Raw genomic sequence first — 138,159 nt, 5'->3', positions numbered from 1 at the left:
CGACCGGCAGCGCCACATCGCTCTCCGATGTTGCTGATGCTGCTCATGTTCTCCTGGCTGCGGTCGGGAGGCGCCCTGTCTCTGACCCAGGAGCACCTCCAGACTTTGCAGGGACCCTCAAACGTGCACTCCAGCCCGGACATCTCCAGATTCCGGGAGTTGCGGAAACGCTACGAAGATCTGCTGACACGGCTTCGAGCGAACCAGACCTGGGAAGACCCGAACCCAGACCTCATCCCCCGTCCTCAAGTCCGGATAGTCACTCCAAAACGTGAGTAAAATCTCCGAGACCCCACCCTGGGCAGCTCCAATCATCTAACTGGTGGTTCTTAGACCTACCGCCGAGCCTCAGTTTCCCCATCCCCGAACCAGGCAAGAAAGATGCCCCTTGGGGGAGCAAAAGACCGGATGTGCAGCAGGACCAGGCGAGGCTTAGCCAATCTGAGATGTTACAACACTTCCCGGGGTCGCAGATGGGGACACTAAGCCCAGAGAATCCAGCGACTCCACTGAAGACTCAAAGAACCTAGGAGAACCCAGAGACAAGTTCGGGCGAGGGGGTGTGGTCTCTGCCCTTGGATATAAGGAAAGGGCTGTTTGTATGGGGGATCTCCGGGGGAAAGATCCAGGTGTCCCGCGGAAGGAGGGGAAGCGGGGGTGGGGGGGTGGGGGGGGGACTGAGCGGTGCGCTGAGATGCGCTAAACCTCCTTGGGCTGGTTCCGAATCTGATGCAATCGCGCGCCAAGACTTTGCTAAAGGTGCATGTGACTGGTGTCTTAGGGAGTGGAGTATATTCACGCTCCCCACCGAGCCTCCAGCAGGCGGAGCAGGCGAAAGACATGGGCTGCTTTAGGAACTGGGAGGCGTGAAGTCAGAAGCGAGAGCTTTTATCCCACCTTAATGCCACTTGTTGCCATGGGACTCCAGCAGAAAGGAGGCAGAGACAGTGTTGAAATCGCAGACTCTCTAAAGATCAGATATACACTCATTCCCGCGGGTACTAACTAAGCATCTACTGTGTGCCAGGCACAGTGGTGACCAAGGAGACAGAAGTCCCTGCTGTGATTCTAGTGGGGGAGGCAAATGATAGACAACCAAATGAAATCGATCGATGCCAATTTCAGTCAGGCTGGAGTGGTATGTAACCAGCCACGCTGAGATTCAGGGGAAGAATGTGGCCGGTGGACAAAGCAGCCTGTGCAAAGGCCCTGAGGTAGGATGCAGCTTGGGGTGTTGGAGGAAATGGCACAAACACCACCACCACCACCACCCCGCGCTCAGCACACGGTAGGCCCGTGAGTGACTAGCTTTCTTTCCTCTTTTCCATAGTGCGGCTTGGGCCAGGTGGCCACCTGCACATGCGCATCCCCCGGGTCAACTTAACTGAGGGGCTCCCTGCAGCCTCCCGCCTGCATCGGGCCCTTCTCCGGCTGTCCCCGAAGGCGCGGAGCTCGTGGGACGTGACGCGGCCACTACGGCGACAGCTGAGACTCGGAGGCTCCCGGGGTCCCGCAATACGCCTGCAACTGTTAGCAAGCCCGGACCAGCTGCAGGAGGCGTTGCCTTCTGCACCGCCCCAGCTTGAGCTGCACTGGCGGCCAAGCGCCACCAGGGGGCGCCGTCACGCGCATGCTCACACTCGGGACGGCTGCCCGCTCGGGGAGGGGCGCTGCTGTCATTTGCAGAGCCTGCGCGCGTCGCTTGAGGACCTGGGCTGGGCCGACTGGGTGCTGGCGCCGCGGGAGCTGGACGTGCGCATGTGCGTCGGCGCGTGCCCGAGCCACTTCCGGTCCGCTAACACGCACGCGCAGATGCAGGCGCGCTTGCATGGCCTGAACCCTGATGCTGCGCCGGCGCCCTGCTGCGTGCCTGCCAGCTACGAGCCGGTGGTGCTCATGCACCAAGACAGCGACGGCGGCGTGTCACTCACGCCCTTTGACGACCTCGTGGCCAAGGACTGTCACTGCGTGTGAGCGGCCCAGGTCCTTAATTTATGGCATGGACGCATTTGAAAGACTTCAGTTGTCCTTGCCTGTCTGGTGGGCTCCTGGAACCTGAGATACCCTATTCATAACCGTTGCTGTCTGCCCCCTCCCACCCAAAGCTATGTATTTATATTTCTATTTATTATTAATTTATTGGGGTCTTCTGCCTGGGGACTAGAGGGATGGGGAGGGGTGGTCTGACAGGGTGTGTGTTTATGAAAAACCCTGGTAATAAACGTGAAGCTGTCTGATCAGCCCTCTGTGGTGTCCAGGCTGGAGCCGGTGACCTTGGGAAGAGCCCAGCCCCACCCCCAGCCCCGTTGGCCTCAGTTCCCCCAGGGGATCTGATATGGGATGATTGAAACCGCCCAGGGAATGGGTGGCAGGACGTTCTTTGGGGATGCCAGGAAAGGGGGTGATGCTCATGATGTCAATGGGCTTCCCTGGTGGCTCAGACGGTAAAGAATCTGTCTGCAATTCAGGATGGGGTGGGATCGATCCCTGGATCAGGAAGATCCTCTGGAGAAGGGAATAGCTACCCACTCCAGTATTCTTTGTGTGTGTGTGTGTGATTTTATTTGTTTTTAAAATTTTATTTATCTTTTAATTGAAGGATAATTGCTTTATAAAATTTTGTTGTTTTCTGTCAACACTCCCAACCCTCCAGTATTCTTGCCTGCAGACAGGGACAGAGGAGTCTGGTGGGCTATACATTTCATGGGGGGGCAAAGCATCAGACACGACTGAGCAGCTGACACTTTGTTTTCACTGTCAGGACATCCATGGGACCCACGGGTATCCGGGGACATCCCTCTCACTGTTTCTGTGTTTCTCTACCTCCCTGTTCCTCTGCTTTTGTTTCTGAGACCCTTTTGGGTCTTGGTCTTCCTCCATGTCTTCTCATCTCTTGGTACTCCTGTCTCTGTAGGTATCTGGCCCTGTCTTGATCACCATCCTGCGGTCTCTCCACCCATGGGGGTCACCTTTCCAAACATGGGCAGCCCAGAGTCATGTCCATCTGCCATCAGGTGCAGTGTGTGTGAATCTACCACCACCTAGAAGAGTCACCTTCCCTCTGCTGTCTGTGGCACCTCCCTTCATGTTAATGGTGCCTCTATCCTTTCATGTAAAAAGAGCACGGAGGGACTTTCCTGGTGGTCCAATGGTTAAGATTCCATGCTTTCACTGCAGGGGACATGGGTTCAACGCCTTGTCAGGGAGCTGAGCATGGCTCATGCCTCATGCCAGTGTCAAAAAAAAATGAGAGAGAGCAAGGAGAGAAAAGGTGTGAAGAACATTCATGCATGTCACATCTCCCAGGTTATACCCTTTTCTTGGGATCGTGAAATAATCACTGAGATGTGCCAAGTCCAGCCCCCTCCTCACTTGCCTGTTCATCCTGAGTAACTGGAACAGGGGTCTGGAGGAGATAGTTCCAGCTGCAGCAGTGAGTGCAATGAGTCCCCTGTGAATCCCCCCACCCAGAGGCAGATTGGAATGACTGTAGGAGCCCCTGAATGTATTCAATGAGTACCCACTTTGTGCAAGGCCTTGGCCGTGCCCCTGAGGAGATAAAGTGACAAGGTAGGCGAAAACCACTCCATTCCAGCTTGGTCAAGTGCAGAAGACAAATGAGTACAAGATAGATGAGTAAAAGAGATGTCATAAGGAAGTGGCTGATTTGCAGTGCGGACTGTGCCAAGGAGTCAACCCAGGCGATGCATTAGTGAACAGAGGGGCACATATGATTGGGGGCAGGAGTGGGGGCTTGAGGAATGTAGGACCGGGATGCAGGGGTGCAAGGAAGCTGAAGACCCTCATAGGTCACCTCTCCCACTGGGGGTCACTCCCAGGTGGTGTGATTCAATAAAACTCAATGTCAGGATGACCCAAAGGCAGCAGATGCTATACTGAGTCTTCCCCCAGTACCAGCTGTTGCCTGTGCTGGACACCTGCCCATGTGTCTTTTCACGCCTCCAAGCTGGTCCCCCTGCCCCCTGTGCTTTGTCCTTTCTACTCCTCAAACACCTATGCATCCTTCAAAACCCACTCCAGATTCCCCTCTTACATACAGCCTTTTAAAAACACCTTCATTCATCTCTGTCTGGGGGTCCTGGCTCCATCTTTCCCTCTGGTCCAGGCTTGACCTCCCAGGACTGGGGATGTCTGTGGCCAACTCTGTCGCCCTTAGTTTGAGGGCTTGACAGAAGCCAGGCTGGGGGCAGCTGACAGGAAACCCAGCTGAGGCATGAGCTTAAACAAACTCTCAAAATACCCTGAGCTCTGGCAGTGATGAACTCTACCTGAGGAAGAACCAGGAATGGCTTCTTGGAGTGGCACTGGTGCTGCATCTAGACCCGGAAGGATGAGTTAAGGTGTCTCAGCATATTAGAGCTAAAACAACCTTGGAGACCGATTCTAATCACCCTGTTTTACACGTGGGGGAACTGAAGCCCAGAGAGTCCACGACAGGGTTAGGAATTGGACCCATGCCTCCCGAAGCCCAGGCCAGAGTTCTACACCTGCATACAGATGCTTAAGCGTGAGAAGATGTGGAAGGGGATGGCACGCTGGGGCGTCAGATGGCATGGGTAAGTGGTGTGAGGAAATGAAAGCTTCAGGAGGGAAGTGAGCTTGATGGGAGAGGAGGCCCAGATCAGAAGGGCAGAGGAATGGGAGAGGGTGGTGAGGTGGACAGGGCTGGGTCCATGCAGGTCTCAACCACCAGGCTGAGAATCTGGAGGCGCTGGGGAGCCATAGAGGGTATGTGAGCAGGGGAGGAGCACGGTGCTATTCTTGAGTTATAAAGACCCTTCTGAGGCTGGCGTGGGCTGCCTTGGGGCCCAAGGCTGGATACCAGGCATCCGAGAAAGGGGCCTGAGAAGGACAGAGGGGAGGGACTGGGGTTGGGGGCAATTGAGGAGTCTCAGTGTTCTTGTCTTGGAAGCTCAAGAACTGGCTCTGAGGAGCCCACTCACCAGCAGCCTCGTCTGTCCTGTAGAATTTATTTGGGCAATGCTTGCACATTGATAGGGGATGCCAGCAGCATTCACACATTGACTCTCCCGTCCCCATCCATGTTGGGGTCTCTCCTCCTCTTCTAGCAGCCAAGTGGCCTGGGGGGCAGAGTGGGCTAGGGATGGGGCTCCAGAGCCTCTCTGGGGCCTCTAGGATGACCCTCCCCTGGTCCCAGTCCTTAGACAGGAGGACTGAAGAATGCCCCGTCACCTGGAAGGGGCCAGGCTGGAGTTTGAGATGGTGAAGACGTTGCTCAGCGCCCAGGGACCACATACTCCTCGTCATACAATGGGACCTGGCCCAGCGACTGAAGGTTGCAATAGACAGGCTGGGATTCGTGCTGGAGGCTCTCGTAGGTCATGTAGAAGTCTCTGCCCTCTGAAGGGGGAGACCTGTGGGGAAAAGACAGATGGGAGGTCAGGCAGGACTCAGGGAGCAGGCACATCAGCTTTTAGAGGCAAAGTAGTTCATGGTGATTGCGTCCACTCCTAGTTACATATGAGGTGAGTGAGGCATTAGGCAGTGCACTCCCAGCCTGGCCCAACTTCCTGTGAGGAAAGCAAGTAGCGGGCAGTGATTCAGGGAAGAGTCTATGGATTCAGCATTGTAACGCTGTGGTCCGAGGACCTTGAGTCATGGTAGGTTGTTTTTTTTTTTCCTTCCTTAAAGCTGAGATAGTTGCCCATTTTTTACATTCAAATTTAGTTTTTGGTTTCCTCTTGAAAAACTGGAAGTTCTGGTCACACCAGGCATATGAACGTGCTGCCTGGAGCTGAATCAGGGCCCCTTCAGATGGGAAATTTCCCCCCAGGTCTCCTGAAGCAACTGACTTTGGGCCTCGATACAAAAATAAATCTCTGAGCCTCAGTTTCCCCACCTATTGAATGGATCAGGGAGGAGGTAGCTTCTAGGAATATCTTGCTATGGTGGGCAAGACCCCAGAGAAGAAATTTCCCACCTCCAGAACATCCTAACCCCACCCCTGGCTCCTCCTGGAACAAAGGCCCCACTGACTAAGTGGTGTCTATCAGTCATTTATACTGTACTATAAATTACTCCAAAATACATAAATGGTTGTATGGGGATGGAAGTCAGGGTTTGCTCTAGTCTCTGATTCTGACCTTGAGCAAGTCATTCTCCTGCCCCCCAGAACCTCCATTTCCTTCTTTCTTTTTTTTTTTTTGGCTGTGCCACCTAGCTTGTGGAATCTTAGCTCCTGGACTAGGAATTGAACCTGCACCCTCAGCAGTGAAACCACAGAGTCCTAACCACTGGGCTGCCAAGGAGTTTCCAGAAACTCTATTTCTGCAACTGTGAAGTGTAGGATGAGATTGACACATTCTATTGTAAGCAGTGTTTTTAGAGGAGCCTGGCCCTGAGATCTTGGGGACAGCAAGGCAGAGGTGGGCATCAGAACATACACTGCCTTAGGAAGTCTGGTGCCTTCTACTCCCTACCGCAGACCACTTCTGCTTTTGAGCCATATTTGTATCTGCTTTGCATATTCTCTCATTTCTCCTCAATAACTTCCCACAAGCCTCCCCATCTTTTGGATTCTGCTGCCCAACCCAATCGTGACCCTCTTCCCTTCCTGCTTGGATCCTCCCGGCCCCCTCCAACCTCAGCCCTGAAGTCTTGCATTCTCAAAACACATTCACATTGGTCTCTGTTCTCTCCCACCTCCAGGTCTTTGTTCCTCCTTGTGCTTGCCCCCCAGAAATCCCCTCTCTCATCCAACCTGGAAACAGGCCCATCTATCTAAGCTTAGCCCATTTGGGAGGCAGGGCTTTGTGGGGATAGAGAGACATAGACGGCTTTCTTGGCATCTCCTGTGTGTCCGGGGGAGATGGGAATGTGGTCCCATTTTACAGAGACAGAAACAGAGGTTCAAAGGCGGCCTGGGGTCACACAAGATCTAAGCCCAGGCCACTGACTGCGACCACAGAGCCCCCACTCCACCTTGAACACCTGCCTCCTCCCTCCGCATCCTTGTCAGCCAGAAACTGGGTTTGCAGGTCATGCAGGGGGATGCGTGTCTTCTATCCAGGAACTCATTTAGTTCTTGCGCCAGCTCTGGGAGGCGGAGGACTGTTATTAACCCCATTTTATCTGGGAAGAAACTGAGGCCCAGAGAGGGGAAACTACTTGCCCAAGATCACACAGCCTATAAGAGGCAGAGCCAGGAGTTGGACCCTGGCCATCCGGCTCCAGAGACTCACAGACACACGTGTGTGGGTCACTCACCTGTGTTCATCCCACTGGTGTCTGGCAGCCGGTGGGCCCACAAACATGTTCTCATAGTCAGAAGTGAAAGATCCGGGCGGGGTGTTGGCTGGGGGCTTAGGCCTGTGGGCTTGGCTACTGTACCTCGGCTGCCGACCCGAGCCAGACCTGGAGCCATCCTGAGCAGCCCACGTTTTGCTCAGGTTCTGGCCCATCCGACGTCTACAGAGTCTCCAGGCCAGCACCGGGCCAGCAACAGCAAGCACAAGGAGCAGGCCTCCACTGGCTGCCAGTGCGCCAATGGTTGCCTTGGTCAGGCCAGAGGGACAGCTCACTTCCAAGAAGACAGAGAGGTTGTGCCAGGCACCGGTGGACACATCCAGGCACTCCGGAAGCTCTGGGCCAGAGCAGTTGCCCTGCCAGTCCTTGTGCCAGTCTACCAGGGCACAGCTGCAGTCAGCCCGCAGGGTGAGGTCACAGCGTTTGGCCAGCGCCCTGTCCACGAAGTCCAAGGAGTTGTTGGTCACAATCAGCAACTGCAGCTGCGGCAGGTCTCTGAAGAAGGACCACGGGAGCCGCTGAAGGCCGGTCGCAGACAGGTCGAGGAGCTGCACGGACCTGGCCTGCAGAGACTGGTTCTGAGGTAGCTGGCTCAGGATGCGGCCGCTGAAGTTGAGGCATGTGTCAGTGTATTTCGTGGCCCAGCTCACGTCCTCCGAGAACACGCTGCATGTCTGGCTGCCTGCCTGGTGCAGCAGCAACGGCATCAACAGCGCCCACATCAGGGCGTCCCCCATTCAGGCAACCTAGGCAGAGACACCGGAATCCAAGCCCCAGCCTCAGCTTGTGGTCACCCTCCCCCTTACCACTTGTATATATATATATGTATGTTTTTATAGCTCAGGCCACTTCTGAAGTGTTAAAACGGCAGCCCTTCGCTGGCTGCTCCTCTTTGATTGGCTCTGGCCTCAGTCTCCCCTTCTGGGGAATGGGTACCTAACCCTGATGCCTCAGGGGCTTGAAAGGCAAAGAGGAGACTTGGCCCAGTCAGCCCCTTCTCCTTCTCTCAGATGTGCGTGCCCCTTCGGGCTAGGTTGCCCAATTTCCCCAAATATTTTGGGAGAGCTAGCCGGCCAAGACAGGCCTATATGCAAACGAGCTGTTGCCCCGGAAACGACCCCGCCCCTGTGCCTTTCTTCTCGAACTGCAGGGGGCTGGGAGTCTGGGTCTGAGAGTCTTGGGTTGGGGTGCTGACGAGTAACCCCCACCCCCACCCCGCCCCGGCTCTGGTTTGCAGAGACCCAAGTTCCAATGCCTCCTTCCCACCTTTCTGGTCCTACTGCCCGCCCTTGGCCTCGGTCTGCTGGAAGTTGCCGGCGGCGTGTTGGCTGACCTGGACCTGGGGGTCAGAGGGTCCAACCCTCCCCGGATTCCGATCCACTGTGATGCCTGGCGCTCCTATAGCTCTGCACCCAGCTCTGCTCACGGGGAAGAGGAACTGGTGCCGAGTGAAGTGCAGAGGGGAAGAATAAAGACGACCCAGAGACCCGCCCCCGCCCCGTGGAAGGCCTCAAGAATCGGGATTCTCACGGGAGGGGCGGGCGGCCTGCTTCCTTCTTGCTGAGACCCAATGACTACATGTCCCCCATGACACCCCAACTAACTGCTCCCTCATCAACTCACTCTCACTTCCCAGTCTGAGCTCAGTTGACTCCCAACCCATGCATTCATTTATTCATTCAACAAACATTATCCACGCTGAGCCCTGGAAGAGGCTCCGCCCCCGGTCGGTTTCTCTAGGAGCATCCAGTCTTGAAAAAAGATAAAGCTGGACACAGACACCCCCAGTCTGACGGAGTCAGGTCAAGGTCGGGGTGAGGGACAGGGTACTGGAAGGTTTCCTGGAGAAGGAGGCATTACAGGTGGGGTTTCAACACATGAATAGGAGTTTGCCAAGGATTCCTAAAACCTGCCTTTGATTTTGAAAGCTCTTAGCCTCTCCCACAGACTCAGAACTCTCCTTGTGTATGAACATGCTGGGGTGAGGGGGGTATTGAGAGGAGGGCTTGCTGGGGAAGAGGACTTTTGTCTGGGGCTTGGAGGATGAGCAGCAGCAGCAGGCAGAAATGAACGGGCCACACACAGCAGCGAGAAGGCACAGCGGGAGCACAGGTCCAGTCCCCGGAGAGGCCATGCGGCCTGGGAGAGAGTGGTTCAGAGGGACAGCCTCGTTAGGAGTGCAGTGGCTGGAGGGGCGAGGGTAAGTGGAGGAGCTGGCGGCGGGTGGGGGCCAGGCAGCGAAGGCCTCCAAAGCCAGGCTGAGGAGTGGGGCTTTATTCCCAGGGCCAAGGCAGGTGTGTGGAAGGGCACTGTGTGAAAAGATTCTTCTGCAGTGAGCCTGGGCTCTGGAGGTGGGGAACCCTTCCAGGAGCCCGGAGTCTCAGGAGAGGGCGGCCTGAGCCAAACCCCAGGAATAGTGACACAAGAGAGGCTGAGGGGACGACCCTGGCGGTCCAGTGGTTAAAACTCGGGGACAGTGCAGGGGACACAGGTTCAATCTCTAGCCATGCCACACTGTTGTTCAGTCGCTAAGTCATGTCCGACTCTTTGTGACCCCGTGGACGCACCTGTCCTTCACCATCTCCCGGAGTTTGCTCAAACTCATGTCCATTGACTTGATGATGCCATCCAACCATCTCATCCTCTGTGGTATGGAAAAAGCAAAAACAAAAAGAGGGCTTGAGGAGGGAATGGGCACAGGTGGGCTGGCAGAGGGTCTCTGCCTCACTGGGGTCCTGGCTTTAGGCAGACCAGGTTCAAATCCTTTCCAGCCCCTGGCTCGTGGCTTGACCTTAACTGTTCTTTATCTTAGTTTCCACATCTGTAAAATGGGATGAATGTCAAGAGTCTTCTCCTGGACTCTGGGAGGCTGGAGTCTATTCCCCCATGCTTTCCCTTCTCCTCAGACTCTGCCCCTTTCTATCTTCAAACTCAGAGACGTTTTGCGTATTTATCAGATGTGCAAAAATTCAAAAGTGTGATGACACCCTGTGCTGGCCAGGATGTGGGGAAACGAGCAAGCCCACATGTTGGTGGGGGAGCATCAGTAGCACAGAGCAATGGGAGGCATCCTGTCATGGGAACTATGAATGCCCGGGCCCCAGAGCCAGCATCCCACTCCTGGGACTCTCCAATAGTTGCATGTTACAAAATGACAGGACCCGGCACTGATGGGTGGATAAACTAAATGTGGTCCATCCATACAGTGAATGTTATTTGGCCAGAAAAAGGGCTGGAGCTGGGGCTTCCCTGGTGGTTCAGAGGTAAAGAATCCACCTGCCAATTCAGGAAACACGGGGTCAGTCCCCGGTCCGGGAAGAGCCCACCTGCCGCGAAGCCGCTAAGCCCATGCACCACAGCTATTGAGCCTGCACACTAGAGCCTGGAGGGCCACGACTACGGAAGCCCGAGTCCTAGAGGCCACGCTCTGCAACAAGGGCAGCCACAGCAGTGAGAAGCCTGTGCACGCAGTGAAGAGTAGCCCCGCTCACCACAACCAGAGGAAGCCCGCACCAGCAACAGAGACCCACACAGCCAGAAATAAGTAAATAAATTTTTAAAAAAGGAATGAAGCTCTGGGACTTCCCTGGTGGTCCAGCGGCTAAGATGCAGTGCTCCCAATGAAGGGGGCTTTGGTTCAATTCCTGGTTGAGGAACTAGATCCCCCATGCCACAACTAAGAGTTCACATACCTCAAAGAGAAGACCCTGACTGCCTCAGCTGAAGATGCCACTTACTGCAACTAAGACCCAGCAAAGCCAAATTGAATAAATTTTTTAAAAAGGAGTGATGCTCTAAATCACAGCAGGAGCTTCTATGACCCACCTCCCTGAGTAATGGAAATAAAAGCAAGCAAAGTAATAAAAAGCAAAGTAATAAAAGTAAGCAAATGGGACCTAATTAAACTTAAAAACTTTTGCACAATGAAGGAAACTATAAGCAAGGTGAAAAGACAGTCTTCAGAATGGGAGAAAATAATAGCAAACGAAGCAACTGACAAAAGAATTAATCTCAAAACTATAGAAGCAGCTCATGCAGCTGAATTCCAGAAAACTAAATGACCCGATCAAAAAATGGGCCAAAGAACTAAACAGACATTTCTCCAAAGAAGACATTGACTAACAAACACGTGAAAAGATGCTCAACATGACTCCTTATCAGATAAATACAAATTAAAACCACAATGAGGTACCATCTCACACTGGTCAGAATGGCTGCTATCAAAAAGTCTACAAACAATAAATGCTGGAGAGGGTGTAGAGAAAAGGGAACCCTCTTACACTGTTGGTGGGAATGCAAACTAGTACAGCCACTATGGAGAACAGTGTGGAGATTCCTTAAAAAACTGGAAATAGAACTGCCATATGACCCACCAATCCCACTCCTGGGCATACACACTGAGGAAATCAGATCTGAAAGAGACACGTGCACCCCAGTGTTCATCGCAGCACTGTTTATAATAGCCAGGACATGGAAGCAGCCTAGATGCCCATCATCAGACAAATGGATAAGGAAGCCACGGTACATACACACTATGGAATATTACTCAGCAATTAAAAAGAATTCATTTGAATCAGTTCTAATGAGATGGATGAAACTGGAGCCCATTATACAGAGTGAAGTAAACCAGAAAGATAAAGACCAATTCAGTATACTAATGCATATATATGGAATTTAGAAAAATGGTAACGATGACCCTATATGTGAGACAGTGAAAGAGATACAGATATAAAGAACAGACTTTTGGGCTCTGTGGGAGAAGGCGAAGGTGGGATGATTTGAGAGATAGCATTGAAACGTGTATATTACCATATGTGAAATAGATGTCCAGTCCAGGTTCGATGCGTGAGTCAGGGTGATCAGGGCTGGTGCACTGGGATGACCCTGAGGGATGAGACGGGGAGGGAGGCAGGAGGGGGGTTCAGGATGGAGAACACATGTACACCTGTGGCTGATTCATGTCAATGTATGGCAAACCCAATTCAATATTGCAAAGTAATTAGCCTCCAATTAAAATAAATCAATCAATTTTCTTAAAAAGGAGTGATGCTCTGATATACACTACATCGTGGATGAACCTCAAAAACATTGTGCTGGATGAATGAAGCCACACACAAAAGACCACACAGTGTATGATTTCATTGATAGGATATGTCTGGAACAGTCATATCCACAGAGACAAATAGCAGACTTGTGGTTGTCAGGGGCTGGGGAGGGAGATGGAGAGTGACTGCTAGTGTGGGGGGGGTTTCCTTTTGGGGTAATAAAAATGCTTTGGAACTAGACAGGGGGGATGGTTGCACAACACTGTGAATATAATAAAAATCACTGTATTGCTCACCTTAAAGTGGCTACAATTATAAATTTTATGTTAAATGTACTTTGCACAATAAAAAACAAAAAGCCACCTGAAACTTATTTGACATTGTAAATCAACTATATTTCAATATAAATTTTTTTAAAGGCAAAAAGCATAGCATAGCTACAACGTGATTCACTGCAGTACTCTTTATTAAAAAAAAAAAAATCAGAAGCAACCTAAGTAGTTGGTTAGATCAGTAATGATTATTTACCCTGGGAGATGCCACAGAGTCATGAAAATGAAGTTATAGATCTCTGAAACAATAAGGAGAGACTCGTTCATGTACTTCATAAGCCTTTATTGAGCTCCTACTGTGTGCCAGGCACTGGTCTAAGAGCTGCAGATACAGCCATGAACAAAACAGACAATTCCCAGTCCCTGTGGAGCTCTTGTAGCATCAGGGAGACTGGCAACATGCAAAATCTATGAAGAAAATATGTAACAGGTGGCAGAGAAAATAAAGTTGGGAAGCAAGCAGGGAAGGTGACAACATTTTAATCCGATGGTCAAAGGGGACTTTATTGCAAAGAATAAAGGGGCTTGTTTAAGTAAAGGGATGGGGAAGGGAATCTGGGGGATAGCATAGCCCATGCAAAGGCCCTGGGGTGAGAGTGGATCTGGGTGAGAGCAAATGCGTCTCAGTGAGTGTGTTAATTGGAACAAATAAAAAAATTTTAAAGCAGCTTCCTAAAAGACTGTTGATGAAACAGGAAAAACAAATACCCTGGGGTTACCTCTTAGTGGCAGATGGATGGGAGAAACAAGCTCCCCGTGTGTGTTTTTACATTTTTTTCCCTTAGAATCTTATCATATCATGTGAATACAAATCACAGGCAGCATGTTCAGTCCAGACGTTGGGATCAGCCAACAGGCACAGACAAGCACCCGGGCTTTCAGGAGGAGAGGAACAGAGGGACACCAGTCAGCTGCGGCTCTGGGTGGATTCCAATGCTGAGGCCCCTTAGAATAGGAGGAAATGAGGAAATGAAGGAAATGAGGAAACAAGGTTCAAGGCACTCAGGCTTGGCGTGGGGGTTGGGGAAGGACAAGCAGGCTTGGAGCCTGAGAGAGTGGGTGCTAGAGATGGGTCTGGGAGGAAGCTGGGGCCTGGACCTTCCTGCTGCAACCCCCCGCAGGCCATGGGTCGGCTGTGGGAAGAGGGGCGGTTCTGGGGTCTGCGGCCCCCACCTTGGCCGAGAGGAACCAGAAACTTCCAGAAGACACATCTTCATACTCCCCTTGCTCATCTGAGTCCCAGGCAGGCCAGCCTGTCAGTACAGAGACCTCAGAGAGCCTCCAAGACTTCTAGAGACCTTCTGAGATCACCATGTGTGCATGCTCTGTCGCTTAGTCTGCCTGACTCTGCAATCCCACGGACTGTAGCCCACTGGGCTCATCTATCCATGGGATTTCCCAGGCAAGAATACTGGAGTGGGTTGTTATTTCCTCCTCCAGGGCGTCTTCCCTACCCAGGGATCGAAGCAGAGTCTCCTGCAGCGCCTGCGTTGGCAGGTGGATTCTCCACCACTGAGCCACCTGGGAAGTCCCTCAGAAACTCCCAGATACCCACCAAAATTCAGATATCCCAAAGACCCCAGAGACACTTAGAAAGACTCAGAGGTCTCCCCCAAAGACAAAGACAGAGACGCAGGGGGTTGTCTGGGGTAACCCAGCCTTGGGGTCACCGACTCATGGTGCCTCGATTTGGCCCCATGCCCCGGACACCCTCTGATCTCCCTGCGCCCACCCCGTGCTGGCGTGGCCGCGGTGTGCTCCCAGAGGCCCCTCGTCTGGAGAGCCAGAGTGGCCAAGGGCTTCCCCTGCCCCACATCCAGCTTCAGCCCCGTCCCAGGGCGCTCACTCTTATCCAGAATCCGCCCCTCTCCATCTCGAGCCTCCCCAGGGCCAGGCCTCCACATATCCGGCTCCAGCCCCTTCCTGCCACCTCCTTTCCTCCTGTGACAGCCTTTGTAGCTAAGCTTTTAAAATGTTACTTATTTATTCATTTTTGGCTGCTCGGGCTCTTGGTTGCTGCATGGGGCCGCCTCTCTAGTTCGGGTGCTTGGCCTTCTCATCGCGGTGTCCGCTATTGCTGTGGAGCATGCGCGTTAGGACTCAGGCGTCAACAGTTGGCGGTGCCATAGGCTTAGTTGCCCCTCCGCAAGTGGAGGCTTCCTGGACCAGGGATCAAACCTGTCTTCTGCGGTGGCAGGCGGATTCTTAACCAGGAAGTCCCCTCTGACAGCCTTTGAACCACCAACCCCCCATCCCCTGGCCTTGGTCTGGCTACTTTCAGAACCCAGTCTCACCCCAGGGAAGGTGGAGGGCAGGGTGCTAGGCAGCCGGGGCACAGTGGAAGCTGTTTACAGGCCCTAGGGATCTTGAGGTATCAGAGGGGCTACGGGGTTGGCAGGTCGGGACCAGAGGCAGGTACAAAGCCTGAGTGCTGGGCTAAGATGGCCAAGCCAACTTAGGGACAAACCTGGAGGGTGAGCAAGCTCGGGCAGCTGCGGATCTCTGTGCATTAATTCAGCAAACAGTGACAGGTTCGTTCAGTCACCTCATTACTGTGTGTCCTGGGTCCAGTACCTTAAACTGTCTGTGCCTCTGTTTCCTCCTTTGTAAAACAAGTATAGGGAAGGGCTTGGAGACAGAGGTGGACGTGAGCATGTGACGGGTACCGGGGACGTGTGTGACGCATCCTCCAACTGAGGGTCCCAAGGGTGGGGGAGAGGTAAACGGGCCATCAGGCACAAAAATCGAATTCAGGAAGCCAAGCTTGATTTTCAAGGAAATGGAAAGATTTTTGAGGTCACACGGCTTCGCTGAGGATGGTAAAAATTTAGAAGTCACAGAATGCCTCTGGGAGAGGGGTGGGCAAACAAAGCGTGGCATCGGGGCAGCTGCGGTCAGCAACCGTGCTCCACCTGCCAGAGGGGCATTTCTTTGCTGAGGTTGCTCTGGTAACAGGTGGCCACGCCGTTGGCCCAGATTGCTCTCCTGGGAGCAACCCTGACCACAGACCGAAGGAGAGTTGATTAGAAACGCCTCAGCCCCCTCTTTCCTCGGGTAGGAAGTCTCAGGCACACGCTCTGCGCGGGCTCCCCGAGGGCCTCCTGGGAACACGGCCTGTGGAGCCTGCTCATTGGCGCCCCCTGCAGGTCACCGTCTCTCTTCTCACCTGGACCAGGACTTCTTTCCAAATAATTCCAGTTCGATTCCAATCTTTGGCCTACTCCTCAGTCAGTCAGTTCAGTCGCTCAGTCGTGTCCGACTCTTTACGACCCCATGAACCACAGCACGGCCAGGCCTCCCTGTCCATCACCAACTCCCGGAGTTTACTCAAACCCATGTCCGTCGAGTCGGTGATGCCATCCAACCATCTCATCCTCTGTCGTCCCCTTCTCCTCCTGCCCCCAATCCGTCCCAGCATCAGGGTCTTTTCTAATGAGGAAAAGCATGAGGTGGCCAAAGTATTGGAGCTTCAGCTTCAACATCAGTCCTTCCAATGAACACCCAGGACTGATCTCCTTTAGGATGGATCTCCTTTAGGTTGGATATCCTTGCAGTCCAAGGGACTCTCAAGAGTCTTCTCCAACACCACAGTTCAAAAGCATCAATTCTTCAGCGCTCAGCTTTCTTCACAGTCCAACTCTCACATCCATACATGACCACTGGAAAAACCATAGCCTTGACCAGACGGACCTTTGTTGGCAAAGTAATGTCTCTGCTTTTTAATATGCTATCTAGGTTGGTCATAACTTTCCTTCCAAAGAGTAAGTGTCTTTTAATTTCATTGCTGCAATCACCATCTGCAGTGATTTTGGAGCCCAAAAAATTAAAGTCTGACACTGTTTCCACTGTCTCCCCATCTATTTCCCACGAAGTGATGGGACCAGATGCCATGATCTCAGTTTTCTGAATGTTGAGCTTTAAGCCAACTCTTTCACTCTTCTCTTTCACTTTCATCAAGAGGCTTTTTGTTCATCTTCACTTTCTGCCATAAGGGTGGTGTCATCTGCATATCTGAGGTTATTGATATTTCTAAGGGACCCCAAATTAAGATAGGTGGACGACTGGGACTTCTCCGCTGCTCCAGTAGCTAAGGCTTCTTGCTCCCAACGCAGGAGGTCCAAGGTTCAATCCCTGGTCAGGGAACCACATGCTGCAACAAAGACCCAACTGCAGTCAAATAAACACTTAAAAATTGAAAAAAGAAAAAATAGGTGGAGGACTATAAGGGAATACTACAAGCAGTTGTATTTTTAAAACATTCTAAGAATTATAAATTGCAGCAGCCAGGCACTGTCTATTTAAGTATCATTAAGTGGTGTCATCTTCACATGATCTCCTTGAGGCAGGGAGTGTCATTATCCTCCCTCTCCCCCATTTTACGGATGGGGAAACTGAGCCACAGTGTGTTTGAGTAGCTTGTCCAAAGCTCTACAGCAACCGAAGAGTCAGCCCCCAAGTCGTGTGGTTGAGCATTAGTCTGCACTGTTCGCAGACGAGTTCATTTGTCTGGATCTACCTGGACGAGTGTGCAGAGCCACTGCATGCACAGGATGGTAATCTGCTGCTCCTGGATGTGCGGGTTTAGACTTGACTTCGTGGTAGTGACCGCCTGCGGGGGGGGGGGGGGGGTTGGGAGGGGTGGGGGAGGGAGGGGGGCTAAGAAGCTTATTTAGTTTTATCTGCTAGGTTTTATCTGTTTCTCAGAGTTGGGTAAGATTTCTTCGTTCCTTCCAAAAATATTACTGAGCGTCCACTGGATGCAGCAAAACTTCCGCCCTTGGAAAGCTGACATTGGGGGTGGGTGGGGAATGGGTGGGGAGACGCGATGAAACGTAAATTAGTAAATTTCAAAGAGATTAGGAGATAGTAGTCCTGGAGAGGAAAAGTTAAGCAGAATTTGAGAGATTCAGAGAGCAAGACAGGGAGGTTTGCAGTTTTGAAGAGAGTTAATCAAAGGCCTCTCGAGAAAAAAAAAAAAAGATGCGCAGCTAAGAGCTCAAAATGGGAACGTTTTTTTGAAGGGATGGGAGTACTGAGTGATTTTTTCTTCATTTGTACAATGAACTAATTTGGAACATAAATATGTATATATATATTTGGAAACCTACTTGGGTGCATGGGCAAGAGGTGGACTAGGTTACAAGCCTGAAAAAATCAGAGAGGCCTTTGATTAACTCAAAGGGGCGCTAAGGCGGGGCCTGCCAGGTCCCCCAGACTAGAACTTGCGAGTCTCTGCTGCCCCCGTGTGGCTATGCTCGGGATTGCAATCTGGGTGGTCTTGACAGAGGCAAAAAATTGGTCCCGCCCACTTTTTTTTTTTTTTTTTTTTCCTTTTTAAAATGTATTTATCTTTGGCTTTGCTGGGTCTTGCATGCTGCACCAGGTCTTCTCTAGTTGCTGGGCGTAGGAATGACTCCTCCTTCTGGTTCACCGGCTTCTCTTGTTGCAGAGCACAGGCTCAGGCACACAGGCTTCAGTAGTAGCAGCATGTGGACCCTGGGGGAGGGGGGCTTCAGTAATTACAGCAGAGACTTATTAAGCTGTGGCTCCTGGGCTCTAGAGTGTTATGGCCCACGGGCTTTAGTTGCCTGAGACAAGCAGAATCTTCCCAGATCAGGGACCCCCCAATGTCCCCTGCACGGGCCGGCGGGCTCTTATCCACTGTACCACAGGGAAGTCCTGGCCCCTCCCATTCTGACCCCCAGACTCCACCTCGACCAAAACGGGAAGGTGGGGTCAAGATGGTCTGGGGCGCCCGCAGGTGACGTTCTGTGTTGCCCCCCACTCTCAGCAGAGGGGACACTGGCAATTTTTAGCTCATTGGTTCAGCAACAGGTAGTTATCAAACACTTCCTGTATGCCAAGACTTGTTCTAAGTGCTAGGGACACAGCACTGAACAAGATCATCGAATTCTCTGCCCTCCTAGAGCTCATGGATTACTGGGGACATGGGCAATCAATGTGCAAAACCATGATTTGCGGGAAATCCAACACGGCAATGTGCCCCCAGATAGTTGGAGGGCCTCTCTGAGGCCGGAAGGACAAGGAGAGGCTGGCTAGGGGAAGGGCTGGGCAGGTGTGTGGTGGGGGGTGACAAACCCCACTGAAGCTTTGGGGTGGGAAAATGAGCTGCGTGCCCACAACGGCAGTATGAACAGAAGTGACCGGTTTCTGGTGCTTAGCAAGCATCTACTCCTCAGTGCTGTTATTTTCTGCTGAAAGCAGAGAAAAGTGAAGTGAAAATGAAAGTCGCTCAGTCCTGTCCGGCTCTTTGCGACCCCGTGGACTGTACAGTCCGTGGAATTCTCCAGGCCAGAGTACTGGAGTTCCCTTCTCCAGGGGATTTTCCTAACCCAGGGATTGAACCCAGGTCTCCGCATTGCAGGCGGATTCTCTACCAGCTGAGCCACCAGGGAAGCCCCTCAAAAGGGAAGAACAGCCCCTCTAGTGTATCAGCCCCACGCTTGGAAGAGTCCCCCTGTGCACCGAACCTGAGTCTTCGGCAGGGTCCTTCCTGTCTAGAGCCCAGCACTCCCAGCATTCCCCCTGTACTGCCTGGGAATCTTGGGGCTTTAGATTGCCATGGAAACGCCTCCACCACAGGAAAAGAGGGGGAGCTCCAAAGAGAGGAGATGACGGAGGGGTGTTGCTGGGGACGCCAAAGTGGGACCCAGCGTCTCCAGCTCTCTACTGTGCGTCCCGGGCAGGCTGCTTCCTGGCCCTGAGCTTCAGTTTCACCTGCAGAACTTTCTCTGCAGCTGCTGTAGGTCTCTCCCTCCCCCATTCTTCCCTTCTGTGCTCTTGAGATTTTCACAAAATGCCTCCAATTTCCCAGAGTATTCTAGATCCAGACGGGGAGCTGAGGGCGCTCCAGTGAGTGAGGTGCTGCCTCTGGGCGTCCCATGTATCTCCCTCCAAGTTTTCCTGAGCCTCAGTTTTCCCATTCTGTAACACGGGGAGGAAAAACACAAGGCGGCCTCTCTCGTGAGGCTCCTGGGAGGACTTACAGGATTGTCAGAGCTGGATGCACCAATTCCCACTGATTAGTCTGACTCTGGAAAGTGCAGGGCGGAGAGGCGGGGTCTTGATTTGTGGGTTTCGGAGCCAAGAAAAGGGCTGGAAGCAGGGCAGTGTGTGTACTGCCTCAGATTAAGCTTAGTGGAAGATGAACTGGGTGTGGCGGGGGAGGGGCGGCCTGTAGGTTAGACTGAGGCGCCTCCGCCCAGTCCCCCAGTGTTCCTCCTCTCGCCTGGAGTTTCTCCAGACACCGAGAGCCTGGGGGGCTGAACTCCTATCGGCTCCAGCTGGCCCGACACCGCCAGGTTTCCAGCCCCAGGTGGAGACCCTCCATCCGGGGAGTTCCGCCTCCAGGTGATCGATTTGGGCTATAACCCGAGACTACAAGGGCTTGCTGGCTCTCCAGAGTTCAGCCGGTCCCAGTGACCCTCCCCGCTGTGTCCCTTCGCACCTCCCTCCCCCCTCCCCCGTGCTCGCTCCTCCCCCCACCCCCCAGGTCTAGGCTAGAACCCGCGGCTCAGCCTGCCCCGGTGCTCACCAGCTGCTCTGGCTTCTTCCCTCCCGATGTTGTTTGGGTTTTAATTTTTGTGTTGCAGTTAGAAAATTACCCATAATTACAGCTTCTGCGAGGAAACGTCTCATGGCGCAGACCCTGCTCCCAGCTGTGGTCGCCTCCCACGCTCGGCTGGGGAGGGGCTCGGATTCGGATCCTGGACCCTCCCTGAATCCCTATCCCATCCCGTTAACGGGCTGCACCCACCTCCTGTGGAGAGGAAAAACCACCAACGGGAAAACCCAAACTAGCCTTCCCACCGACGCAAGCAACATATTCATGAACCCCTACCGCTGTGTCTGCAGGGAGGGCATTTTCAGAGGGAGGCGAGGGCTGCCAACAGATGACTTAGGCATTATTTTATCTTAACAGTGACAAGTCCAACCAAGGCTAGTGCAGAACCAGAAAACTGGAGGAGACGGCCAGGCAAGGCGAGGAGGAAAGGGGGGGAGGAGAAGGGGAGGGGAGGAGGGAAGAGACAGAGGAGGAAGAGAAGTGGGGGTGGGGAGAAGGAGGAATACTGTGGCCAAAGTCCGAAGGAGGAGACCAGAACTGACTAGGCCAGTAGCCAGAGAAAGCGCGCTGCAGGCGGCAGGAAGGGGCTAGTGCAAAGGCCAGGAGTGGGCCTGTGAAGGAAGGGTCTGCAGAATGCAAGGGCCGGAGGGGAGGAAGTGAGGGGACGGATGGCTCCTCCCCCAGGCAAGCCCCCTGCCCTAAAAGCGGAGCTGACTCCGGGCTCCCGCGGACAACGACCCTGACCTCGCGGTGCTGGGGTTTGGGGGAGTCACTGGTATCACGAGTCAGATACCCGGCTAAGGGCTGCAGCCCCCGCGCAGCCACACGGGGGCGACCGGGATCCGATCCAGCCTTGACCCTTAGCTCTCCTCGCTTACCGTCCCTCCAGCCCCTACTCCTGCTCCTAAATCAATTCCCCGGTCGACTCTGTCCACCTGGGCCTCTTCCCGAAACAACATCCCTGCCTCCTCAACGCCATCCCTACCCACCCGGCAGCCCCTTGGAGCTTCTTAAAATCCTGACGTAGACCCCACCCCTTGCGACCACACACCTTCCTGGGGCTCCCGATTCCCTTCAAAACAAAGCCCAACCCGTCCCCGCCGGGATCGGCCCGGCTCCTCTGCTCCTTCCCTGCCTGCTCCAGTCTCGCTGCCCTCCTCGCTCTGCCTCCAGCACTTTAACCGTGTGCCCGCCTCAGGGCCTTTGCACTTGCCGCGAAGTCTTCCTCCAGATGTCTCAGATCCACCCTCCCACTTGTTTAAAAAAAACCAAAAATCCTTTTCTCCTCATGCCCCTCCCTTGCAAGGGTGAGGGATGGGGGTGGGGGGTTTCGACGGGTTCTGCTTTTGCATGACACGCGATCCGGTTCGTGATGCGCTCGGCTCAGCTTCCCGGATGCCGCTTGGGACCCAGATCTTGCTCTTTTCGGACTTTTCCGCCGGCGCCGAGGCTGTGTTTTGCAGATCCGTCCCCGTTGCCATGAGAACCGTGCTAGTCTCTCCTGCCCGCCGCGCCTCCCCCCTCCGCAGCTAGCCCGGCCGCGGGCGCCTCCGCCTCCCAGCCTCCCTCCCTCCCGCCGCCTTCTGCCCCAGCGGTCGCCCCGTCCTCTTCACCGGGGTCCCCTCCCTCTGCTCAGCACGTGGCACTCTCTGAAATTATCCTCCTGTTCGCCAGAAGCCTCTGCTCCACAAGCTGTAGCAGTGTGTCCCGATTGGGTCCACAGAGTCAGCATACAGCAGGCGCTCAATAAATGTTTGTGAGGAGGAGGAAGACTCTCATCAACTCAAGGAACCGCAGATCAGAGCAGGCCAGGGACCTGCCCAGGGCACACAGAATTCTGGAGAGCCACCGAGCCTTCAGAGATAAATGGGGGCGTCCGGGGTGATGACTGGAGCGTCTGGGGGACCTGGGAGTCACAGATGTCTGTGTGCCTTGGGTGAGTCACACCCTCTGTGTGCCTGGCCGCGAGTAGGTGCTGAAGAGCAGTGGTGGGAGCCGGTATTACGACAAGGGTGTCCTTGACGCCAACGTCCATCGCTGGCCCCCGGGACATTGGACAGCCTCCAGCTCACCGTCTGACGGAAGCCGGCGGGCCGCGCCCCCATGAGAGCGCAGCGCGGGCCCCTCCTCCGCGCCTGCCGGGGGCCGGGAGGCCCGCGGGAGAGGAAGTTGGGGGAGGGGACGACCGGCTGGACAGGAAGTGGGAAGGGCTGGCGTTCCCCACCCCCAACCCCAGGCCGGGGCCCCTCGGGATGGAGGCGGGGCTGGGGCCGGCCTAGCCCTTCCCTTCCTCTTCGCCTGTTGGGAACCCCAGCGGCTCCAGACTTCCCGCCCATCAGAAGGCCTGGGTCGGGGGAAGGCCACTGGAGGGGAGGGGTACTAAGAGGGAAGCTTATTCGGGGGTCAGCCGGCAGCGGCTGAGGCGCTCCGATCAAGACGCACACGACACAGGAAATCTGAGCGGACAACCACACACAACACAGGTCCCAGGGGGCCAGCAATCCACCCACTCGCGGAGGCACACACAGTAGTGTACAAAACGTAACGCGGCATCACTCGGCCCAGCACACGACCGCCGCGGACACACAGCCACCGTCGCAGGGCAAGGAACAGACAGCGACTGGGGCGCCTGCCAACCCCCCACGCACAAAGACGAACACGTGCACTCAGAGGAACCGCGTGTTTACACACACACTCGCGGCTGTACAAAGCAAAGAAAAAGAATATCCACGGCAAACATTCACAGAAGCATCTAGACCTACAAGTCACAGCTAGGCCGCCTCCCCCCACCCAGCCCAAGCAGGTCCAGCGCACACTGCGCACGGGTACCCTGGCACACAGGTCTCCACGCCCCCCACCCCACCCCAGGCGCCCCTGTCCTCCACCTCCTCTGCACACCCCCAGAGGGGAGAAGAGGGGTCCTAGGAGGGAGAATGGGATGCCTACTGCCTGCACCCCGCCTCTTGCAGAGGTGCTATTAAGGTGGAATATTCGCAGCTGGCACAGGCTGGGAGGCGGAGCCAGCGAAAGTGACCCAGTCAGTCAAGTCACCCAGCACCTGCAACTGACAACAGGTGTGACTGTCAGGCAGTGCTGGGTGGCTCCCAGGAGGTAGCCTGGATACCCAGGAGCGTCTTGTCCGTGTGGTGTCTGTTGTGTGACTGTGTTGCACGTGACTGAGTCGTCTCTGGCTCGGTGAGACCCAGGTCCCTGTGTGAAGCCCTCGGGAGGCTGCGACGGTGTGCCCCAGGGTAGCTGCGGGGAGTCTTTCCACAGCTGTTGGGAGCTGTGGCATAGCGGTGCCTATGCGTGTCTCCGTGCGGCTCGGTACCTATGTGAGTGTGGAGCGTGTGTTGCAGGGTTTTGTAACAGCCACTCTTTGAGCTGTGTATACCTACGTGAATGACAGTGGGTCCCGTAGGCGGGCTGTGTGTGTGGCAGTTCCCACCCGTGCTGGGTGTGGGCAGCTCTGCGGGGGCGATGCACCCAGTGTGACTGCCTGTAGCTTTATGGGGCTATGAGTAGTTGCTCCAGCAGCCATGCGGACTCACGAGTCCTGTGTCGGCGACTGTAACCGCGACTAAGTGTGTGGCTGTGTTCCTGAGTACAATTTGGGCTTATCTGGACGCTGCGTGTGTAGCAGCTATCAGCTGTGTCCTGTTGTTCGCCCCCGAGTGGCAGTCCCCACTCGCGCCCTGAGTGTGTGTAGCCCCACGCCCCTTCCCCCCCGCGGCGGCCACTGCGCGTGCGCGCCCGGCCCACGGTCCCGGCGGCGGGACCCACCCGCGCTCCCGCCATCGCCCTTTTAAGAGCGGCGCCCGCGGGCGACGGGGTGGCGGCGGGCGGGGGCGCGCGCGGCAGGAGGAGGGGGCGCGCGCTTCCCGGAACAGCCCGCGCTGAGGGAAGAGAGGAAGAAAATAAAACCCGCGGCCAGAGCCAAAGCTGGAGCTGCCGCCGCCGCCGTCTGGAGCTCCCCCGCGCGGACAATGCCCGCGATGCCCGCACGGGGCTCAGGGCGGTGAGGCCCGGGGCGCGGGGTAGCTATGGCGACAGAGAGCGCGGCCCGCGGCGCCGCCTGACAGGTGTGGGGCCCCGGCGGCGGCGGCGGCGGCGGCAGTGCGGAGCAGCATGTACGCCAAGGGGGGTAAGGGCTCGGCCGTGCCCTCCGACAGCCAGGCACGAGAGAAGTGAGTCGGTGGGTCGGGACCGCGGGAGCCGGGGGCGGGGCTCGGTGGCCGCGCCGCTTCCGTGGGCCCTAATGCCGGCGGGCATCGCGTGGGGCACGTGGGTGAGGGTCCGAGCGAGATTTGTGGGGGCGCACCAGACTGGAGGGGCTCGGGCAGTCGCGAGCTAAGTGAGAGCGCGGTAGAACCGAGGGGCATGAGAGGTTTAAGGGGTCGCGAGATTTGAGGGGACACGCGAGATCCGAGAGGTCGTGAGAGTAGAAGGGGAGCGGGAGACCCGAAGGGTGCGAGATTTGCGGAGGCGCGCGAGAGCCGAGGGGTACTAAAGGGTCGCGAGATTCGTGCCACTTCCCCCATCCTCTGGGGGAAGTTTCCCGGGCAGGCGAGACTGGCCACTCTGCTGCCCGCCCCCTACTCTGCTCCTTGGTGAAAGCTTGAGAGATGGGAGAAGGGCCTGAGGGGCGGCGGGCCCACCCCCGCAAGACCACCTGTCCAGCGGGGCCTGGCGCAGCTGGGTGGGGCCCTTGGGGAAGCCGCAGGGCTCACAGTCTTGGGGCGCCCACTTGTTCTGGGCATGGCGCTGGGCTTTGGGTCGCAGATGTGTTCAGGCTGGTAGACAGACAGGTACCTAACTCCCAGACTCTGCGATGAGGGGCTGGGGGCGCTCAGAGCTTCTTGGAGTGGGGTGGCAGCTGAGCTGCTGCGCCTGCCTCCTGGCACTGCCACTTACCTGGGGTGTGACTTTGGGTGAGCGAGTACCGCCTCCTAAGCTCACTCTTTATCCTGAGAAATGCAGACGTAATAACAGTTCCGCTTCTTAGGTTTAGGGAGCATTTGAAAAGTGCTAGGACCTGTGACTATCCAAGCAAGGGCACCCAATGGTGGTTTGTGATATTGTTATAGTGCCAGGGAAAAGGGAAGGCTTGCGATGGCTGATTTGCAGGATCGTAGAAATCAAGCCACCTAGTGTGGGACACCAGCTGCTGGAGATGTTAGGAGACTGGGTTCTCAGGGAGAGGTCCCATGATGACTCTTCAAGGAATAGAGCAGGAGTGAGGATTTGAAAGTCTGGGCAGTGAAAAGGAGCCCTAAACATGGGCTCTCTCCTGTCCTGCGTTTTCTACCTGGGCTGACACTGGGACCCCTTCCCACCCACACCGGGACCTTCAGCTGTCCCTGTCACCTTCATCCCCTTATTTAAAGATTTACTTACTTATTTTTTTTTTTTTTGGCTGTGGTGGGTCTTCGTTGCTGTACACCAGCTTTCTACAGTTGTGGAAAGCAGGGGCTACTCTTCATTGCAGCGTGCGGGTTTTTCATCTCTTACAGCTCGGCAACTGTTTCTCTCTTGGCTGCGGAAAAGCAAAGCTCGAGGGCTCAGTAGTTGGGGCTCTTGGGCTCCAGAGTGCTGGCTCGGTAGTTGCGATGCACCGCTTAGTTGCTCCACAGCATGTGGGATCTTCCCAGACTAGGGATCAGACCCGGGTCCCTTGCCTTGCAAGGTGGATTCTTCAGCACTGAACCACCAGGGAAGCCTTCATTTCCTTATCTAAAAAGATCTGAAACCAATGACCAAATGCAAGCACTGGTTAGTTCTTGGTGGGAGGTGCTCTTGGGGCCTCCCTGTAAGCTGGAGCGTTCTTCATTTACAGGAGAGGCTGTGTCTTCCTGCAGGCAGCCTACTCAGACCCTACCTCCCCCTCGCCCACCCTGCCTTCCCTCCCCTGTATTCCCTGGAGCCTGCCGTCACCACTGTGTGCTGTGAACCCCAAGGGCAGGGACCCACCATCTGTGCACCCAGCAGACTCTTAAGTCCATTGTTAGGACAGGCTGGCCCAGACCTCGTTCTGAGATGGGGAGCCAGAGGGGGCTCAGAACAGGGGCCAAAGAAGGAAGGAGAAGAACGCCAGGAGGCGGCAGGAAGGTGAGATCAGAGAGAAAAGAACAGGCCTGGAGAGTTAACGACCTGAGCAGTGGAACCCCCTTCACCCATTACACAGAGGAGGAAACAAAGGCCCAGAGACTCAGTGGCTCAGTTGGTGGCGGCCTGTGAGAGGCACTCTACTTGCAGCCTCTCTCCCAGCCCTGGTGAGAATCCTGCAAGGCTGACTGTCCGCATTTCAGGTGGGACACCGAACCAGGCTCAGAGCTTCCAGTCTGCCTCTCTAGTGTATCAGCCCCACACTTCGAAGAGCTTTCCTGTGCCCCTGAACCTGAGTTTTTGATGGGGTCCTTCCTATCTAAAGCCTAGCATCCCCATCAGTGAAGCGGATGCTACCATCTGCTGTTTTCCTAAGTTTTTTTTTTTTGCAGCAGCAGAACCTCGTCTCCAAGCCAGCACTTCTGCTGGACCCTCCTGACAAGAAATGGCTGAGGGTAGGATAGCTCTGGCCAAAAATGATGGAGGGGGACCAAGAACTCAGATAACCTCCTCTTCCATCTCTGGCCAAGAACTGAGGCTGGATTCAAAGACTCAGAATCTCCCCTGGGTTGTCCAGTGGGGTTGAAACTCAATTCCAAAGCCCTCCTCCCCAGCTCAAACCTGTTTCTTTCTTTTTTTTTTTTTTAATTTATTTTTAATTGAAAAATAATTACTTTACAAAATTGGTTTGATTTCTGCCACACATCAACATGAAATAGCCATAGGTATACATGTGTCCCCTCCTCTTGAACCTCCTCTCCACCTCCCATCCCATCCCATCCTCTAGGTTGTTACAGAGCCCAGTTTGAGTTCCCTGAATCACACAGAAAAGTTCCATTGGCTGTCTATTTTACGTATGGTACAAACCTGTTTCTTCCCTTCTATTATCTCCATGGCCATCCCCTAAACTGCCACAGTCAGCTCTGTTCCAGGTAACTGTGCCTGCCTCCCCCAGGTTTCCTGGCCCTCTCCCCCCGCCCCCGCCCCCCGGCAGACCCCCAATAAGCCCCACTCCACAAAGGAGCTGGAGCATACTTTAAAAGACAAACCTCTCCAGCCCACATGGCACGCCCCCACCCTGGGTACCAGCCCCAGCTCTTTGGCCCGACCTCACACCAGGGCCTTTGCACTTGCTGTGCCCGTAGTAAACGGCTCTTCCTCTAGATCCTCTAGATCTTCCACAGAGCTGGTCCCTCCCACCCCTCACCACCACCCACTTTTCCACTTACTTTCTTAATTGCACAGCACCAGATCCCCCCACCAGCTTGTGCGGTAACTCACCTCCCTCTTAGCTAGGATGTGGGCTTCTTCTGGGCCAGCACCTGCCTTCCTGACCACTACACCCTAAGACCCAGCCCAGCACATGTCTGAACAAGCAGACCATTCCCCCAGGGACAGTGGTAGCCCCCAGACCCCAGCCAGGGTACAAGGATGGCTGGAGATGTGCCAGGATCCCCAGGAGGGGGGCTGTCAGACACCTCCTGCTTCCAACCTGGGCAGAAGACAGGTGTCAATTTTAAAAAGTCTTCCTGCTTAAGGGTGCTTGGAAATGGAGCCCACCCTCACAACTGCGCAGCTAGATAAGAGGGGTCCAGAACGACAGTCATCTGTCTAGCATCTTCTGGCCAGAAGAATCTCTTCTCCAAAATGACCCCAAGGCTGGGTAGAGAATGGACGCTCATTGTGCTCTTGGGGCTCCAGGCACACAGTGGCGACTCTAGGGTCCAGAGAATACAGGGGAGGGAAGGCCAGGTGGGCGAGAGGGAGGTGGGGTCTGAGTGGGCTGCCTGCAGGAAGACACAGCCTCTCCTCCTGTAAATGATGAACATCAACCTACAGGGAGGTCCCCGGAGCACTTCCCACCCAGAACTAACGGGGGCTTGCGTTTGGTCATTGGTTTCAGGTCTTTTTAAATAAGGAGATGAAGGTGACAGGGACGGCTGAAGGTCCCTATGTCCGCTTGGCATCCTTCCCCCCTTCCAGCCTCAGAGGCTCTGCTGTCCTGAATTGGGGGGCGGCATCTAAACATTGGCTTCTGGGACACCTTGCGTGCTGCCAGGTGGGTGTAGAATAGTCCCATAAATGACAGCTGTGGCCAGTGTCGCCGGGCATCTTATGTGTTTTTCCACCAGAGTCGGTTTTGATACAAGCACATCACCTCAGGTGGTTCGTCCGTTTTCCCAGTGGACAAGGGAATGACCGTGTGTCTGTCTCGTCCCTAGCTGAGTGTCCAGGTGTGGCCCTGGGCACCCTTGTTGGAGGGGAGCTCATGCGTAAGAGGTTCTTGAGAGAGGCTGATGGAGCCAGCCACACAGGGAGCCTTCTGGGAAGGCAGTATCTGGGGGTGGATGCTGGGATGGAGTTTATGAGTGGGGGTCGTTCCTTTGGCTGCTGGGTGGGGGGAAGGCCATAACATGAAGGCTGGTGAGGAGGGTGGCTCTGGAGAGCTGAAGGCCTGGCCCTGTGGGTGGTGGAGAGGAGGCAGGAAACTTGTGGGCGAGAGAGTCCCTGAGGGGCGTAGGTGGGGCTGGCAGTGGATGAGCTGAGGGTGGAGGGCTGACGTAAGGCCTAGAGTGAAGGGCTTCTCCCAGCCCCCAGCGCACATGCCTCCAGGGGCTCTGGGGGGAGGGGGAGCTGAGCAGGGAGCCCCTGTTACCTTGATTCTTGGCCAGTTACGGTAACTCCTGATAATGAAGTTTCCTGGGAGGCCCCGGTACCCCATCCTTGCCTCTACTCCGTGCGCAGCTGCAGGGAGGCCCGCGGGCACTTCTCCCCGTAGGCACCCCGGGTCCAGGCACCCCGCATGCTCCAGGTCACCGGTCCTTCTGGAGGGGGGCCCTCCAGTGCACCCCCTGCTCCCTCCCGTCTCCTGCCCTCCTGCAGCGGGGATCCCCTCGGATGGAGGGGCTCTTCATTCTGTAGGTCATCTGCTGGCCAGGGCTGGGGCAGGACCGGGATTTGGACCCAGAGCCCAGGCCCTTTCCCACAACCCCACTCAGGGCTTGGACAGGGGCCCCCAAGCCAGAAGCGCCCCAGAGGGGAGAGCTCTGGAGGTGCCCAAACCACCAGCCCAGGCTTCAGGCAAACAAAACTGCTCCCAGTTCTCTGAGACTTGTTCCAGATAAAAATGAAAAGTACTAGCATGTAAGGTTTTCGGTTTCAGCAAAACTGAAAACCTTCTCTGGCTTCTCTATGCTCTTGGGATAAAACCCCAAATCCTTAACATCAGAATAGTAGGTGCTTACCTCTGCAGTGCTTCCCCGACATCCCCAGGGGGTTCAGGATCCATTCCTCCAGACGGCTGAGGGCCCAGTGCCAGGTAAGCTCAAGAGTGAGATGAAGTCCCTGCCCGCCCAAAGCGACATTCAGTGGGGGCTACAGGCAGTGAGCGGAGTGCCTGGTGTCAAACGGAGATAAATAAAATGATGCAGGCGAGGGTAGACTGGAGCAGGGCTGGGGTTAGAAGTGATGAAGACGTCTCTTACAGGTGACAGTGGGGCCATGAGGGTCTCTAGCTGAAGTGCCCTGAGCAGGGAAACAGCCTGTGCAAAGGCCCTGGGGTGGAAAGGTAGTGAGTGGTTAGTTTGTGGGAGGGAGGGGGGAGTAGAGGAGGGTCTGTGTGCGGAGTGCTGGTGGGGAAGGAAGGAAGCAGTCTTTGTTGAACTCCAGGTAAGTGATGGCGGCAGCCTGGACCCAGAGTGTGCTGAGGAAGGCGGGGAGAAGGCTCAGGATGAGGAGAGAGGGCTTTTTCCTTAAGTTTTTCCCCTAAATTCGGTAAAATGTAGTGATCCCTGGAGGATAGCTGGGTGGGTCTTCACACTTACACCGCACACTTGTGTGTTCAGACCACCCAGGTTGGGGAACAGGAGGGGAAGGGGAGCAGAAGAAGCTGAGGTGGGGCTGGGCCTTTAAGATACCAAGTGGGCAGTGGACACTGAGTTCTGAGCAAGCCTGTGGGCAGCTGCAGCAGTCAGTCATCCAAGCAGGAGGGGAGGCCACCCAGGGAGAGGGGAGGAGAGCAGGCCGGGGTGGGTTCCCAGACCTGTGTCCCAGGTCACTTGCCACCCGAGGGTGGAGGGTGAGAGGTGATGGAGGAGGACATGGTGGGCTGGCGGCCTGACCCCTTGGTGGGAGCCAGCATGCTCTTCAGAGGACTCCAGAGCCCTGAGGAGACCCTCTGCCCTTGGTAGGGGTGGGGGATCTGCAGCCCCCTGCGTCCCTTCTGGAGCAGCCTCCCGGGCCCCCTCCCCCGCTCCGTCTTACTCCCTGTCTCTGGGTGTCTCATCCCCTGGCCTTTCCTGCTCCCTGCACTGCCCCCCAAGGTGACCGGGTCCAGGTGGACCTCTCACTGCCTCTCTCTTTGCCTGCAAGGTGAGGAAGTGAGCTGGCGGGAGCTGCTCAGGTCTGCTCTGGCCCCATCGGCTTTTTTGTGTTCATTCTTGTACTGATGGGCTTGGACCAGGCGGATGCAACTGGGCGGATGCAGACCACTGGTGAAGGCTCAGGAGGCCTCTAGAAAGCCAGGGGGCTCTGCGAGTGAGTTGGACAGACGAGCACCGAGGCCGAAGGGTGAGGAAGATCGCTGGGCCTGAGAAAGGAGGATGCTGAAGACTGTTGGGTGCGATGTTGGAACCTGACGTCGCCTGGGCCTTGAGGAGCTACTGAGAGGAGTGTGATGACAAGGCGGGGACCTTGGCTAGTCTTGGGGGAAACCCACAAATCCCCCCTCTCAGCGCCCCGCTTCTGTCCTTCCCGCGGCTGTCACAGTTCGGGGTATAATGCAAGCTGTGGACATACCTTGCCCTGGGACAGCTGCCCACCCTGACTCCCTAATAGCCCCCCTTGTCCTCCTGTGGCATGCACTGCCTTCCAGCCCACCAGATCACTTACGTTCTCCTTTGTATTGTTGCTCCTCCATCTCTCCCCGCAAGCTGGTAGCCTCTGGGAGGACAGGAGTCTGTGGTAGTCACTACTCAGGGAGGCGCTGCGTGAATGAGTGTTGAATGAATGAAGGGATGGATGGGTGAAGAAAGGAAGAAGGTCTAGTACAAGGGCAGAAGCCATAGGGCTGAGGCCGGGACAGAAGGACCTTGCTGCGGTCTGGAGCCTGGGTGGTCTGCTGAAGGGGCTGGGATGGGAGGATTGAGCAGCCTGGCTGGGAAGAGCGAGAGAAAACCAGCCTGAGTCAAAGCAAGGTTGTTTTAAGATGGGGCTGTCAGCCAGAGGAGGGCAGCCAGCTGAGGGGGCAGGCAGCTGGAAGGGCCTCCAGCTTTCACCAGAGCAACCTCAGGCCGGCCCTCGGGGAGCCTGCAGTCTCGGACTCAGACTCCCCTCAGCCCATCTGGGGCCTGGTTGGGCAGTAGGAGGACCCTGGGGTGCCCCGAGGGGCTGGGACAGTAGAGGGTGACTGGGTGACCCCAGCGGGTGGGGCGTTGTCCCTCTGCTGGCTGGTGTGGCAGACAGACTGGGGGGTGGCGGAAGCCAGGGATGGAAAGGCCTGGAAGGCAATATGGATGGTCTGGCTTCCTTGTGTGGCCCGTGAGTGGTACTGCTGGTTGGAGCGTGGCCCATGCTCTTGGCCTGGGCAGTGGCCAAGCCGGTGCGTCCGTGGGTGCTGGGCGCGTGGGCATTTGGACAAGGCGGTGTTGTGACAGCTGAGTGGCACTGTTGGCCCTGCCTCCCGTCCCCCAGAGTCTCCTAGGGGGCTGGCACGGGTATGTCATAGCCACCACTGGTGGGCGCACACTGACCCTAGAGAAGGACGGGGTCCCGGGGGCCTGGAGGAGGAAGACCTCAGGTCAGAGAGTCGCTCTCTTTTCTCAGCAGCTGTGGCTGGGCACGCACGAGGCACTGGGCCCTGGCCACGTGGACCAGGGTGTCTGCCGGGAGGCCCACCCAGAGCGCGATCTGGGATGGAGCCCAGGAGCCCCTTCTCCTAGCAGAGGGCCTCTGGGATCAAGGCTGCTCGGAGGTCTCGGGATTGGTGGGACAGGCCCCGGACTTGGTCCATCGGGGGGGTGTTGAACGGAACAGATTTTGACCTGGAAGTGGGTCTGGGGACTCCAGGGGCCTGCAGGCTGGGTGTTGATGTGGAGGTGGTCAGGCTGAGCAACTGGCATGGAGGCCGTCTATCTCTTCTGAGGAGCGGGGGAACTGGGACAGCAGGGGACCAGTGAAGGGGAGGGAGTGAGGCTGGCAGGAGGGGGCACGGGGAGGGGCCTTCTCCACCTTCCCACTAGGAAGGCAGGCACTTGGCCTGAGAGCCCCTCCCGGGGACCCTTGGGGCGGGACACTGAGTCTGGCCCAGGCCTCTGACTGGCCCTACCTGACCGCCTGCAGGCTGGCGTTGTACGTGTATGAGTACCTGCTCCACGTCGGTGCCCAGAAGTCAGCCCAGACCTTTCTGTCTGAGGTAAGCTGGCCCAGCCAGGCAGGGACCCCCCCACACCAGACCCTTCCTTAGCCCCCGCACCCTGGGGCCTCCCTACCCCTTTTTATCAGGTCTCCTGTGGTAGGGTCAGGTCACGCCCTGGAAGCTGAGGGCTGGGCTGGGGCTGGGTCTGCAGATGGGCATTCTGGCATCTGTCCATCCATCTGAGGATCTGCCTCCCGCTTCTCCGCGGGCTCCTCATCAAGCTGCCCCCCTCCTGGCTCCCCGACTCTGACCCACTGGTTTCCTGCCCCAGTGTTTCCTGGGCTCCCAGGCTGGGCTGGCGCTGCCTCTCGGGAGGGGAGGGGGTCAGACAGAGATGGGCAGCGAGCGCCTCACCTTCTTTCCTCTCCCCTGCAGATCCGCTGGGAGAAGAACATTACGCTGGGGGAGCCCCCGGGCTTCCTGCATTCCTGGTGGTGGTGCGTGCGAGGCGGTGCGGGCGGGCCTTGGAGGGGGCCTGGGTGGGGGCGCGTGGGGAAACCATCTCCCCCTCCCCTGCCGCCCACAGTGTGTTCTGGGACTTGTACTGTGCAGCGCCCGACCGCAGAGAGGCGTGTGAGCACTCGAGCGAAGCCAAGGCTTTCCAGGACTACGTGAGTCCCCGCCCCGCGGTTGGGACCAGGGCTGGGCGTGGGCAGGGGCCTGTGCTCTTGAGGGGGCTCCAGTGGGCAAGTGGGCCGGGCTGTGGGGTTTGACCTGAGAGTGTGGCTTTTGTGGGGGGAGTCCTCCACTGCACCCGGCTCCTGCGGGTCCCCATAAGCCCGAGACCCTCCGGAGGCCAGCCCCTCCTTTGCTTCCCCTCGTGTGAACCCCGTGTGGAACCCGATAGACCAAACCCCAGTTGCCGCCTTCCTGGCTGCCTGCCTCTTTGTGTGCAGGGTGGGGCTGGCCGTCCCCCACGCTTGCCCCCTCCCCCAGCCTTCTGAGTGGGGGCCCAAGCAGGGGTACACCCTGGCGATGGAGAGGCCTGGCTTGGCAGACCTCCCAGCCTTGCTCGGCGACTGGGGCTGCTCACTTCGCCTCTTGGGCCTTGGGTTTCGGTGCAAGTTGGGGAGTCAGTGTTGTCCAGAGCAGAGGCTGGGTAACAGGAGGGGGCTCACGTGGGAGGCGTTGGCCGCCTCCTGCCTTTACCCTCTTCCTCCCGGTTTGTGGGGCTTGCTCACCCAGCCCCGCAGAGAGACTCCCCCTGCCCTCCCCCTCCCCTCTGCAGCGGCAGTTCACATCCTGAGCCCTCCGCTCAGCTGTGCCCCTGGGGCGGGGTGCCTCTCAGGGCCTGCCCTCCACCTCCCTCTCTGCAGTTAGCGGGAGGCCCACACCGGGCACCGCCTCCCGACAGAGGCCGCCCCCCAATACAGAAGGGCCAGGGTGCAGTCCGAAAAGGCCAGGGTTCACCGTGTCCCCGAAGACGCCCCGGCCACGCTGTATGTGCTTTTATGGGGGGCCGTCACTGCTGTTCACCCCCATCAGGTTCCACTGGTCATGTTGTGGTCCGGCCAGAACGGGGGTAGCAGACGTGTCTGGAGCTGTGTGCGCATGTGACTCGGCGTGGGTCCGACTCCTTCGCCCCAGTGCACCCCACTCCTCCCTGTGCCTTTCCGGGGTCCCTGGGGGCTCTGTTCCTCCTCCCGGCTGAGCAGTCCGCCCTTCCCTCTCCGCCCCCGGCTTCGTCCCTGTCCCCGCCCCCACATCTCCGGGGGAGGGAAGAGTGCGCGGTCTCCCAGGAGTAAGCGCGCTTCCCGGAGCACGCTGGTTACCATGACATCAGGGCGCGGCGGCCCGGCTCCGGGGTGACAGGGTCCCTGTGTCAGCAGACTGAAGCCGGCTGCATGTTCTGCCCCACCTCCGCACTTACTGGAGGTGGGGTGAGGAGCGTCCTGCCGCTTCCCCCTCGCAGTCGGGGCTCCCTCCTCCTTCCCAGCCCCTAGCTTCTGAGGGGGCTCAGTCAGCGCCTCTGGGCTGGGGGCCGACCTCCGCGTCTCCAGGAAACGGGAGCGCGCCCAGCCTGTCGTCATGACAACGCGGGCCCGACTGGTGCCTCCGGGTGGATGATTGACGTGGGGGGTCCAGCTCAGGTCACCCACCGGGAAGGATAGGCCCGACCCATACCCCCCGGATTACCTTCAAGGCCTAGACTTGGGGAGCCCCATCTTTTCCCCACCCCCACACCTCAAGGTCTGGAAAGCCAGCCACCCGCACCGCTAGCCACCTTCCCCGACCAGGAAATGCTCTGGCGCCGCCTGCCACGGCTCAAAAGGGGGGGGGGGGGCTGCCCTCCCAGTGGGCTGGGGAGGGTGGACAAACCCAGGGCCCAGAGCTGTTCCCCTCCGGCCAGGGAGAGACACGAGTCAAGGGGCCTCAAGAGAAGCGCTCCCCTCAGTGCCTGCAGCGTCCTCCCCCTTCCCTGTCCTTTGATGTATCTCCTCTGCCCTGAAGACTAGTCCTCTTTCTGCCCCCTCCCCCTGCTCTTTGGGCCCCAAAGGCAGACAAGCCTGGGACTTGGAACCAGCCAGAGGAAGTGGCCTGTCAGCCTGTCCCCCTGCCAACTCTGGGCCTGCCACCAGCATCTCCACCCTTGGCAGACTCCAGATCTCCCCTCTCAGACACCGGGTCTTGTCCCCTCCTCCATCTGAAGAGAGACTGGGGGCCTGGAGAGGCACTGGGGAGTGCTGCTCTTCCTTCCCTGTCCTTCCTGTATGGTTGCTGGTTGCTCCGAGAAGGAACCCTCTGGGAGGGAGGTTCATCTCCAAGCTGCCTACTGATGTTTGCTGTTGATTTGAGGGGTCTTGGGGCCCCAGCTAAGCTGCCTTGCCAGCCAGAAGGATTCAGGGCTGGTTGGGATGGGCCGGGAGGGGGCGTCTGTGCCCCCACCCATCTGAAGTTGGATTCAGACCAAAAGAACAAGCCTGTGCTAGAAGGATGAAGCACACACTGGCGTTCCGGGCAGACCCCTAGAATCCTCAGGGTGGACTCACCCGGGGCTGGCGTCCCTGGCCGCCTCCCTAGTCTGGGGCCTCCGCAGGTCGGGGCCCTGATCACCTGCGGGTCATGAGTGCAGCACAGAGGCAGAGCCCTTGCTTAGGGCCACTCAGCATATGGGGCTGCTAAGCCTGGGGTGGGGGTGGGGGGAGACAAGGACTCTGCTCAGTGTTAGCCCCCCTGCCCAGTCCTTCCGTGCTTGAGTAGTTAGATGGCTTGGGTTCCTTGTTCTGTGGGGCTGGCTGTTTGGAGAGAAGAGAAAAAACTGGTTCAGAAAGTGACCGGACTTGGGTCTTGCCATCTCTCCCGCTCCTGCAGAGCGCTGCAGCGGCCCCCAGCCCGGTGATGGGGAGCATGGCCCCCAATGATGCAATGGCATCAGGCCCCATGGCACCCGGCTTCTTCCAGGTACAGCCAGGGCTGGGACCCCCTGTCTGCCTGGGTGGGCAGTGACAGGGTGGGTATATACTGTGCCGTCCCTGGTAGGGCCAGAGAGAGGGGTGGAGCTGCCTGGGCCCCAGTGCCAAGGAGGGCGGGGGCTCTGCGCTAGGACTGCTCGCGTGTCAGGGTGCCTGGGGCCGCAAAGCTTGGCTCTCTGAGCCAGGGGTCCTGCCCATAACCCTACCTTTAGGGTCCACACCCGGCCCCTCCCCCGCCACATCCCGCAGAGGGGGCTAGCTGGCCCCTTCTCCAGCCTCCACGGCGTCCACGCCCCTGCCCTGCCAGGCTCAGCAGAGCCACAGGAAACCGTGGAACTTCGGGTGACCTCCCTCCTCCCAACCCGCCTGGTTCTGTCCTCCTAGGGCCCCCCCGGCTCCCAGCCTTCCCCCCACAACCCCAACGCCCCCATGATGGGGCCTCATGTTCAGGTAAGGACTTGTAACGCCCCGCCCCTTCGCGCACGCACACCCCTCCCCGGGGCCCCTGGGCGAGTACCACTGAACTAGGCACCCGGGCACCGCGGGCTGAGGTATGTCGGCTGGTGCTGGAGGAAGGCTGGGGGCCCGGCGGCAGCAGGAACCGGCTAACTTTGAGGGCTGAGCAGGTGGGGGGGGGGTGCTGACCCCCGGCCGACCTCTTCCAGCCCTTCATGTCACCGCGGTTCCCAGGGGGCCCCCGGCCCACCCTGCGGATGCCGAGTCAGGTGAGAGGGGAATGTGGGGAGGGGGGGGCAGGAGTTGGGCCGGGGTGGGGGCACCCCACTCAGTGCTGCCACTCCCCATCCGCAGCCTCCCGTGGGCCTCCCCGGCTCCCAGCCCCTCCTCCCTGGCACCATGGAGCCCTCCCCGCGAGCGCAGGGTGAGTAGGGAAGCTCCAGCTGCTGTCCCCCCACCAGCCAACCAGGACCCCAGAACGCATCATAGCGCGTATCCACGCGGGGAAATGGGCCAGACCTGAGCCCACTCTTCCTTCTGCCCCCAGGGCATTCGAGCATGGGCCCCATGCAGAGGGTGACGCCTCCCCGGGGCATGGCCGGCGTTGGGCCCCAGGTAAGGGCCGGCCCGGGTGACGGGAGTTTCAGGGGCTGCCCTGCTAAGCCTGCACTCACGCGCCCCTTTGCCTTCGCAGAGCTACGGAGGTGGCATGCGGCCCCCACCTAACTCTCTTGCTGGCCCCGGCTTGCCTACCATGAACATGTAAGGCCCTCAGGGACCCCTAGGAGCGAGCCCAGGTGGGCAGCTCCCCACTTCACGGGCTGGGGGTACTGAGGCAGACCCCACACAGCAGTCCCTGGCAGTGTTGACTTCTCTGCTGGGTGGGGAAGCTCAGGCTCAAAGACCAGTGAGCCATGACTGGCTTGGGATTTGAAGGCCGGCCTGGAATCTGCGTGGCCCACAGCTGCTGCTCTGAGGGCGCCTGCGGCGGAGTGGGTGTCAGGGAGTGTGTGCTGGGGGGCAGGGTACCACCGGGCTGAGACCCCGGGTCCACCCCTGTCTCTTCTAGGGGCCCCGGAGTGCGCGGCCCGTGGGCCAGCCCCAGTGGCAACTCGGTGAGTATCCGGGAGGGGTGTGGGGTGATTAAAAGTCGGCGGGGTGGTGGAGTGGGCGGACTGCTCACAGCTGCCCCTCTCCCCAGATCCCCTACTCCTCCTCCTCCCCCGGCAGCTACTCGGTGAGTGGGGCCTAAGCTGGGACACCTGGGGCCTGAGCGCAAGGGTTGTGGGGTGACACATGGGGGGGACTTTCTCACCGTCTGTGCTTCCCTCTGTGTGCAGGGACCCCCAGGAGGAGGTGGGCCCCCTGGAACCCCCATCATGCCTAGCCCTGGAGGTACGACAGCCTGAACGGGGCGTAGGGAGGGCTGTGCTTGGTGGGGGAAGCGCCTCTGACACCCCGCCCCCTCGTGCGCTGTCTCAGACTCCACCAACTCTAGCGAGAACATGTACACCATCATGAACCCCATCGGGCCGGGCGCCGGCAGGTCTAATGTAAGCAGGGCTGGCGGGGGTCGGGGCGGGGTGGTGGTTGGTTGGGGGCGGGGAGCCGGTGGCCCGAGGCCCAGGCTGCTTCTCTGCCTGCAGTTCCCGCTTGGCCCTGGTCCGGAGGGCCCCATGGCCGCCATGAGCGCGATGGAGCCTCACCACGTGAACGGATCCCTGGGTGAGTGGGTGTCCGGGGACGCCGACACCCACACACCCGCCCCCGCCCCGCTGCTCCGCGAGCCTCGTGCGCCCCCTGGCGGCCTCGTTCAGCCCGTCCGCCTCTGTGTGCTGGGCGGGCATTGAAGGCGCCTTTGGTTCTCTGGGCTGCTGGGTGACCGGCTGAGCTGGGGGAGGGTCCAGCAACGAAACCGTGGGGAGGCCCGGCCGCCAGCCCTGACCCCCGCCCCGATCAGGGCCCTCCCAATGGGCTGGGCCGCGGGAGGGGTCGCGGCCGTCGCGGAGGGGCGGGGAGCGGAGTTTGCGGAGGGATCGGTGGAACGGGCTTGGCGGCGCCGGCGCGACTGAGCCGCGTGTCCGCCGTCTGTCGGTCCACAGGCTCGGGCGATCTGGACGGGTTGCCGAAGGTGAGGGGGCGGCGCTCCGTGGGGGGGGGGGGGCGGGGCTGCGGGGGCGGCCAGGTGGGAGAAGCAGAGTCCCGGCGGGGCCGCGCGGCCGGGGTTCGCGCTGACCGCGGCCGCCCCCAGAGCTCCCCCGGCGCCGTGGCCGGCCTGAGCAACACCCCGGGCACCCCGCGGGACGACGGCGAGATGGCGGCCGCCGGGACCTTCCTGCACCCGTTCCCGAGCGAAAGCGTAAGCGACTGCGTCGACTCCCCCCCCGCGGCGGCGTCGGGCCGGAGGGGCCTGGCGGGCAGACCCCGGCGGGGCGGCCGGGGGGCCAGAGCAAGACCGTGACCGCGGCGGGCCAGGTGGGGGGGCGGCCGCGGCATCCTTCCCTTCCTCCTCCTTTCCCCTCCCCCCGGCCCGCCCCGTCTCACCACCCTGTCCACATCCCACCCCCAGCCCTGGGACCCGTGGCTCCCCCACGTACCGCCACCTGATCCTGTCCTCTTCCCCGTCCACACCTCCCTGTCCCCCATTCCCCCCGGGGGGCGGGTCCCAGCCTAGGCCGGAACTGAGCCGGCCCCCGCGCGCCACCCCCTCGTCTTTCCGCAGTACTCCCCCGGGATGACCATGAGCGTGTGATGGGGCCGCAGACCCTTGCCCACTGCCGGCCTCGGCTTCTGCCCAGCGCCCCTGCCCGGGGCCAAGGTCCAGGGGCTCGGGTGGTCCGCAGGGTGAGGGTCTGAGGTCACAATGCGGGCAGCTGGACTCCCAGTCAAGGCTTGGATGGCTGGGAGGCCCCGCACCAAGGACTTATTCATTTTATATATATATATAAAAAATCAAACACACAAGGACCTCAGAGACGTTCTTTCCAGTTTGGGCCCTTCCCGTCATTTCTGTTTTGTCCTGGGGGGGCGCTCCTTGAGGGACCTTCCTTTCCCCTGGACAGCAGGGGTGGGCCCCATCAATAAATGTAACTTGATTTTGGTTTTTGGTATCTGGTCTCAAATTTTTTCTTTGCCTTGCAGCAGCCACACCCTACTTATTAGCCTAGCCTTCAAGGGTTGTGGTTAGGCAGAGCCGCCCGCTCCTACCCCCTCCTCCCAAGGGGGGCGGGGGCAGTTCTGGAAAGTTCCAGAGAGTTGGGGCAATAGAGTTGGGAAGGGGAGGTAGGAGTCTACTGATGAAAAATGGAGATGGGGCTGGGGTTGGGCAGGTTTAGAGTTGCAGACGCCAAGAATACAGATGTGGCTCATAGTGGCACTAGCTTTATTGTCTTCAGGGGGCCTAGAAGGGTCGGGTCCTGGGGAGCAATGGGGGCAGGAGTTACAGGGGAGTCGTAACTCCTAAGGCCAGGGCCTTAGGTGGTGGGCATCTGGGGTGCCTCAGCCTGTGAGTGCCCATTGGCGTCACCAGTACAGCCATTGGGTGCGGTCGGCACAGATCCTTTCTTGCAAAGCACCAGGGAGGCGGTGGCCAAGGGCCCAACTCTCTTGAGGCCAGGGCGTTCCATCTTGTGCTCCAGAAGCATGTGGTTCTGCGGAGGGAGCCCCACGCAGGCCCTGGGGGATGATCAGGGCTCAGCGGGGCTAGACCCTGAGACTGCTGTGCAGTCCCTAGGCCCTCGCACAGCGCCTCCAGCGGACATCCTGGCCGTGGATGGGGACCCCCAAGGCTGGGGCACACCTGAGGATATTCTCGATGCAGCTGCGCTGGCGGAAGAGCGCATTGACCACGGGGCTGCCGGGCGGTGCAAGTGGCGCCTTGAAGAGGAAGCCGAGCAGCGACAGCACTGGGTGGAAGCTCTGCGGGTCAGGGTCGATGTCGGTGCAGAAGCTCACTCGCTGACACAGTTCAGTCAGCAGGGCCAGGTCCAGCATGATGGGCGCGGCCAGGAGCGAGTCCTAGGGGGCCAGCGGGTCAGGAGGTGGGCCGGGTTGGCGGCCGCCCCGCTGCTCCTGCCCCCCGCGCCCCACACCTCGCACGTGTTGTGCAGCACCAACGTGTTGGTCCCACCCAGCATCAGCTCCGATGTGTACTCATCCAGGGCACGCTTGCTGTCACCCACGTATGGCACGTATTTGATGACCACCTGGGGGGCGGCAGGAGGTCACACGGGTCCCTGCCCTCGGCTGGGCGCGCCCTCGCCCTGGCCCCTGCCCCCACTCCCGCGCCCCACGCACGCAGTGGTCGGGCCGCTCGCCCGGCGAGTAGAGCACCGGGTTGCTGTGCACCATGTCGTCCACCACGCTGCTCTTGGACACCTCCTTGGAGCGGAACTGTGGTGGCGCGGACAAGTTCTGCCCGTCGTTGTTGCCCAGGTGGTTGTAGCTCACGATGGACATGGTCTGGGGGGACAAGGGGACCCCCGGTAGCTGCAGGCCTCGCAGCACACAAGCCCAGCCCTGGGGGGTCCAGGCCCCCGCTTCCTGAGCTGAGCAGTCCCCCAGGCCCACACACCTTGAGGCCAGAGCCGATAAGAAAGTCCACGAGCACAGACTTAACCTTGGTCTGGCCTGACTTGAAGTCGTCTCCACCCACAAAAACGCGGCGCTGCCACGCGAGCTCGAGGGCACCGGGTACCAGCGTGTTCTGTGGGGACCCATTGAGGAAGGCACAGCCCTCCAAGATGCTGGCCACAGCGAAGAGTGTGGAGGGCGACACTTCCAGGCCCAGCTGCAGACAAAGGGGGCCAGTCAGCACAGAGGAGTCCCTGGGGGCTGGCCCTGATCCCACTCCGCCCCACCACCTGGATGGTGCGCAGCAGGTTCTCAGCGGTGTCATTTAGGCCCGGTATCACTTCGCAGAAGCGCTCCGTGTTCGCCGTCCACAGCACGATGACTTTGTCCAGGCCGGCGCTGGACCGGAAGTCGCGGATGTCCCTGCGGATCTGCTCCAGCTGGGGATGGGGAAGGTGAGGGGAGGTTGTACAGGCTCCTCCGACCTGTGGAGGCCTGGGCTACTCAGTTTCCCAAGTGCGCTGGACCCTCAGGATGGGAACGTGGGGACAAAAGAAGAGCAGGTGCGGGGGGGCGGGGAGGACAAATGGCTGGGAAGAACAAGTGGCAGGGGATAAGGGGCACGGGGAGGGGCTGCACCTGCTGCGCGCGCGTGCCCGGGATGACGTTGTCGGCGCGCGCGCTCTGGTTAGCTGCGATGAACTCCGGGATGTAGACAGAGGGCCGCGGGCGCATGGCCTCCATGTGCGGCCAGAGTTGCTCCTGCAGTCCCCAATCCAGTACCTGTGCGCGCCGCATTGCCTCCGCCAGGTTCAGCGAAGATATGTCCCAGCCTGGGGGGTACCCTCAAGCTCGGCCCGGCCCCAAGCCTCGGCCCCGCCTCCCGCCCCACCCCCGGCCCAGGGCACCGCCCACCGTCGAACACGAGGTCATCGGGCGCCACCATGGGCAGCAGTGAACTGAAGGGCACGAACACTTCCTTGCCCTCGGCGTCCAGGCCCAGGCTAACGGTGCCTGCCTGCGTCAGCGAGCCGTAGTAGTTGGCCTCCTGGGGGGCGGCAGCGGGAGCGCAGTGAGAGGTGGGCGTGGCGTGGGGAGGGCCTCGAGCAGGCCAGGGCCCCGCCCGGCACCCGCAAGCTCCGCCCTGCTTTGGGCACCTCCCCTCGGAGCTCTAACCCTAGGCGGAAGCCGCTCCGCTCGGGAGGTCCCACCCTGAAGCCCTCCCACACCTTAGGCTCCGCCCCCGCAAGACCCCTGAGGAATCCCCGCCCCCCGTGGAAACCCCGCCCGGAGTCCGCCCGCAGCCAGAAACCCCGCCCCCTGTGGGCCCACTCCTCCGTAGGAGCCCCTCCCCCGCCGCAGGGATTCCAGCGAAGCCCTCTCTCCGACCGAGCCCCACCCGACTCCCCACCTTGCGGCCGGTGCGCGTGGGCCAGGACAAGCGCAGTCGGTTGGCCAGCACGGCAGCGGTCAGCGTGGAGCCGTTGTTGCCGCCCCAGCCGACGAGCATGACCCCGAGCCGGGGCACCTGCCGGGCGGTCCGGAAAGTGAAGCGCGTGGACGTGGGGTGCACCTGGGGGTGGGCAGCGGGGTGAGCCAGGGACCGCAGGCCCCTCCTCGCTCGCTACTACTGGGTCGGGGATCGCAGACGTTGGGCAGTTCCCGCTCCCTCCCCGCTCCCTGACTCCCCCAGCCCCGTGGCCCGCCGAACGGCCCCTCGCCTACCTTGAGTACGCTGCCCTCGCGGCTGACGCTCGTCGTCCGGTACTCGTACTGCGCCTCGATGGTCTCGGGGCTGTAGACCACGTCGGGGCTCTCGACCACGAACTCAGTTGCGACCTCCATCGCGACAATCTGGGGGTGCGGGGTTGGCAGGAGGTCAGCGGGGTCCCAAGAACTGGCTGGGCCAAGCCGACTTCAGTCCCCGGGGAGCCTGCACCCCTCCCGGGGCGGCACTCACCGATGTGGAGTCGGCTGGGGCAGCGGCGGACGGCTAGAGCTCGGGGCGCGCGAACTCCAGAGAAAAGAGCCGTGGCGCCACCCCCGCCCCGCCCCTCGCTCCGCCCGCGCGCGGGAGGAGGGGCGCTCGCGGCGGGGGGAGGGCGCGCACCGACCTTGGGCTCGGGTTCGAGGCCTTTCGGTCCCAAGCCTCCGCCGCGGTCTGGTTGTTGGCCGGTTGGTCAAATAACCTGGGCTCCAGGCCCCGGTCCTAACTCGGCCCGCGTAAGTCACTTAGGACCCCCGGCCGCCTATCCCGACTGTACCAAAGAGGACTTTAAAGCTCTAAGTGAGCGCCAAGCCCCAGCCACGAGGCAGAGTTTGAGTTAGGCTTGGAAACTCATTATTTGGTGGGTTGGAGAAGGGGCGTCTCTGGAGAAACTAAGGCAAGGGAAACTGAGGCAGAAGACCAAGCGAGGAATCGGATTTCAAAGCGTGACACTCCTCCAGCCCAGGCTCCCTCCTCTTCCCCTTCTTGAGCAACGGTCAGACTCTCCACTCCCACAGGGCTCGCCCCGGAGAGGGGGTAAAGGGGGTGGCTGTGAGTTCTCGGTGCCCCCACCTGTAGCAGGAGGGCTATCAAGCCTATCAAGGTCAGGGCTGGGGTGGGGGCAGGGGGAGAGGCTGCTCCGTGGGGAAGCGAGGGAGCATCGGCCGGGCAGAGGCGGCCATCTGGGAGGAGCTAGGCCTGCACAGCTCTGAGCCCCTCTAAGCGCCCAGTGATAAAGGAGCGTGGGAACCCGGCAGGCGGGCGGGGGCGGCTCCCCCAGGAACTTTCCAAAACAAGCGGCCTCCTCCGGCTGGAAAGTTTCCACCCCTGGAACTGACCCAAAAGGTGGATAGTTGGGAACGTTTGCAGGAAACATGGTCAGAGCCTGGCCTTGGGGAATGGGGGCTCTCAAACTAGTCCAGACTTTGCCCTCAAGGGGCTTCAGTTGTGGGGGAGTCAGAAGTGAACAGGGGGGACTTCTCTGGTGGCCCAAGGGTTAAGAATCTGCCTGCCAATGCAGGGGACATGGGTTGGATCTCTGGTCCAGGAAGATTCTACATGCCACAAGGCAACTCTTTTACCTCAACTACTGAGCCTGCGCTTCAGAGCCTGTGCTCTGCAACAAGAGAAATCACTGCAATGAGAAGCCCCGGCTCGCCACGGCTAGAGAAAGCCCGAGCACCACAATGAAGTCCCAGCACAGCCAAGAATAAGTAAAGAGAAGTGAGGGGGGCACTCCCAACCAGAGGGACCTAAGAGGCAGCGGTGGGCAGGGCAGGCTGCCTGCAAGAGATGGCTGCTGGACGGTGTCTTGAGATAATGAAGACATCTCTTATCAAAGAAAGATATGAAGAGCTACCTAGACAAAAACCTGGGGGACTGGTTTCAGGGGCAGATGAAAAAGGGCTGGATGTAAGGGGGAGGGAGGCAGTTTGGGGACCAAGGCAGACCCTCAGGCCTGGGGACACGGGCAGATGAAAAAGGGCTGGATGCAAGGGGGAGGGAGGCAGTTTGGGGACCAAGGCAGACCCTCAGGCCTGGGGACAGGGCATTTGGTATAATAAATATTTGGGTTTTGTCCCACTTTCTGGCTTGGAGATTGAGTTTGATCACTAATTGCCAGGGGCTTCCCTGACAGCCCAGTAGTTAAGACTCTGCACTTCCACCGCAGGGGGCTGGGGTTCGATCCCTAGTCAGGGAACTAAAATCCCGCACGCCCAGAGGTGTGGCCTAAAATTAGAAGACAAAAAAAAATTATCAATGGTCAGTGATTTATTCAATCATTTAAACTCTATAAAAGCTCCTAAACAATGAGCTGCAGGCAAAAACATGGAGATGCTGGGAGGGTGACGCCTGGAGAAGTCATGGCAGCCCTGTACCATTCCCCACATCCCGCTCTCCTGTTGAACTGCTTGTTTGAGCACTGTGAGCCATTCTAGCAAACCTCTGAGGGGGTGGGAGGGAACCCCCGATTTACAGTGGGTCGTTCAGAAGTATGGGTGGCCAAGGACTCGAGGCTGCTGTCTGAAGTGGGGACCTGTGCACCATAACCTGGGGACGGAACTGTCCGACCCCTGGTTGGTATTGGAGAACCTGCAGGAGCTGGAACTCTCCAGGCCACAAGTCACACCACAGGACTGTGTAAAGACCCAACCCTGGGGAAGCTCAGCATTCACAGGGCAGCCTGTGGGAGGTGCTGGCAGAAGGGGTGTGGGCAGAGCAGGCCCAGGCAGGCTCCCTGGGGGGGCCGTGTTGGAGTAGTTACGGCTACTGCTAACACTACTAGTAGTAACTGCCAGTAGGGACCAGCTGGGGGTGTGACACGGGGTGAGTGTGCTGCCTGCGGGTGAGCACTGAATGACCAGGGGCCCCCACCCCGCCAGACCGCAGGCTTCCAAGGGCAAGGGCAGAACTGTCGCGGTCACTGCTGGGTGCCCGCGCCCGGAAGGAGCCCGGGGCACGGGATGGGCTGGTGCACCCAGGTGCTGGCAGATGTTGTCCAGCAAGTGGCAGGGACTGAGCCCTGAGCCCTGTGGCCGTTGTGGATTGTGAAGGCGCAAAGTCCCCTGGAGACCTGGACTCGGTGTCTGGGGCTCAGGAAGGATGGTCAGGGAACTGCCCGTGGCCACAGGGCTGTGGGGGAGGCCGGTGGGCAAGGCGAGCCTGAGGCGAGACGAGGCTGAAGCAGGCAGGGGTGTGGGGACAGAGATTTATCCACTAGAACAGCGTGGCGGGGCTGCCTAGGGAGCAGGGTACACTCTGCCCCACAGGGCCTGCCTGACTTCCCCTCCCGCGCCCCTCAGATTCCTGGGCCGCTTCAGAAGTCAGGCCAAGGCCACTGGCCAGCAGGGCCACCAGGAAGGCTAAGGCCCACAGTCCCTGACCCCTGGACCCCTTTAATCCTGGTCTTATTCTTTGTTTTTCCTTCCTAAAATAAACATTCCCCTCCACTGTGTCCTTGGAGGGTAGGAACTGCCCCCTGCCTCCTGCTCCTCACCTGGATGGCTCTGCAGCTGGTGTCCTGAGCCTGTGGGGCCCCACTGGGCCTCAGGCTCGGTACCCCTGTCCCCATGGGGGGGCAAGGGAAGCCCCACCCCCAGCCCAGTGTGCGGCCGGGGAGGACTAATCAAACAGTGCCGTTACCCACTGTCGTCTCCATCAGCCAAAGCTCGTTAGCCCAAATCAAGCACTCCCTTTGCTGCACACGGCCCCACTACTGGGGGCTTTGGCCCTGGGGAGCCCTGGGGTCCCCCTGCCTGGCCCAGCCCACTCTGTGCACGCCACAGGGGCAGCACTCTGCTTATGTGCCGCCACGGCCCCCCAGGCCTCCGCCTCCCGCCTGTCAGCTCCCACCTGCGAGCAGGCCTGCTGGTCTCCCGCTCCGGCACCTGTAGGGCCCTCTGCCTCAGGTCCGCCCTCCACCGCCAACCTCACTCCTGGGCAGTGGCTGTGGCGGGCTGCCCGCCACGCTTTCTCTACGCTCAGCCCATGCCCCCCCCAGTCACCCTGTGGCCAGGTGGCCTCCAGACCCCAGTGCCCCCACCCCTGGGGAATGACACATATACTCCCAGCTTGGGCTGACAGATTCAGTTCAGTGAATTTATTGTAGGTTGAAAAAAATCAGCATTCACCTGTTTAGTGTACAAAAAGGACACTAGATCTTTTAAGAAAATATTAGGAAACTGAAGATGCAGACGTCTTTCAATTGTAACATTTTGGCAAAAGTGAAAAGTTCTTGTAAACACCAACTCCATGGCTCAAAATAGTTTTTCTCCACAGTACAATATTAAAAGAAAAAAAAAAAAAAAACAGTATCAATAAGTTAGACCATATTTAATCAGCTAGAACTTTTGTCCATCAACCCCCGCCCCAAGCACAGAACTCCTCTTAGCTTCATAATTCCTTAAAAGGAGAAAATAAACAACAACAACAAAAAATGAGGAGGAGGAGGAAATTCAACTGAGAGTCCTTTGAACTGGACCCCAGGGCAGAGGGCAGGTGGGCCCTCCGGGGTGGGGCCCCTCAAGTGATCCCGCACCACTCGAGTCTGCGCGTCCAGGCTGAGTACACGATGGCTGCTCACAGAACTCAGAGTCCCAGGTCTGCTCAGCCTGTCCCCCTCCATCCCAAATGAAAAACAAAACGACAGCTATTGAAACATAAAGGATCAGCTTCCTCAGCGCTCCAGGCACCCCAGGGGTCCCATGGAGCCACTGGGGGGCGTGGGGGCACTGCAGGCATGACTGCTCTTTGGGAAGCCATCAGGAGACACCCCCGCAGCTTAGAAAAATAGACGTGTCTATGCGAGCATTTCCGCTCTCCCTGCCTCACTAGGATCCTGGCAGCAACCCCTGCCACCGCCCCCCGCAGTGACCCCGGGGCTGGGGGTTGCAACCAGTCCCACAGCCTTCCCCCATCGTGGCTTCGCTGAACGTGGCTCTGAATTCACGTGAAGGCGCGCTTTAGACCCCAGCATGGCCTGGCGGGGCCCCGCGCACACACGCGCTCGCGCACACACGCACACACACACACACACACACACACGCCCCCTGACGCTTTCAGGGACATCAGACTAGGCACAGTGACTAAGCAGCAAATGGGTGTCCTGGGGCCAGCACCCCCAGAGAGGGGGGATCAGGCACCTCTTCTGAGCTCACTCTCCGGGGGCTCCCTGGCCCCCTCGGCCCCCATCCCCTCCCTGAGTGCAAACCCCGTGGGGGCTCTGCAAAAAGGACCCCAGAACCCACACGTGGGGCTGAGGGGCGGAGCGAGGTCCAGAACACGGGGACCACTTGGCCTCAGCAGTACCAAGTGAGGAGCAGCAGCGGAGAGAATGGGGAAGACAGCGAGAGAAAATCCGACGCTGGTGCTGTAGAGCGCGCTACAAGCACAGAAGCTCCCGGTGACCCCCGACAGCTGAGGGCCTGGAATAGCAAGGCGGGCCTGGTGGCTCCCAGCAGCTGCTCCTGGGCCAGCTGGAGTTTTCCAAATAGAGCTGCAGGGCTTGCACGGCCGAGCCCTCCCCACTCAGAGCCAGGGAGAGGGGGTGTGTGAGACCAGCGCAGGGTAGGGGCCCCCGGCGCCCCCCACCAGTCCTCTCCTCAGAGCTCGAGCTCGCAGAGGCAAGGCCAGACTTCCGGAGCATCTGTAATACTGTAGAAAGGACCCAGGGCAGCGTCTAGACCCTGGGCGTCCAAGGAGGGGAGGCACAGGTGTAAAAAAAAGATGCTTTTTCTTTCGTACAAAAATAGACTTGAGTCTCGTCAGCAGTAGCCTGTCTTTGTATAAAACTAGAAAAGGCAAGCAGGTAGGCCGGCCTTGGAGTCTTTCTCTGACAAAAAGTTGAAGCCCCCTGTGGGGTGGCTGGCGAGGAGGTGGGCTTCTTGGGGAGCCCGTCCTAGGCAGGGGGGCTGCGCAGGAGATTGTGGGGAACCTGGGGGGAGCTGGACACCCTACCTGGGTTTGTGTGACCTGTGGGCGGCCAGGCCTGCATGGGCTCCCCTGAAAGCCGGCGTCGCTGGCTCAGATGACTGTATTCTTCCTCACGTTTATTGTGTTAAATAAATCTCTGTTTTCTTGCCTTCAGCTCCCCCTTGCCCCCAGCTCCCCCACCATCCAGAACAGTCAGCCAGTGAGGTGAGTCGGCCTGGCTGGCGCGCAGAACCTCCTGCCCCGGGGCCTGGGGCTACGGCCATGCCTGGAGCTGCCGCTGGTCGTACTCGGCGATGAGCCTCTTGATGTGGGCCAGCTTGCTGTGCAGGTACTCGCAGCGGTGCTTCTCCTGGCTGTAGTTGGTGTTGGTCTGCGAGAGCGCGGCTGGGCTGAGCCTCATCCAAGGGGCCAGCGCGGAGAGCCCAGCGCCAACCCAAGCCGCCCCGCCTGGCTGCCCCCGGCGCCCACGCCAGGCAGGGGCCCCTGAGCTGCCCCGGGCTCCACCCTGGGAAACAGGGTCACGGCTAGGGTGGGAGGCTGCAGGAAGGTGGGTCACGCAGCTTCCACGTGGGGCTGGGGCACGGCCGGTGGGAACCACCCTGGCACACTCGGCCTAGGAACGAGAGCTGCTCTGGTGGCGTCACGTCCCAGGAGACGGTCAGGAGCCCAAGGTGGGGGCAGCCTGCGCCCACGAGACCACAGTTCCTCCCCGACTCGAGCAGTGAAGGGCTCAGACGGGGCCAGGACGGGGTGGGGAACTGTGCTTCCTCCCCTGGACCTTTGAGGGAGCTGCAAAGGACCTGGGGCTGTGCCCACCAACAGTGGGAGAGCGTGTAGGGGTGCTCAGGGGAAGGGGGCATTCGAGTGCTCAGGACAGACTTAAGGTCCCCAGCTGTCAGCAGGGGAGGAGCTACTCTGAGGACCTGAGACTACCTCAGGGAGGCCTGCCCTGCCTCCTCTCCCAGACCACGGCGCCACTCACCTGATCCCACCCCGCCCTAACCCCCACAAGGGGATGGAGGCTCACCTTTTTGATTTTTCGATATTCCTGAAGGATCTGCCCACGAGTAGTCTGGATGAAAAACAAAAGAAACAGTGAACAATGCATTATCTGCAGGATACCCCAACGGAGTGACCCTTCTCCTTGCTAACTGTGACCTGCTAGGTCACTGCATGCTTGGGGACAATGGCCGCAGCTGTGGCGTGATAGCCTGAGGGAGAAGAGAAGAGGGGCTGGGTGCAGGCTGGGGGAGGAGCAGGGCCAAGGGGGCGACTCGGGGACATGCACGAGGCCACGCGGCGGGAGGGGTCACACAGTGGTAGGGGTCACACGGTGGGGAGGCAGAGAGCAGGTGGGACGGCGCCTTCCCTCGCACCCAGCTGGCCGGTGCCCAGGTCGAGGCCAAGTGCAGAGGCCCCCTGACCACCTGCAGGGGCTGCAAGGAGGTGGGAGGATGGGGGTGCCCGGGGGCGGGGGGGCGCTCGCGTGTCCTAGACCCTCAGAACCCCTACTGCGCCTCCAGTCACAAGCCATCTCCTCGGGAAATCAACATGGCCTCCAGCAGGCAGACTGAGCCCAGCGCGACGGCTCCTCAGGGCGAGGCTTGTCGTCAGGTAACCAGCTCCGAAAGGGGTCGCAAGGGGGGGGCTGGTGTCCCAAGGCCCCCTGTGCTGAGTCCCCACTCAGGATGCCCGGGGAAGCTCAGGTGCCCTAGGTGGGGGAGGTGGCTGGGAACCCAGAGACCCTGCATCCCCTGCCCCCCCCACATGGCTGTGACAGCTCTGACGGGCTGTGGGGTGTGGCCAGGGCCTGCCCACCCCACCCCCCCACCCCCCCGCTGGGGGGCAGCGCTGAGTTCTCCGGTGACGGTGACGCAGCAGTGGGCTGCAGAGGAGCCCCCAGGTGCTCACAGCGGGGGGCGCACACACCCCAGCCCCGGCTTCCTGGCTGTCTCCACGGCTCGGTGGGCCCCCCAGCCCACGGTCACCTCCCACCTACAGCGCTGGTCTTGCCCAGTCTCATGGCTGAGGCGGCGGAGCTCCCCAGACAGGCCTGAATCTCTTGGAGTAGGAAGCAGGGGCGGGCAGTGCCCCGCCCAGAGCAGGGGGGGTCAGGTCGGGACGCAGGCACCAGGCTGGGCGCTACCTCATACTCCTCAGACCCCTGCGAGAGCTGCCGGAGCTGGGCATCGAGCTGCGTGAAGCGCCGCGTGATCCGCTCAATGCGGGCGTGCAGGTCTCGGTACTCGCTGTACTCGGCGTTGAAGTCGTTTTTGTAGCTCTGCCGTTGCTCCGAGGAGGAGATGGTGGCGTATTTCCTGGGGAGAAGGGAGAGAGGGGCCACAGGGGCTCAGGGGGCTGCAGCAAAGAGCCTGGAAGCGTCCACAGCCGTGTGGCCAGCCCCGCCCAGGAAGCAGCCCTGACTCCGAGCAGCCGGGCCATCAGGGATACACACACAGCCATGGGGTCAAGTCAGCGCATGTGCGTGCACACACACAGGAGAACACACACAGCCATGGGGTCCGTGCTGCCTCTGCTAACCTGCAGGGCCAGGAGGCGGGGAGCAGCAGGCGAGGGAAGTACTCACAGCAAGTAGTCGGGCGTCTCCGAGGTCGACGTGGGGACACTTGAGCTGCTGCAGGTCCCGTTTAAACCTACAAAGAGAAAATATACCTTCTGAATCCATACCTGGTGTGTCTGTGATGAGATCTACAGAAGGTTGATGCCCTATTGTCTGAAGGCCTCAGAGGGGAGGCCATGCAGAGGGACCCAGAATGAGCAGAGGCGGCGTGAGTCAGGGCGAGCACCGTCTGGCCACCGTGGGGGGCTGCCTGGAGCTGGACGTGCCCCCTGCCAGTGGGAGAGGTGGTGAGCCAGCACGGTGTGCATCCCCAGAGCACAGCCGTGCGCAGAGATGGCATCGTGGGCGCAGTTCTCAGCAAGCACCCAAAAGGACGGCTTCACTGCAGGGCCAAAGCCTGGGAAGCTCGTCCAGAGCCTTTGCTGACCCCACGTAAAAGGCCACGAAGAATACCGGTGACCCCTGGCCAGTTGAGTCCCGGGGGCATACCATTCTCGGGTCCTGCAGGACAAAGCCGGATAGCTGCCAGGGTTTTCCCCCTCCTCTCCCTGCGGATGGAGTTGCAGGCCCTGCAGGCTCTGGTCCCTGGCCTGACCACCCGCCCCCTCAACCCCATCCTCCCATTCTTCCCACCAGACCCAGGACTGTGAGATCAGAGGGACAGCCCTGGGACTGTGACCCGAGACTGTCCAGAGACAGTGCCCAAGGCCTGCCCAGGCTACAGTCAACCCAAACTACAGTCTGCTCCTTTCCCCGGGGACTTCTTCCAGATGACTTTTTTTTTTACCCCAAGACAGAAGCGATATTATCACTTTGCAGCATATGCTGAGTGCCTATTTTGGTGCCTCTCTTGGAGGAAAGCAGCCCTCCAGTGGATCAGCGGTCTGATGAGCCCCCGTGTGGTTTTATACTCCATCCAGTGCAAGGGGAGATTCCCACCAATGGATGGCGTCCACTGGCACCCCCATCCGGATGTTGTCTCTGGAATGGCTGTGGCCGCGCTGGGATGCAGCCCATTAGGCGCAAACATGCAGATTTAGTCTACATTCCCACCTCCCACACCCAGGCACGTCAGGCAACCCGGGGTGCTTCACCTCGAGGCTGAGAATCAGATCACCCTGGCAGGGTACCACTGGAGTCCAGCCTGCGGCAACCCTCTGTGGGCCCCACTCCTGCCCCGGCACTGGCTGTGCAAAGCTGTGACCCGGCCACCCCTGCACCTGCCCAGCTGCTTCCCACCCGTGTGCCCCCTCCCAGGGCAGTGGGTGCAGGGACGCGTCTACAGGGTCACCCTGCAGGACCCAGGTCTGGGTGCCAATGAAAGAGGATGCCCCCGTTTCCACACACGGGTCAGTAGGCCTGAGTTCGACCTGAATAAACCGAAGCATGCCCCTGCCCAGCAAGTGGCCTGGCCAGGAAGGCGCCCCTGGGTTAGAGGTGAGACCACAATCTGAGCGAGAGCTGGGGGCAGGCATGAGGGTGGGTCTAGGACCCAGGAGTGGGCCCGCAGCACAGGGGGAAGAAGGTGGAAGACGGGGGCCTTGGCAGGGTGGGGGAGACAGGGGGCACAGGTGGGTTGAGCTGAGGAGTCTGCACAACCGGAGGAGGCTGCCACACCTGTCAGGGTCAGAGGCGATCACAGGGCAGGGCTGGGACCACAGGGCCAGAGGAGCCGGCAGCAGCATGCAGAAGGGTGGGCTACCTCACAGGACACAAGGCTAAGGAAGCTTCTGCACTTGGGTGCCGACCTGGAACCCTCTCCAGCGAGGCAGGGGAAATGTTCAGGGAACAATGCTGTTGTTAAAGGCGGGTGGGGAGCCCTGGCCTGCACAAACCCCTACCCAGGAAAGAGCCACAGCAGGAGGCTGTGTGTGGTGGGAGCTTGAGAGGAAAGGTAGGCTTCCCACCCACCTATGATCATCATCATCTGAGCTGCCAGAGAGGCCAGTTATGGTGGATCACTTGGTGCCATACCCAACTTCCAGCGCCTCACTTGTCCCTTCCTCCCCCTCGGGGCTCTGCTCCCTGGCTTTCCCGATCCCAAACCCCTTCCTCACTGTGGCCTGGGGCCACACTGCCTGCGGCTGACACACACTGGGCAGGAGCCAGAGCCTCCTGAGCCCTGCGCGTGGGGCCGGTCTGGGCAGCACCTTCCTGGCCTGGCCTGCTGCCTGGCCCCTTAGTCCCACTTCCCCAGACCCTGCCAGCAGCATATGGAACCTCGCTTCTGCTGCCTGGAACAGACAGCTCCCTGGGCCCAGCTGCTCAGGTCTGTGTCCCTGGGCGGGACCTGGGTCAGATGGCCTGTGCTCAGGAAGCCAGACTCCCTTCTCTGAGAAGCCTAGCATGCAGCAGGGTCTAGGGGTCCCAGAGAACTGACGGAGCTGCAAGGTCTCTTCATCAGACAGACCCAGCGAGCCCCGGTCTCCAGCTGCAGAGGGAGGAGCTGGCATGGCCTTTCTGAAGGACAGCTGAGGGACAAATTCCAAAGCCTCCAGGAGCAGGGGCTCCACCCGCGATGCAGGAATGCCCCCTGCTGGGGATCCTCCTGAGGAAATAATCTGAAAGCTGCAGCAGGTCAAACGGGCCCACATGGGCCCGGAAGGCTGCGCCTCTGTTGCTGTGACATGCTGATTAGGTTAAATTATGTGAGAGGAAAATCACAATGGAGTCAGTATTGCTCAGAGAGCTCTCTAAAAATGGAATCGAGAAGCCATTAAGGAAGTGTGACTTGTGCAGGGCTCAGCCTGCATGGAATCTGACCTTTTGACCCCATGAAGTCATCTGCCAGGAACTCGTGACAGCTGATCTACTTATTAGACCCCCACCCTCAAACCACGCGTGATACTGTCAACTTACTGGACCCCTCACCTAAAACAAATATTTTCTGACTTGTCTGACTTGCGTCAGAGTTAAACCGTTCTCACCAGAAACCTTTAACAAACTCAAGGCTTTTGGTCTCTCCATAAACCCAACTCTTGCTCTTCCTGAGAACCAACGCTCATGGTCACCTGAACCTGTATCTCCCAAATGGTAATTCTTAAGACCCTAAAGAAATCGTTTCCCTATTTGCAGTCTCCAGAGTTATTTTGGGGTTGACAGTAGCCACAAGGGGTGCTCAGCTCAGATGCCTGGGGCTGTAACTGGGAGTAGGGAGGCTCTGGGGGTGAGGACTCCGTCCCTATGAGCCTCCGCAGTGCCCCAAGCCCTGGTCAGCACACAGTCCCGGCAGCCTCACATCCCGCATCCCGCTGAGGGGCTCTCAACCGCCAGCTTCCCTACAGGCTGCAAGTGAGGGACCTTGTTCTGGCTCTTACCGCCCGCTTTCAGTAGACAGTCTCCTGCCTCCTCCTGGACCCGCCTTTCAGACCCTCTCTCTGCAGACTCAAAATGTTTGCTCAGCAGGTCACAGCAGGTCCACAATGATCCAGAGACCCCCTCTCTACCAAGTCCTGCCCCCCGCAGCCATCCCTGAGCCCCAGACCCCTGTTGAGTGCTCTCTGTGTCTGGGATCTCCCTGCAGCCAGAACTGGGCCCTGGAATTGTTCCTCTCCCTGTGAAGTATCCCTTCCTGTGAGCCTCAGCTCCATCAGGCTCCGTGCCCCTGGTCCCCAGGGCTGGCCTGGCACACCCTGACTGCAGGAGGCTTCGAGGAGAGCACCTCCAGGGCAGTCACATGAACCAGCGCGAGGACACGGGGCCTCAGAGTGCAGGGCGGGCCCCAGGGGGACTCAGGAGGCGGCCCCGGCGTCCTGTGGCGTGAGGGTGCATGGGCACAGGGCCAGCGCTCAGGCTCCCAGTGACCCCCCTTCTGCAGAGCCCTCTGCCCCTCGACCTCTTGGCACCTACCCGGGGCGACTGGTGGGGCAACTGGAGGGGCTCCAAGGGAGCCCGGCACTGGGCCGAGCGGCTGGTCCCGGGGCCTGTCCTCTGCGGGCCTCTCCCTGTCTTTGTGCTTCTTGGATTTCTTCTTGGATTTGCCGTGCAAGGAGCCGCCGTGGGGCCTGCTGGGCTGGGCACAGTCCGTCAGCAGGGGCATGCTGAGGCGCTCGGTAGGGGCTGGGGCGGCCACCTCCCCACGCTCACAGTCTCGGCCACTGTGGCCCAGGTCGTTGCTGACGTCGGCCAAGGGGTCGTGGGTTCGTGGCGGCTCCAGTCTCAGGGGCAGGTGGGCGTCCGTGCCAGCCAGCAGGCCCGGGGTGGGCAGCAGGCCTTCACGGCCGAGGGTTGTGCTCAACTTCCCGTTGACTGTGGGCTGAGCTCTCTGGGTGAAGTGCGATATCCTGGGTTTCTTGTTGGCCAGAGGGTCAATGAAATCAGGAGGCTGCGGCCTTTTCTGTGAAGGAAAGGAGAGAATTCCAGAAGGGAGCCTGTGCCTGGAGTCACTGTGTGCCCCAGGGAGAGGCTGGGCAGCAAGAGGCCAAACTTGAGCTGATCTGCACCCCCACCACAGGCCCTGAGGGGACCAGTGCCTGCAGGCAGGGCCACTCCGGCCACAAGGGGGCGCGCGGACGCCACAGCAGGCCTGGGAGGCCCGGAGCTCCTGGGGCCTGCCTGCCCAGGGACCCGGCAGGGCCACGGGCCAGCGGGGCAGAGGAAGGGCGGCTGCGCCATTACTGCACCCGCTTCAGCCCACAAGGGCCTCCCCGGGAACTGGTCTAAAACGCGACTGTGCTCGGCATCTCCCCCGATGACAGGAAGAGCAACGAGCCCAGTCTGAGTGACACTGGCCAGGCCCCGCAGGCCAGGACTGTCCTCCCCAGGGCCCTGGAATCCCCATGGCACCCCTGTTACATGGTGCAGGCCTCATCCCCATTCACAAAGGAGAAGACTGAGGTCCGGAAGGAAGGCCAGAGCAGAAGAATGGAGCCGGGATTACACCTGACGGCCCAGGCCCAGGGTGCGGCAGAGTGGACCAGAGTGAAACAAGGCCCTGCCCTCCACGCCCCAGCCACAGGGTGCCCTGGGAGGCTTCAGGACCTAGGCCGGATGCCTCCAGGGGGAAGCAGAGGGGGAAAGAGAGGGGCTGGCCAAGCAGGGGACAGAGACATGGCACTCACTGGTCACAGCACGTGAGGGGAGGAGACAGCTTTCACCAAACAGCTCCAACAACAGTGAGGGACCCCACTGCTGAAGATCAAGCCCCCGATAGCAAGGCCCTCCCTGGCTACTGACACGGCAGGTCCCGCTGGGGGACACAGTGATTTTCACAACAGCCCTGGGAGTCAGAGGCCTCCAGTGTACAGAGAAAGTGCAAGGCTCAGTGGCTACCAGCTCGCGCGCCCTCAGCCACACTACCCTGACAGGTAACCCAAGGAACCTATCCAGGTTCCAGGCCTGGGACCCCCAGCCCCCAGCCAGCTGCTTACGCATTCAAGAAAACTCACCAGCCCTGAGTCAGAGGCCCAACAGATTCCCCGAGAAGCAAGGTCAGGCCCACTGCCTCTGCTGAAGCCCACCCACCCTCCCCGCCAGCCACTCCTACCTGAGGGGGCGAGGCTGAGCTCCCGTGCTCGCCCGGAGGACTGTTGGCAGCAGGGTCCCCAGGGAGGCTGCCTGTGCTCTGTGGCTGGCACAGTTTCCTGCAGAGGAGAAGCAAGGCAGGTTGAAAGACCCTCCCTGCGAGGCGCACCCAGGCCCACCCACCTCTGCACTGACCCCATGCTGTCCCACTTGCACCCAGCGTCCTAGGGAGGGCCTGACTCCCCGCTGAACCAGGGCAGGGCTAGGTGCGACGGGCCCGCCTGGCAGGCAGAAAGCAGTCTAGAGTACACCTGTCCTGGGTGCATTCACACCTGCTCTGTGGCCATGGCCTCAGCCACACATCAGAAGGCCGGTCACACTGGGTGCTCTGTGCCCAGACACTCGTCTCGACCTTCATGCTCACGGAGACCGAGGACCCCCTGTGCAAAACTGTGTCCCCACGGGAGCTACAGACATTCGGTATTGGCCCTTTTTAAAAAAACATTTTATTTGGTCCTTACTTTTATAAACAACTATCATCCCAATAACAACGCTCACTGCAGAAACAGAATGCAAAAGAGGGCTGAGATGCCCTGCTCTTAGGTGGGAGGATCCCCACCCCCCCAGATTCAGCTCCCATCTTCCTGGGAGCCCAGGCCCCAGACCCTCAGGGGATGGCAGGGGCAGCCAGCAGACCACTGGAATCTGAGCTCAACAGTGCAGCCAGGGATGAGAGAAGAAATGCCCCAAGGCTTGACAGAAAAACAGAGGCCCTGACAGTCACCCAGGCTGGGTGAGGTTGGCTTCTTGAACTCCTAGAGGCTGAGAGTCTGAGGGGAGGCCAGGCACCCGGCTGGCCCCCCACGCCCTCCATGAAGCTGAGCTGGGACCCAGGGCCACGTCTGCTGCTCCGACCAGTGACCAGCAGAGCACCTCCCTGGCCCTCAGCTGCATTCCAGGCTCCGGAGGCCGCCCGCCCACAGCAGCCTGAAATGCAAGGAGAGCCCAAAGGAAGGTTCCGAGAGTGGGTGGGGCAAGTCTACTGTCCAGCCCTGTGGAAGACCCAGAACTTCCAGTCAGAGACAGAGAATCAGGTGTTCACGTCCATTCTCTCTCAAGTCCCCACTAAAAGGCATAGAAGAGAAAGGGGAAAAAAGACAGCAATGCTACTTCACACGGAAAGCAGAAGCATGAGTGGTGACTGTCCTGGAGGAGTCCTGGGCTGCAGGGGCCTCAGGCCCGCAGTGTGCGCCTCGGAGACCTCAGCGCAGGGGCCCACCAGGCTGTACCCCAACAGCGCTGCTCTGGGGCCTGGCCTGCTGGGGGGCAGCTGCAAAGGGAACCCTCAGCATGTTCGGGAGTAAAGGAGCCCAGGCCTTCCCCAGGGGGCCAGGAGGCTGCTCGGGCCACACAGGATGGACAGAAACACGGCCTCCAGAGGAAAGGAGACAGAGGGGCCTGTGGAGGGACCCAAGGATGCCTCAGGGCTGCCAGGGAAACTGAGCTGCCAACAGCGGAGTTCTGTGGAGGCGGCACCCCGGCTTCCAGGTTACAGATGTCAGGCCCTGAAGCAGACAAGACGATGCATTTGAAAGGACAGAGAGCAACCAAGCCCCTGTGCCACAACCACTGAGCCCGCAGGCCACGGTGACCGAAGCCCGAGCCCAGAGCCCGTGCTCCACAGCAGGAGAGGCCACCGCAACGAGGAGCCTGAGAACTGCAACTAGAGAGGAGCCCGCAAGCAACGAAGACCCAGTACAGCCACAAAGAAATTAATTGTGATAAAGAAAGGTGTGCTCGCTTCGGCAGCACACATACTAAAACTGAAATGAAACAGAGAAGATTAGCATGGCCCCTGCGCAAGGATGACACGCAAATTCACGAAGCGTTCTATATTCTTGCTGTGATAAAAACATTTCAGGTGTTTGGTCCGTGGTGAAATTTTTCCTAAGGCAATTTTTTCCCCTATCCATTTGTACATTACTGTGACCGCAAGAGATGTTTCCTGTGTTAGAATCTAATATTTGAGTCTCTTGAGCAAAAGGTGACTATTCTTCATTATGGTACAATTCCACCTATCATATGTGAAAACCCCAGAAAAATAAACCCATATGCGGAAGCATTCCTGCGGAATTCTGACGGCCTACAACAGTGGCACATGTCATCTTTGCATGTTAACCAGTATACTGTTTGGATTTCTGTTACAATCTTTTACCAAGTGGTATGAGAAACTTGGTGTTAATGTCTTTTTCCACTTCAAGCTTAGATCAAGAATATTTTTATTTTCTGGAGAAAGAGGTATCTACTGTATAATTGCACCAAAGTACAAATGAAAGGAAGGTTTTCTTCAATAGGGTAATACTGCAGCCGTGTAGATAAAACCACAGATACATCGTTTGTTAGGTTGACTAAGATGTGGGAAAATGCTTTTCTGTTAGTAGAATGCAAAGGCCCACCTAAGCCACATAATAAAATTCTTTTACCAAGTAAAAAAAAAGAAAGTAAAGAGAGACTCTAAGAGGATGAAAATGTTAAATCCACCAGAAACACACCAGCCTTAATAGCCTCAGAAAGACAAAGATCTGAAATACACACCTCTCCAAAGAAAATATACAAACAAGTCGATAACCGCACGCATAGATGCTCAACATCATTCATTGCTCATCCAGGGAAACTCAAATCGACACCACTATAAAATACCACTTCACACCGGCTAGAATTAAAAAAAAAAAAAAAAGAAAGAAAGAAAGAAAATATAACCAGTGTTGGTGAGGCTGTGGAAAAACTGGAGTTGGGCACTGTGGGTGGGAACATAAAATGCGGCAGCCACTGAGAAAAAGAGTTGGGCAGTTCTTCAGAAAGTTAAACCCAGGACTGCCATACGGCCCAGCAATTACACTCCTCAGGACATATTTGAGAAAACTGAGAATCTGTGTCAGTTATATTTGTGTCCTCGTACACAAATGCTCACAGCATCACTGTACACAATCCCGAAAAGGTGGCAACAGTCCACATGTTCACTGACAGAAAAATGAATAGGCAAAAACTCACACACAACAGACTATAGAAACGAACCAAGACCCTGGCCACAGAAAAGAACGAAGCTCTGCTACAGGCTACAGTGTGGAGAAACCTTGAAAACATAATACTGAGTGAAAGAAGCCAGACCCAAAGGCCACAGAGCACATAATCCCATTGATAAGACGCCTCCAGAACAGGCAGGAAGCAGATTAGCGGTTGCCAGGGGCTGGGGGCAGGGGGATGGGGAGTGACTGCTAATTCAGGTTGTTGGGTTTTTGGAGGGTAAATGGTTTGGAACTAGATGGAGGTGCTGGTTGCACCTTGGGAGCTAGAAATGATGGCAAAAAGAGAGACATGGGAGAAGCTGAAGAAATGTCCCCAAAGTAGAAGAAATAAACCAGGAGGACAATGGTGAATGGTGTAGGGGCATGGCCCCCGAGGGCAGACTCAGAGGAAGCCCGCGGGGGGACGCTGACCCTCTCACGGCCGCACGGAGGAGGAAGGGCATGAGGCGAGCATTCAGATTGCCAGGGCCACCGGCGCCCTGGCCCAGAGCACCCTCTGGACTGTCCTGTGACCGCGTGGACACACACAGGCCAGGGAGGGAACTGACGAGGCTTCCTCGGCCAGACCTTCAATGTGGAGGGAAAGTTCCTTTCAATCTAGAAGGCTAGATGTGGCCAACTGCCGACAGTGTGCTGGCCACCCAGGTGCGGAGCTGTGGAAGACGGATGTCCCAAAGCCTTCTCCCTGGAGAGATACTCCAAGAGCTGGGTCCCTTCAGCATCAGGGCAGAATCACAGACCCGGAAACAGGAGGATCTGCGAGGGAGGGAGGCAGCTCCCCGTGGAAGCCCTGGTCCCTTGAAAGTGATACAAGGCCATGAGACAACCAGAGGGAGCTTGTGGCTGGACGTGAAGGGCACAGAAGGCCGAGTACTTGGCCAAGAGGCTCACCAACTACAGGGAAGTGCACCGCCCGTGAGACGGACAGAGGCTTGGGCTGTCTAGGCTACGCCCTGGGGGAGGGAGGCCAGGACGGGGCAGTCAGGGGACTGATTTCAAGGCCTCATCCTGCACTGGGACACCCAGACTCTGCCTGGGCCAGGCCAGGCCTGAGCAGCTACTCATGGGGACTGAAAGCACGGAGGGAGCATCCAAATGAACAGCCGAGGGCGTCCCTGGTGGTCCAGTGGTTAAGAACCCACCTGCCAATGCAGGGGACACAGGTGTGATCCCTGGTCCGGGAAGATGTCACGTGCCGAGGAGCCCTTAAGTCCACGTGCCACAACCACGGAGCCCGTGCTGCAACTAGTGACGTGTGCACACCCTGAGTCGGCGCTCCGCAACAGGAGAAGCCTCTGCAACACGAGGCCCGAGTGCCTGTCTGCCAGAGCAGAGCCACGGGGGCCCAGGCAGACCCTGGGAGCACAAGCGCACCCAACTCAGGTGCAAGCTTAGAAGAAGCTGTAGGACAAGGAGGGCCGCAGCCCCCGGGGTAACACCCTAAGACCTCGTTTCTCCTCCTTGCCATGAGATCCATGCATGCATGAAGAGTGGTTGCAATGAGGGCTTTCTTCAGGGAGGGAGCAACCTAAACATGAAAAAAAACAAAGCTGTGCAGAGCAGCGCCGGCTTGTGGGTATCAGTGATACTGACCCTGACCTCTGTCCACCAATCAGGTCAAGCTCCCAAGAGCAGCAGATGCTGTCAGCTTCTGGAGAGGCATCGGGCCAGGCCACCCCCCCAGCTGGCCCACGTAGCCCAAGAGGAGAGTGCCAAGACGGCCCAGAGCAAACAAGACGGAGGAAAGGAGAGCTTGGCGTTGCCCTGAGCTCCGGGAGTCAGGCGCCTGAGGAGCCTCCCACCTGATACCCCTCAATATTCAGCCCAGTTTCTGAGGGCCCACACCCACCCAGGGCCAGACTGCCCACAGATTGCTTGCTCCTGGCCATGCCCCTCCTGGAGAGCTCTGGGAGGGCAAGGCCTGGGAGCCTGAGATCAGCGGGTGCCGAGTGAGAGGTTCTGAAGGAAGGAAGGGTGGGAGCAGCCGCAAGGCGCCCCACCCCCATGTGCCCCTTGGCACCTCAAAGCACTGAGATGGGTGTAACTTACTACTTCAACACTACTGCCAGGCGTGCATGCATGCTCTATTGCTTCGGTCGTGTCCGACTCTTTGCAACCCCATGCCCTATAGCCTGCCACTAGAGTCCATTAGAGTCTCCAGGCAAGGATACTGGACCGGATTGCCATGCCCCCCTCCAGGGGATCTTCCCAACCCAGGGACTGAACCTGTGTCTCCCGCATAGCAAGCAGATCCTTTACCGCTGACGCAACCACCTGTAGGAGGTGACAGTGTCTATCTGAGACGTGCTCGTCCGGGCAGCAGACGACGGCCAGAGAGGGGAGGGGGAGCGTTGTCTGCTGAAACCATCCCGCTCAGCCTCCCTGAGCACCTAGAGACTGCTAGGGAGCCAGAAGAGTGACCCCGGAACAGCAGATGAGCACCCTGCAGGGCCAAGGAGGAACTCCTGGTTCACCTAGAGTGGCCCCAACTTGGCTCTGATTTCCAGATGCAGTTACTGCTTTAAACAACTTAAAAAAAACCTTCATAAATTGCTCCAAGTCCCTGAGAAACCACTTAAGGACTAATTAGCATCTCAGGCTGCCCTGAAGGGCGCTTCACAGCCGGGCTCTCCAGCATCAATTGAGAAGGAAATCATTAACTGCTTGCCTTAGACAAGGGCCGACTTAACCACTTCTCCCCAGAGCCACCTTGGCTACTCCTGACTTCCGGTCCCCATTAACCCGAGAGGGGATGCGTTTAATTAATGCTGCTTAATAGTGTCTGTGGGGAGGTTTGCTTTGCTTTGTTTCTCTCTGCTTCCAGTCCTTGAGACTTTCTTTTTAAGAAAGAGGCAGCCTGCAGCAGTAGCCTGTGGGGATGTACAGATTTCAGAAGGAGCTTGGTAGGAGGGGAAGGAGGGCCAGCAGGAATGGCCGCTTTGGGGACTTCTGTCCCGAAGTTCTCATGTTCAACACAGACACTCGTGCCCTCCACCCCACTCAGCAAGGCTGCCTTTTCCCTACAGGAGGCCACGGTGGGCTACCCAGGCAGTCTCTCCAGACCCCTCCATGCTGCCTGTGGGCCCTGTGGGCTCTGGCGCCACAGGAGACCGCCCCAGCCTCCTGGAGATGGGATGTGGCCCAAGCCCGGCGGACGGGGACCCACTCATGGATGGGGCGGCAGTGTTACCGGATGAGCATCCGCTTCAGCAACTGCTGGTCTCCCTCTGAGTAGCCGGGCCAGTCCTTCTGCACATCCTTGTACACACAGTCCTTCAGCGTGCACGTGCCATCCTTGGCATTCACGTTGGCCACCTGCAAGATAGAGCCAGGCTCACCTCGTGTATAGCCCTAGAGAGAGATGATCATGAAAGCATTTTGGGGGGTGGTGTGGGGAGAGGCGGAGACAGACATTAAAGGGGAAAGAGGACAGCACACCTCTGCCCCAAGCCAACACTTGGCCCCTCAACTCCTCCGCAGTCCAGGACAATGGCCCTTGGGGTGCAGAAGGGTCAGAGCAGCAGGCCCAGATGCTGCTGGAGGCCAGGCTGGCTCCACAAGGGGGCGCTGCCATCTACACTCCCAAGACTCCATCAGCAGCCCATCCAACTGCTATGGATGGAACCATTTTTGTCCTCCACAAATCCATGTTCAATCTTACCACCTGCTAACCTAAGGCGATGGATTAGGAGGTGAGGCCTCTGGGAGGTGATGAGGTCACGAGGGTGCAGCCCCCATGAGGGAGTGTCTTTTTGGGGGAAGGGCTGTGCCGGTCTCTGCTGCTGTGAGCCTTCTCCAGATGCGGCAGGTCAGGGGCTACTCCCCAGCTGCACTGTGCGGGTTTCTCATCGTGGTGGTTCTGTTACAGAGCACAAACTCAGGGCTCTTGGGCTTTAGCAGTTGTGGTGCATGGGCTCGGCAGTCGTGGTTTCCAGGCACTAGAGTGCAGGCTCAAGAGTAATGGCGCATGGGCTTAGCTGCTCTGTAGTATGTGGGATCTTCCTGGATCAGGGATTGAATCCGTGTCTTCTGGACTGGCAGGCAGATTCTTTACCACTGATCCACCAGAGAAGCCCAAGTGTCTTTATAAAAGAGTACCCAGAGTTTCCTCGCCCCTCTCCCCGGGATGAGCATGAGAAGGCAGAACACAGGCCCTCACCAGACACCCAATCTCCCAGAGCCCTGATCCTGGGCCTCCAAGTCTCCAAAGCTGTGTGACGTCTAACCCACCCAGGCCATGGTGTTCTATGACAGCAGCCTATGGACTAAGATACACACTCTCAAACTCACAGCTCCTGTGGCAGAGTTGACCGAGCTGGGGGAGCTGGGGGATAGGTGCCTTCAGGGCCCAAGCTGAGCCCACCTTCCCTGCCACCAGCCAGCCCTGCTGCTTTTGGTTAACACAAGCTGAGTTCGTCTTCAAGGCTGTGCAAAGATGCATTTAGAACATGTGCCTTAATGTGCTTGATGGAATTCAGGCCCCTGGCCCGCAGAGGGCACTCTCCTGAGCGTCTCGTCAGGCACCACGGTCTCCGGAGCGCGTGCGGAGCTGTGTGATTGGCACGGCAGCTGCTGTTTTTCACTACAACTGAGACTGTGAATTTATTCTCCACGTCATGGCGGTTTCCACAAAGAGCATTTTTTAATGGCTGAGTAATATTCCACCACGAGGCTGCACTGTGATTCACTCAATCCCTTCTCCTTTGTTGGACGCGGACTCTGTTTCCAGCTTCTCTGGAGCATAAACAGATGTCACTTGCGCAGGTTTTTCCATGCTGGTGACGGTTTTTTTTCGGCCAGCTTCCCAGAAGTGGGATTAGTGGGTCAGAGGCTCTGGACATTTTTATGGCTTCTGAGACGCTTTGCTAAAATGCTCTCCAGAAGAGCCACCCACCCATCCACACTCCCACCAGGAAGGTGGACTGCCTCAAATCTTCTCTTTGGATGTTTTCACAAAAGTAGAGGAGGGGGCGTCTTTGCACAGCGCTGCTTTGTCAGTGCTGCTCATCAGAGTCCCTGGTCACTGGGTGGGGGGTGGGCCTGGGAAATGAACATCCATAGTGAGGTGCAGCCCCCATACCTTCCTATCCCCACGCTGGTGGGGTCCCAGTGCCCCCTCCCACAATTGGTGGGGAGAACAAGTCCGGTAGCAAACACAGCAGCTCAAGGCAGATGGGACAGGAAATCAGAGAATGGGAAAGATCAGAGTGGGCACCCAGAGGATGCTCTAGCGCAAGACATCGCCTGGCCGCCTTGGGGAGCTGCCAAACCCAAGTTGATTGGGGAAGCTGGCACTTAGCACGATGCCTCTCTGGTCCCAGGAGCGACGAGAACACCCTAGCGGTTAAAAACGAAGCAGGTGCCCCAGGCAGACCCAGGTCAGCACCGCCAGCGCCCTCTCTCTCCAGAGCACTAAGCCTGGTGCCCCTGTCATGGCTAAGGGTCACTCAGTGGTAAATCTCAGGTGCAGTCAAATGCTGGGTCAGCCACGGCTCATATTCTGCATGTGCTGCTTTTTCACTCTGGCCCCGAACAGAACGAGACTGGAGAGCAGGAGCAAGGCCGTCTTTCAGAACGCTACCCCAGGGGCCGAGGGCTGGACGGCGGTCCGCGCTCCAGGCGCCGGCCGGGCAGGCATGGTAGTCACTCCTGCCGTCAGTTTCAGCTCACGGCTAACGACCCTGCCCCGTTCCCTGAGCCGTGCCTTAGCCACCCTGTGCTGCAGAAGGCAGCTCTGGGCGGCCCCCAGCCCAGGAAAAGGGCCTCCCGTGTGCTTCCCCCAATTTCCCAAGAATGAGGCAACACATGCGACTTTCCAAGGAAATGAGCACCCTGGGAAATGTCCTTCCTGGTTCCAGAGCTTTCTGGATGCTCTAGCAAGCCCCAGAGAAATCTGCTGGACTACAGAGTACTGTATCTGTCTTCTCTAGGCCCCAGGCCGACTCCCGAGCTGGCCAGGAGAAGCTGCCAGCACAACCTGCGCGAGGGGGGCGGCGGCTCAGGAGGCCAAGTCTGCACAGAGGCCCCAGTGAGTACACGGAGGAGCCCCCGACGGGAACAAGGCTCTGGGGAGCACCTCAGCCCTCAGGCCCCAGGGGCGTCTCCACGGTGAAGAGGAGGGGAGGCACCTGCCCCAGGTCAGCACTCGTGCTCAGAGTGCAGCGGCTGATCACCGCAGCCCCTTTTCCCTCCTCACCCCTGCCCCGTGCCCTGAACTCACTGGGGGGCGATGATGACACAGGGATGCCAGTTCGAGCATGGGGGGACGAGAGCCATGCCGACGTTCTACCAAAGCTGTGTGTGGTCACCCCAGTCTCGGACTGCATTCAGGGAGGGGCAGAGGGGCAGCAGGGCGCCCACAGGAGAACTCGGTCAATCGGAAATTCTCAGGAATTCTCGGCAATTCCCCAGACACAGCTCCGGATGGTCATGGCGCCAACTTCCGACCGCAGGAGGCAGCACCCAGGAGCCCAGAGTATCCGAGGCAGGGCTTCAGCTCCTCCGAGAACACTAGCGTGACTGCCGCTGGCTGTGCCATCCTGGCAGCAGCAGTGCTCTGAGGTGGCCTGCTGCCACTCCACAGTGGAGCGGCATCCACAGAGCCCAGCTAAGGCGGTGGATCGGGGCGAGCCACTCACCCTCTCAGGAGTCCGTGAGCTGGCTCCCCCAGGGCACAGTGCCAGGAAGGCTCTGGGACCGCCGCTGTTGCTGCAAAGCCCTGGCCGTTTTAACAGCAGGCTCTGCCTGCTGGCCCCACGTTCCTGCCTGATTAGCTCCTGACCCCAAAGCAAGGTGCTCCAGTCACACCCCAGCCTCAGACAGAAGCCTGAGGTTCCAGACATGAAGCCCCTTGCCTACAGCCACAACTGAAAAGCCACAAGGAGGCCCACCTGATATGAAGCCTGAGTTCTTGCTAATTTGGGCTTGCGCATTCCCCAGGCTTCATTCAAATCCAAACACCTTGTGCAGCTGAAGTCTCGGGTCCCCCATGCTACGCCCACTGCCTGCGAGCCTACAGCTGTGAGGAGACGAGCCCTCGACAGTAAACAGCGCCCCGTGCCCCGCCCCGGGCAGCACACACCTGCTGGAGGAGGCCATCCAGCGCGTCCTTGTCCGCCTGCGCCAGGCCGTCCTTCTGCAGCCGCAGCAGCAGCTCGGCCTTCCGGTAGGGTCTCAGCGCCAGCAGGTGCAGCACGCGGTCCCGGAAGGGCCGCTGAGACACGCCGCTGCCCCCGCCAGTGCTGCCAGCGCTGCACTTCTTGATGGCGCTGGCCGGGTTGATAGGGGTTGCCCGCTTCCGGGAGGGCACAGCATCCACTGCCCCTGGGGCCGGTTTCCGAAACTGAACCTTCTTGCCTACAGTAAGAGCCAGGTGTCAGGGATGGGAGGGGCTGAGGGGTGGTCGCCGTGTGCCCCTGTCTGGAGCGGACGGCACGCTCCTGAGCGAGCAGAGACACCCATGGATGGCCCACAGCCTACAGCCCCGAGCTCTCACCGAGCCCAGGAGGAAGGCGCCTTAAGCCTCGTGCAGCCCCACCTGCCCAGTGAGTGCGCCACCTGCTGACCACAAGCAGATCGACGGGCACGTGCGGGGTCCCCAGTCTTAGAAGTGGGCTGACAGCTTTATTATCTAACTTCACCCAAACCCTGGCCCCCATGGGAAAGGTGGCTGATGCTTAAAAAGGAGTCCCAGAACGGCCAGGAGGAGTACCCCAGAGCCTGCAGTTCACAGCTCTATGCTGGTCCCCTGGGTCCCGCCATTCTCTTTTATGACAAAGGAGAAAATAAAAGCATCAGGTCACTTGGGCAGACCTGCCTGTGCTCGGAGCCCCGGGGGCCGCAGGCCTCTCCCCCACCCTCCTGATGGAAACAAGAGACATGCAAGGGGGTCCTCCATGGAGCCCCCGGAGTGCTCTCGAGGGAGGGGGCTTCCATCCAAAGTCGCTCACTCCACCTTGGACAACGCCCCTGCCACCGCAAAAAGGAGGATCTCTGAGCGAAGTCAGTGCAGGTCTTAAACCCTTGGGCCACAAACCTCTTCACGACAACTGTCTTTGGCATGTATCCCTTAACTCTGACTTGTTGAATGAACACAAGAAGGAGTGCTTTTAGAACCTGCAGGGTCAGACTTCATCCCCAGAGAACCCTGATGACATGGGGGAAGAGGCTGGACACAGCCAGGACTGCACGCCCGTGGCTTCTGAGGCCAGAGAACACAAACCAACGCAAAAGCCGTCACTGTATCCTAAATGGAACAGTAAGACAAATTCTGACTGAAAGACCCACCCAAAACTTACTGAAATGGGTACAAATGTCCATATTTGCATCTTAAGGCAGGAGCAGGCAGCTGCAGCCCTTGGGATTCTGGGGGGCACCCCCTGGGCGGCTGACAGCCCAGGCTCCCTGGCCACACTGCCACGCCCACCAGGGCCCTGTGCTGACAGGAGGACCAGCACCATCTGCGGTTTCACTCGGCGCCAACGCCACCGCTAGGCAAGGGAGACTGCGTGATCTTTGGAGCAACGTGAAAGACCAGTTTTTCCTTAAAGAAGAAAAACCTCCAAAAGCCAGCAAGGTTCTCCTTTGCTCCATGCCTCTCTGGCCTTTCTTGCCTGACCATGAACTCACTGGCCTCTTTAACTCTGTCTACGTCCAGAGGTGGGAAGACTGAGGCAGCACGAAGGAGCTTTCTAAATGAACAGGACTTCTCTCTGCACTTCCAATGTGGTCAGTGTCTCACTGTCACTGAAACTGTCTCCAAGCAGATGCTGAGGGGGTGGGAGGTCCTAGAAGCAGGGATCAACGCGCTTCCTCCCAGGTCTCCACCCCGTGGTCCCTCGCTGGCCCCAGCACAGCAGCAGGCTGCCCGCCGCAGAGCGCATCGTGCCGTCTGCACTGTGCCCTGGCCAGGGCAGCCACGGGAAGGAGACATCGGGGCCGGTGAGGGCAAGGGTGGCCACTGAAGGACAGGCTGCAGCTCTGGCTTCACGCACGGAGAGGCAGACGCACCTGAGGCAACAGCCTGGGGACGGGGCCCTGGAGTTCAGAATTCCAGGAACTCTCAGGCCCTCTAGTCCATGCTGGATTCAGAATGCAGCGGACACCACCCAAGAAGGACCTGCTGACGCAACACTGACCCCACTGCCCCGGCCTCTGTCAGCCCATCACTCCTGTTCCTGCTCCCAACGGGCCCTGAGGCTCTCCAGCTCTCCTGGCAGCTGCCCAGCAGGCACAAGACCTCCACAAGGCCCTGGCCCCCGATCCTCACCCAGGTAGCGGCCTCCGGGCTTGATGACGATGGCCCCTCGGCTCCGCGTCTCCTCCTCGGCCTGCGCCAGGCTCTGCCGCGCCTTCTGGTAGGAGTCATCCGTGGCGCACACTGTGATTTTGTCCTGGATGCTGCCCAGGCAGTCCAGGTGGACATCCCCACGGCTGCAAGACAAGAGGCCAGAAGGTGAGGTGAACTCCTCGGACGACCGGAGAGGCGGCCTCGGGGCCGACACCGCCCCCGCCTCTGACACTCCCGCCTAGGAAAGGGGGCCTGGTGCTGACTTGGCCAACGGGGTTTCTGCAAGGCACACCTTGCCCTGAAAGAAGCAAGGGAACCCAGGTTCCCGGGCACGAGGGGGCACGCCAGGACCCACACGGGACCCTGGACGCACTAAGCGCCGGGACAGCGCACCCGAGGAGGAGAGCCGGGCGCGGCGGGCAGGGCTCACCTGGAGACGTACTGCTGGATGCAGTCGAAGCTGCCCTGCGGGCTGTCACGGCCGATGTTGGAGAGGTAGAAGGAGAACGTCCGCGCCTCCGCGGGGCAGTCCGGTTGGGGGATGGAGATGTGCTGCATGGAGAAGGGCTGTCACTGGGGGGCCCACAGGCAGGGCCAGCACGTGGTCCTGGCCCGTCCCTGGCAACGTGTGAGGACATCCCCTCTGTCTCCCTATCTGAGAGACCAGCCTGTCACCACGGCCAGGCTGCTGGTGGGTCCTGGGCCCCCACAGCGGCGCGGGGTGGGGGTGCGGCTTCCCGCATCTGTAGCAATAGTACTGCAGGCTGAGCAGCACGAGCTCTCAGCACACACCAGAGGCAGGGCCACTCCAACCGGGCCACGACAGTCCCCCACCACGCTGGGCAGACCAGGCTTGAGACAACCCGTCAAGCTGAAATGGGACAAGACGGGTGGGTGTCAGCAGAGGGCCAGGCACGCCGGCTGAGATACCCTGGTGCACACTCCCCCTACCCCCATGTGGCGAGGCCCTCTCCACCTCCTCCAGGGTGTCTCTCGGTAGAAGGCAGGCACACAGGCGCGGGCCCTGAGGGGCTCACAGATGGGCAACACTTGCCCCCGCCGACCATGACATGGGATGTGTGCACATGGTTCACCTAACCCCGACGGCAGACGGCACCACCGGAGCCTGACTAGGCAAAGCCACAGCTGCCGGAGAGGAAAGACAGAAGGCCTGGCCGGCCGACAGACAGATGGCACTAGTCCTGGCTGAGGTGCAGGGCTCAGCGCAAGGCAGGAAACCCAGAGGCCGCTTCATTCCAGGTCGACCCTCTGGCCCCCTGCCCACCCTGGGCGACGGCCAGCAGCTGCTGAGAAACACAGACAGGAAAACCTCATGCTCCAGCTGCCAGCCCCTGGGCGGGCCGGGAAGGGCCTCCAGAGCCCTGTCACCAGAGAAGATCAACCTTAAGGTCTGCCCTGGGCTGGAGCACCGGGCTTGTCACAGTCAGGGAGACACACCAGGAGGAGTCACGGGTGGACAAGAAGGGGCGGCAGCAGGGTGCAGCGGGTAGCAGGCTGTCCCTGGGCTGTCGTGCCGCCTCCGCAAGCCGAGCCGAGGACGCCTCCTCTGAGGTGACGTGAGGACAGCAGCACGCGACCCTGGGCTGAACGCCTCCTGCCCCGTGCCCGGCTGTCACATGCCAACGCAGCCAGCTCGGCCTGTCTGAGTCGAGTCTGTGTGATCAAGGACACGCAGGCCCGGCCACCGCAAGAGAAGCTGCTGCCCTGTCCAGCCCTCGGCGGGGTGTGGAGACCCTTGAGGGGAGCTGGGAGGGCACGCAGCCCAGGACTGGCTCCAAGTGCTGCGGAAGCCCCGTCACGCACAGCCAGTCTCTGCTCCACGGAGACGCTCCCTCCTCACACAGGGAGAGCCAAGGCGTCACAGAGCGGCCCCCGGGCCCAGCCGCTCGGGACAGGAAGAGCCTGGCCTGGGGGAGAGGGGCAGTCTGCAGTGGCTGTCCAGGGACTGCAGTCGACCTCGGGCTGCCAATCATGCCGCCTCCAGCTCCCCGCCCCGCCGGCCCCGCCCCACAGCTGGTGTCTGCCCCACGAGCTCTCCTGGCCCTCCAGCATCCTCCTGCCCATGCAGCAGGTGGCGGAGGACCCGGTCAGGATACGCAGCCAGCGGCAGAAGACCAGCAGGGCGCCCATGCCAGGTCAGCCCTGGGCAGCCACACAGACCCTGATCTCCACACACACGTTTCTGTAAGGGTCAAAGAGGGGATGAAGCAGCTCCCACTTGGCAAGTGTGTTTCTACTATAAGCCTGGACTGCCTGCCAGGACTCACCTTGGGCAGGAAAACACCTGTGTGTACACACACGCACACTGGAGTCCCCGTGCAGCGTTGCACTGTCCGCACACACTCCTCTGCAGACGCGACCTTCGTTCTCTATCACGGACATAACCAGACACCCAGCACCCAGACTCGTCTGAGGGTCACCGCGGGAGAGGCCCCCCAGGTACCACAGGCAGGGACACACTGACGCAGTGACCCAGAATGTGGCGGGAAGAGTGTGCACCATGATGTCAGCAAAACCAAAAGCGCTTCTGACGGAGCCTGAGCCCTGACACGCGGCCCCTCCCCACGCCCGACCCTGAGCCTCTCCCTCACCACGTGCTGGCTCTGGCGGAGACCCGGCCTCCCCCGGCGACATTTTTCCATCTCTGACTGCTCAGAGGGCAGCGGCTGCCGTGACTGCCTGCCACAGCCCCCGTTGGGGAGAGGATAGGAGAGGGGTACAGCCTACGTCCCGACAAAACCGTGCGCCTGTTTGGGCAGGGGCGTGGGGGACCATTCCCTGTGACCCTTTAGCCCAGTGAGGACCTTTTCCACACAGGTATGTATCAACCCTTTCAAAATCCTCAAGCGGGGGGGCACAGCCCAGAGCTCAGAGGCAGGTCTGTGTAGCCACTGGGGCCGCAAGACAGCGGGCGGGGGAAGGCCTGGTGGGGCCTGCCACAGCAGTCCTGAAGCCCCAGCCCCTCCCCAGCTCTCTGGCACCAGAGCGCACGGAATCCTCTGGTTAATGCGCTGTTACGATGCTGGTTAATGGCTACCAGTCCCGGGAACCAGTGAGGGAAACCAGCCCGCTGGGCACAAATGACCCAGGATGCCCGGCTTTCTCTGTGATGGCAGAGAGCGCGACACGCGTTCTCAAACTCGGCCTCCGCTCCGCGTTCTGGACCGAGCCCTGGCTCCCCCAGGGGCCACCACGGGGCCTGCAGCAGGCCTGAGCAGGGCAGGTTTAGTGCATCTGGTGTCAGCCGCAACTCCTGGTATGAGGAGGCCGAGCAAGGTGCCACAGACTCATGGATGTGCCTCAGTGCGGAGATGCACAGGCAGACCTGGACCTCCAAACAGCCGTGTCCCACCTGGACGACCCAAGGGGCTGACGTCCAATCCAATCCTCCCGAGGAGGGTGCTGGTTCCACCGTGGGTAGGTCAAGCCCCTTTGAAATTTGTCCCAAGTCAAGCTGGCAGCCCTAACCCCACTTGTCTGCAGTCCAAGTGGGGGCTTCAGTGAGACAAATGAAAACCCCAGCAGGCTGTGGGCACAAAGAAACGGCAGGGGACGCACTTGGCATCCTCTTCAGGAGAGAGCAAGACCAAACAGGGGCACACAGGAACCAAACATTGCTGAGCTAGACTCTGGCCAGAGGATTTTCAGGGAACGCTTGCTTTATTACCTTTATTTTCAGAGAACCCTCAGCATAAAACATCTTTTGGATCAAGAATTACTGCTGCACGGCTGCATGGTCGGGAAGATCCTCTGGAGGAGGCGATGGCAACCCACTCTATGATTCTTGCCCAGGAAATCCCACTGACAGAAAAGCCGCTAGGCTACAGCCCATGGAGTCCCAGCATTGGACAAGTGACCACACACACCATGGATGGCCTTCCCATAGCAAAGCAGCCTCTTCCGCCCACTGGAAGACCCTCAGGTCCTCAGCCCCAAACCCAGGGGGTGTTCTGAGCACCTACTTCCTTTCAAGAGCTGCCCCCTCGCACTGTGGACAGGGAGAGGGTGCGCACACAGCCTCCCGCCCACCACTTCCTAGGCTTCCAAGTCATTCCCGCCATGCAGCAACCGGCAGCCCTGGCTCAAGCTCGGGCTGACCCTAAGAACTCGCGCAGAGCCGGCATCTGGACTGCAGACAGACACTGGTCACGGCCTCTGACCAGGGCCATCACACCTCGTTCTAGAAACTGCCTTTGGGTTCCCGCTGCAGCACACAGAAATGCCTTACACAGCCCTGGACACCAATCCCACCTCCCTTTCTTTCTTCATCAACTGAAGACTTCTGGGGTGGGCCCAGCCAGTGAGGGGGTTGTCTCTTCCCCTCGGGAAGCTGATGCTTCACCAGCTGTCAGCAATTGAGAGCTGAGAGGTGACCCCTGATGGCAGAGGGGCCCAGGGCAGCCACCCCAGTGTCTGAGAGAGAGCAGAGAACTCACACAGACATGGCAGATGAAACAAAGGCGAGCGTTTTGCTCCAGTGACTATGCCCCAATGCTGGACATGCTACAGGCTGCCGTAGTCACCCCCAGGAACCAGCCAACACCAGGGCCTGGCTGCCCACCACCACGGCCAGACCTCGTGGCACTCCCTGCACGGGTGGGGAAGCGGCCGGGCCGGACCTGACTCCCACCCCAGGAGCTGGGGGACACTGAGACCCTCTGCCAGCTGGGCTGCATTCACATCGGGGGGGACGAGCGCCAGGAACCGACTGAGCGTGTTCTGGACTGCAGGGGGACTCTGCTTCTCCTTGAGCCATGGTTTATTTTGTTGGCTGCGCAGGGTCTCACAGGCCCAGCTGTGGCACCTGGGATCTTTGATGTGCGTTGCGGCAGGTGGGATCTTCACTTGCGACATGCAAGCTCTTAGCTGAGGCACATAGGATTTAGTTCTCCGACCAGGGATGGAACCCAGGCCCCCTGCATTGGGAGTGCAGAGTCACAGCCACGTGCCACCAGGAAGGCTCCCTCCTAAGGCACCCAGCCCTGAGGTGCACGGCTGCTCTCCTGGGTGGGGAGGCCAGCAGCCAGAGGGAGATGACCTGGCCGAGGCCCCTGAGCTAAGGAGCAAAGAGGGTCTCAATCTTCAGCGCACCAGCTTCATGGGCCTCTGGGAAGCAGGTCCTGCCAGCCTGCTCGGGGTCCAGAACATGGAGTCAGCACAGGCACCAGGAGTGCTGAACGAGCTGGGCCGTCCACCCGCCCGCCTCCTGCTGTTTCCAGCCTCGAGGCTGGAGGGTACAGCCAGGAGAATCGGGAGTTGACAGCAAGGGCCTTGCCTCCTCCCCCACTGCTCTGAGTGGCCACGCAGTCGTGCCTGGCCACGACAGCATCTGCTCTGCACCTGGCCCCAGGCCAGGCCTCTCACACCCGGCGGGGAGGAACGGTCACGTTCTATCAACACCCAGGAGAAGGACAAGGCCCAGAGATCACCAGGGGCAGGCCGCGCGCCTGGTCCTTCGCAGCAAACTGGGAAAGAACAGCAGCCCCGTGCCACAGGCCTCCTCCAGTCCTCACAGGGTCCCACCCGGGGAAGAGCCTCTTAGTGGAGACTCACGGCCTGGCTTGCTCCTGGCTGCAGCACACGGCCTCCACACCCTCAGAACCTTCTAGGTAGTCCATGACACATGAGAATCCCCAGAAGGAAAAAATGTGGGATTCTCAACTCAGAGGCAGGGACCCTTTCTTGAATGGATGTGGCGCTTAAGTTTGGCACAGGGGTTTGGGCGACACAATGCAAAGCCCAGGAGACCCTCACGGCGCTTCTGTGAGCACCCCAGTGGTGTCTTGCTGACTAGAAAGCACTGCTCATGGATAAAAAGAACAGCAATCTGTGCCCTGGCTTCCTCGTGTTCCCACAGCTGCTGGGGGCACACTGTGACCACGGGCCACAAGAGGGCGCCACTGGGCCAGTCTGGCAGCAAGCCCAGCGGGCCCTGCCCCTTGCGGAAACAGCTCTGGGGAAGATCAAGCAGAAGCAGGCGGCCAGGGCCAAAGAAGGCATAGGGAGCCCAGAGAAGGCATGGGGCAGGGCACATGCCCTGGGGCCTTTATGGGCCTCTCACTGAGCCTGACTGCTCTTGGTGTGCTGGTGATCCCCGGGCCAGGCCTCAGCCCCTAGTGACTCCATGAGAGGTAACCTGGGTGTGCTCTAAAGCTCCTCTGTAGGTGCGGTGAACCCATGACCAGGTCTGGGTCTGCCTCACACAACCAGCGGAAGGCCTTAAGAGGGAAACTGAGGCGTCCCTGATAAGGAAGAAGCTTGCCCATGAACCTCAGGGCCAGCTCCTGCTTGCCTCATGGAATTCAGACTCATCAGCCCCACAGCCCCGTGAGTCAATGTCTTGCAATACATCTCTTGGTATCGCTGTATCCGCACTCACTTGCAGACATGTATCTCCTCAAGGCTTCATCTCTCTGGAGCACCCTGCCTGGGGCAAAATATACAGATCTCCCCAATTCTGTAAGAAGCCAGCAGGCTGTCAGGTGGAAACTGACTTAGACGCGTGTGGCAACTCTTCAGACATAAAGAAAAAAAAAAAAAGACTTGCAATAAAAACTAGGAAAAAAACTAAAGTGTTCCAAAGCATCTTTAGTGGGTGGATGATATGGGGGTCCTAGGACCTGGGTGGCAAGGCTTATGGACAACCCGCCCTTTCTCCCATTCCTCAATTCTTCCGTAAGATGGTCATTTATGATCAAGTATCTTCCACGAAAAAACTGGAGTACTGAGTTTCTATACTTCCCGGTACTAAAAAGTTAAATACTTGTGGTCCAGGCCCACCGACAGAAGCGCCCCGCCCTTGGGGGCGGGCACACGCCCAGGTTCACTTGGGCTGGGGTGGGGGGCGGGGCATGGTTTCTGATCAGCACAAAGATCAAGTCAGAACAGGAGTTTGGCAATGACAGGAAGTGGGAAGCTCAGGAGCTGCGGGACAGAGGAGCTGCCTTCCGCCCACAGAGGGCCCGCTGATGTGGCCGCAGCCACAGGGCCAGCCTGGAGAGGACCAGAGGCAGAGCGTGGCTCAGCAGCAGGCCCTGCCTGGCACAGGGGCGATGGGGCCGAAACACTGCTCCCAGCGGGCTCCCAGCAAGCCACAATTCTAAATAAGTATGATTAAGATCAAAAAAAGACTCACCCCTTGACTTCCCTGAAATCGGATCGAAGGTCTCAGTGAAACAGAATCCTGCAAAAAAGCAAAACGGGAAAATGTCAATGAAGATATCTGGAACATCTGTTTATGTATGGCTGAGTCCCTTCACTGTTCACCTGAAATAACCCCACATTGTTAATCAGCTAAATAAAAAGTTTAGTCTGAAAAAGATATCTGGAAATCCAAAGACTCACTTCCCAGTCACACAAGGAGCAGGATAAAGACAGTGTTTTCAGGAGGGGGTGAAAAGAAGAAACTGCACTTGTTGAAGGAAAAGTCTCCAGAGCAGGGTTTTGACAGGTCAATAAGCTCCTCAGATGGCCCGGGGGCCAGGGTTGAAGGTACACGAGAGGCAACGCGCAGCCTGTCACCATCCTCCCGCGCAGCGGCACCAGCCCAGGCCATCCCGCCTTGCCTGGGGGCACTCCAGGAGGAGCGGAACTGCGCGGGTGAGCGCCACCCGCCAGGTGGCCGGCTGATGAGGCGACGCCCCCCACCCCAAGGCCCTGACGGGACAGAGCCCCACGCCTGCCCGGCTCCACATCACAGCTTCAGAGCAGCTCGTCCCTGTGCTTGGGGCGGCAGAATTTCCAAATGTCACAGGAAAAAAATACACCAAAAAACTCTAATTTAAGCTTTAGCTATTCGGAGATCAGCCTTCTGCTGGAATTTCAGAAAGAACACGGATCCAGATGGAGGGTCACACATCTCTTTCTCATTTATCCCGGGCCCTTGGCACCTACTTTCTGTGTAGCAGACCCCACCCCACAGGGTGGTGCTGGTTCGTCACAACGACCCCCTCCCTCCATCCTCAAACCCACAGGGCCCAAATCAGCCGCTGGGCCTGTGGTTCTCCTCAGCTTTTCTCCACGTGGCAGCCCAGATCTTGGGCTCACCCGCCTCCAGCAGAGCCCGCCTCTCAGGCCTCCGCACCAGCTCCCCCACCTGGACCCCAGGACCAGTCTGCAGGGGCTACCTGTCTGCTCTGCGCCCACCACGTCAGGCCCGCCGGCGGCCCGGGGCGGGCAGAACAGCCGCACACACAGGGGGAGAGCCAACCAGTGCACGGGCTGGCCTCTCAGTGCCTGTGACCCTGTCAGACCGCCGGGCGGCTGTCCACAGGTGAGGCAGACAGCGCTCAGCCAACCGGGACCACGGGGGCCACACTTGCACCCCGCTCGGCTTACAGGCGCCTCCCCTTTAGCCAAGAGTCTCCAAGGACTTCACTCAGGCACCCGGAGCAGACCTGAGTGGTCACAGCAAGCTCCGGCACTCACCTCCACGGAATCAGACATCCCAGAAGCCAGCCACCCTTTTTTTTTTTAATTTGAGAAAGACGGAAAACATTTTTTAAATTTATTTTTTTTTAATTTGAGAAAGAATATAAGGATGTATTTTACTTTTTGGACCTTAGTCTCTGACCCGTGCCCCCTGCAGTGAGGGTCGAACCCATGCACTGTGCACTGGAAGATGGAGTCTTGACCACTGGACCACGCTTCTAAAGCACATCACGCCTCACTGCCAGGTGGGCAGATACAGGATGGCCTCCAGGCCCTGCAGGGGCAAGGGCTACTGCGCTGCTGAGCCAGGGGCCAGGCTCCCTTCACGGCAGGCTCGAGGCCAGACAACCTGCCCCCAGCCATGGTGAGACTGCTGCCTGGAATGCAGTTCACAGACTTAGAGGGGCAGCACCGAGGGGCCCGTCTGGCTGGGCCCTTGGAGACACAACATTTAAGCAGCCTTTGCTTGGAACCAGCTTAAAGACAGAGGCCCAAAGGAAGATCTGCAGGTGGCCAGTAAGCACGGGAGAAGCCATTTCTCACCAGTGCAGTGCAGACTACGCAGGTACCTACCGGAATAGCTAAAAGAAAAAAGACGACACCCCAGAACCCTCATCCCTTACTGGTGGGAGCATACAAGGTCCTGTAGAAAAGTCCAGCAGGTATTTTAATATCAACTAACTTGGCTGTGTCAGGGCCTAGCTGCAGCACACAGGATCTCTGCCGCAGTGCACAGACTCTCTAGCTGGGATACATGGTCTCAGCACTTGTGACACATAGGCGTAGCTGTTCCACAGCATGTGGAATCTTAGTTCCCTGACCAGGGATGGAACCCACAGCCCCTGCACAGTAAGGCAGATTCTTAACCACGGAGCCATTGAGGAGTCCCCTCATGGTTTCTCTAAACAGTTATCATGTGACCCACCAATTCCAACTCCTAGGGATGTACCCAAGAAAAATGGAAACACAGGAATGCACGAACACACACACAAGTGTGCACAGCAGAAACACTCTTTACTTCCCTGGTGCCTCAGCAGTAGAGAATCCACCTGCCAAAGTAGGAGACCCAGGTTCAACCTCTGGGTCGGGAAGATCCCCTAGGAGAAGGAAATGGCAACCCACCCCAGTATTCTTGCCCGGGAAATCCCATGGACAGAAAAGCCTGGTGGGCTACAGCCCATGAGGTGGCGAAGAGTCAGATAGGGCTTAGTGACTAAACAACAACATTCAAAGGACAGCCAAAAACCCAAATGCCCGTAAGTTGGTAGAGAAACAAAATACTACCTAGAAATAAAAAGAAATGAACTCCCAATAGACACGACATAGACGAACCCTAAAGTCACCAGCTAAATGAGAGAAGCCCAATATACAACATTGTACAATGGATGACTCCACCTGTATAAATTTTCAGAAAAGGCCAAACTAATGAGAGCGCAGAACTGTGAGTGCCTGAAGAGGGGAGTGGCTGCAGGTGGGCTGGAGGGAACTTCTCGGGTGGAGTTAACACTCTGACTCAACGCCTAAAATGGGTGTAACTTCCATGGGTTGTAAAAGACCACGAGAACACTCCAAAGCCTCAGGGGCTTTGGGGAACATCACCTGAGCATACAGAGAGTTACTGAACAGGCAGCGGGGAGACTCGTCTGCTACCCAGTCTCAGTCAACAGTGATGTACAGTTGACGGAAGGGAGACAGCAGGACACGCAAGGGCAGCAAAGACAGTGCCGAAGGAAAGCTGCGTGCCCACCGTCCTTACGGAGCTCTCCACCGACATCACCTGACCCTAAGAGCCAAGAAGGCAGGGTGCTCTTGGTGGGGAACGGCAGGTGCAAACTTGGAGCAGAGACACGGGTGCCACAGAAGCAAAGGGCTCGCAGCACCTGGTTCTCACGCCCTCAGCCCAGACCCCTTCATGCAGAACTCAGTCCGGGGCTCACGGCAGCAAGGCTGCATTGCAGGAGCTTGGGGGACAGGCACCACGACGACAGTGTTGATGCAAGCCCAGATTTAGGGACGAGAAGGAGAAGAACTAAGAAGGGTGCACCCCCTGAAGAAGGGGCTCTACCAAGGCAGCCCCACCTGTGCCTAGAGTGGCTCACACGCTCCCTCCGGCATCTAGTGAGGCATTTAACTTGTTTACTAGTTGCCAAGCAGGTTATTTAGAAGATCACTTTCTTATGAAGTCCTGGTCATTCACTAAGCGCCCTGTGAATAAGATTTTATACTGTGGGGAAGTTGGCCAAGGCTAAAAGCTCAAGCTAAAAGGACCGCGATGCCAAGAGGGCTGGTCGGCAGTGTGTGTCGCCTAACTTTCATCGCAGAACCAGGCTCTGGGCCACATGGGTTCTCGCAGTGTCTCCTCCCGCCGGCAGGAGGACCAGGCCAGGTCAGTCCTGTCCACAACAGAGCAATTCACTCATACCATCGTGCATACGCAAACACACACATGAGTGACCCCCAGACACAAGTCACCTGTCTACAGTCATTAGCAAAACAGACACCACACGAAACCCTAAATTACACCAGCCCCTGTGCAGGCAGAGAGGACAGGAGCCCCACTTGGAAGATCTTAGAACAAAAGGAGTCAGTAACACCTGGTCAATGACTGAGGTATGTTCTTTTTTTGGAGCCGTGCCCCGAGGCTTGTGGGATCCTAGCTCCCTGACCGAAGATGGAAGCCACACTTCCGGCAGTGAGAGCGTGACGTTTTCACGTCACGACCACCCGACGGAATTCCCCTGAGGTATGTGCTTGTCTGTTCGCTGACTGACTGATCGGCGGCAGCTGGGCCCTCAGCAGTGGACGTGTGGCGTTCACACCACTGGTCCACCAGGGCATTTCCCCTCCTGAGGTGCGTCCTAACGGCACTCAGCCCTTGCTGCTCAACAGGCGGCGGCCAACAGCATCAGAGACACATGGGCCGGCACCAGAGGGCCCACCCTCAGCACTGGGGTTAGTGCTGCCGCTGCCGGGTGCAGTCCTCGCCACAGGTTCTCCTCAGGCTTAGGGGCGATAGCCGTGACCTTGTGTGTAGACCTTCCCACCCGGGGCGCCTGTCAGTAAGCTGCCTGGTCACCACTGTGGCCCCCCATCCCCCAACCAGGTTTCCAGGAGGAAACGCTGGCGCTGGCCGGGGCGTTGCAGGAGTCTCCGCTTTTGGAGTGTCCTTCGCACCGACATGTCATCATCCCACCTGTCACAGACTCTCAAGCTCGGAGGCCCAATGACATTTTAATGAAGCACAACAACATTAAAATTGTTACAAGAAAAGAGAATTTTCTGCAGAGTTCTAAAATGTACTAAAACTACTTGTGTGTCTTCAACATCGACCAAAGTGGCCTTTGGCACATACTATTTTGCTGTGAAGATGGGGATCTGGTTTTTTTTTTGGGGGGGGGGGAGATCTGTTTTAGATCAAAGTAAGTTTTCGCCTTACTTTTCTTGAGTATATTTGCTTGCCTGCACTGGGTCTCCGCTGCAGCACTCAGGATCTCCCATCTTCGCTGCGGCATGTGACACATCGAGTTCCCTGACCAAGAGGTGAACCCAGGTCCCCCGCACTGGAAGCACAGTCTTAGCCACTGGACCATCAGGGAAGTTCCCGGCTTTTATTTTTTCAAACCAAAGTTTACAGATATTTACTGTAAAGCAAACACACTTCATCTGAATGCCTCAAAGTGCATCCAGCCCTGTTACCTCCAAGAACCTACTAGAAAGAAGCTGGTTGTGTGATAACTTGCCAGTTTTCTCCCTTCCCTGAGTCACGTTCCAAGTGGGGCAGGTAGGCTAAGGGGAACCCCAAGCGCCATGGTCCCCTCTGCCATATGGGTCGGTCACACTGTCAGCGCGGGCTCCCAGCCCCTGGGAACGTGGTCCCATTTCCTCCCTCCGCTGTTACACCAGGCATGACGGAACCACCTGGCTTTCTTCCTGCGCCAACCAGTAAGCTGCAGCAGGTGCCAACAGGACTCTCACATGGGAGGCTGCTGGGTGTCCACTGGGTATGCCTAGGACAGACTCCACCAGCACAGGCCTGGGCCTGACCCCAGCACTGGCCACTGGGCCAGTGGGGGCAGGGGTGGCTGCAGCTCTTCTTGTAGCGGGTGCACATCTGACGCTGGCTGCTCCTGAAGGCTTCGGAAAGCCTGGGCAGAGCAGCCTCAAGGCTTCAGGCCCATGAGCTCCAGACTCCTACGGCAGGAGACGCTGAGAGCCAAAGGCCTCGGACCCCTAAGAACAGCCCGACTGCACGTCCCTGGACTTATGCCTCCACGGCCGGTGAAGGCTCAAACCCCCAGAACCGTCCTGGCGGGGGTGCAACCCGGGACCAGGGCACATGGCTCCCGGGAGCGCAGCCTGTGGGCCAGGCTGAGAGCTGCATTTTAGGCTTGTTATCGCTAAACTCTATCACAAACCTCAAGCAGCAGAAAAGGTCAAAGGACTAGCCCAAACCCACACAGGGCCAGGAGCCAGCTCCACCTGCCACCTTCCAAGGTTCTCTGCAGGGATGGTACACACACTCGCAGCCTCCTTTCCTCAGAGGAAGACTTGGAAGCTGACCCCAGGAGGACACAGCTGCAGTCACCTCCAACCTCTTATCTGGAGATTTGTGTTTAGGTCAGTGACGCACTCCAAGAGGCAGGCCTTTCCACCCCAGGGAGGCCACGATGGGCCACCCAAGTCCAAGAGATATTCACTGGATGGATGAAGAGCAAACAGACAGACAGCAGCTCCTGTTGAATCTTCTCGGCTTCTTCCCAAGTAGGCACCCATGTCAGGGCCACACAAGCCATCCACCGGTGACAGCTAGGGTGCTGGACAGAACACACAACCACGATCTCAAAGTGAACACGGGCGGCACAGGCCAGAAAGGCCTGAAAGACGGGAAGGGCCAAGGGAGCCTCTCGAGGCCGCTGGGCTCACTGCCTAGAGAAGCCTCTGGACTGTGGGCTGCGAAGTCTGACAGAACCATAAGTGCAGGCAGAGGCCCGTGAAGAGAGATGATGCAGAGACTGCTCCTGGCACCAGCACGGGGCCTGAGCTGCTGCAGAGGAAGGCTTCAGGACTCTCTCTGAGATGGGGCCCCAAGCCTGGGGGGCAGGGGCTGCCATTCACAGCCAGCCCAGAGGAGTCCTCCCTGAGCCCCGTTCAGTGGTGGAGCTAAACAAGCCCTCATTTAAGGGCTTCTCTCATTCCTCTTACTAAGGAATTTCAAAAGCAAGCTTCCCCAGTATCAGCTGACCCATTGCTAATCAAATTGCCTGTCAGCAGCCAGAAGAACTGTCAGTCTCTAAGAAAAGACAACCAAATCCAGCACACGATCCCATGGACTCTACAACACTCAGTATCCCAAACCAAAAGCCTTCAGACGTGGGAAGCTGTAGAAAAATGTGACCCTTAACCCAAGAGAAGCATCAGTCAATGAATGGAAACAGACCCAGAAAGAACAGAGAAGATGGCATTATCAGACAAGCGTTTCACTTTAGAGCAACTATTCTAAATTTAAAATCCTCGCAAGCTTAAAGGGAAACTTGAACTGATGCAAAGAAGAATACAAAGTATCAGAGGAGAGTCACACAGAACTTCTTGAGTTGAGAAATGCAATATCTTGGAGTACTGAGTGGGATTAATATTAGACACTGTGGAAGAAAAGGTTAGTGAATCTGATGACAAGGCAACAGAAATGTATCCAAAATGAATCACACAGGAACAAATCTATTAAGAAAAGGAACAAAGCCTTGGTTAACTGCTGGACAGTACTAGTGAACTGAAATCCCAAGGGCACGGTATCCGAAAAAATAATGGCCTCAAACCTCCAAAGGTGACAAAGACTATAAACCCACAGACCTACAGAACGCCAGCAGGAAAACAAACAGCCCCATGGCAACACGCCCCGCCAGTCAGCGCAGCAGCTGACTGCGGGTCACAGTCGGGGAAGCGAAGATAGAACTCACAAGGTCGAGTGCCAGAAACAAGCTCAGAGACCACGGAAGACATCTGCCAACTAGGAGGGAAGACGACCGCAGCCTAATGCCCCACATACAGTGCAAAGAGAAGGTAGCATCAAGGCTGGTTCAGACAACGGGGAAAAGAACCTGCTTGCAGCAGCTCTGCACTATGAGGAAGGTTCTGGAAGCTCGTTAAGAAGAACGAATAGTGACACCAGATGGGCAGGCAGATCTGCAGAGAGGATGAAGAAGGCTGGGTTATGGTGAGCATGTATGAACACGAAAGACTTCTTTCTCATGATGCTTCTGTAAAAGGCACGACAGGTTAAGGTGTAAATAACAATAATGACGTGCGGGATTGGCAGGTGCAGCACTGAATGGGTGGCAACCGGGTGCAAGGATGGGGGTCTGAGGGGATGGCAGCGACTGTCCCAGGGTCCTGACACCATCTGACCCACGGCCAGAGGTCAATGGAGGGCGGGGTCTCCAGGTGCCAGAGCTGACCCTGATCTCCCTGTACCTCGGTCGGCTCGGGGGTGCAGAGCAGACAGACTCGAACATTTGCCTGCTGGACACGCTGAATGCGACACTTCGGCCTAAGTGGATCATTTTCCTGTTCCTGCGCTCAAGGGGTACTGCCCAAGCCTTGAGGCTAAGGGCACAGCGCGCACGGCATAAGGAGACACAGCTGAGGTGCTGGGCAGGCAGCAAGGGGGGCAAAGACCGCGGCCACGGCTGAGGAGGCATAGTGTGGAGCACAGCCGCGAGGGGGGGACAGGGTGCCCCCGGGCTCGTGCTCCCCGGAAGGTCAATGTACCACCAGGTTCCTCTGAGGAAGCAGGCAGAGCCAGCCTCAGCGGTGTGCATCGGGCTCACCCTCCAGACGCAGCCAGCCTGGCCTGGCCCCGAGCACAGGGGCTCCCCAGGCAAACATGGCCCTTTTCTTCCTGCCACGGGGGCTGACAGCGCGCGGGGTCAGTGCCACCTTGTCACCCCCCACAGGACTGTGGGCCAGGACCGCTCATCTCCCTGTCTCCCTGGGGCAGCTTTCGGGGCAGCCCCAGACTGTGACCAGCAAGCGGGCAGGTCGTGTGATCCCGCGACAGACCGGCCCAGGCTCAACGCTGCCCGTCTCCATGCCTCTCTCTCTCGGTACCTGCACGGGCTACGCCTCAGGTTGGCAGCCTTACACGCGGCACCCGAGTCTCCTCAGACCCTCTGAGGGCTCACATCACTTGCTGCAGGCTCACAGGCCACACACCCCTCTGGGGTCAGGCTGTCCAACGGGGCACCATCTGAGCAGCAGGCGCCAACCCACATGGGGCCTGTCAGCACCCCGAGTGGCAGGAACCACTTCCCATTAGCAGTGCAGGGGGGATGAACCCAGGAGCTTCCTGGGGCCAGCGGGACTCCGCGTGCCAAAGTGTGGCTGAGAGCCAGGGCTAAGTCGGGAGGCCTGGCAGGGGTGAGCAGTGGGAAGGCCTCCACACGGCAGGAGGGGGTGTCCACACCCCGAGGTCACTCGGCACCCAGGCCACTCCGTACGACTGGGATGAAGAAACCCATGTAATAAAGATGTTGATGGATGTAAAAAAACACTGGGCGGGTAGAGGACAGTGCCGGGCAGGGAAACCAGTGGGCCCAGCGGGGTGGGGAGGTGTGAGCACTGGCCTTAGACTCCCCTCGCCTAAGATGGGGCAAGGAGACAGTGAGGAGGAACTCGATGGCTGAAATCCCCTCCTCTCCCCATGAAGGCAGCTTCGAGGGTGAAGCAACAGGAAGTGGCTTAAGAAATCCACCTCCAGGTCCAGCGACCAGTGTGCAGGAAGCGCAGTGGGTAAGGCATCCACTTACACGTGTGGGTCTCACGGGGAGACTCTGCCCCAGGGACACTGGCCATGTTCAGAGACATGTTTGGATGTCGCCACTTGGTGACGGGGCGCTGCTCCTAGCATCTGACAGAAGACCCTGCCCAACAGACGACAGGGCACAGGGCGGCCCCTCCACCGCGTCGCCCAGCCCAGACGTCAGTGGAGCCAAGGCCGAGAAGCCCTGAGCCAGCCGGGCGGAAGGCAACGAGGACGGCGACTGGCAGAGCACAGGGCGGGAAATTCCAGGGGACCAATGAGCTAGTGTCTTCAGCAGATGGGCGCCCCCAGGGAAGGAAGAGCAGGACTAGACGGGAAGGTCCAGAGGGGCTCTGTGAGGACACTACTTGAACTAGTCCCAGCAAGGGTGCTCTCAGGGAGCTGCACAGAGGCGATGTCTAAAACACACACGTCTGTATCTCTTCATATGCAACACAGTGGCTGAAAAAAGCCACGGGTGAAATGAAAAGACACCTGGGATTGTTCTTAGGATGTACTATCAAAACCAAAGAAACCAAAAAATGGGGAGATGAGGAGGGCACCGGGCAAAGCTGCAAAGACAGGTCAGAGCTCAGAGGGTGCGACTGAATCACAGCCAGAGGGCAGTTGTTAATCTCAGCTCTGTCCCACCAACCCAAGAACACTCCCAGGTGAAAGGTTTACAAGACCCGCCCCCGCCCCTCACCAAGGTACACACAGCGGACAGGGGCAGGTCCTGTTTGCGAGCACAGACCAGTGTGCCCTCAGGGAGAAAGGGGGCGAGGCGGAAGGACCGCTGCGGTAAGGGCAGATCCCCACACAGCGGCAGGACGCGCAGCGCTGACGAGCGTGGGGAGCGGTGCCCAACACCGCCCTCCGCGTCCTCCACTACCCACCGGGGGCGCTAACCGTGCCCAAGCCGCACCTTCCCTGTGGCCTGAGGCCCTCGTAACTCAGAGGTGCCTGCACGAAGTGATGAAGGTGAAGGCTGCTGCCTCTCCTTGAAGGGTTTGTCCTTCCAATTCTGTGAAGCACAAAGAAGTCCATGAGCTGATTCTTCGGAGCTGGGATGCCCCTTCCCCTGGGCAGTGTGTGGCCAGCAAAGGGGGAGGTTAAGTCCTGAGAAAAGGCCTGGCTGCTGACCTCCTGGCAACTGCCCACCACCCCACCCACCCATTTCCAGTAAAGCAGAGACGATTGGGAAACGCCTTTCAGGAATCCTTCCTGTGGCTTCCTGGCAGGTTCCAAGGGGATGGCAAGGCCGTGGAGAGTTTAGACTGTGGTGTCGGGGACCAAGAGGGGGGCCTTTCTGTGAACCACAGGCAGGAAGAAAGGTCTGGGATGCAGCCCCAGCTCAGTGCGGTGGACGAGGCCAGCTCGGGGCCAGGCTGGGAAACCTGAGTGGACACACAGATTCTACCCTTCCTGTCTGAGGGCAGAGATCAGGGGAGTGGCAGGCCAGCACCAGGGCTCTCAGCAGCTCCTCCCTTTAGCCAGGAGGAGGGCACAACATTCATCATTAAGTGAAGGGACACCTAAGGCAAGAAAAAAGGGATTCTGGCCAGAAGCTAGGTGTAAATCAGGACCCATGTTGGTTGCCAGCAAACAAATGTTTGTGTCAAAATATGTGTCACCGAAGTACACAGAAAGCTTAGGGAAAAAAATTTTAAGACATCTTAAGGATTAGGAAAACAGATGTAAGTCACCTATAACTGGCCCTGACACCCTGCCGTGCATTTCTGTTTTGCTCTTCTTGGATGAGCAAATAAACAGCCAGCACTGGACAGTCCACCTTCATTTCTGCTGGAATTTCCACGGGCCCACCTGGACTCTAACCCTCCCCTCACCCCCAGCGACCTCCAATCTGTGTCCTGGCCCTACGGGTGGATCTTTTCCACATGGTCACATAAATGGGATCACACTGTATTAGTTTTCTGTGGCTATGGAACCAGTCACAACAAAGGTGATGGTTTAGACCAAGAGAAACCCGTTTACTCCCTGGGTCCCGAAGGATGAAGTCGGGCTGTCACCAGCAGGGCTGCACCCCGATTGAGCACTCCAGTGGAAGTGCCGTCCCTGACTCGTCCGACTCTGACGGCCGCAGGCGTCCGTGGCCTCTGGACACTGCAGTCTTAGGGCCCCATCACCTCCTCTTCTTCTGCTTGCCTCAAATCCCTCTCTACTCTCGAAAGAGCACTTGTGATCAGATTTAGCGCCCAAGGATCCTGGGAAATCCCATCTCTGAACGCTTAACTTTAAAAAAACTTTTTTTCCTGGCTTTTTTTGGCATCTAAACACAGATTTACTTGTATCATATCTTTTTTAACTTTGTAAAGCTCTTTACTGAATGAATTTGAGCAAACTTTTAAGAGACAGTGGAGAACAGAGGAGCCTGGCAGGCTGCAGTCCGTGGGTTCACAAAGAGTTGGACACCACTTAACAACTGAAACTGAATGAGTCTTTAAATTCAACAGTGCTTCACAATTTTCAGAAGTTTTATATACATGATTTCATATAATCCCGTAACAACCCTTTTTATAAAATCCCCTATCCCTATCTGCCTCTCCTCATTCCCTCTCCTCACTGGTAACCACTAGTGTGTTCTCTATAACTGTGAATCGGCTTAAGAATCCTTAACATTTTCTCAACTGCAAAGTCCTTTTTTCATGTAAGACCAAATCCACAGGTTCCAGGGGTTAAAACTTGGACATCTACTGGGGGTCCTTATGCAGCTGACTTTATGCTAAAACTTTTGACTGGTGGATCACAACAAACTGTCGAAAATTCTTCAAGAGATGGGAATACCAGACCATCTTACCTGCCTCCTGAGAAACCTGTATGCAGGTCAAGAAGCAACAGTTAGAACCAAACTGGAACAACAGACCAAATGGAACCAAATGGAACAACAGACTGGTTCCAAACTGGGAAAGGAGTACATCAAGGCTGTACATTGTCACCCTGACTATTTAACTTAAATGCAGAGTACATCATGCTGGATGAAGCACAAGCTGGAATCAAGATTGCCCGGAGAAATATCAGTAACTTCAGATATGCAAATGAGATCACCCTTATGTCAGAAAAGAGAACAGGAACTAAAGAGCCACTTCATGAAGATGAAAGAGGAGAGCAGAAAAGTTGGCTTAAAACTCAATATTCAAAAAACAAAGATCATGGCATCCGCTCCCATCACTTCACAGCAAATAGATGGGGAAACAATGGAAACGGTGACAAACTTTATTTTCTTGGGCTCCAAAATCACTGCAGATGGTGACCGCAGCCATGAAATTAAAAGACATTTGGCTCCTTAGAAGAAAAGCTATGACAAACCTAGACAGTGTTTTAAAAAGCAGAGACATTACTTTGCCAACAAAGGTCTGTCTAGTCAAAGCTATGGTTTTTCCAGTAGTCATGTATGGATGTGAGAGCCGGACTATGAAGAAAGCTGAGGGTCAAAGAATTGATGCTTTTGAACTGTGGTGTTGGAGAAGACTCTTGAGTCCCTTGAACTACAAGGAGATCCAACCAGTCCATCCTAAAGGAAATCAACCCTGAATATTCATTGGAAGGACTGACGCTGAAGCTCCAATTCTTTGGCCACCTGATGGGAAGAACTGACTCCTTGCAAAAGACCCTGATGCTGGGAAAGATTGAAGGCGGGAGGAGAAGGGGACAACAAAGGACGAGATGATTGGATGGCATCACTGACTCAATGGACGTGAGTTTGAGCAAACTCTGGGAGATGGTCAAGGACAGGGAAGCCTGGTGTGCTGCAGTCCGTGGGTGGCAGAGTTGGACACGACTGAGAGACTGAACAGCAACATACGCAGCTGACCACAGAACACTTAGCGTAGGGCGCTGGAGACCGACCCATGCTGCTATCATCGAACTTCTTTTCACTGCTTATTATTAAGCCCCATATCATACTGTAGTCTGTTCACCCACTTGTGGACTGAAGGACACTGGGGTCGTGTCCACCTTGGGGACCAATGAATCAACTGCTATAAACATTCACATGCAGGTTCCTGTGCAGACATGTTTTCATCTCACCTGATGAACAGCCAGAAGCATAGGCTTGATCTTAATGGCAAGTGTACGTTTAACTTCATGAGACTGCCTTCCAGGTGGCTGGCCGTTTTGCATCCCACCCTCAAGGAAGCAGAGTTCCACTTGCTCCCGATCCATGTCAGGATTTAGTGTAGTCAGGTTTTCTATTTGAGCCATTCTCCTAGGTGTGAAGTGGTATCCCATGGTTTCAACTTGCATTTCCCTAAGGACTAATGACGTGAAGAACGTTTTCATGGACCAATCTGCCATTCCACATCTTTATGGAGAAGCTATACAAATCTCCAACGCATTTTTAAAAAACTGGGTCAATTTTTCACTACTGCACTTTGAGAGTTCTTCATATGTTCTAGATACTAGAGCTTTAGCAGATGACTTTTGCAAAGATTCTTCCCCCAGTTTGTGGCTTGTCCTTTCGTTCTCTTAACGATGTCCTTCAAAGAGCAATTAGACTCTGATAAAGTGCCACTTGACAATTTTTTTGCTCCACGGCTCACACACCAATAAAGTCAACACGTCTAGGCCTAGGCCATGTGGAGCCAAGACCCCGCCCCTGCCAGGTTTCCTGTGTCCCCCGTGTGTCAGCCCAAAAAACTTCCCCAGGTGCCCGAAGCAGTGACTCTACAGATGGGTAAGTCGCACCACAGGGGCTGCTGAGACACCAGGAGGGCAAAAGGAACCGCAGGGCAGCAGCACCTGACAAGCGCTCTACTTGGCTGCGGGTGGGCGGGAGGCATCTGAAGCCTGACTGGAGGTGGGATGCACCAGGCACAGGCTCTTCATGGAAATCACAGCCAAAGAGAACATGATGCCTTGTGGTATCAAAAACAGCCAATCTCCAGCAGGAAACTCACTCTCATCTTCAACTACTCATAGATATTAGGGTTCTTGTTGTATGACTGAGGAAGAGGAAGTAGAGAGTGAGGACAGGGCTGTTGGAGGTCCCAGGGCAGGGCTGGGGTCCCCACTTCACTAGTAGAGCTGATCCCAATCTCAAAGGAAGACCAGTCATGGGCCCTGACACAGTTCATTAGATCGTATCCCGATTCTACAATTTATCCAAACTCTTTGTGAAACACACATAATGTAACAGGATGAAACAAACATTTGCTAAATAATTAATTCTTCACATTAAAGTTCTTCTACGGTTTCCTTGGTGGTCCAGTGGTTAAGAATCCACTCGCAACTCAAGGTACGCAGGTTTGATCCCTGGTTCCAGGAATATCCCACATGCCATGGCGAACTAAGCCTGTGATCCACAGCTATAAGTCCATGTGCAGCAACCCCTGGAGCCCTCTCACTCAGAGCCAGTGCTTTGCAACGAGAGAAGCCCGTGTGCCACAAGCAGAGAGTAGCCCCCGTTCGCTGACCTGGAGAAAAGCTCATATGTAGCAATGAAGACCCAGCGCAGCCAGTAACAAATAAACAAAAATAAACATGTACTTTTAAGTGGTTCTATTCCACTGAGCCCTGTTCCCTCCACGGCTGCTGGCAGCACATCCCAGGCCTGGCTCCAGGGAAGTGTGGCTGTCATGAGCCACCAACCCCTGCCACCGCGCTGAGCTCTGCAACCCACGCCTGCACCAGGCCCTCTTTTCAACACTTTTGCCTCATTACTATTCCATCTCTCCCATCTGCCTTTCCTCAAATAGAAAAATTAAGAAGCCGCCCCACGTCAGTACCTGCTGCACGCCCCAGCACACGCAGCCTGCAGCACTGGGCACGGAAGTGGAGGGCCAAACCGCGGGTCTCGTCTCCTCTGCCACCCTGGGCCTGTGTGCCCGGGGCGGGCTGCGCACGAGCAGCACCGAGTCTCGGGGCTTGCAGCCCGCGCCCGTGTTCTGCCCCGGGGACCTGAGCCCCCCTCCCAGCAGAGGCCCACCCCAGAGTGTGTCCTTGGCCTCATCCCACTCTCTCCCTGGGAGCCCCGATGAGGCCAATGGGAGCCCTGGGGAAATGGACAAGTGGGCAGGAAAGTAGACAGGGCGCTCTGCACCGATGCGCTCCCGACGGGCCTCGCCAGGTGCCTGTGTGCTGAGCAGGCTTGTTTTTCCTCCTCTTTAAAAACTGTACTTGGTTTTTTTATTTTTGGCTATGCTGGGTCTTCCCTGCTGCGAGCAGGCTTCCTCTAGCTGCAGTGAGTGGGGGCTGCTCTCGAGGTGCGGGGTGTGGGCTTCTCGTTGTGGAGGCTTCTCTGGGTGTGGAGCTCGGGCTCCAGGCAGGGTGGCCTCAACAGTTGGGGCGCACGGGCTCAGTGCTCCGGTCTGTGGGATCCTCCCGCACCAGGGATCGAACCCGTGCCCCTGCATTGGCAGAAGGATTCTCAACCACTGGGCCACCAGGAAAGCCCTGTTTTCCCTTTTTAACTGCTCACTAAAACTCTTCAACAGGCCCTGAGGTTGGTACCAAACTTCACTCTACCCAAACCTGTCTTTCGCCCACAGCCTAGGGGCACCATGACAAAAGAAACACACACCCCCCCGCCCAGAGAGCAGTGACTAGGATGGAATCTTCCAGCAAAGGAAGCTGAGGGCCTGACCTAGATGGCCCAGGCCCTCTGGGGGCGCAGCCCAGGATGTGGGCTGCCCGGATGCTCTGCATCTCAGCCCAGGGCTCAGCTCAAGTTTCCCCCTTCTCATCTTCTGCAAAGCGCCACAGATCCGTCCCAGGAGATGCAGGCACAAGTTGCAGAAAAACAAAAGCCATGGCCAAGAACTCAGCCTTCTCTTCCTTTCAGGATGAGCTCCTCCCACCCCACCCCATGGCCTCCAGCTGGTGCCTATAGCAGGGTCACTCTCTCACATCCACTTTTAAAGCGCGCGCACACACACACACACACACACACACACACACACACACACAGAGCAACCCAGGAGCTGCCGGGTCAGGGACCTGCATTCCCAGCCTAGGAGCTCACCCAGCATCAGTCCCACAAGGTTACCTTGGACACACTCCACGTTCACGCACCTCTGCACCCCACCAGCCTCTGACCAGCCTCTGACCAGCCTCAGGCATCAGCTCCAGGCCGTGTTCAACACGCTCTGCCACGCCCACCATTACTGCAGCGCTACACTGGCTTAGCTGTGTCTCTTCTGTGACCCCACAGACCACGGGCCTGCCAGGCTTCTCTGTTCATGTTCATGGAATTTTCCAGGCAAGAATACTGGAGTGCCTTGCTGTTTACGTCTCCAGGGGATCTTTCAGACTCAGGGTTTGAACCAGCGTCTCTTGCGTCTCCTGCACTGGCAGGCGGGTTCTTCCACTGTGCTCCCTGGGAAGCCACCATTGTGTTGGATTAAATCCTAGCTGCTCGGGAACAGAGAAGGCCCCACCATGCAGATCCTGCCTTGAACACCCCACCACTCACCAGTGGGGACCCCAGGAAGGGGGACTGCCTCCAAGCAGAGCCAACTCTGGACCAGCTGGGCTGTGACAGCTGCTTCTCCCACAAGGTCAGGTTAGAGACGTGGCCTTGGACCACAGGCTGAGACAGCCCTCCTGGGGGCTCCAGAGGCATCCCGGAGGCATGGAGAAATGGCTGGACAAGTCAGCCTCCCCAGAGAGCTAGTAACCTCTCTTTCAAGTAGTTCTGATATTTAGAGCCAGAAGACTCCAAAAGTCTCAAAGAGCCATCAAAATCTGGGAGAAGGAACTTCCCTGGTGGTCCAGTGGTTAACCCTCAGAGCTCCCAATGCAGGGGAGCCCCATGTTCAGTCCCTGGTCAGGGAACTAGATTCCACGTGTGGCCACTAAGAGTTTGCATGCCACAGCTAAGACCCAGCACACACACACACACACACACACACACGTATTTAACGTGGGAGAAAAGATGGTCAAGGGCTTGGGACCCCCCACAGGTCCCGTGGTCACTGGCGCGCTTCCACGGCACAGAGAGCAAGCGTTGACTGGGGGCAGGGCTCAGCCTGGCCAGTCCTCAAATGCGTGGGGCAGGGGAGAGCAGAGCAAACGTGACAAACACGTGAAGGCGGCCATGTCTCACACGGCTGGCGGCTGAGTTCAGTCCACGCTCTTTCTTCTCCTGGCGGAGCACGAGGGGGCCATGCATAGAGCTGGGCTGGGGAGCACCCTCCAGTTCGGGACAGTGCTTGGAGCAGCCAGGTGGCAGGCTCAGACGTGGGTCCCCAGTTACTAGCTACCTGTCCCAACAAAGTCCTCCCCCTCACAGGGTCTGACAGGGAGAAGGCTACCTGAAATTGGCACGCTGTTAAAACTCTGCTGTGAGAAACTGCTCCTGACCTGGTTGAGGCTGGCTGTGCTGGACCCAGAGGGAGGCCCAGGAACCAAACACTGCCCGGAGTCCCGCACCAGCAGAGCATCTCCACAGTGAGGAGTCGAGCGGCTGTCAGAGGCTCAGGCCTCATCCCTACCAGAGCCAAGAATGGACTGTTTCCTTCCAATCCTTGTTTGGACTCCAACAGACCCAGGTGTCAGTCTCTCGGAACAACAGGATCCTCTATCAGCCAACCAGAACAGACCTTCCTGGAACAACTCTGGACACTCACGAGTTGCTGGAGCCCAAGGAGGGTGGGGGCCGGCTGCCCACCCAGCTGTCATCCCGGCCACTGGCTCAGCCCCAGCCCTCAGGGAGCTCTCTGCTGCCCCCACCAGGTTTATGGATGGCGCTCTTGGGGCACATATGGGCCAACTGGAGAGTCCGCCAGGTGGTGGCTTTTCCAGGGCCCTCCACCTGCCCTGGAGTTCTGAGAAGCGTGCCTGCGGGCCCCCTGCTCACCTGGCAGGCTGCCCCTCCACGGACATCAGCTGCCACCTGGCTCTCATCAGGAAAGGATCAGCCTCGTTCTTGGGTTAAGTTGTACCTTGGTGTCCACCCAGGTCTGCCAACTCACTGCTCCCCGGAAACATGACTGGCCCTTAGAGGGAACTGGGCAATGAGAAATGTCACCAAACGGCCCATCCTGCAGAGCTGATGGGGCAGCGACGCTGGGCTCTTCCGGGGTGGGAGCAGTGTGTGTTCTGCCAGCGCCTTGGTGTCCCAAGTGGCCCTCAGGAGCCTGACTGTGGGGACCTCCCGTGGACAAGGTCACGTGTTTCCCTGACTGGCTCAGAGTGGATGAGGAAACTGGGGCTCAAGGAAGCCAGCAGCTCTGCTCAAGGTCACCAGCTCAGGAAGCGGCAGAGCCCACACTCAAACCCAAGACTGCATCCCCGCAATCAGGAGGCAGCAGGCCCCCTACTACTTTAGGACAGAACTTCTCCCCAGTCTGCCTTTCCTTCAGCATTAATGGTGGGGTCATGCTGCCTTGGACACTCCTGTCCCCTCAACTGGCTGACCAGAGTCCTTGCCAGAGGTGGGCACTCACTCCTGTTCCTGCAGGTCTGTTTTCATTCCCCAGCCTGCTCTGCCCCCAAAGCACAAAGAGCCAGAAGTCTGAAACCATCAGCCACCTTTTTACAGAACATCTTGTCACCTGCCGGAAAACAAGTGACTAATCTTGGCTCAGAGTGACAAGATCAAGCATTGTGTATCTGCCTAGAGCTGAGGTGCCCCAGAAACCAGGAGGTAGCTAGAGCACTGCTAAGAGCACCGTGGATCCCTTAAGAACAGAAAGCAGACGGAAATGAGGAGTCCTTCCCGGACACTCACAAGCATCCGTTGAATCACAACCCACAGCCCGGGGGCCCATGGTGACCCCCTTTACAACATTCAGACCCAGCACTGTGAGACTTGCCCCCACCAAGCCATTGTCCAGGGCATTCCTCCCTGGATCCAGCCAGCTGCCTCCTCCACTGAGGCTTCCTCAGAAAGGCTCCCAGGGGGGCATGCTCACTCGGACCCCTGCCACGAGGGGAGGACTTGACCGACATGCTGGGCTGGTCTCTCCCACGGGAAGCTGAGTCCCAGAAGGACGGAGGATGTCCTACCGCTGCTGGCCTCCAGGGCACGCACCAGGTCACCTGATTCGGGGCTCAGCCACCTGCAGAGCAGAGATGGGAGCCGGCCCTGACCACACAGGGGGGCAGGCGAGGTGCTGCTTCCAGGAGCAGGGAATAAACGCCCCAGCCTGGCTCTCTCTCCTAGACGTGGTGTGGGAATAATCCCCAACTCGCAGAAGAGCTGCCACAGCACGAAGAATACCCAAGTACCTTTAAACTCACAAGCTCTCTGCCCCACGCACACACCCTGTAGCATATAGATCTGCGTGCATCTACTTGCTTTCTCAAACCAGTTAAGAGTGAGCTGCACAGACCACTACGCTTCACCCTAAACGCATGGTGCGTTTCTGAGGGGTAAGCCACACGCCAGCCTCCAGCTGCACTGTGTTCATTATCGACAGGACACTCTGCACCGCTGCCTGCCTTCCACACTGCCACCTGGCCTGGTGGTGTCCTCCCACTGCCCTCCCTCCAGTGAAGAGAACCACACACAGCACGGAGCTGCCCCGTCTCATCAGCTGCCTTTATCCCGGAGGTTTCTCGGCTTTCTCTGACGTTTGAGACACGGACATTTTTGGAGATTTCCGCCCACCCCCCTTTACTAGAACATGCTGCCTAGGACTGTGGGCCCACCCCGTGTGCCTGTGATAACGGTGCTGTGCTCCAGGCACGTGCCTGGAGGGCACCGTCCTTCTCGGCGGCACCCCACCCAGAGGGCCTCCCAGAGGGCTCTGTCTGCCCTCACGGCACCGGGACTTCTGATCACCCAGACCTGTCTGGCCTGCCTTCTGCCTGTGCAGCTGGCAACAGATGCTTGCTCCCCACCCACAGCCCAGGTTCAGCCAACGCCACCATCCACATGTTTACAGCAGAGGCTGTAAAACACAGCTTCTATCTCTGCCAGTCATGGCATCCTACCATAAGCAGGAGGCCCCCCTTTCCCCACTAATTTATTTACATGCTACCATCAGCAGTGTGACGGTGAATTTTATGTGTCAACTTGGCTAGGTCACGGAACTGAGTTGTTTGGTCACATACCAGTGGAAGTGAAGGCATTTTTTAGATGAGATTGACATTTAAATCAATAGATTCTGAGTAAAGCCTCCACAAGTCTCCCAATCAGTATCTTAAGATACAACTTCAGCTCTTCCCTGGGTCTCCAGCCTGTCAACCTGCCCTACAGATTTTGAACTTATCAGCCTCCAGAGATGCATGAGCTGATTCTTTAGTAAGTTTCTGAAACACAAACGGCCAAGAGACCCATGAAAAGATGCTCAACAGCGTTAATTATTAGAGAAATGCAAATAAGAACCACACTGGGGCACTCCACCTCACACTAGTCAGTATGGCCATCACCAGAAACTCTATGAAAAACAAATGCTGGAGAGGGTGGAAAAAAGGGCATCTTCCTACACTGTTGGTGCTAATGTAAGCTGGTGCAGCCACTATGGAAAAGAGTATGGCAGTTCCTCAGAAAACTAAAAACAGAATTACCATATGATGCAGCAGTCCCACTCCTGGGCATAACCAGACAAAACTGTAATTCAAAAAGATACATGCACCCCTGTGTTCATAGCAGCTCTGTTCACAACAGCCCAGACCTGGAGACAACCGTCACGTCCACGGACAGGTGACTGGGTGAGGACGACGTGGTGCAGTGGAGTACTACTCAGCCACTAAAATGAATTAATGCCACTTATAGCAACATGGATGCAAGTAGAGATTATCATATTAAGTAAATCAGAAAGAGAAGGACAAATACCATATGATATCACTTATATGTGGAATCTAAGCTGTGACACGAATGAATCTGCGAACAGAACAGACTCACGAACAGAGAACCGACATGTGGCTGCCCAGGAGAAGGGGACTGGGGAAGGGATGGGGTGGGAGGCCGGGGTGAGCAGATGTGAACTGCTGCATATAGAACAGATAAGCAACAAGGTCCTGCTCCACAGCACAGAGAACTATATTCAATATCCTACAATAAGCCATAATGGAAAATGTAGTTTAAAAACAAAGCATATAGGGATTTCTCTGGTAGTCCAGTGGTTAAGAATCTGCCATGCAATGCAAGGGATGTGGGTTCGATCCCTGGTGGGAGAAAAAGAATCCCACATGCCACAGAGTAGCTAAGACCCCATGCCGCACTCTGAGCCCTTGCACTCTGGAGCCCCCCACCACAACCAGAGACCCCATGTGCTGCAAGTAAGACCCAATGCAGCCAAATAAATCTTAATTAAAAAAAAAAAAGAATGTATACACACACACATTGCCCTCCCAGGATCACTTTGGTGTACAGCAGAAATCAGCACAACACTGTGCATCAGTTATACCTCAATCTTCAAAATTAAAACACACACACACACACACACACACGCTCATGCCCTGGTGGCTGAGTCACAAAGAACCTGCCTGCCAATGCAGGAGAGCCAGGAAGACCCCACATGCCCTGGAACAACTTAAGCTCGTGCACCACAACTGCTGAGACTGAGCCCTAGAGCCTGGGAAGTGCAGCGACTGACCCGCCTGCTGAAGCCCAAGCATGCTAGAGCCCACGCTCCGCAAGGAGAGGCCGCTGCACTAAGAAGCCCGCACACCACAACTAGAGAAAAAGTCCCTCCAACACCAAAGAGCACAGACAGAAGTAAACAGATAAAACTGTTTAAAACACACACACGTACACACAGTGGAGTTTCCTGGAGGTCCAGTGCCTAGGACTCAGGGCTTTCACACTTTTACCGCCGTGGCCCAGATTACATCCCTGATTGGGGAAGTAAGATCTTGCAAGCCATGCAGCATGGCCAAAAAGGAAACGCGCGCGCACACACACACACACACACACACACACACACACACACGTACGTCTCTTCTTACTCTCTCACTCCTATTGGACACACACACACACACACACACACACACACACACACACACACACGTACGTCTCTTCTTACTCTCTCACTCCTATTGGACACACACACACACACACACACACACACACACACACACACGTACGTCTCTTCTTACTCTCTCACTCCTATTGGATTCTGTTTCTGCAGCATGGCCAAAAAGGAAATGCGCGCGCGCACACACACACACACACACACACACACACACACACACACACACACACACACACACACACACACACACACACACACACACACACACACACACACACACACACACACACGTACGTCTCTTCTTACTCTCTCACTCCTATTGGATTCTGTTTCTCTGGAGAACCCTGACAGACGCGTGGACTGCCTTTTGCAATGATCTCAAGTGCACTGTAGTCCTTAATTATCCTGATACTCAGGGCTTCCCAGGTGGCTCAGACAATAAAGAATCTGCCTGCAACGCAGTAGATGCTGGTTCAATCCCTGGATCAGGAAAATCCATGGAGAAGGGAATGGCAACCCACTCCAGTGTTCTTGCCTGGAGAATCCCATGGATGGAGGAGCCTGGCGGGCTACAGTCCATGGGGTCGCGAAGAGTCAGACACAACTGAGCGACTACACACACATCCTGATACTCAGATTGTCTTGGGCTGGTCCTGGACCCTTGGTGCTGGCTGCCAACTCATCCCCGCCCTCCTCTGAGCCCTCTCTAACATCTGAGGACCACGAGGGATCTGACCAGAGCTGTGGGATCAACCACCTCTCAAAAGAGCCCCGCTTCCGAGACTGAAGCTGGGAAGCTTCATTATTCATCACAGCAGATTACAAAAGTCCACGCCGGGAACAGCCGCTGAGGGCCCTGCATCAGAGGACATGGACAGAACAGGGCTCCCATTTGGGCTGTCCTTGAATTTAGGTGTGAAGGAAAAACATCTATTTTCTCAGCATTTCCTTCAGCAGTTATGAACAGTATCAACTCTGACATGCTTTATCAAATGATAGACAGTTATGCTGCTATTTTCCAATGCCACTTATTTTCACCACCATTTCAAAATTATAGCAATAGAATCCTCTGCTTGATCTCATGACTTAACATGATGACATAATAAACTGGTACTAGGTCATAATCCCTTGTTTTTAAAGTTTTTTTGATTCTGTGTTTTTGGCTGCACCGAGGGTTCCTTGCTGCACACAGGCTTTCTCTGGTTCAGCGCACGGCCTTCTCACCGTGGCTTCTCTTGTTGCAGGGAACGGCTCTAGCGCACACAGGCTTAGTAGCTGTGGCCCACGGGCTGAGCTGCTGTGGCACGTGGAATCTTCCTAGATCAGGGATCGAACATGTGTCCCCTGTACTGGCAGGCGATTTCTAATCACCAGACTACTAGGGAAGTCCCTATTACTATTTTCAATTTTTCTAAACATTCAACTAATTTATTTATTTGGCTGTGCTAGGTCTTACTTTCTCCATGTGGAATCTATTTCCCTGACTAGGGATCGAACCCAGACTCTCTGCGTTGGGAGCACAGAATCTTAGCTACTGGACCACTAGGGAGGTTCCTCCACCTTTCTAAAACACTCTTTACTCCTTGGGGAGGGGGTGAGGACTCACCAGACAAGCCACATCAGGCGCTAACTAGGGCATGGACTGTCAGCACCCCACCTCCACACCAGTGCCGCTGGGTGACTAACCTGCCCAGGGCTTCCCGATGCCCACGGGGTGAGGCGGGGGTGTCTCCATGCAGCAGGGAACACATGATTGAGCTCTGGAGCATCAGGTTCAAGTTACTGAAAATCTCACTGGTACTTCAAGAACACAGGTGTGCGAAGGTGCCCCAAGAGGTCACACAAGAGAGGACATTTGGGAATGAATGCCCCTCCCCCAGGGGCCTGTCTGGAGCACACCCACTGACCAGGCCCCTCTCTAAACCCTCACTCAGGGTGCTCTTCTGCAGGGTCAGGCTGCCTCTCCCCACCCTGTATACTTTGCTCCAAGGAGCAGCTGTCCCTCCTCCCCCATCTCCTCAGCCAGCCAGGCACGAAGAGCCCATGTGCTGGCCTCCGTCAGCCAGGCTGAGATGACGCCAGGAAAGGCCAAAATAAGTCCATGCTCCCCCGACACCCAGCGGTTCCTAACTCCCCTCCACCCTCCAAATGAAAAGCAGGGCTCTAAACGCCTCACAGAGCATGCTGGCCCACTGCTGCTCCTGGTCTGCTACGCTTTCCTTGTTTTCTCCTCCCCTGATTTTTCTTTATCTATTTGGCTGTGTCGGGTCTTAGCTGTGGCTCTCTGGCTTATTGTCACAGGGCATGTGGGATCTTAGTTCCCCGACCAGGGATCAATCCCACGTCCCCCTGCACTGGCGGGCGGATTCTAAACCACTGGACCACCAAGGAAGTCCACAGTGTGGTTTCTAAAGCCAACGCGGACAGAGAGAGATGAGTGCAGGCTGCCCTCATCTCCAGCACCAAGAACAGACCAGGAGGGTAACTGAGAAGAGGGGGGATGTACCAAACACAAACCATTTCTGTCGGCCCAGAGATCTGTGTGAGGAATTAAAAAGAAAAGCAGCAGGAGGCTGCAATGGGCAGCTCAGCGGCCAGGGTGATGAGGAGGGGGGTCCCTGGCACCAGAACCGCCCGCCAGGCCAGGCTGGGAAGCTCCGCCCAGCATCTTCTGGAAAACCCTGCACTGCAGCTCTACCGTGCTCGCCTGGCTCTAGGCAGCATCACGACGCTGCTACCCCATGAGGCTGCTGACCAGAACAGAGTGAGCTGGGCTCCCTGCATGCAAGGCATGGGCTTCATCTTGGGCAAAAGCAGAGACCATTAAATGGGAGCGAAATGCCCCACTCAACAGGGTGAAGTGACAAGAATATGTCATCATATTTTCCTATCTCTAACCTACCCAGGTGACCCAAAAAGCAGGACAGCCACAGCTGGAGAGTCCTGCAGACAAATGGAAGGGGCCCACCACCACTTGGCCCTGGGAAACACCGTTCTTTACCCTGCTGCCTGGGGAAGATGTGCTGGGTCACTGACCACTCTTCCCAGCGCTTCATCTGCTCTGGTCCCAGCACGAAAGTGCCCTCCAGAGGGGACAGTCCCAGAGACCCCCCAGAAGGTGATCTGTCCTACAAGGACAGAGCAAAGCCCCTCTCCTCAGGCAGGGAGCCAGAACCAAAAACCATTACCAGAAATCTATCTCAGGGCAAGAGGATCCCCAAAGACTCCCCTGAAATCCCCCCAGGTCTTCTACTTTCTAGCCTCGTCCCTCCTCTCTGCTGCCTGGCACTAAATACCACAGAAGAAAATTTCCAACTCCCTGTTCCTGCCCAGTTCGGCCCTCTCCTGCCACCGTACAGCCATTGCCAGCGTTCTGGTGCCAGATCAGGTAAGTGCATCTTCCTACGTCATCTGCACCTTCACAGCTGGGTCAGTTCCGCCCGTGCAAGACTGGAACTCGCTCCCTCCTCCACCTCCTGAGCCAGCAGCACCTGGACACCAGCCACTTTCAGGCAGGTGGGATCTCAGGACCAACTCGCCTAGGATTTCATATGATTAGCTACAGAAAGCAGCAGAAGCACTGCAGCAAGGTGGAGGGCAGAGGCAGAGGCAGGGACCCAGCAACCAATGAGAGAGATGCCGCCCTGTCCGCCGAGGACCCCTCAGCACAGCCTCAGAGCTGGATGACAGAGTGACGCTGCGAGAGGTGTTCTGACGAGGCGAAGGGTGGTGATGAGCCACGACCAGAAGGATGGGTGGCGCGCAGACCTTAAGGGAAGCCAGGCCAGGGAAAGGCAGTGGGGAGGGAAGGGCCTGAGCGCCCAGAGGGGCAGGGCGCGGTCCCACGCGCACATGGACCAGGGGACAGGAGCGCGTAAGCAGCACAGGGCCGGGAGGGGTGGGGGACACTGGGCCCTGCATCTCCTGCTCACTCGTGTTCCCATCAGCTGCCCCCTGTAGCAGAAGAAGGGAGGCGGGAGCCCTAGACAGAGACACCAGCCTTACGGAGGCTGAGCCAGGCAGAGCAGAGTGCTGGGGGGGGGGGGGGGTGGGCAAGAGGGGGCCACAGCCCGAGGGGGCGGACAGAAGCCAGGTCCCCTGCACAGCCACTTCAGGGGGGTCTGCCCTGGGGGAGGGGACAGGCTGCCCTGATGGTGGGGGTTTGGACACCCCAACAGATGACATCCAGGGCTGGGACAGGTGTGGAGACGTGGCTGAGGGCATCCTCTCCTCAGGGTGACAGTGGTGAGCGGAGGATGCCCCTACACTTGGCCCTTCATTTGATGCTCCCCTCAATCCCTTTCTACCTCCAGGGCAGGGGCAAATGCTCCCTCCTCACCCACCCAGGGAGAAACTGAGGCTTGGGCCAGGCCTCAGTCCCATGACAGGGGAGGAGGACTGGCCGGGCCCTCCCGCAGCGGCCTTTCAGCATCACCAAGCCAAACATCAGCTCGTGACGGCCTCAAGCTGTAGAAGCTGTGCCTGAGTGCACGGCGCGCCGGAGGGAGCAAACCCCACCTCGCCCGGACACCTCCGCTGCCCACGGGAGGCCCTCGAGCGTGGACACTGGCTGAGATTCCAAATGAAGCAGGAGACTCCCACTGCTTTCTGTGATCTTGGAGACCGTGGAGCCAGAGCCGCTGCCAGACTCGGAAGCAGCAGGGCCTCCGGAGGGGTGACCCAGGCAAGGAGCGGCCCTCCACGCCTCGCTCAGCTGTTCGCCAGGCCGGACCTGAGAGACCCAGTCCCACGCCACACTTGTGGGTGACAGAGCCCACCTTCCTGGGCTTGAACATAAATAAAACCAGGTCAGGTGTGAGAAGTAACTTTTTTCCAAGTTACTAGAAGGTTAGTCTGTGTAGGAGACACACTGAGGCCAGCCTCAGTGACGGGAGGAGCGCAGTGGCCTCTCGTTGTGGCCGGAACATCGAGCCTTCTGAGTGAGCAAACATCACGAAACACCTTGAAGGAAAGCTCAAGCCACCCGCCTTCCTACTCACCAAGCCCAGGTCGACAAAAACCATTTTATCTCAGGCCTGAAATTAGATTCGGGCGCAGCTTACCATCTGCGCCATCACAGAAGTAGAACCTGGCGGGACTCCCAGGCCAGCTGCCTCGGCGGAAACAGGACCAGAAGGTCTATTTAGGAAAGGAAGACAGAACGGTCCCACTGGAGCTGAGAGTTGTGTACGGCAGCAGTGACTGCACAGCACAATCCAAACCCTTTCTGAACCTGTAAGCTAGGAACCCAGAATCGAGCAGTTAAGAAGTCAGGTTAACTTGCGGGCCCTCGGCTGGTCCGGCCTCACATCACCAACATGCTGCCCCGGGATCCCAGGGTCCCCTCCTCCATACCACTCCAAGCCATTCAAACTCAAGCCAGAGCTGGGGTGCAGGGAGGGGCTGGGTGCTGCCTGAAAGCTGAGGCAGCACCTGGAGGGGTCCCGTCCTTTCAGTAGGAGATCAGAGCAGTGCACTGGCCCAGCTTCCACACCAATCAACCGGTCCCCGCAGAGCTGGAACCAAAGGCTTCAGAACAAGAATGACACATGGGGCTCCCAACAGCCGTTGTGAACCAAAGACAAAACTTCAGTCTCGGGGCCCAGAACTAATTTCAGAAAACTCGCTTCCACTTCTGGGTCTGCCATTTAGAAGCTGTGTGACCTAAGTAAGACACTTAACCTCTCTGACTTGGTCACACAGGGCTGGCAATAACTCAGCAGCTGCTTGAAACTGCATACGGAACAGTACAAACCGGCTCTGCCACATGTGAGCTCCAGCTCCTATCTCTCTGTTTCTGAATCTTGTTAAATAAACCACTGCAACACTCTTTAAAACAACAACAACCCAGACACCAGGAAGAAGGCAAGGAGAAGAGGCCTCCAAGAAGCTTCAGGGTGAGGGAGCCCATCCTCTAACCAGCCGTGTGGCCTTGGGAGACAGACTTCATGCCTGAGCTAGTTAGTTTTCTCATCTGCGAAATGGGAACGACCTTGTTCATGGCTTTCAAGGCAGTAAGGGCACTGCAGGGGTAGCCTGGGTCACATGATCTCACCGAGTCTGCTCTCCCATCAGGGAAACAACTGGCCGCAGGGGAAGAGGGCTGAAGAAAGGGCGCTTAAGGGCCCCAGGCACGCTGAGAGGCCCCAGCAGGGACAGCTGACAAGACAGACTCGGACAAAGGGAGCACCCGGTCCCCAAACCAAGAGAACCATCAGGGCCACAGAACCTTTCCCAAAACTGTATTGATGACCTCAAATAATACTCAACAAAGTGATGATGAGTCAATAAAAAGTGCTCATTTAGGGACTTCCTTGGTGGTCCACGGGCTTCCCTGGTGGCTCAGAGGGTAAAACATCTGCCTGCAATGCGGGAGACCCAGGTTCGATCCCTGAGTCAGGAAGATCCCCTGGAAAATAAAATGGCAACCAACTCCGGTACTCTTGCCTGGAAAATCCCATGGACAGAGAAGCCTGGTAGGCTACTGTCCATGTGACTGAAGAGTCGGACACGACTGACCGACCTCACTCTCCCTCTCTCTCTTGTTGGTCCAGTGATTAAGAATTCCAATGCATGAAGGCGGAGCCGGGGTGGGGGGGGGGGGTGCCTAGCAGAGGTTCAATCCCTGGTCAGGGAACTGAGATCCCACATGTCACACGGTATGGCCAAAAAATTTAAAGCAAGCAAGAAAGAGAAGTGCTCATTTAAGTAAAACATGACCACTAGCCACACTCCTGTCTTCTGTCACCTCTACCATGCATATGGTGGGTAACTCTGCAAGGACCCCAGTGCATCTCAGCATTTGACTGACTCCCCTTGGAACGTGCTCACCAAGCACTCACCACGCAGACATCTGACATGGATTCCTTTAACAGCCCCCCACCCTCTGGTCATGACACTTGAAATTCTGCAGTTCTGTGAAGTAATTAGCCTCCACTAATAAAAAAAAATTAAAAAAAAAAAAAAAGAAATCCTGCAGTTCAAATCCAGTGCCCTCCAAGCAAGACCTGTCGGCAGAGTCCTCCTCAAGGAATCAACTCTGACAAAGGTAGAAACAGGAACCACCCAAACGCTGGGGAAACTGTGGCTTCCTTCAGGGAAGCAGTGATGTGTTGGGGCTGATGGGTAGTGTATCCTCATCTCAGTCGAGGCCGGCACAGCACCAGGGCCCGGACTTCTCGGTGAGCCACGAGAAGTCACCACGCCCGGAGACAGGCAGCACACGTCCCATGGCCTAGGTATAGTCCCCCTAACTGACCACTCCCACCTCCTGAAGTTGGCATGGGTTCACTCTACATACATGGAATAACTCTGGGAACCAACAGGAGTCATGCAGAATGTAGTATTTTCCAATCCACAATCATGTTTTTTCCACTAATATGTCACGGAGGTAAATGCAAGCAAATCCAAGACCCTGAAAACTAGCCTAACAACACAGTCTAAGTGCTTCAAAGTCATCAGCCAGCTGGGTCCATGGTCAAACTTTAAGAAAGTGACAAATGGCCAGGTGGTTTCCGCCTTCACACATCTGATTTGCCAGAGAAGAACCTATGAGTAAGCACTGCTCACAGGGACAGCCAGGCCAAAACTCACAGCAGGTGAGGTGATCTTGTCCAATCAGGAATGAGATGGGTCACTCCTGGGAGAAGGAATGACCACGCCACAGTGCCATCCCGGTGAGCAGACAGCACTCAGGTAGCATCCTGTGAGAGAGCTGCCGAGGTTAATCTGCACTGGAGTGAGCCCCAGTAAAAGACACACACACCCCAATAAGAAAAGGTGATGAATATGGTACAGACTGAGAAGATAGTGCAAGTGGTTGAAACACAGAAGTCCCCAAGAAAACAAAAATGAGAGATTTTCTTTGCCCAGCACTGCTATAAAATTAGGAAGAATAAGACAATCTAGTGTGCAAAAGGATGTGGGAAACATCCTGGGACACACTCACAGAGGTGGCAAGAAAAGTCAGTTGTTGCTGGACTTCCTTGGTGACGCAGGGGTAAGAATCTGCCTGCCAATGCAGGGGACACAAGTTCAATCCCTGGTCCAGGAAGATTCCACATGCCTCGGAGCAACTAAGCCCACGTACCACAACTTCTGAGCCTGAGCTCTAAAGCTGGCGAGCCACAACTACTGAGCCTGCGTGCCCTCAATGAAGAGCAGCCCCTGCTCGCCCCAAATAGAGAAAGACCATGCAAAGCAACGAAGACTACGGACAGACAAAAATAAACAATTACTATAAAATAATTTAAAAAAATTTTAAAGGCAAGTCAGCTATTGTTGGGGGAGAGGAGGGGTGGTGGGGCGCTCCCCCGGCCCTCCCTCGAGTCTGTGGTCAGGCTGGTCAAACGTCTTGGGCACATGCCAATTGCTCAGCTGGAGTGCTGGGGTGGGACCTGAGGGGCCTCGGCACTTAGCAGGGTGTGCTCTGGGAGAGTGAGGTACTTCCCACTGGTCTATCTGACACACCTGGCTGCACCGTGTAAGAGCGAAACAAAGTTGGAAACCATTGATCCGGGAAGGGAAGGCCCAGTCAAATCCACAGGCTCGTGGCAGAGGCCTGGTGGGCACCAGGTCCTCTCATGCACTCTGTCCCTGGGAAGCATCCGGGGCTCCAGGAGGGCGCTTCCCGGTGGGCAAGGAGGAGGAGAGGCAGCAAGGGCACTGATGGCAGAGAGACATTTTTTTGGCACACGGCACAGGCTTGTGGGATTTTAATTCCTTGATCAGGGATCAAACCCACACCCCCTCCCCCCGCCCCCCACAGTGACCGCTCAGAGTCATAATCATGGAACCACCAGAGAATTCCCCAGGAGATTTTCAAAGAAAGTCTTGGGCAGCCGAGGAGAGAATGCTGTGGCCTCAGCAGTGGGACCCCAGGAACCCCGTGACTCACACCTGGCGGCCCACAAGGGTCCCCAGGAGCCGTAAGCAGCACCACCGCCCAGCTGGCCGAGATCAGGGCTTTGTTAACAGGGAGCAGACACTCCACGTTAGGCTACCAAACGTCCCAGAGCTCTGTAGGACAGGAGGGGCCCCATCACTGCAGCTGGATATCCCGCTAAGGAGCCACACACCCAGTCGAATGGCCAGTGACGCCCAGGGGCTCCAAGAAAGCAGCGGACCCAGAGAGAGACACGGCAGCCCTAGGGTGATGGGCCGTGAGAACACAGGGCAGGCCCCGTGTCTGTGGGTGCCGAGAGGCTTCCGGGAGCCGCAACCACAGCGCTATCTATGCTGACAGAGCGCTTTCCGAGAGTCGTGGTGTGACAGGAGGGAGTCAGAAGGCAACAGAGGGCATCAAGGGTGTCGGGGCTAAGGGGCACAGACCCCTAGGGAGGGCGGGGTGCAGGCCTGCACCTACGGCTCCAGGCGGAGGCCCTCGTGAGTAGCGAGCCTCGCCCTGTGGCATGCTGGTGATGGCGGTGCTGCAGGCTGCTGGGGCAGCTGGAACCAGAGTGAGCCCGCCTCAGTCAACCTTGCAAACGGGGACCCCCCCACGGAAAACCCTGCAACCAGCCAAATTAGGAGCAAACCTGTAGAGTCTCAACAAGGACATGTCAGGACCCCAAAGAGCAGCCTTTGGGGTTTCCCAAAACCCTACCCCGTGAAGGAGGACAAACAGCAGTGACACTACCCGCCACAGCCCACACCTCCAGGACAGAGGAGCAGGAAGGCAGGGCAAGCGGCATGGTCAATGCTCCGAGTGCAAACTCCACAACCTTCCTCTTTTGCTTCTGAGCCAAATGAGGGAAGAGGTTCCAGGCCCATAAATGCAGAATCCAAAAGCTCCTGGAGGGGAGAGCACTCAGCAGCCTGGCGAGGTTTGCGATGCCCACGGAGGGGCCTGGTCACTGGGAACGATTCAGGGCTCCATGCAGATGCCCCACGGCTGCCATCTGAGGTGCCTCCACCACAGGCAGGCTGAAGGGGCTAGAGCATCCTGGCAGTGGGAGGATACTGCCTGGGACCCCACGGGGCCAGCATCTCACCAACAGTCGCGAGCTCCTGAGCAGAGCTGGCCCCGACCCCGGGCCACCCAGCAGGGCCCCCGGCCCCCACCAGGGTGGACCATCACCTGCTTGATAAAGTGGCACGTTACAGCTGGTGAGGGACTCCCTGGCCGTCCAGTGCAGCCAAGTGCTGCAGCTAAAGACCCTACGAGCCCCAACGAAGAACCAAGGTCCTGCAGGGCTGCAACCAAGACCAGCGCAAGCAAATAAATGAATACATAAACACTGGGCTTCCCTGGTGGCTCAGAATCCAATCCCGGATCCGGGAAGATCCCACATGCCGCAGAGCAATGAAGCCCATGAGCCACAATTATTGAGCCTGTGTGCTGGAGACTGGAAGCCTCAACTACTGAGGCCCAAGTGCCCTAGAGCCCAGGCTCTCTAACAGGAGACCACTGTAATGAGGGGCCCCACTGCAGTTAGAGAGCGGCCCCCGCTCGTCAAAACCAGAGAAAAACCTGCACAGTAACGAAGGCCCAGCACAGACAAAAACAAAAATATAAAAATAAATAAATAGAGACTTCCTTGGTGGTCCACTAAGACTCTGTGCTCCCAATGTACAGGGCCCAGGTGTGATTCTTGGTCAGGGAGCAAGGTCCCGCATGCCACAACTAACAGATCCTGCACACCACCGCTAATAATTAATTGTTTAAAAAAATAAATATTTAAAATAAGTAAAAATAAAGCTGATTTTATTTGGTAAAAAGGGAAGCCGGATGGAAAAGAAAAAGTGTGAAACTCAGCATCACAGGCCAGGCCCAGGCCCGCCACAGGGCAAGTGCTGAGCAGTGGTCTGAGAGCTTTCTGGATATCCACCCCACAGCCCCGCACTGCTGCCCCAGGCAACTCCACAGGGAACTTTACCTCCACTTCACCACCCTGGGGTGAGAGCTGGGACAAAGCCAGTGAGGAGGAGGAGGCGGGGCTTTTATTTTTGGAAAAGGAATCTGGCAGAGCTGGAGGACCGGGAAGGGAGGGAATCAGACACAGGCAGCTGAGGAGAGCCCCCCACCGGGAAGACTCTCGGCCTCCAAGGCAGGGCTCTCCCTGCGGAGAGAGCTGAGCTGACAGCATCCTGGATCTGGAGGATGCTGGCCCCTGGAACTACACAACAGACTGTGCCCAATGAACTCGACATGGGGACCACACAGGAGCAGCGTCCCTCCGAGAGTTCACAGAACACGGTTCGCCCTGCTGCGGCAGGGTGTCAGCGCGGCCCCAGACGCCGCGACAGGAGCACATGCGCCTCAGAGGACACACAGCGCGCGGGGGCACAGGGAGAAGCAGGCCTCTGAACACAGACGGCAAGGGCAGGAGGGAGAAGCCCGTGAAGACCTGGAGCAATCAGACTTGGCCGCCTGGTGGAAAAACTGGGGGAACAGATGGGGGTTTGGGATGGACACGCACACACTGCTGTATTGAAAATGGATAACCAACAGGGTGCTACTGTGTAAGCACAGGGGACTCTGCTCAGTGTGAAGTGGCAGCCTGGAGGGGAGGGGAGTTAGGGGGAGATGGATACATGCATATGTTTGGCTGCGTCCCTTTGGGTCCACCTGAAACTATGGGAACATTGTTAATCGGCTATAGTCTAATGCAAAATAAAAAGTTAAAAAAAAAAAGACCCAGAGGACAAGGGTTTGAGGCACAGGCACACAGGCCATTTCCTGAAGCCTCTGCCTTGCAGTGGCGTGTGCAGGCCACCCTCCCCAACACTCTGGCCTCTCACCCTGATCTTGGCCCACCTAGAAGAGGACGGGCTTTCCGTCAGCACAGCCTCCTGGAGCGGAGGCTCTTCCTCACCACCTGCTCTGGCCCCAGGAGCTCCACTTTTCCAACAGGTCCCAGCAAACATTCCTTCTCCAGCAAGCCCTCCTGACCTGCGGTGGAATCTGAGCCCAATGGACTATGGCTTTTCACTCAGAACCCATGCGGCCTGGCACTGGGTCAGGTGCTGCCAAACTGGGGCTGCCACACCTGGGGTCTGGTTGCAGCCCACCCAAGGCAGAGAATAGGTGCCCTGGGCCAGACGCCTGGGGCCGACCGGGACCCGCCACGTCCATGTGCCACTGGTCTATCCCTTACAGTCAGGATCTCCCGGGTCTGGGGAGGGCCTGTCAGATGGCTGTCGTGTGCAGAGGACACACACATACACTGCTTCGAGCATCTCAGGTCCTGGAAGACAGGTGCCCGGCACTGTGCAGACAAGCTGGGGCAGTGCTGGGGGCCAGCCACCCTGCTGAGGGGTCTGCCCGCGTGGGCTGGCTGATGCCACTCTTGTTCTGTTTTTTAAATGCCATCCTGTGACTCTCTGAGTTACCAAAGTTTCAGGGCACATCCTGAGTGACAATGACGACACGGGGATCGCTGTTCTAAATTTCCCCTAAATTTTCCGCAGACTTCAGGATTCCTCCTGGACGCCTACATGAAACTGCGGTGCACATCTGATTTCTGTCACATTCATCTATGACTGGGCCGGAAAGGGAAGCAACTTGAGGCTCCAGAACCCACAATCCTAGCATCCGGTTTTCAGAGGAGCAGTAACCCTCTTCCCTCCAGAACTGGCCAGCTTGCCAGGCCTATGGAGCCCAGCAGCCAGACCTACCACCAGCTCGGTACCCCGCACAGGTTAATCTATGGGCTAATAAGTAACAAGCAAAATACAAGGCCCGATTTTAAAGAGTTCCCCAGGCTACATCCTGCCTAAGGCCTTGATTCACAAGGCTCTGTGCGTCGGGCTAAGTACCCACTCCCCACCTCTAATGCTCCCAGTGCTGTCATGGGAAATGCTACCTACACTGCCTGCTCTGCAAATCCCTGTACAGCCACCACAAAGTCCTGCCACCCAAGGTCCAGTCAACAGGCTTCAGGGGCCCACAAAGACCCTATCACCTTGAGCAGCAGAGGAGTTGGCTGGTCTGAGGTCTACAATGCTGGCACCCAGGAGACTCTTGGCCTAGAGCTCCAACAGAGAAGCAAACGCCTCCCTTTCAGAGACGCCTCAGGCCTTGACTTCTGCAGACAGCAAGGGATGTGGCCTGGAAGGAAGGGACAGACCCCCGCAACATGACCCCTATCTCGCAAGGGGCTAAGCTGAAGTCCAGACTCCAGTCAGCCCTCTCTTCCCGGTCCGGCTCGTGCACTGCGCTCTACAGCCGGTCTCCTACCCGGGCCCGCACTGAAGGAGGGACGGAGCTCAGACACCCAGAACCTCTGCATCCAGGCCTGCGGGGCGCCCACCAGAACGTGGGGCCGGAGGCCGCCAACCCAGGTCGGCAGGCTGGCTCAAAGGCAGCCCGGGTCTGCCAGGGTGAGGCATCCTGCCGTCTGCCCCAAGTCTGGGCCGTGAGTCCTCCGGGGCCTGCTCCAACGCTGCTGCGCTCGCCCAGCCCTGAGCTACGCAGTAACAGAGACACCTACCCTGGGTGCTCGCTCCTGAATGGCTGAGCCCTGGGAACAATGGCACCAGGAGCTCCAAGGAGGTGTGGAGAGACACCAGGTCCACTCAGACCAGCCACTCCCCTGGGCTGAGCGGTGCCCTGCAGATCACACACTTGGTCATTCCTGTCACCCAGTGCCAGGCCTCGGAATTCTCCCATGCGAGACCAAAACCAGGAGGAGTCGAGGCAGATGGCAGGAGCTGTGCGAAGGTCCCAGGATGAGGTACAACGAGAGGCCTGGCCCTGGAGCCCAGACTCTGCAGGATCACCTTCAACCCCTGTGGGAAACGGGGTCCAGAGCCTTGTGCCTTTGCATCCCTGCATCAGCCCACCTTCTGCAGACAACCCGTGAGCCTCACCCTGCGCACTTATGCACACACTGGGAGACTCCACTCTTATGGCCCAGCTCACCTGGCAGGGGGCGGGGGGTCAGTTATTAACCTCACCCACCCAATGGTAAGAAGGGGCCCTCCCCACAGAGACATCAGAGGGCAGGGCTAAGACCAGGGAGGGCCAGAACCATGTACCACCCATCCTACACTCGAACCCAAACACTGCCTCAGAATCCTTAACACAGCTCCACTTCCTGTCAGGAGAAGCTAGCCCAGATACCAGATCTCTACACACACGGCTCTGGACTAGCAGGGCTCTGGCACAGCAAAGGGAGCGAGCAGGGGCCTGATGCCCTCTCCTGAGCAGGCTGGAGACAAGTTGGACACAGGCCGCCAGGGCTGGCTGTCCTTGTCCCGCCTGCCAGATCTACTGTGAGCTGAGCGTATTTTGCTGGAACGAGCAGACATCTGTGAGCGTCCAATACCAAAAATAGTACAACCAGGGGAAGAAGGAACACATCCTTCTAGCTGCGGCCTGCCCCAGCCTCAGACATCTCTCAGCAGTCTCTCCACCCTGGGGTGTCCCCTGTGTCATCCTCCTTGGACCGCCCCCACCCCTCAAATTCCCCCTACACCATCCTTGCACATCCTGCAGCAGCTCGACAATTCCATCCAATTCTAAAAAGGAAGAAGTGACACTATCAGATAATGGCAAAATCATGCCTTTTCTGTGAACAGAACCCAGAAACCACAGCCCCTTGGCAGAGGCCTGCCCAAGGAGGCCTTCTCTGGGATCTGGTTCAGACTCACCCACAGATGGCGCCCATCAAGATCTAACTACAGGTGGCATTGGCCCAGAACTGAGAAAGCGCCAGAGGGTCACCAAAGCCACAAGCGCGGACCCTGCCTGTGAGTGCTCCCTCCTGGAGAACAGGAGGTGCCTGCTGCCCGCCGTCTCCACACCAGGGACCCATCTGAAACCAGTTACCTGACTGTTCCTCAGGGCGGGTAGCACACACTCGAAAACACTGTGTGGACAACTGACCCCTTGCTGGGCCAGCCCGGCCTTACACCCACGGGGCTGAGGCAGAGGGATCTGTGGGGGGCGTTCCGCCAGAGCCTGACTCGGATGGGGCAGACCCCTGCCCTCCCAGCTTTCCCAGGGACTCGCGCACAGCTGTTCCCACCCAGGCTGCGCAACTATGTTTTCCCAAGTTCACCAGAAGGTCACAAACAAAAAGGCCAGGCCCCCTGGAAGCTGTGCCAAGCCTGACACTGTGCCTGAGGAAAGCTGCTACCAGGAAAGCCAGCGCCTCCCATGAGGGGCGGAAAGCATGCAGAGCCTGCGTGAAACAGGAGTGCAGGCAGGCCCGAGTGGACCCCCTCGGGTCTGAGGCTCGCCACCACCTTCTAGACAGTCCCATTCGTGAAATGAAGGAGCGGGACCAGAAGAGCCGCCTGAAGCACGGGCCCAGCCTGAGACACGACACCACGCTGCCTGCCGGGGCTCACAGGCGGCTCACAACAGCACAGGGGCCGAGCGCCTGAGCTCTGCCCCGGGACAGCGCCGTCTGCTCACACACCCACCCAGCACGCCAGACCCCTCGCTGCAGGCCTCCTCCGTGAGGGGCCAGAGAGTCGCCGTCTCAGGCGCAGATGGCCAGACAGGCCCTGACGGGAAAGTCTGCCTCCGTCACAATGAGACAGCAGCCAGCCGCCGCCGCTGCACCCAGTGACTTACAAACCCTCCTGTGAGACTCCAAGGTAGGCACTGAAGAGAGGAACGTGCCTAACAGCGACATCATCGGCATCCTTACCTGAGCCTGCTCACCTAACCTGGTGGCAGACTGCCAGCACCTTGGTTTTGCAACACTGGGCACAACAGACTCAGCTTCTTCACGCGCAGAAGGTGGCCCTGGGAGTCCTACCACCAACCCCACAGGTAACGGGAGCAGCCAAAGGGGACATGGCGCAGGCTCACTGCCAGGACCTTGACAACGTGGAAGAGAGGCACCAGCCAACGCGGGCAAGACCAAGCTGAGCTTGCCCCCACTCTGGCCCCGTGAGTCAGGCTGCCATAACTCGGTTCAGTGGGCACTCCCCTTGGTGGGAGTGTGGCACTGGGACCCTTAAATCACTTCCTCCAGATGTGGGGAGAACCACAAAGTCCACAGCAGGAAGCTGCATTTCCCCAAAAAGTCACTGTTGAAACAAAAAGGAGGGGGGACTTCTCTGGTGCTGCAGTACACGGGACTCCGTCTGTCATGGGTTCAATCCCTGGTCCAGGAAGATTCACTTGCCACTGGGCAACTAAGCCCGTGAGCCACAACTACTGAAGCCAGCATACTCTAGAGCCCACAAGCCACAACTACTGAGCCTGCATGCTGCAACCACCAAAGCCCGCTCACCCAGAGCCTGTGCTCCGAAACAAGAGAAGCCACTGCAATAAGGAGCTCAAGTACCCCAAGGAAGAGTAGCCCCCACTCACCGCACCTAGAGAAAGCGGACACTCAGCAACAAAGACCCAGCACAACCAAAGAAGTTAAGTAAAATACAAATCAGTTAAGTTTTTAAAAGGGGGGTAGAGTATTTCCCTGCTGATCCAGTGGCTAAGACTGTGCTCCCAATGCAGGGAGCCAAGGTTCAATCCCTGGTCAGGCAACCAGACTGCCACATGCTGCAACTCAAGATCCCAGAGGCAGCAATGAAGAGGAAAGATCCCGAATGCCACAACTAAGGCCTGGTGCAGAACAAATAAATAAACATTTTTTAAAAAGGGAGGAATTTCCTGGCAGTCCAGTGGTTAAGTAAAGAAGGAAATGGCGGTCCACTGCAATACTCTTGCCTGGGAAATCGCATGGACAGAGAGGCCTGGCAGGCCACAGCCCCTGGGGTCGCCAAGAGCTGGACACAATTTAGCAACTAGACCGTCACCCACCAGCAGCAGTTAGGACGTGGTCACTGCCAGGGCTCGGCTTCAATCCCTGGCTGGGGAGCTAAGACCCTGCAAGCCTCTCGGCGTGGCAATCGGTCAATCAATTTAAAAAAGGGAAAAGGAAGAAGAAACCTGGTCAAGGAATTAAGATCCTACAAGCTGCACGGCAAGGTCATAAATAAGTAAGTAAATCGTTCCTTTTTTAAAGGAAAAGGAAAAAGGAACCTCCTGGCCTACTTATGCTCCACAGGGCAGTGGGACAGGGCACCGTGCCTCTGGGCCCCAGCGGTACCCCCACCAGGAAGCAGACATGACAGAGTGGTCACCCCAACCAGGGCCCATGGGTCCCCTCAGATCAGCCTCCCTGGACCGAGGGGACCAAGGGTGTGTGGCCAAGGCGCATGCATACATATACACACATGCACACACACACCGTACAAGAGGAGGAGAGGCAGAAGCAGGACCAGACAGGGGGCCCAACTTCCCCTGCAGGAGCCCGACCACCCAGAGGCAAGCGGCGGGGTTTGCCACAGGGTCCTCCTGCTGGCCTCCCCAGGCACCTTCACCCAGGCCCTGAGGTCAGATCAAGCACAGGAGTGGGGACAAAAGCACTAGAGGGACTGAAGGCTGAGGCTCAGCCTGCACCCGCCCAGTGCCCTACAAAGGGCAGTTCCAGGCCTTTGGGGTCTCCAGGCCGCTTCCCACCTGGAAGAAAGCCCATTTTCCAAAACATTCCCTCTGTGATTCAACATGGCCCCAAACGGCTAAACTGACAAAAACAAGAGCAGATTCTGTCCCATCCAGGTTCAGGACCAGGGAAGGGTCCGGCAGCCTCAGGTGCCTGTAGGGAGGCGCCCAGCCCCTCCTGGTCACATGAGCTCAGGACCTCCGTTTGGGTTTAGGGGAGTGGGGAGCGCAGAAGTCTTGCCTCTGGGAGGTCAGGAAGTAAAGAGGGTGGCTGAGAGCTGAGCTGCCTGGGCTGACTCATGTCACACACTCCCACTCTTCCCTGGCCCTCACCCTGCTCTGCCTGCCCCCTCCTGACAGGTTTTCTAGACTACCTAAGGTGAAAGTGTTGAAAATTTGAAACTGTTAGTCGCTCAGTTGTGTCTGACTCTTGGCAACTCCAAGGACTGTGGCCCACCAGGCTCCTCTGTCCATGGGATACTCCAGGCAAGGATACTGGAGTAGGTTGCCATGCCCTCCTCCAGGGGGTCTTCCTGACCCAGGGATCAAACCTGGGTCTCCTGTATTGCAGGCAGATTTTTTTTTACTGCCTAAGCCACCAGGGAAAATCACCCAAGGTACTTACTGACTCTCCCAACTTAAGCGATCCAGGTGCTGACTGGCCCGGGCTCCCGCACCGGCACCGCCATCTCTGCTCATCACTGTTCTCCTCCCCTGGTCACTGCATCACCACTTGACCACAGCTTCTCGTTCAGGGCGGGGCCGTACCTGCTCTCCCTGCCCTTCCTGTCATCTGCTCCCAGGTGACCCTGCTCAAGATCATCCCTCAGGCAGGCCTTGAAGTCGTGTATGTATTAAGTCACTTCAATCGTGTCCAACTCTTTGTGACCCCATGGACTGTAGTCGGCCAGGCTCCCCTATCCATGGGATTCTTCAGGCAAAAGTACTGGGGCGGGTTGCCATTTCCTCCTCCAGGGGGTCTTCCCGACCCAGAGATCAAACCTGTCTCTTATATCTCCTTCATTGGCAGAGGGGTTCCTTACCATTAGCACCACCTGGGAAGCCCTTGAAGCCAGCCCAAGCCTACCTCAAGTGTGGGTGCCAACACGCCCCGTTCTGCTGAGGCCAGGTTCTCTGTCACCCTCAACCAGGGAACTCCCAAGCCTATCAAGTGCCAGAGGCCCTCCAGACTGCAGCTCTCGTAAGAGAGTCACAAGTATCTTGGTGCATTTTAAAGGTTCCAAGACCACCTCTCACTCGTCAGAATGGTTACTGCCAACAAAAGAGAAGATAGCAAGTGTTGGTGAGGATGTTTACTTACCAGGCTCCTCCATCCATGGGGATTCTCCAGGCAAGAATACTGGAGTGGATTGCCATTTTCTTCTCCAGGGGATCTTCCCAACCCAGGGATCAAACCAGCGTTTCTTAAGTCTACTGCAGTGGGAGATGGGTTCTTTCCCACTAGCACCACCTGGGAAGCCTATCAAACCTGTAGGGGCAGACAACAGAACTGTGGCTGCCAGGGGCTGAGGGGGGAGAAAGTGGGAGATGAACGAGCTCTGGGGATGGGTGATGGTGACGGCTGCCAAGTCACGTGAACGTACTTCATGGCACTGAACTGTGTGCTTGAAAATGGTTAAGATGGCAAATGTATGCTATGTGAATTTTATAATTAAAGATAAAAGATAACAATAAAAAGAATGTTAAGGCTCTGAGAGGTCCCAGGTTTAAGACTGGGGTTGACTGGTCTCAGCATTGGCAAAGCCTCCCTGGCCACAACCTGCCCCAGTCCTGCCTGTCACAGGAGGAAGCCCCCAGGAGAAAATGTTCTTACCCAGAGTGAAGTCAGGCACGGGGCTGAGCCTTCCACAGGGAGCCCAGGAAGGGGTGGCAGCCATCTACACCCACACAAAGAAGAGCAGCCACAGCAACTCACTCAGGGCTTCCCTGGATGATGAAATTAACCCCAGCTTCCGGCCAGGCACCCCTTACCCCCACCTCCTCCGCTGCCCCCCAACCCCCAGTCTCCCTACTTCAACTGCTCTCTCGAATCTCACGCAGGCTTTCCTGGCCCTCCCGTAGGGTTTCACTTGCCCTGCATCCCCAGGGCACCTCCTGCCCATTGCCACTGCGTTTCTCTCTCTCATCTCGTCCCCCACCTTGTCACCATGCCCTCGGCTGGCCTCCCCCACAGGGATGCAGAGGCTGTAGGGCAAAGCCAACTCAGTCCGTCTAATAAACAGGACATGGAGGCCACGAGCACACATCCACGTGGGCAGAGAGGTAGGCCAGGGACTCCTCAGGCCCTACATGCCCATGTCCTGCCACTCCTGCCCAGAAAGAAGCCATAGATTCCAGGAAAGGGCAGGGGTGGACCCTCACTACTCAGCTTTTACACACCTTTGCCAGGGCCACACGCAGCCGAGCTGCTGATGGAGGGAAGAGAACTCTCCTGTCCCCTGCAACCTGGGGAGCAGCATTTTCGAATGGAGGGAGGTCTGACCCCTCGAGGCTGCCCTCCTGTGATTCCCCAAAGGCCACATGCTTGGGCACAACCTGAAGGCAAAGACAGAGCCACCACAGCCTGGGCTCTGGGCCTGGCTCCTCGTGCTCCACCATCAGCAGCCACCAACCCAGCTGGGCTCTGCTCACCGGCTGCCCCCCCACCACTGTCCACCAAGACCACAGACGGGGCCCAGCCCCCTCCAACACGGCGCGGGGGGCTTCGCAGGCACAGGGAAGCAGCTCAGAAAGACTGAGGAAATTCCCTTCATCCAGCTATCCTTCACTTCACAAAGAAACCTTTGGCAGCACAGACAAAGAAGTCGGTACTTACACTCCCAAGGCCTTCCCATTCTCAGGTCGTTTCTGGACGCACATACACACGCAGGGGGAGGCGGAGTGGTCAGCATCCATATGCCTCCCCTGCCTGACCTGGGAGGCCAGCACACCTGCAGGGGTGGCTTCAACCAGGGAAACTGAGGCTGGGGAAGAAGTCAGTAGCCCAGGGCCCCCATGTGGTCAGCAGGAGCTGGCTGGAGCTAGGCCACCTGATCCCAACGTGTAGCCTCCTTCGACAGAGACACCTCCTTGTGAGGACATCCTTCTGGCATATCTAAGATGGACAGAGCGCGGCCAGGCAAACGATGAGGAGACGACACCCCCCGACAGGCGTAGGCTGCAGAAAGCAGGGGTACCGGGAGAGCACACACTCGGGACAGACGTCCCTGGGCCATGCCTCAGCTTCCTGCGATGCAGGCCTACCTTCAGGAGAGCCCCGATGAGGGGCCAGCCACAGTGGGCGTGGACTTCAGCCCGCAGCCACCAGCAGCTTCGCATTTCTCGAAAGCAGGGCAGGCCAAGGCAGGCTGAGCTACCCCAGGACCGCCTGTTTAGTAGTGTGCCTAGGAACCACGGGAAGTGGTAAGCAGGCCTTGGGCCCCAACCCGATGTTCTCTGTGCGTGGACAGCATAGCCCACTTGCTTGTCTGCCCAAGAAGCTGACTAGGGGTGACACTGACCCCCAAATGCCGTCTCAGGTCCAGGGCCCAGCCTTGGTTCTCCCAGCATCCAGAACATCCACTATCCAGGAAGTGGTCAAGGCCAGCACAATCGAGGAAACCTGCCATCCAACTGCCCCCGAGCCACGAACACAATCCAAGAACCAGAAAAAGAAAGGCTGCTGGCTTCCACGGCTGCCACATTCATTCAAAACCACCTCTAAACTGCACTCGTTAGGACTCTGGCAAGATGCTCATGACATCTACACCCTGAGACAAAGGCAGCAACCCAGAAAGACACAGACCCTACAGCAGCCATCGCCACGGCCACACACACACATCTCCCACCTTCCTCGCGCTCTCGTCATTCAACCACTGCAGACCCACAGCAGCTCTCTGATGGCCCACAGCCGCCTTCCTCCCCTGCCAAGAGTCACTCCAGAGGCGACCACCAGCATCTCCTAAAGCCCTGCACAACCTGACTCTCACAAACCTAGCTCAGGGATGACAATAAGCCAGGAGCACAAAGGCATTTCCACTCTGTGCCCAGAATCAGGAAAGGTTAGATATGTCTACCTTCCCCACCCAGGTACAGGTGGCAGCCCCAACACTCCCACATCTGTCCTCCCGCCTGACCCCACGGGACCCCAGCTCAGGCATCCAAGTTTCTACCCCCAGTCTCCCCTGCTCCATGCCTGACAGAGCTGACAGTCCAACACCACAAAACAGACCATATCCTTCTTGGGTCTCAATTTCATCAGACAAGAGTTCAGTTGCTCAGCACCTGCAACCCTCGGCTCCGCTCCTCTCTGCAATTCTGCATGTCCACACGGCCCTCACTCAGCACAGGACAGAGGACAGGCTCCAGGCACCCGGGAATCCCCAGGATCGGTGTGATGCCAGAGGACTACAGACCTGTTCAGAGTCTGCACTGCAGGAGAAAACGCAGCCACTAAAAAGCAAAGCTGAGCACTGTGATTTAAAGAGAAAAAAAAAAGTTTATACAGTTTAAGGGAAGAATTGAGACCTAAGATTATATAAGGGGCTTCTCTGGTGGTTGAGTGGTTAACTACTGGGCAGTGATTTTGGAGTCCAAGAAATTAAAATCTGTCACTGCTTCCACTTTTTCCCCTTCTAGCTGCCATAAAATGATGGGACCAGATGCCATGATCTTAGGTTTTCAGGGTTTTTTTAGTTTAGTTTTTTGAATGTTCCGTTTTAAGCCAGTTTTTTCCATTCTCCTCTTTCACCCTCGTCAAGAGGCTCTTTAGTTCCTCTTCACTACTGAGCCCGCAAGCCACAACTAAAGAGCAGCCCATGCAACAAAGACCCAACACTCCTAAAAGTAAATATTTTTTTATCAATAAAACTTTATATTTAAAAAAAAGACCATATGAGAACACCACTGTGATAACTCAGTGCCTAGATGCAAGAAAGAGGAAGGCACCATGGTGTCAACAACAGACCATGGGAACAGGGAATCACTAGTATTCATCACCGAGTTATACTGCTTTTACGGTAAAAAGAAAGAAATTCTGACACATATCACTTTTAAATAGGACTTCAGTGACCCCACAGGTTTCCCTGATAGTTCAGTTGGTAAAGGATCTGCCTGCAATGCAGGAGAGCCCGGTTCGATTCTGGGTCGGGGAGATCCCCTGGAGACGGGGCAGGCTACCCACTCCAGTATCCTTGGGCTTCCCTGCTGGCTCGGCTGGTAAAGAGTCCACCAGCAATGCGGGAGACCTGGGTTCAATCCCTGGGGAAGGAAAGGTTACCCACTCCCGTATTCTGGTCTGGAGAATTCCATGGACTGTATAGTCCACGAGGTCGCAAAGAGTCAGACACGACTGAGCGACTTTCACTTCACTTCAGTGACCCCACAAACTTCCCACACCCGTGAGGACCCCTCCCCTCTGGAGGGGTTGTGGCTAGTCACCAACACACCCTGTGACCTGGTGACTCAGCCGGGAGCCACATCTCAGTGGGGCCAGGGAGGGTCCAGCTGGGAGGGTGTAATTAGCATCAGACTCCAGTGCAGCCCCTGAGTGTGGGGACAGGAGGTCTCCCCCTGGATGCTTTACTTGGACACCAGCTTCTTCATTAAAAAAGCAAAGTGACAGAACTGTACGTCGTGGCTGTCTATGCCACTTACTACATAACTGGTCAGAGGCTGTCTCTGGAGGGACTGTTCTAGAATACATCCATTTGGGCTCTGGGTGACTGCAGGGTGGCCATGTATTGCAAAAGATGAGATCTCAGACAACTCCGGGTCACACAAGCCACCGAGAAGAAAGAAGACCAAAAAGAAAGTCATAGAGGCAGAGCAAGGGAGCCAGGCCCTACAAACGAGGATGCCGCGGAGGCAAACCCAAAGGCGCAGGACGGACTGACCGCCGGGCACGGCGAGCAGCGCTGCTGCCACAAAGACGCAGCTCTCTCAAAACCAGGGTCTGCTCTGGGACCAGGAGAAGCAGTCTTGTTTTTCAAGGACTTCCCACAGATGTCACAATCCGGGTATGATGTCAAAACTACTTCAAGGGTGATGAACTCTGGCCTTGCCGATGAGTCAACAGAGGATGGGTTTCCGAGAGCCGACGACTGTTTACACACAGTCACCATGGCGAACAGCTGTCGGAAACCCAGTCAAGGGTCACAGCGGCCGACGGGGTGCTTGGCCCCTCACACACAGCCTCACAGGCTAGCCGCAGAAATGACCAGCACTCACCCCACACCCCAGGCTGCTCGCCTGCCCTCAGTACCTGTGAGGCATGCTCCTTCTGGGAGGGGCTCCCCACCCTTCAGAGGGGGCAAAGCTCAAGGCCACACACTGCATCCAGCCAGGGGCCCGACTCCTTCTCCAGACTCGGCCTCCCACAGTCTTGACCCGTGTCCTCATCTGAGCGATGGGACCCGCTCCCCACCTGGGGCTGACAGCCAGGAGACGAGATGAGTCACGTGTACGGCTCAGGACAGCGCGAGCACGTGGGGCACGACCCACAGGCACTGGTTATCACCTGCAGGCTTTCTCAAGGGAGAGGGGACACAGGACCGTCACAGCTGGCAACTTTAGGCACCTGCATGGCCACTCACGTCACTGACACTCCAGGGGCCTAGAATGCTGGCATTTCATAAGGACTGGAGACCACAGTGGGGCTCCCTTTCAGAGCTAAGTCCTAGTGGCTCAAACTCCCTCCTAACTTGAGAGGCAGCCTGGGCCAAGTGAGGACAATCCAAGTGACCTCAGCAAGCAATACGGCCCCTCAGAGCCTCAACTGCCCACAATAAACAGTGGGAACAAGAAGCTAGTCTACCGGTCAAGACTCAGGAAGATGATATGTGCCTGGACAAAGGGCTTACAGGGACCTGGCTGGAAGCCAGGAGGGGCAGCAAATTTACCTAGTCACTATTCCTAAAGACAGCCTATCTGAAAAGCAGACATGGCTGGCAAGAAGCCACCTGGTTAGGGCCAAGTGGGGTGCCCCACCCAGGAAGGGGAGACGAACCCACCTCACGCAGCTAGCCCCTTAGCAGCAGGCGAGCAGCCCCCAGTGTCAGTCCAAAACAGCCTCGTGGTATCTGCTGCAGAGCCCCTCTTCCTACGCCCGTCCCAGGACAGAGCCCTGTAGCCACCTCCACCCCTTTACCTAGCCCCCAGGCCCCACCCTCAGCAAACACCCTCCCAGCCCCTCATGTTTTAAGGCCTGTACATGCGCCATGCCTGGGGACCCCTCGCCCAGCAGACCTCAGCTCTGGCATGCCCTGCGTGTGCCTCTCTTAGCGCCCTCTCACGTCACCCCGTTTTATTTCCTTCCTGACACTGGCCGCTGACAAGCTCTTCATGCTGATTTCCGTGCCACCCTGTTCATTATCTGTCTCCTGCCTCTAGCATGCCAGCGAGAGAGACTAGGGACACATTCTGGTCACTGGTAAACATCTAGCCCCTGAGCGGTGTCCCTGTACAGACGGGGCACTCAAATCAGATTCAGGAAGATAGTCTCCCCTAGTCTCTGCTCAAACCTGCAGGTGGGAACCAGCCCTGGGTCCCCACACCAAGTGCTGAGACCCTGGGAGGGATCAGGGCTGCACACGTGCCAAAAGCCCCAGGAGGAGTCGGAGCTCAGAGCAGGCAGGGCCCGAGACCCTCGGAGTCCGGAGAGGAGGACCGGGTGCTCGGAGGGCTCAGGTACTAGGACCCTCACAGCCCCGAGAGAAGAATCCAGAGCTCAGAGCGGGATTGGGCACTGAGACACCCCCAACCCCGAGGGCGGGATTAGGAGCTAAGAGGGCGCAGGGACTGGCACACTCATAGCCCTAAAGAGGAGAAGGACCCAGAGCAGCCGCTGGGATCCTCAGATATCTGAGGAGGAGGAGCTGGACTGGGAGGGGTCAGGCACAGAACCAAGGCCTCACGCAGGTACGCCTGAGATGCAGAGATTCAAACCCAGACAGGCTCCAGTTCGCAGGTTTCTTGGGCCCTTCCCTGAGCCCTCAATTTTCCCTAAACAACAACATCTTCCTCTCAAGAAACTTATAATCCAGGAGAGGAGGGGGTCACTCAGCAACAGACCCATCAAATCTGATGATGAAATATCCACGTGATCGAGGAAGATGCCCCAGCAAAGATCACTTCCCTCAGAGTCACTATCAGGGACACTTCTCTGAACAGACCCATGATGCGATCCTGAAGTGATGGGCTGTGTTTACACGTCCTCTCTCTTCTCTCCCGGAAATAACCCATCACAGCGAAAAGGGAGATCCACGGGAGTGCCTTGGGACACACTCAAGACCGCACGACACCCCAGTCTGGACAGTGGCAGCCACGCGCAACTTCACCTTCACCTTCCACCACGTTCCGGGCTGCTCACTGGGTCTACAAAAGACAGCTCAGACTCCAGACCCCCCGGGAGACGGGAGCTGTCAGGGACTCCTACTTGGGCTAGTCCAATAGCTAGGATTACAGGCTCCTGGGAGCCACAGAGAAAGTTTTGAAGGAAGCTCCTCTCCAGTTTCCTGCCACATCTGAGTTTGTAAAACCTCTTTGCCATTACAGCTCACCCTTGAACAACACCGGGGTTAGGGGCACCAAACCTCTAACAGTCAAAAATTGTGAATAAACTTTATAGTCGGCCCTCCATATCCTGAGTTCCACATCTGCAGAGTCAACCAACCGTGGGTCCCCTAGTACTACGGTACGTGTTTGGTGAAAAAAAAAAAAACCCATGTACAAATGGGCACTTCAAACCTGTGCTGTCCAAGGGGCAATTTAAAGTAAAACATAAACATAAACTAACAACATAAAGTACAACATAAAGAACAACATAAAGTAAAAGTGAAAACCCTCCCTCTCCACAGGTTCCCACTGGCAAACCATATAGCCGCAGCGCTAGAGAAGAGAAAACTCTAAACTGTGACAGTCATACAAATGAGGATGCAACAACACACATATTGTGCTAACAGCCAATGCACTTCTGTAGTCGCACAGGTTCATCAGTCACCTTCCCCATGCCCACCGCCCAAGAACATTGAGTGCCCGAGCTGCCCCGGCCTTACCTCAGTCCACGACACCGCCTGTCTGGTGGGATTAAATACAAAATTGCCAAGAAACTTAAATCACCTGTCAGCCTCTGAGAAAAATGAAAGTTTGAGTCACCCCCAAAACTCAGCCCAACCAGTCAGGTTAACACGACCGGCTTGCAGGAGCAGCTCTGCCAGGGAGCCCCTTCTGGCTGATCAACACTGACGCACACAGCTGGGCTCTGCGTGGGACAAACTTGAGTCTGCAGTTATACCTTCACCCTCACAGGAGGAATATCCAGCTTAAGGGATGTAACCAACACCCTAAATTAAAAATAGCAGCGTGACAGCATGAGGTGGACGCACAGGCGGGCCTTCCGGGCGACTGGAGCCAGGGAGGGCAGCATGGCAGGGAAGGCGGGGCTCCCAAGCCACCGTGACCAGGTGCCAAGCTCACCTCATTTACACGACGCAGGAGCTCTTCCCCAGCTGTTTCGAGGAAAGCCCACCTTCCTGCAGGACGAGTCAGAATTGCCCAGGGGGAAAAAAGACTCTGGGCTGGGATTCCACAAGGAAGGGAGGCTCCAGCTGGCCACCCGGCCCCCTCCTCCTCACCTGCAGGGGCACCCCAGCCTCACCTGGGGGAACCCCTTTTGGACACGGTGGGCGCTTGCTCTTCCAAAATGGATGAATTCCCAGTTCAATGAAGGGGAAACTGAGACACAAGGAGAGGAAGGAAACTGCCCCCCAAAGTGAGAAGCAGGGCGGGGTGGGCACTGGGAACAGAACAGGGAAAGAAACTCCGGGCTTAGCTAATGGTGCCGAACAAGTCCAGGGCAGGAAGAAAGCCACATTCCTTCCTAGTTAGTCTCTCTCCTAACCCGCCCGAGGCCCCCCCATCCCCAGTACACACACACACAGGGCAGCGCCTCCCTGAACCTGACACCAGACCCAACCCCCTAACCACAGGCTCTGAAGTCCCTACTTTCCAGGCAAAGAGGAAAAGGACCCCCCCAACCATTTCCCCTCAGGACCTGAGCACTGGGCACCTGCAACTTCTGTGCCAACACAGGATGAGGGCGCCATGACACACACAGAAATGGGAAGAAGCAGTTTCTGACCACGGGCCCAGATGTGCTCCCGAGTCAGGCCTTGAGAGATGGTGCAAAGAAACCCATCCCCAACACCCTCTCCCCGGGGGGCCAGGTGGCAGAACTGAAACACCTCGAACTTCCCCAGAAGGGCCCAAGTCGGCCCCTGAGAAGTTTGAGAGTCAGCGGCCAGGTGCAGTGGCCAGAGTGCCTCCCCAGGTGCCCACCACAGGCTTCCAGCCTAGGAAAGGCTCCACGCCAGCAACCCCCCACCAAAAGACTCCCTCTTCCTAAAGGTGTCCAGCGATTCAGGATCACCTGGGGAGCTGGGGAAACGCTGTCAGGATCTGCCCAAACTTCCCTTCCCAAGAAATATGAGTGAACCCAACTCCAGGAGCCTCACTGGAAAGCGTCAAAGACGGCCCCCATGTGCAGACAGACCCTCCCCACACAAACTGAACAGGACCCCACAGGCGCCCCGACAGCGGTGACCCACTGACCCACCCTGCCAGTGACCTAGACGGAAAAGCTGTTCCCGGGAGCGCAGTCAGCCATCCCTACCAGTCTCCCTGCCAAGCAGCCAGAGAAGTCCTAACCCCCCACCTCCCGTGCCCGGACAGCGCTGCCTCCACTCCCTGCCCTGGTCAGGTGAGAAAACTAGTTCCTGCCCAGGTGCCGGGTGAGTCCGGAAAGGCCCGGACGCCTCCAGGTGCCGACAAAGACGCCCCCCGGATCCGGCGCGCGAGTTCTGGCCCGTCGGCCACCCTCGGCCGACCGCCAGGGTCGCCTCCCCGAGCCGAGGTTCCCCGCTCTCCGAGTGGGACATGCGCCCACCCGCTGGCCCAGAAACCGGCGAGCAACACCTCAGACGCCGGACCCCTCACCCCCAAGCCAGGACGCCGCGGAGAGGGGCGCGCGAGGCCGACCTGTGCCCCGACGCCCGCGCCGAGTCCGTCCCTCACCTGGCTGGCGCGGTAGCTCTCGAAGGCCCTCAGGGCACTGTCGGTGAGCTTCACATGGAACACGGACACCTTGCTGCCGTCGCTCACCCGCCCGCACGACAGCCCGTAGCTCCGATCCTCCTTCAGCGCCGCCATCTTGCGACCATCGCTCCCCCGCCCCCCGCTTCCCGGCTCCTGGGCCAGCGACGCGCCGGCCACGCCCCACCTCGCCGCCCGCTGACGCACTGCATTATTCATGAGACGCGGCTGGCCACGCCCCCAAGGGCCGGGCCAGGGACGCGTTGCCCGCCGACGTCCTGCATTATTCATGAGTCGCGGCTAGCCACGCCGCGCTACGGGCTGAAGGCGGCCCGCAGTCACCGCCCCTTATTTCTGCATATTCATAAGGATGGATGGCCCCACCTCTCAAGGCCCCAGAGGCGTCCACTTCCGTGCCCGGACTCCGCCCCGACACGCGCACTCCTTCAGGCCCCGCCTCAATGTGTATTATTCATAACCCTGACTCAGCCAGGCGCGTCGAAGCCCCGCCCCACCAGCCGCTGACGTGATGTATTATTTATGAGGTCTATGCAAGTCTTCCGTCTTTGGCTTCTGTGGAGAGCCCCAGTGAGGGCGTGGAGGGGACAGGGCGGCGCAGAACACGTGGGGTCGCGGAAGCAGAGACTGGCTGGGTGAGTGGGCGTGTCTATGCAAACGGCGAGCGAATGGGACGCTGGGTTGCGCTGCTGGGTCTTCCCTAAGGTAGGTCCGGGGTTGTTGGGGGGTCGTGGGGATTAGTAAACTTTGCTCTTCTGTAAGAGGAGACTTTTTATAGAATAAAATCCTACATCCCCAAAGGACCCTGAGAGATGCTGGTTATCCAGCTCTCCCATTAAAAAATGTCACATATAAAATTAACCCATTTAAAGTGTACAATTTTTTTATTGCCAAATTCAGACTTAAATAGAAGAAAGTAGGAAAAACCACTAGACCATTCAGGTATGACCTAAATCAAATCCCTTACGATTATACAGTGTAAGTGAGAAATAGATTTAAGGGACTACATCTGAAAGACAGAGTGCCTGATGAACTATGGGTGGAGGTTCATGACATTGTACAGGAGACACGGATCAAGACCATCCCCAAGAAAAAGAAATGCAAAAAAGCAAAATGGCTGTCTGGGGAGGCTTTACAAATAGCTGTGAAAAGAAGAGAAGCAAAAAGCAAAGGAGAAAAGGAAAGATATACCCATCTGAATGCAGAGTTCCAAAGAACAGCAAGGAGAGATAAGAAAGCCTTCCTCAGTGATCAGTGCAAAGAAATAGAGGAAAACAATAGAATGGGAAAGACTAGAGATCTCTTCAAGAAAATTAGAGATACCAACGGAACATTTCATGCAAAGATGGACTCAATAAAGGACATAAATGGTATAGACCTAACAGAAGCAGAAGATATTAAGAAGAGGTGGCAAGAATACACAGAAGAACTGTATAAAAAAGATCTTCACAACCCAGATAATCACGATGGTGTGATCACTCCCCCAGACCCAAACATCCTGGAATGTGAAGTCAAGTGGGCCTTAGGAAGCATCACTACAAACAAGCTAGTGGAGGTGATGGGATTCCAGTTGAGCTATTTCAAATCCTAAAAGATGATGCTGTGAAAGTGCTGCACTCAATATACCAGCAAATTTGGAAAACTCAGCAGTGGCCACAGAACTAGAAAAGGTCAGTTTTCATTCCAATTCCAAAGAAAGGCAATGCCAAAGGATGTTCAAACTACCACAAAATTGCATTCATCTCACATGCTAGTAGAGTAATGCTCAAAATTCTCCAAGCCAGGCTTCAACAATATGTGAACTGTGAACTTCCAGATGTTCAAGCTGGATTTAGAAAAGGCAGAGGAACCAGAGATCAAATTGCCAACATCCGTTGGATGATCAAAAAAGCAAGAGAATTCCAGAAAAACATCTATTTCTACTTTACTGACTATGCCAAAGCCTTTGACCGTGTGGTTCACAATAAACTCTGGAAAATTCTGAAAGAGATGGGAATACCAGACCGCCTGACCTGCCTCCTGAGAAATCTGTACGCAGGTCAGGAAGCAACAGTTAGAACTGGACATGGAACAACAGACTGGTTCCAAATAGGGAAAGGGGTACATCAAGGCTGCATATTGTCACCCTGCCTATTTAACTTATATGCAGAGTACATCAAGAGAAACGCTGGGCTGGATGAACCCCAAGCTGGAATCAAGATTTCCAGGAGAAATATCAATAACCTCAGATACACAAATGACATGACCCTTTTAACAGAAAGTGAAGAACTAAAGAACCTCTTGATGAAAGTGAAAAAATTGGCTTAAAGCTCAACATTCAGAAAACTAAGATCATGGCATCCGGTCCCATCACTTCATGGCAAACAGATGGGGAAACAATGACAGAAGTTATTTTTGGGGGCTCCAAAATCACTGCAGATGGTGACTGCAGCCATGAAATTAGAAGACGCTTACTCCTTGGAAGGAAAGTTATGACCAACCTAGACAGCATATTAAAAAGCAGAGACATTACTTTGCCAACAAAGGTCCATCTAGTCAAGTCCATTGAGTCAGTGATGCCATCCAACCATGTCACCCTCTGTTATCCCCTACTCCTCCCGCCTTCAATCTTTCCCAGCATCAAGGTCAGTTCTTCACATCAGGTGGCCAAAGTATTGGAGTTTCAGCTTCCGCATCAGTCATTTCAATGAAAATTCAGGACTGATTTCCTTTAGAATGGACTGGTTGGATTGCTTTGAAGTCCAAGCGACTCTCAAGAGTCTTCTCCAACACCACAGTTCAAAAGCATCGATTCTTCAGCGCTTATAGTCCAACTCTCACATCCATACATGACACTGGAAAAACCATAGCTGTGACTAGACAGATCTGTGTTGGCAAAGTAATGTCTCTGCTTTTTAATATGCTATCTAGGTTGATCATAGCTTTCCTTAAGGAAAGGAGCAAGCGTCTTTTAATTTCATGGCCGCAGGCACCATCTGCAGTGATTTTGGAGCCCAGAAAAATAAAGTCAGCCACTGTTTCCACTGTTTCCCCATCTATTTGCCATGAAGTGATGGGACTGGGTACCATGATCTTAGTTTTCTGAATGTTGAGGGTTTTTTTTAAGTTTATTTTTTTATTTGGCTGCATCGGGTCTTAGTTGCAGCAACTTGGGATCCCTTGTTGTGTCCTGGAACTCTAGAGCACGTGGCTCAGTAGTTGGGACACCCAGGCTTAGTCACCCTGCGGCATGTGGGATCTTGCTTCTCCGACCAGGGACCGAACCTGCGTCCCTAGCACTGGAAGGCAGATTCTTAACCTCTGGACCATCCATAAAGTCCCTGAATGTTGAGTTTTAAGCTAACTTTTTCCCTCTTCTCTTTCACTTTCATCAAGAGGCTCTTTAGTTCTTTACTTTCTGCCATAAGAGTGGTGTCATCTGCATATCTGAGGTTATTGATATTTCTCCCAGCAATCTTGATTCCAGCTTCTAGCCCAGCATTTCATGTATGTACTCTGCATATAAGTTAAATAAGCAGGGTGACAATATGCAGCCTTGATGTACCCCTTTCCCAATTTGGAACCAGTCTGTTGTTCCATGTCCAGTTCTAACTGTTGATTCCTGACCTGCATACAGATTTCTCAGGAGGTCTGGTATTCCCATCTTTCAGAATTTTCCAGTTTATTGTGATCCACATGGTCAAAATCTTTGGCATAGTCAACAAAGCAGAAGTAGATGTTTTTCTGGAACTCTCTTGCTTTTTTGATAATCCAACAGATGTAGGCAATTTGATCTCCGGTTCCTCTGCCTTTTCTAAATCCAGCTTGAATATCTGGAAGTTCTCAGGTCACGTACTGTTGAATCCTGGCTTGGAGAATTTGCGCATTACTTTGCTAGTGTGTGAGATGACCACAGTTGTGTGGTAGTGTGAGCATTCTTTGGCATTGCCTTTCTGTGGGATTGGAGTGCAAACCAACCTCTTCCAGTCCTATGGCAACTGCTGAGTTGTCCAAATTTGCTGGCATATTGAGTGCAACACTTTCACAGCATCATCTTTTAGGATTTGAAATAGCTCAACTGGAATCCCATCACCTCCACTAGCTTTGTTTGTGGTCATGCTTCCTTAAGGTCCGCTTGACTTCACATTCCAGGATGTCTGGCTCTAGGTGAGTGATCACATCATTGTGGTTATCTGGGTCATGAAGATCTTTTATGTATAGTTCTCTGTGTATGAGTACTGCTACAGGGATTCCAACTCCAGCCTGTCTGAGTTCAGGGCCGAAGTTTTGGGATCCTCCACCCTTCATCTGGGATCAGTTCATAATTTTAAAATATACAATTCAGTGTCAATAAGTGAAATTCACATTGTTGTACAACCATCACCATTGTTCATTTCCAGAATTTTTTCCATCATCACTCTTCAGACATGCTGACAAGTTTGCCCACTGCTGTGCCCAACTGTTAATCTGGAGGCTAGGCCAGGTAAATATGGGAGCAGGCCAGGGCTGCACTGCCCCTAGAAGGGCCACATAAGGGCAGGAAGGGCAACTGAGAAGCAGGTGGTCTGGAGTTAGAGGATGGAGAAGGGACAGACAGCCAGACTGCTGAACCGAGTAAAACATGGGAGGAGCCAGCTCTGAGTGCTGACCAGCTTGCTGTGTGACATTAGGAAAGGCACTTCCCCTCCTGGAGCTGAAAGTGATTTCAGCTGAGAAACAGACAACAGCACTAATAACAACCCCCCCCCCCCCCCCCCCGCCATGAGTGCTTAAAATGTACCAGGCTCTGTTTTCAGTAACACTTACAACTGCCTTTTGGGGTGCATTCCGTGGTTTCGTCCCATTTGCCAGATGAGGAAACTGAGGGCTTAGAGAAGTTAAAAAGAATTAAGAATACTGCAATTATGGGCTGTGCTGCTTGGCAACAATTATTTCTCCATTTTACACTTACTACCCCAGTGGCTCCCAAGAGGACCCTGGAAACAATAATGGAGGAAATCATTAGGCATTGCATGCTCTCCAAAAGCTTCTAAGAAGTAGGTCACCCAAAAAATTGGAAGCCAGTTGATTACCTTGGGGTGGTCACTCAACATATAGTCCATGTAGCAAGTCCATTGAAAATGTTCTAGTTCTGTGATGGGAACAGTGACCCTGGCCTGACCTTCACCCTATGGAACCTTGGATGTGTCTTGCCCTCTCTTTTCCTCACTTTGCTCATCCATAAAATAGGGATAATAACAGCATTTACCCAAGAGCATAGCCCTAGACCAAAGAAGATGCCATTATCATGGGGATCATTATTAATGGTTTTACAAGAGTTTATCTACATAATCCCTTTCCTTTAGACATTTATGTTGTTTGCAGTTCATGTAATTTTAAGCCACACTGGGATGAACACCCACTATTCATTAGCTAGCGACTGCTAATATATATATTAGTCAGCTATTGCTGCTTATTGCTGCATAACAAAGTGGCTTAATAAAAGGAGCAGTTATTTCATAGTTTCTGAGTCCTGAGTCTGGTATCTTTTAACTGGTTCTCTGCTCAGGGTCCCATGAGCTGTAGTCAAGGTGTTGGGTGGGCTATGTTCTCATCCAGAAGCTCACCTGAAGAAGGCTCTGTGTCCAAGCTCCTTCAGGTTGTTGGTAGAACGTTTTTGGTGGTTGTAGGACTGAGGTCCCTACTTCTTGCTGTCACTGGAGGGCAATCTCAGGCACTGGCCATGTGGCCCCCTCCATCTCAGTAATAGAAACCTCCCTTGTGTTGAATCCCTCTGACTCTTCTATAGCCAGCAGGGTCGGGCCTACCCAGATTATCCCCATATCTTAAGGTTAACCGTGCCCAATGACAACACAGTCATGGGACCGAGATACACTGCATTCCCCATCCAAGGATGATGCAGAATGAGGAATCTCAGGAACGCCTTAATTTCTGCAACACACAGCCCTTAGAGACACATTGCTGCACATCTGTCCCACAGCTTCCTGAAAGTTGAGTTGCTAGGTCAGAGCAAATGGACCTTAGGGATTTTGAAGCAAACAGTTTTGCAACAGAGGGAACATGAAGATCTCTGAGAACTCTGTTTGGAGCTGGCCCCTCTGCCTGGTGGGGTGGCCAGCAAGCAATCTGCTCCACCACTCTCTTAGCTGGCCGCCTCAGAGCCAGCAAGTCCACCTTTGGGGGTCTCAGGGCTTATCTGTGCAATAGGGAGACTCACACCTCTTCTCAAGAGGAGGCCAAAAGCATCTGTTGTCAGGAATCCCTAAGACCACTGTCAGATTTGGTAATTCACTAGAAGGATGCACAGAACTCAGAAAAGCTCTTATATTCATGGCTGTGTTAATCACAGTGAAAGGATACAGTCTAGGATCAGCAAAGGAAAAGGATGCATAAGGCAGAAGCCAAGAGAAACCAGGCACAAGCTTCTGGTTGCAGACAGCACTTAATTTTCCCAGCAACGATCGTGACAACACACACAGACTACTGCCATCCAGGGAAGCACACTCAAGCCTTGTCCAGGGTTTTTGCGGAGGAGGAGGGGTCACTCATGCAGATATGGCTGATCACCCATCCAGAGACTGAGCTGATACCATGTGACCAAAAGCCCCTACCCGATTTTTCTCTCTTTTTTTGGGGGGTGGGGTGGGGAGGGCAGATGGCATGTGAGATCTTAGTTCCCTGACCAGGAAGTGAACCTGTGTCCTTCAGATTAGAAGTGCGGTGTCTTAACCACTGAACCATCAGGAAAGTACCCCCCACCCTAAATCATATTGTTATTGTGGACTATTTGGCATGGCCCATGGCCTCAGGTAAGCTGATACTCTTATCAGTCAGGACATTCCAATAGTCTAGAAGTGACTTCCCAGGTGCCAGTCAAGGGCCAGTCCTTTAAATGTGCAAGATTTGTTGTGCAGGGTTTGCACAACCCACGCCTTTAGAGTTTCTTCTTTACTGCTCTACAGATGGGGTTCTAAGAGCCCTCATGGTTCCAGCAGAAGTACCAGGGAAGGCCTTGAGTGGGTCACTGTGGGTCACATGACACCCAGGAGCCAATCACTGTGGCCAGGCTGCTGGACTGGTCTGATTGGTCAGGCCTGGGTTGCCGGAAGGCTGGTGGGGAACCAGCCCCATCTGTGTGGTAAGGAGTAAAGGTGAGTTCCACCAGGAGGAGAAATAGAGAACGGGCATTCAAAGACACTGATGATGCTACACTGGCTGACCCCAGCCAGCACTCAAGTTGTCCTTTAGGGAAGATGTGAGATGGAGGCGTGCAAAGGTCACCCTGTTGAAGTGCTCAGGAGACCTGAGCTTTCACACACAAAGCTCATTCTTCCACGTTCACTTCCAGTTCATGGCAAGTCACACCCCTTGAGGGCAAGGGCTAGGCTGAGTCATCACTCAAGACAGGGTACACAGAAGGCACGGGTATACGTTTTGATATGAAAGAAAAATCCACCCATCCAATCTCTGAACACAGCACACACTGTCCAGTTAGCCCACCTTTGCACATACTGTGCCTGAATCAGGAGCAAGCACCGTCTGACACCCCCAAAGGCCTCCTGTGTCCTCAGGGTAGCTTCACTGCCCCTCTGGCTCCCTACCACCACCCTGTTCACACCACTGAGGATGGAATGACCCAGGGGATGTATACACTAAAGCCCCCACCTGGCCCTGGCATTCAAGGCCTATTCTCACCTCTTGGCCTTAACCTGCAGTAAGATGCAGAAACAGCCACATGGGCTCTGGAGGCAGGCTGACCTGGGCCAAATCCTGCCTGTTACTTCCAGGTAGTGGGACCCTGGGCAGGATCCGTCTCCTCTCTGAGCTTTCATCTGCTCGGCTCATAATGGGCACAACCAGAGCAACCATGAAGAAGAGGGGCAAAGGAAGGAGGCACGACTAGCCTGACTCCACCATCATTAAAAAGCTATTCTTCAGGACACGTGAAACCGGCCAAGGGGACACAGAGACCTGCAGCATGGAGCAGGGTCAGAAAAGACTCACAGGTGTGTGGTCAGTTGCTTTTCTTTTTTTTTTTAATACTTATTTATTTGGCTGCTCCAGTCTTAGTTGCAGCATGCACAATCTTTAGTTGTGGCATGCAAACTCTCAGTTGCAGCTTGTGGGATCTAGTTCCCTGACTAGGTACAGAACTTGGGCCCCTGCATTGAGAATGCAGAGTCTTAGCCACTGGACCACCAGGGAAGTCCCTCAGTTGCTATTTTACAAAGCTGTCATAGTAACTCACTAGGGGAGACAAAGTCTTACCCACAGATGTTTCTGCAACAGCTGGACGTATGCGTGCGTGTTCAGTTGTGTCTAGCTCTTTGCGACCCCATAGACTGTAGCCTGCCAGGCTCCTCTGCCCTGGTATTTTCCAGCCAAGAATACTGGAGTGGGTTGCCATTTCCTACTCCAGGGATCTTCCCTACCCAAGGATCAAACCTTTATCTCTTGCATCTCCTGCGTTGGCAGGCAGATTCATTACCAACTGTACCGCTGGGAAGCCCAACTGGATGGCCATTTGGAAAAATATGAACCTCAACCCCAACCTCACACCACTTAGAAAAGTTAACTCAAAGTGGCTCCTGGATCTCAATGTAAAAGTTAAAGCCATAAGAGGTTTAAAAGAAAAACCAAAAAATCTCTACAAACGGCTCAGCAAGTATTGACAAAAAGCATGTGGAATGGAAGGAAAAAAATTGACAAATTGGACTGCATTAAATTTTCAATGTCTATTCTTTGAATGAACAGAAAATGAAAAGTGAGGAACTTCCCTGGGGGCCCAGTGGTTAAAACTGCCATGCTCCCTGTGCAGGAGACCCAGGTTCAATTCCTGGTCAGGGAACTAGATCCCACATGCTACAACCAACAGTTAGCATGCCAAACGAAGAGATCCTACATGGTACAACTAAGACCTGGTGCAGCCAAATGAATAAATAAGAAAATGAAAAGTGAGACACAAAGTGGGAAATATATTCACAATACACCTGACAGAAGACTTGTCCCCAGAGTATATGATGAAAAAATGGGCACAGAACAAGGCTGCTGCGGGTCCGCAGTGGACTAACGCCAGTGCTGGTGCACAGTCAGTGCTCAGGAAAGACAGCAGTGATGACCCTCACACCCAGGCCAGAAAGTCACCCCGGCCAGCCCACAGTCCACCTGGCCGCCCCCTCAGGCCAGCTTCCCAGCCTGAAACCAAGGAGACTGAGCAAAGGGGGTATGCTGCCTGAGATGCAGGCCTTCAAGGCCTGGCCGACCCATGGTCCCCACCCTAGCGCCTCCGACGGAACCCCGTTCCTGTCAGAGGCCAAGGTAGAAACCAAAGGGGACTGAATGGTGGAGAGTAGGAGCAATTCCAAGCCACAGCCAGATGTGCCCTGAGAGTAATCCAGGTGGCCCTGAGAGGGCCTGGAGCAAGCAGGGAAAAGATTGCATTTCAAGGCCTGACGGCCACCTTCTGCTGGGTGGCTGTGGCCAGTGGCTTCTCCTTCTGGATTGCAAGCGGGGGTGTGCTAAGTCGCTGCAGTCATGTCCAACTCTGTGATCCTATGACTGTAGCGCGCCGGGCTCCTCTGTTCATGGGGTTCTCTAAGCAAGAGTACTTGAGTGGGTTACCATTTCCTCCTCCAGAGAATCTTCTGAACCCAGGGATCAAACCTGCTTCTTTCACATCTCCTGCACTGGCAGGTGGGTTCTTTACCACTAGCGCCACCTGGGAAGCACTAGCAAGGGGGTGGGCATGAGCCAAACACTTGTGTGTCTACCTCAGATTTCTCCTTTCCTGGAGGCAGGCTAAAGCAGCAAGAAGGAACTCAGGTTGACAAAGGTGCCAAACACTGGCTCTGGCCGTCCTGGTTGGGACGGTGGGCAGCGTTTTGGGGAGAAGCTCCTACAGCCCTTGGTTTTCGGGAAAAGGAGATGGGACGCAGCTCCTGAAATCATCCCCACCCCTCCTGGAGGACCCTGCAGGGTCCAGCTCTGCTGAGCACCCACCTGTATCTCCTTTGACACCAGGCTCCATCCTGCTCCAGGGCCTTGATGCCGGCTGTGCTGCTGCCCAGACACGGGTGTGTCCGCCCGCTGCACACCCAGACCTCTGCGGTCACTATGGGCTCAGCACAGTCCCCACTGAGCTCCCACCAGGGTCCCCAGGTGCAGATGAGCAGCACTGACCTCCCGCCAAGTCTGATCAGGCACCCTGAGCACAAGGTCCCGCCAGGCCAGGTCTGTTTCCCACTCAGCACAGAGGGTCTGCTGTGGCCCGAGAGCAGACAAGCCCCCTCCAGTCCCAGACTGGCCACATCCACCGTCCTCTGTGACCCTGGCAGGGCACAGAAGGCCTCCAGCTCAGCCCCAAGTGACGGTGAAAGAAGGTTCCAGAACAAGCAGAGAGCGGGGTGGGAGGCTTTTACTTCACTGTGTGTGGGTGGAGGGGGCCTGGACAGAGGGCAGCAGGCGGGGCAGGAGGGGCTGGAGCTTGGAAAGGGGCTGGGCAGGAGGAGGGCTGCCCCCAGGCCTGTTGGGAAGAGGACACTGGGACTGATCCCTGCTGGGACCTCACCCCAGGGGTGGGGTGGGAATTGGGTCTGGAGCAATGAGAGCCCCCTTGCTCCAGGCTGGACGTGGGGCCCGGGCCCTGCCTCGCTTTCCTCCAGTAGGACTCAGTCCCTCCTGCTCGCGGGGCCACATGACCCCCAAACCTCACTGCCCCCGCCCCAGAGGAGGGGGCTAGGCCAGTTAGGGCAGTGGACAGGGAGCCTGGGGGAGTTAGGGAGCACAGGGTGGGGTCCACAGTGAGTGGAGGGGATGGCAGCCACCTGGGTGGTCAGTTCCTGGCAGCGATGACCACAGAGAGCGCCACGCCCCCCAAGGCGACAGCAGTTGCCCCAAACAGCCACTTCCATGGGATGGACTGTGGATAAAGGAGAGGGAAGAGGTGGCTAGACAGTGGCCAAGACAGATGGTTTGCACCTCAGCTAGCAACTACGGTTCCAACGGGCCTCCCAGGAAACCACTGCCTGAAAATGCCTTTCCTGCCTCTTGGAAAATTCCTACACCTGCACCAAAACTCAAGCAAAGTCTCCCCTCCTCTAGTACACCTCCCCTTCCCCTCTGCAGGAGCCCTCCAGATTGTGTTGCATCTTCTGCTCTGGCTCTGATCACACAGTGCTGGGGATTCTGTGTGTCCATGTCCCCAGCATGATCCAGCACGGCCCAGTTCAGGAAGACACTGATGTATGCACAATGAAGAAACTCCCTCTGCATGGTGTACCCTGCACACAGCCCTCCTCTGGGAGCCTCCCTGCGCCCGCCGGCCCCTGCTCACCCAGGCACCCTTGCCAGGACACTTGGCAGGCAGCCGGCTGGGGTTGCCCAGCATCTTCCGGTACAGGGCGGTCTCTGTGCTCCTCTGGGCCGCGTGCTTCTTCACCAGCTTCGAGAGCTCTGCATGGATCGTCTGTCAGAGAGGGGTATTGGTAAGAGC

At 56.9% G+C, this 138,159-nt stretch overlaps 6 protein-coding genes and 1 non-coding gene across 17 annotated transcripts in view; 3 read left to right on the top strand and 4 right to left on the bottom strand.

The window, feature by feature from the left end:
* The window catches only part of GDF15 (growth differentiation factor 15), a 2,272-nt gene extending 32 nt beyond the window's left edge, over positions 1-2,240 (top strand). The window contains exons 1-2 of the mRNA XM_065917434.1: positions 1-271; positions 1,331-2,240. The exon at positions 1-271 is cut by the window's left edge and continues 32 nt beyond it. Coding sequence (XP_065773506.1) covers positions 1-271; positions 1,331-1,974 — 915 coding nt within the window. The 3' untranslated portion in view covers positions 1,975-2,240. The remainder of the gene's footprint in view (positions 272-1,330) is intronic.
* Positions 2,241-4,977: 2,737 nt separating this feature from the next.
* Positions 4,978-8,716, bottom strand: LRRC25 (leucine rich repeat containing 25). 2 transcript variants are annotated; one of them, XM_065917436.1, is made up of 3 exons: positions 8,621-8,716; positions 7,249-8,033; positions 4,978-5,396 (listed from the first exon to the last, which is right to left on the bottom strand). In XM_065917436.1, the coding sequence occupies exons 2-3, from the start codon at positions 8,022-8,024 to the stop codon at positions 5,258-5,260; spliced, it is 915 nt and encodes a 304-aa protein (XP_065773508.1). In that variant the 5' UTR covers positions 8,025-8,033; positions 8,621-8,716; the 3' UTR covers positions 4,978-5,257. The 2 variants fall into 2 exon arrangements, with proteins under 2 accessions (XP_065773508.1, XP_065773507.1); XM_065917435.1 differs by having other exon boundaries at positions 8,554-8,714.
* Positions 8,717-24,069: 15,353 nt separating this feature from the next.
* Positions 24,070-39,748, top strand: SSBP4 (single stranded DNA binding protein 4). Of its 8 annotated transcripts, none has more exons than XM_065917413.1 (18): positions 24,070-24,436; positions 32,694-32,766; positions 33,145-33,206; positions 33,322-33,380; positions 36,082-36,171; positions 36,567-36,632; positions 36,848-36,907; positions 36,993-37,062; positions 37,186-37,253; positions 37,333-37,400; positions 37,708-37,753; positions 37,840-37,875; positions 37,979-38,033; positions 38,121-38,191; positions 38,285-38,363; positions 38,741-38,769; positions 38,890-39,113; positions 39,361-39,748. In XM_065917413.1, exons 2-17 carry the CDS (start codon positions 32,711-32,713, stop codon positions 39,097-39,099), a joined length of 1,125 nt encoding a protein of 374 aa, XP_065773485.1. In that variant the 5' UTR covers positions 24,070-24,436; positions 32,694-32,710; the 3' UTR covers positions 39,100-39,113; positions 39,361-39,748. The 8 variants fall into 8 exon arrangements, with proteins under 8 accessions (XP_065773485.1, XP_065773481.1, XP_065773480.1 ...); XM_065917408.1 differs by having other exon boundaries at positions 24,074-24,436; positions 33,296-33,380; XM_065917411.1 differs by having other exon boundaries at positions 24,076-24,436; positions 33,296-33,380; positions 38,890-38,997.
* Positions 39,749-39,990: 242 nt separating this feature from the next.
* On the bottom strand, positions 39,991-43,295 carry ISYNA1 (inositol-3-phosphate synthase 1). Its single transcript, XM_065917403.1, has 11 exons — positions 43,171-43,295; positions 42,936-43,064; positions 42,622-42,783; positions 42,126-42,258; positions 41,850-42,043; positions 41,501-41,650; positions 41,212-41,427; positions 40,935-41,099; positions 40,730-40,843; positions 40,438-40,655; positions 39,991-40,313 (listed from the first exon to the last, which is right to left on the bottom strand). The coding sequence occupies exons 2-11, from the start codon at positions 43,053-43,055 to the stop codon at positions 40,112-40,114; spliced, it is 1,674 nt and encodes a 557-aa protein (XP_065773475.1). The 5' UTR covers positions 43,056-43,064; positions 43,171-43,295; the 3' UTR covers positions 39,991-40,111.
* Positions 43,296-44,465: 1,170 nt separating this feature from the next.
* ELL (elongation factor for RNA polymerase II) lies at positions 44,466-126,810 on the bottom strand. The gene is made up of 12 exons (XM_065917402.1): positions 126,654-126,810; positions 76,206-76,253; positions 69,480-69,601; positions 69,029-69,192; positions 66,842-67,116; positions 62,951-63,075; positions 56,697-56,793; positions 55,061-55,547; positions 51,218-51,284; positions 50,777-50,948; positions 49,658-49,702; positions 44,466-49,000 (listed from the first exon to the last, which is right to left on the bottom strand). The coding sequence occupies exons 1-12, from the start codon at positions 126,786-126,788 to the stop codon at positions 48,884-48,886; spliced, it is 1,854 nt and encodes a 617-aa protein (XP_065773474.1). The 5' UTR covers positions 126,789-126,810; the 3' UTR covers positions 44,466-48,883.
* On the top strand, positions 58,468-58,574 carry LOC136156692 (U6 spliceosomal RNA). The gene has a single exon (XR_010661180.1). It is a non-coding gene; the product is annotated as a U6 spliceosomal RNA (small nuclear RNA).
* Positions 126,811-137,064: 10,254 nt separating the features above from the next.
* FKBP8 (FKBP prolyl isomerase 8) overlaps positions 137,065-138,159 on the bottom strand; it is a 10,010-nt gene continuing 8,915 nt past the window's right edge. For all 3 annotated transcript variants that reach the window (XM_065917398.1, XM_065917400.1, XM_065917399.1), the window contains exons 8-9: positions 138,001-138,132; positions 137,065-137,586 (exon numbers count right to left, since the gene is read on the bottom strand). In XM_065917398.1, the coding sequence (XP_065773470.1) occupies positions 137,500-137,586; positions 138,001-138,132 (219 nt within the window). In that variant the 3' untranslated portion in view covers positions 137,065-137,499. The remainder of the gene's footprint in view (positions 137,587-138,000; positions 138,133-138,159) is intronic.

Source organism: Muntiacus reevesi, chromosome 1, assembly GCF_963930625.1.
Source record: "Muntiacus reevesi chromosome 1, mMunRee1.1, whole genome shotgun sequence".
Lineage (NCBI taxonomy): Eukaryota > Metazoa > Chordata > Mammalia > Artiodactyla > Cervidae > Muntiacus > Muntiacus reevesi.
This window is presented reverse-complemented; position numbering and strand designations above follow the sequence as displayed.

Coding starts and splice junctions, on each gene's coding strand:
- LRRC25 (XM_065917436.1), bottom strand. CDS start 8,024: ATGGGGGACGCCCTGATGTGGGCGCTGTTGATGCCGTTGCTGCTGCAC. Junction 5,397..7,248: donor CACCAGTGGGATGAACACAG/GTGAGTGACCCA, acceptor TTTTCCCCACAG/GTCTCCCCCTTCAGAGGGCA.
- SSBP4 (XM_065917408.1), top strand. CDS start 24,378: ATGTACGCCAAGGGGGGTAAGGGCTCGGCCGTGCCCTCCGACAGCCAG. Junction 36,633..36,847: donor TGATGGGGCCTCATGTTCAG/GTAAGGACTTGT, acceptor GACCTCTTCCAG/CCCTTCATGTCACCGCGGTT. Junction 37,754..37,839: donor CCAGCCCCAGTGGCAACTCG/GTGAGTATCCGG, acceptor CCCTCTCCCCAG/ATCCCCTACTCCTCCTCCTC.
- ISYNA1 (XM_065917403.1), bottom strand. CDS start 43,055: ATGGAGGTCGCAACTGAGTTCGTGGTCGAGAGCCCCGACGTGGTCTAC. Junction 42,259..42,621: donor CCACGCGCACCGGCCGCAAG/GTGGGGAGTCGG, acceptor GCCGCCCCCCAG/GAGGCCAACTACTACGGCTC. Junction 40,656..40,729: donor TGCTGCACAACACGTGCGAG/GTGTGGGGCGCG, acceptor CTGGCCCCCTAG/GACTCGCTCCTGGCCGCGCC.
- ELL (XM_065917402.1), bottom strand. CDS start 126,788: ATGGCGGCGCTGAAGGAGGATCGGAGCTACGGGCTGTCGTGCGGGCGG. Junction 63,076..66,841: donor TGGATGGCCTCCTCCAGCAG/GTGTGTGCTGCC, acceptor TCTATCTTGCAG/GTGGCCAACGTGAATGCCAA. Junction 55,548..56,696: donor GCTCAGCCTCGCCCCCTCAG/GTAGGAGTGGCT, acceptor TTTCCTTCACAG/AAAAGGCCGCAGCCTCCTGA.